The sequence below is a fragment of the Salvelinus alpinus genome, chromosome 9 (genome assembly GCF_045679555.1).
Source record: "Salvelinus alpinus chromosome 9, SLU_Salpinus.1, whole genome shotgun sequence".
Classification (NCBI taxonomy): domain Eukaryota; kingdom Metazoa; phylum Chordata; class Actinopteri; order Salmoniformes; family Salmonidae; genus Salvelinus; species Salvelinus alpinus.
This window is the reverse complement of record NC_092094.1, coordinates 7,850,669-7,989,078: the sequence shown is the minus strand read 5'-3', so window position 1 is coordinate 7,989,078 and position 138,410 is coordinate 7,850,669. Positions and strand designations below refer to the sequence as shown.

Here is a 138,410-nt window from a genome sequence, read left to right as displayed (position 1 = left end):
CCCACCCACATGGATATAAAACAGTTATTTTTCTGTCTACCCATCGCAAATTCCTTTTTACGTTGTTTCTAAATAACAAGATGTGTTAGACATGTTACAACATGCATATAGAGATATGTTCATTCCTTTCTCTCTCTCTCTCTCTCTCTCTCTCTCTCTCTCTCTCTCTCTCTCTCTCTCTCTCTCTCTCTCTCTCTCTCTCTCTCTCTCTCTCTCTCTCTCTCTCTCTCTCTCTCTCTCTCTCTCTCTCTCTCTCTCTCTCTCTCTCTCTCTCTCTCTCTCTCTCTCTCTCTCTGCTCCTCCCCCTCTCTCTCTCTCTCTCTCTCTCTCTCTCTCTCTCTGCTCCTCCCCCTCTCTCTCTCTCTCTCTCTCTCTCTCTCTCTCTCTCTCTCTCTCTCTCTCTCTCTCTCTCTCTCTCTCTCTCTCTCTCTCTCTCTCTCTTTTTCTCTTTGCAGTGAAAACAATTAATCAGTGTTTTGTCGGCTGGCTAGATGGCTGGCAAACGTCCACTGCGGCTGATGACTCAGCAGAAAGGTAGAAACTTCTAAAGGGAGAGCAGCTGGCCTTTATGAACCAGGTAGGAGCTGAGCTGAGGAGGGATGACAAGTCAATTGTATCTGTGATGTCACACAGTACTTGATGAAAAGCCTGTCTATTGGGTAATGTGGATTAAAGCTGCATGCACGGCCCTGGCGCATAATGCTGTATCTCTCAAAGGAAAATGTAATATCGCACGAATGTTTTGCTCTCAGCTCTATGCCTTTATTTGTTGTTTAGGTTGTAAAATATATTGAATACCTCGAGTACCTCTAATACCTCTAATACCCCGAATATCTCTAATACCTCTAATACCTCTACTACCTCTAATACCTCTACTACCTCTAATACCTCTAATACCTCTACTACCTCTAGTACCTCTAATACCTCTAATACCTCTAATACCTCTACTACCTCTAGTACCTCTAATACCTCTAATACCTCTACTTGTGTGATAGTGAGAGACAGACTCTAATACCTCTACTTGTGTGATAGTGAGAGACAGACTCTAATACCTCTACTTGCTCTACCTGTGTGATAGTGAAAGGTAGATGAATTGATGTGTGAGAGTGAGGCAGTAAGACTTTGAATCCCTGTTTTCTGCTGTAGGATCATTTGGTATTCATTGGTCCATTGAAGCCTGATGTCAGACAGCTGCGGCAGGCATAGAGCTAGTGATAATGCCTGGACTCTGGGGACAGAAGAGAGAGAGAGAGAGAGAGAGAGAGAGAGAGAGAGAGAGAGAGAGGCAGAAAGAGAGAGAGAGAGAGAGAGAGAGAGAGAGAGAGAGATGCTTACACACGTGGAGCCGCTCTGATATTTATCTCCTGTGTCATCGCAATGGTCACCGGGGTGTGGCAGAGGAGACAGAGGTGGAGGCATCCCCCCTCTTTCTCTCTCTCTCTCTCTCTTTCCCCCTCTATTTCTGAGTCTCCTCCCTAACCCTCCTCACATTGGTTGAGTTTATCACCAGCTGGCCAGTGGAGATAATGATGTTGTGTTCATAATGACTGTATTTACTGGTCTTCTAAATCTACACCACCTCTTTAGGGTCCTATCAAGAGTTTATGAAGAGGAAAGCAATGATTCCCTGAACCCATTTAAAGTTAATCTGGGGGAAGTGCAGAGACTGCTGAATAAACTTCTGTAACATACCAATAATTAAGAGAAGGAATCTTTAAATATGTTGTTGTTGTTGTTGTACTATAGGAATGTATGACACAACAAGGAACAGGAAGTGGGAAGTGCATGGAGCTCCTGAGGTGATAGATAGTAGTCCTACAGCCAGGGATACATGTCAGTCAGGCCATAAGAGCTCTTCATTAGGCACTCATCAACTCATGTCTACAGGTAGGCTGGATGGTCAACTCTTCTGTACAGGTAGGCTGGAGGGTCAACTCATGTCTACAGGTAGGCTGGATGGTCAACTCATCTCTACAGGTAGGCTGGATGGTCAACTCATCTCTACAGGTAGGCTGGAGGGTCAACTCATCTCTACAGGTAGGCTGGATGGTCAACTCATCTCTACAGGTAGGCTGGAGGGTCAACTCTTATCTACAGGTAGGCTGGATGGTCAACTCATCTCTACAGGTAGGCTGGATGGTCAACTCATCTCTACAGGTAGGCTGGATGGTCAACTCATCTCTACAGGTAGGCTGGAGGGTCAACTCATCTCTACAGGTAGGCTGAATGGTATACTCTTCTCTTCAGGTAGGCTGAATGGTCAACTCATCTCTACAGGTAGGCTGGATGGTCAACTCATCTCTACAGGTAGGCTGGAGGGTCAACTCATCTCTACAGGTAGGCTGGAGGGTCAACTCATCTCTACAGGTAGGCTGGATGGTCAACTCATGTCTACAGGTAGGCTGGAGGGTCAACTCATCTCTACAGGTAGGCTGGATGGTCAACTCATCTCTACAGGTAGGCTGGATGGTCAACTCATCTCTACAGGTAGGCTGGAGGGTCAACTCATCTCTACAGGTAGGCTGAATGGTCAACTCATCTCTACAGGTAGGCTGGATGGTCAACTCATCTCTACAGGTAGGCTGGAGGGTCAACTCATCTCTACAGGTAGGCTGAATGGTCAACTCATGTCTACAGGTAGGCTGGAGGGTCAACTCATCTCTACAGGTAGGCTGGAGGGTCAACTCATCTCTACAGGTAGGCTGGATGGTCAACTCATGTCTACAGGTAGGCTGGAGGGTCAACTCATCTCTACAGGTAGGCTGGAGGGTCAACTCTTCTCTTCAGGTAGGCTGAATGGTCAACTCATCTCTACAGGTAGGCTGGATGGTCAACTCATCTCTACAGGTAGGCTGGAGGGTCAACTCATCTCTACAGGTAGGCTGGATGGTCAACTCATGTCTACAGGTAGGCTGGAGGGTCAACTCATCTCTACAGGTAGGCTGGAGGGTCAACTCATCTCTACAGGTAGGCTGGATGGTCAACTCATGTCTACAGGTAGGCTGGAGGGTCAACTCATCTCTACAGGTAGGCTGGAGGGTCAACTCATCTCTACAGGTAGGCTGGAGGGTCAACTCATCTCTACAGGTAGGCTGGAGGGTCAACTCATCTCTACAGGTAGGCTGGATGGTCAATTCCCAAAAGTGTAAAAGCGGCAGAAAAGACCTACCACACCCTGGTAGTATCCAGAACAGTCTCCTATGGACGAGCCTGTAGTCTCTCATCCCAACCTTTCAACCTCCTTTCAGGCACCGGGGGCAGGTGAAAACCCGGGGACTGTGTCGATGCATCATTCAAATAGTTAGTGCTAGCCGGCCAAGCCACAAACAGACTTGCCATCACTGGTCCTGCAACTCCATTGGTTACCACCAGATATTTTAGGTCAACGCTCTCTTTTCAAAAACAAAAACAGTTGATAGAAAAAAATGCAATATAAGAAACTGTTGAACCTATAAAATATTTACAAATGTACAGGAGCTCTCGGTGCCACGGCAACCACAGAACCCCTAAGCATGATGGGATGTTAATTGCTGTCACACCTACTCCCGTTCCCTCTGTCCCATGCTCGACGTCGCCGGTCCACGGATCACCGGTCCTGGCAACCCATCATTACACACACCTGACAACCCTCATTACACACACCTGGCAACCATCATTACACACACCTGGCAACCATCATTACACACACCTGCTCCCCATCGTTATGCACACCTGGGAACCATCATTACACACACCTGACAACCCTCATTACACACACCTGACAACCCTCATTACACACACCTGACAACCCTCATTACACACACCTGACAACCTACATTACACACACCTGGCAACCATCATTACACACACCTGGCAACCTACATTACACACACCTGCTCCCCATCATTATGCACACCTGGCAACCATCATTACACACACCTGACAACCCTCATTACACACACCTGACAACCTTCATTACACACACCTGGCAACCATCATTACACACACCTGACAACCCTCATTACACACACCTGGCAACCATCATTACACACGCCTGGCAACCATCATTACACACTACCTGGCAACCATCATTACATACACCTGGCAACCTACATTACACACACCTGGCAACCATCATTACACACACCTGCTCCCCATCGTTATGAACACCTGGCAATCATCATTACACACACCTGGCAACCATCATTACACACACCTGGCAACCATCATTACGCACACCTGGCAACCATCATTACAGCCACCTGGCAACCATCATTACACCCACCTGGCAACCTACATTACACACACCTGGCAACCATCATTACACATACCTGGCAACCATCATTACACACACCTGGCAACCATCATTACATACACCTGGCAACCGTCATTACACACACCTGGCAACCTACATTACACCCACACCTGGAAACCATCATTACACACACCTGGCAACCATCATTACACCCACCTGGCAACCATCATTACACCCACCTGGCAACCTACATTACATACACCTGGCAACCATAATTACAGACACCTGGCAACCATCATTACACACACCTGGCAACCATCATTACACATACCTGGCAACCATCATTACACACACCTGGCAGCCATCATTACACACACCTGACAACCGTCATTACACACACCTGGCAACCTACATTACACACACCTGGCAACCATCATTACACACACCTGCTCTCCATCGTTATGCACACCTGGAAATCATCATTGCACACACCTGGCAACCATCATTACACACACCTGGCAACCATCATTACACACACCTGGCAACCATCATTACACCCACCTGGCAACCATCATTACACCCACCTGGCAACCTACATTACACACACCTGGCAACCATCATTACACACACCTGGCAACCATCATTACACACACCTGGCAACCATCATTACACCTACCTGGCAACCATCATTACACACACCTGGCAACCTACATTACACACACCTGCTCCCCATCGTTATGCACACCTGGACTTCATCGTTACCGTAATTACTTCCCCTTCATTTAGGCTTCAGTAGTCTCAGTCGTAAAGCAGTATGGGTTTTGTTCACGTTCAGTACGCATCTCCTGTTTCGTTTATCTGCTTATTCTCATGATTAAACCCACCTTCTGCTCCTTACTCCTAGTGTAATACGTTACACTTCCTTAATTAACTCAAGAACCACACCTGTGTGAAAGCATTCGTTTTCAATATACTTTGTATCCCTCATTAACTCAAGTGTTTCCAATATTTTGGGCAGTTACCTGCATATGTGCCATTGATCAATTAGTAATATATATATATTTCTCCTACGTTTAGTTAATAACATCTCTATATAAAGAGATCAAATGACCATCTGTTTGAATCACACAGTTGCAACAATAGCAACAATCTCTATTTTCTGTCTCTGACTTAGTATTGAGTCAGACAGCCAGTCAGTGATTAGATGAGATAAAATACTATACAACCCAGCCAATACCAGTACCAGCAGCAGGCAAGGAGGCAATGGGGGTGTTTATCTGCTACTGAGACTGAGCTCAGCATAAAGAGGGAGAAAACATATTTATATCTAGGACATCTACAGTATCACAGAAAAACTGTAGCCTGCCTGTTGAAATATAAAGAGGTCACTCTATGATGCTGTTGATAGGAGCTCTCTGAGACAGATAGGTGACATCATCAGTGTTTCCCATACGTAACCCAATCTCAATGTGTTGTGTAATATTTACACCGTTTGCAATGATCAGCTCAAAATTTACCCGTTTAAAGGAGAAATACATATAAAAAAAATTGGTCACAGACCAATGGTCTCTGACCATTGTTGGTCAGAGACAGCCATTGTTGGTCAGAGGCAGCCATTGTTGGTCACAGGCAGCCATTGTTGGTCACAGGCAGCCATTGTTGGTCACAGACAGCCATTGTTGGTCACAGACAGCCATTGTTGGTCACAGACAGCCATTGTTGGTCACAGGCAGCCATTGTTGGTCAGAGACAGCCATTTGTCACGTTCCTGACCTGTTTTCCTTTGTTTTGTATTTGTTTTAGTTGGTCAGTGCGTGAGTTGGGTGGGTTGGTCTAGGTTTGATTTTCTATGTTGGGATTTTGTGTTCGGCCTGGTATGATTCTCAATCAGAGACAGCTGTCAATCGTTGTCCCTGATTGAGAATCATACTTAGGCAGCCTGGGTTTCACCTGTGTTTTGTGGGTGTTTGTTCCTGTGTCAGTGTTTGGGCCACACAGGACTGTTTCAGGTTAGTCACGTTTATTGGTTGTTGTATTTTGTAGTGTTTGTTGTTTTCCCATTAAAATATGAATACTTACCAATCCGCATCTTGGTCCGATCCATGCTCCTCCTCGTCTGAGGAGGAGAACGACTACGACAGCCGTTACACCATTGATGGTCACAGGCAGCCATTGTTGGTCACAGACAGCCATTGTTGGTCACAGGCAGCCATTGTTGGTCACAGGCAGCCATTGTTGGTCACAGACAGCTATTGTTGGTCACAGACAGCCATTGTTGGTCACAGGCAGCCATTGTTGGTCACAGGCAGCCATTGTTGGTCACAGACAGCCATTGTTGGTCACAGGCAGCCATTGTTGGTCACAGGCAGCCATTGTTGGTCACAGGCAGCCATTGTTGGTCACAGGCAGCCATTGTTGGTCACAGGCAGCCATTGTTGGTCAGAGGCAGCCATTGTTGGTCACAGGCAGCCATTGTTGGTCACAGGCAGCCATTGTTGGTCACAGACAGCTATTGTTGGTCACAGACAGCCATTGTTGGTCAGAGGCAGCCATTGTTGGTCACAGGCAGCCATTGTTGGTCACAGGCAGCCATTGTTGGTCACAGGCAGCCATTGTTGGTCAGAGGCAGCCATTGTTGGTCAGAGGCAGCCATTGTTGGTCAGAGGCAGCCATTGTTGGTCAGAGGCAGCCATTGTTGGTCACAGGCAGCCATTGTTGGTCACAGGCAGCCATTGTTGGTCACAGGCAGCCATTGTTGGTCACAGGCAGCCATTGTTGGTCACAGACAGCCATTGTTGGTCACAGACAGCCATTGTTGGTCACAGGCAGCCATTGTTGGTCACAGACAGCCATTGTTGGTCACAGACAGCCATTGTTGGTCACAGACAGCTATTGTTGGTCACAGACAGCCATTGTTGGTCACAGACAGCCATTGTTGGTCACAGACAGCCATTGTTGGTCACAGACAGCCATTGTTGGTCACAGACAGCCATTGTTGGTCACAGACAGCCATTGTTGGTCACAGACAGCCATTGTTGGTCACAGACAGCCATTGTGCAGTGATCTCCAGAAAACACACGCCCTCTTTCCCAGTCTGTGTGCTGCTTTGTCAATCTATTTCTTGTCCATGCTTATATCCCTGACTCGTAAGTGCCAGGGCAAATTAATTGATGTCTTTCAGCCTCGCTGTGTGTGTGTGTGTGTGTGTGTGTGTGTGTGTGTGCGTGTGTGTCTGTGCGTGTGTGTGTGTGCGTGTGCGTGTGCGTGTGCGTGTGCGTGTGCGTGTGAGTGTGTGCGTGTGAGTGTGTGTGTGTGTGTGTGAGTGCGTGTGTGTTTGAGTGTGACTGTGAGTGTGTGTGTGTGTGCCTGACAGGAAAATTGGACCATTTACCTTGTATTAGACTCCATCTCCTTCCACCTAATTTACCCAGCACTAACCTACATCGTCAAACCAACACCACCGCCAGGCAGCCATTTAAAGTCAGGACAGTGGAAGTTAGGGGGTAACCCTAACCACGAGAGCTTTTAGTAGAGTCCCAGTGTGGGAACATAGAGGGAAAAGGTGTGACAGGCAGAGCAGACAGGCACCACTGTTCTCATGTGGCCTGACAGCCTGTCAGAAAGGCTCAGATACTGTGGGAGGAAGGAGAAAAGCCTCTCCAGATACTGTGGGAGGAAGGAGAAAAGCCTCTCCAGATACTGTGGGAGGAAGGAGAAAAGCCTCTCCAGATACTGTGGGAGGAAGGAGAAAAGCCTCTCCAGATACTGTGGGAGGAAGGAGAAAAGGCTCTCCAGATACTGTGGGAGGAAGGAGAAAAGGCTCTCCAGATACTGTGGGAGGAAGGAGAAAAGGCTCTCCAGATACTGTGGGAGGAAGGAGAAAAGCCTCTCCAGATACTGTGGGAGGAAGGAGAAAAGGCTCTCCAGATACTGTGGGAGGAAGGAGAAAAGCCTCTCTAGATACTGTGGGAGGAAGGAGAAAAGGCTCCCCAGATACTGTGGGAGGAAGGAGAAAAGGCTCTCCAGATACTGTGGGAGGAAGGAGAAAAGGCTCTCCAGATACTGTGGGAGGAAGGAGAAAAGGCTCTCTAGATACTGTGGGAGGAAGGAGAAAAGGCTCTCCAGATACTGTGGGAGGAAGGAGAAAAGGCTCTCCAGATACTGTGGGAGGAAGGAGAAAAGGCTCTCCAGATACTGTGGGAGGAAGGAGAAAAGGCTCTCTAGATACTGTGGGAGGAAGGAGAAAAGGCTCCCCAGATACTGTGGGAGGAAGGAGAAAAGGCTCTCTAGATACTGTGGGAGGAAGGAGAAAAGGCTCTCCAGATACTGTGGGAGGAAGATGAAAAGCCTCTCCAGATACTGTGGGAGGAAGGAGAAAAGCCTCTCCAGATACTGTGGGAGGAAGGAGAAAAGGCTCTCTAGATACTGTGGGAGGAAGGAGAAAAGGCTCTCCAGATACTGTGGGAGGAAGGAGAAAAGGCTCTCTAGATACTGTGGGAGGAAGGAGAAAAGCCTCTCCAGATACTGTGGGAGGAAGGAGAAAAGGCTCTCCAGATACTGTGGGAGGAAGGAGAAAAGGCTCTCCAGATACTGTGGGAGGAAGTGTTAGTCAAGAAGAAGAAGATACAGAACCAGAACCAGATAGAGGTCCAGATACAGAACCAGAAACAGATCTAGAACCAAAACCAGATAGAGGTCCAGATACAGAACCAGAACCAGAAACAGAACCAGATTGAGGTCCAGATCCAGAACCAGATCCAGAACCAGATCCAGAATCAGATACAGGACCAGAACCAGATCCAGGACCAGATCCAGAACCAGATACAGGACCAGATCCAGAAACAGAAACAGATCTAGAACCAGAACCAGAACCAGATCTAGAACCAGAACCAGATACAGATACAGGACCAGAACCAGATAGAGGACCAGAACTAGATCCAGGACCAGAACCAGATAGAGGACCAGTACCAGATACAGGACCAGAACCAGAAACAGATCTAGAACCAGAACCATATAGAGGTCCAGCTTCAGAACCAGAACATGATCCAGAACCAGATACAGGACCAGAACCAGAACCAGATCTAGAACCAGAACCAGATAGAGGAACAGAACTAGATCCAGATCCAGATCCAGAACCAGATAGAGGACCAGAACCAGAACCAGATCTAGAACCAGAACCAGATAGAAGGACCAGAACTAGAACCAGATCCATATCCAGAACCAGATACAGGACCAGAACCAGATCTAGAACCAGATAGAGGACCAGAACCAGATCTAGAACGAGAACCAGATAGAGGACCAGAACTTGAACCAGATCCAGAACCAGAACCAGATAGAGGACCAGAACCAGATAGAGGACCAGAACCAGATAGAGGCACAGAACTAGAACCAGAAACAGAACCAGATTGAGGTCCAGATCCAGAACCAGATCCAGAACCAGATCCAGAATCAGATACAGGACCAGAACCAGATCCAGGACCAGATCCAGAACCAGATACAGGACCAGATCCAGAAACAGAAACAGATCTAGAACCAGAACCAGAACCAGATCTAGAACCAGAACCAGATACAGATACAGGACCAGAACCAGATAGAGGACCAGAACTAGATCCAGGACCAGAACCAGATAGAGGACCAGTACCAGATACAGGACCAGAACCAGAAACAGATCTAGAACCAGAACCATATAGAGGTCCAGCTTCAGAACCAGAACATGATCCAGAACCAGATACAGGACCAGAACCAGAACCAGATCTAGAACCAGAACCAGATAGAGGAACAGAACTAGATCCAGATCCAGATCCAGAACCAGATAGAGGACCAGAACCAGAACCAGATCTAGAACCAGAACCAGATAGAAGGACCAGAACTAGAACCAGATCCATATCCAGAACCAGATACAGGACCAGAACCAGATCTAGAACCAGATAGAGGACCAGAACCAGATCTAGAACGAGAACCAGATAGAGGACCAGAACTTGAACCAGATCCAGAACCAGAACCAGATAGAGGACCAGAACCAGATAGAGGACCAGAACCAGATAGAGGCACAGAACTAGAACCAGAAACAGAACCAGATTGAGGTCCAGATCCAGAACCAGATCCAGAACCAGATCCAGAATCAGATACAGGACCAGAACCAGATCCAGGACCAGATCCAGAACCAGATACAGGACCAGATCCAGAAACAGAAACAGATCTAGAACCAGAACCAGAACCAGATCTAGAACCAGAACCAGATACAGATACAGGACCAGAACCAGATAGAGGACCAGAACTAGATCCAGGACCAGAACCAGATAGAGGACCAGTACCAGATACAGGACCAGAACCAGAAACAGATCTAGAACCAGAACCATATAGAGGTCCAGCTTCAGAACCAGAACATGATCCAGAACCAGATACAGGACCAGAACCAGATCTAGAACCAGAACCAGATAGAGGACCAGAACTAGATCCAGATCCAGATCCAGAACCAGATAGAGGACCAGAACCAGAACCAGATCTAGAACCAGAACCAGATAGAAGGACCAGAACTAGAACCAGATCCATATCCAGAACCAGATACAGGACCAGAACCAGATCTAGAACCAGATAGAGGACCAGAACCAGAACCAGATCTAGAACGAGAACCAGATAGAGGACCAGAACTTGAACCAGATCCAGAACCAGAACCAGATAGAGGACCAGAACCAGATAGAGGACCAGAACCAGATAGAGGCACAGAACTAGAACCAGATACAGGACCAGAACCAGATAGAGGACCAGAACTAGAACCAGATCCAGAACCAGAACCAGATGCAGAACCAGATAGAGGACCAGAACCAGATAGAGGACCAGAACCAGATAGAGGACCAGAACTTGCTTGTTATTGTGAAGCCCAACAGGCCCACTCAGAGTAAGTAAATAACCGCTGCTCAAATTTAGTCTGATTGTACATGTACAGCACATTTTGCATATTTCTAAGCTTTTGTAGCCAAGGCAGCAGGCTAACTTATTATAAGTTTATTGGATGTTTTTTTTTTAAGAATACAAGGATGTTTAGACTCAGGCTTATTCATGGTTCTCACCGGCATCACCTTCTATCACAGTGCTTGCTTATTGTTGACATACACAGTTGAAGTCTGAAGTTTACATACACTTATGTTGGAGTCATTAAACATCGTTTTTCAACCACTCCACAAATTTCTTGTTAACAAAATATAGTTTTGGCAAGTCGGTTAGGACATCTACTTTATGCATGACACAAGTAATTTTTCCAACAATTGTTTACAGACAGATTATTTCACTTATAATTCACTGTATCACAATTTCAGTGGGTCAGAAGTTTACATACACTAAGTTGACTGTGCCTTTAAACAGCTGGGAAAATTCCAGAAAATGATGTCATGGCTTTAGAAGCTTCTGATAGGCTAACTGACATAATTTGAGTCAATTGGCAGTGTATCTGTGGATGTATTTCAAGGCCTACCTTCAAACTCAGTGTCTCTTTGCTTGACATCATGGGAAAATCAAAAAACCTCAGAAAAAGTAATTGTAGACCTTCACAAGTCTGGGTCATCCTTGGGAGCAATGTTCAAATGCCTGATGGTACCACGTTCATCTGAACAAACAATAGTATGCAAGTATAAACACCATGGGACCCCGCAGCCGTCATACCGCTCAGGAAGGAGGCGCATTCTGTCTCCTAGAGATGAACGTACTTTGGTGCGAAAAGTGCAACTCAATCCCAGAACAACAGCAAAGGACCTTGTGAAGATGCTGGAGGAAACAGGTACAAAAGTATCTATATCCACAGTAAAACGAGTCCTATATCGACATAACCTTAAAGGCCGCTCAGCAAGGAAGAAGCCACTGCTCCAAAACCACCATAAAAAATCCAGACTACAGTTTGCAACAGCACATGGGGACAAAGATCATACTTTTGGAGAAATGTCCTCTGGTCTGATGAACCAAAAATAGAACTGTTTGGCCATAATGGCCATCGTTATGTTTGGAGTAAAAGGGGGAGGCTTGCAAGCCGAAGAACACCATCCCAACCGTGAAGCATGGGGGTGGCAGCATCATGTTGTGGGGGTGCTTTGCTGCAGGAGGGTCTGATGCACTTCACAAAATAGATGGCATCATGAGGAGGAAAATTATGTGGATATATTGTAGCAACATCTCAAGACATAAGTCAGGAAGTTAAAGCTTGGTCACAAATGATCTTCCAAATGGACAATGACCCCAAGCATAGTTCCAAAGTTGTGGCAAAATGGCTTAAGGACAACAAAGTCAAGGTATTTGAGGGGCCATCACAAAGCCCTGACCTCAATCCTATAGAACATTTGTGGGCAATACTGAAAAAGCGTGTGCGAACACTGAGGCCTACAAACCTGACTCAGTTACACCAGCTCTGTCAGGAGGAATGGGCCAAAATTCACCCAACTTATTGTGGGAAGCTTGTGGAAGGCTACCTGAAACGTTTGACCCAAGTTAAACAATTTAAATGCAATGCTACCAAATACTAATTGAGTGTATGTAAACTTCTGACCCACTGGGAATGTGATGAAAGAAATAAAAGCTGAAATAAATAATTCTCTCTACTATTATTCCGACATTTCACATTCTTAAAATAAAGGTTAGTGACCTAAGACAGGGAATTGTGAAAAACTGAGTTTAAATATATTTGGCTAAGGCGTATGGTAATTTCCCGACTTCAACTGTACATGCAAGGGGTTGAGATAGTTACAGTTTACTTCAGAGAAACCAAATCTCTATGCACCTAACAAGGTCTCTTCTGTCACTACTCTGATAATCGAATATATACCATTTAGCAGACACTTTTATCCAACGGGACTTACAATCATGCATGCATATCATATTTTTCACCATAAAATTACAACTATTTTGGAAAAAGAAAGGTATTTTTTACATTGTTCATGACCTTACAACCAAATACGACTCAACAAAACTCTGTTTAATTTGAAGTGAAAAGTGTGTTTTCCCCAGATCTTGGTGTAAAGCTCATTGTCACGCCCTGACCATAGAGAGCCTTTTTATTCTCTATTTTAGTTAGGTCGGGGTGTAACTAGGGTGGGTGATCTAGTGCATTTATTTCTATGTTGGCCTGGTATGGTTCCCAATCAGAGGCAGCTGTTTATCGTTGTCTCTGATTGGGGATCATATTTAGGCAGCCATTTCCCCACTGGTTTTTGTGGGATCTTTTTGTGGGATCTTGTTTCTGTGTAGTTGCCTGTGAGCACTGCTTGAGCATCACATATCGTTTATTCTTTTTGTTGTTTTTGTGAGTTTCATTTAATAAACATGTGGAACTCTACGGATGCTGCTCCTTGGTCCGTTAATTCATTAGACGATCGTGATACTCATGTACTGCACTACAGGCTAGGTTCAACATTTACAGGTTAAGACAAGAGGATTCTAAAATCCCAGAACTCTTTGTGCCATTCAGCAAGGGACCAGCTTCCGCATTCGGAATAACTGGGTGTGAATGGTAGCAGCACAGAAAGTTTGCCAATGTAAGAGTGTTCGTTTTGTTTCCACTTGACACCGCAGAAATATGTACTCAATGTCTATTTATCCCTATCGTTTGGTTGAATTTACACATCAATGAGGTCATAATTGCAGATAGGGGGAGATCACAAATGTCAATTCTTCTCGGTCTGATATTGACATGCAAGTGGTAGGTCAATTACAGTTTTGAATCTTCCTGGGTATGACGCTACAAGCTTGGCACACCTGTATTTTGGGAATTTCTCTCATTCTCAAGCTCTGCCAAGTTGGATGGGGAGCGTTGCTGCACAGGTATTTTCAGGTCTCTCCAGAGATGTTAGATCGGGTTCAAGTCCGGGCTCTGGCTGGGCCACTCAAGGACATTCAGAGACTTGCACTGAAGCCTCCTGTGTTGTCTTGGCTGTGTGCTAATGGTCGTTGTCCTGTTGGAAGGTGAACCTTCGCCCCAGTCTGAGGTCCTGAGCGCTCTGGAGCAGGTTTTCATCAAGGATCTCTCTGTACTTTGCTCCGTTCAACTTTCCCTCGATCCTGACTGGTCTCCCAGTCCCTGCCGCTCAAGAACATCCCCACAGCATGATTCTGCCACCACCATGCATCTCCGTAGGGATGGTGCCATGTTTCCTCCAGCCGTGACGCTTGGCATTCAGGCCAAAGAGTTCAATCTTGCTTTCATCAGACCAGATAATCTTGTTTCTCATGGTCTGATAGTCTTTAGGTGCCTTAAGGCCTCATTGGTGGAGTGCTGCAGAGATGGTTGTCCTTCTGGAAGGTTCTCCCATCTCCATAGAGGTACTCTAGAGCGCAGAGGGTTCTTGGTCACCTCCCTGACCAAGGCCCTTCTCCCCCGATTGCTTAGTTTGACCGGGCGGCCAGCTCTAGGAAGAGTCTTGGTGGTTCCAAACTTCCATTTACAAATGATGGAGGCCACTGTGTTCTTAGGGACCTTCAATGGTGCAGACATTTTTGGTACCCTTCCCCAGATCTGTGCCTCGACACAATCCTGCCTCGGAGGTCTATGGACAATTTCTTTGACCTCATGGCTTGGTTTTTACTCTGACATGCACTGTCAACTGTGGGACCTTATATAGCCAGGTGTGTACCTTTCCAAATATTGTCCAATCAATTGAATTTACCACAGGTGGACTCCAATCAAGTTGTAGAAACATCTCAAGGATGACCAATGGAAACAGGATGCACCTGAGCTCAATTTCGAGTCTCATAGCAAAGGGTCTGAATACTTATGTAAATCATTTGAATAAATTAGCCAACATTTCAAAAAAACTGTTTTTGCTTTGTCATTATGGGGTACTGTGTGTAGATTGATGAGGATAAAACAATCAAATCAATTTTAGGATAAGGCTGTAATGTAACAAAATGTGGAAAAAGTCAAGGGGTCTGAATACATTCCGAAGGCACTGTAACATACACTAGATTACCAAAAGTATGTGGACACCTGTTCGTCAAACATCTCATTCCCAAACCATGGGCATTAATATGGAGTTGGTCCCTCCTTTGCTGCTATTACAACCTCCACTCTTCTGGGAAGGCTTTCCACTAGATGTTAGAACATTGCTGCAGGGACTTGCTTCCAATCAGCCACAAGAGCATTAGTGAGGTCGGGCACTGATGTTGGGGCGATTAGGCCTGGCTCGCAGTCGGCAATCCAATTCATCCCAAAGGTGTACGATGGGGTTGAGGTCAGTGCAGTCCAGTCAAGTTCTTCCACACCGATCTCGACAAACCATTTCTGTATGGATCTCGCTTTATGCACTGGCCATTGTCATGCTAAAACAGTAAAGGGCCTTCCCCAAACTGTTGTACAAATTTGGAAGCACAGAATCGTCTAGAATGTCATTGTATGCTGTAACGTTAAGATTTTCCTTCACTGGAACTAAGGGGCCCGAACCATGAAAAATAGCCTTAGACCATTCCTCCTCCACCAAACTTTACAGTTGGCACTATTCATTGGTGAAGGTAGCGCTCCCCTGGCATCCGCCAAACCCAGATTTGTCCGTCGGACTGCCAGATGGTGAAACGTAATTACATTTACATTTCAGTCATTTAGCAGACAATCTTATCCAGATCAAGTAGGGTTAAGTGCTTTGCTCAAGGGCTGATCAACATATTTTTCACCTACTCGGCTCAGGGATTCGAACCAGCGACCTTTCAGTTACTTGCCCAACGATGTTAACCGCTAGGCTACCTGCCGCCCTTATTCATCACTCCAGAGAACACATTTCCACTGCTCCAGAGTCCATTGGCGGCGAGCTTTACACCACACCAAACGAAGCTTGTCATTGTGCATGGTGATCTTAGGCTTGTGTGCGGCTGCTCGGCCATGGAAACCCATTTTATGAAGCTCCCGACGAACAGTTCTTGTGCTGACGTTTCTTCCAGAGGCAGTTGGTAGCGAGTGTTGCAACTGAGGACAGACCATTTTTAAACGCTACGTGTTTCAGCACTCGGCGGACCTGTTCTGTGAGCTTGTGTGGCCTACCACTTTGTGGCTGAGCCGTTGTTGCTCATAGACATTTCCACTACACAATAAAAGCACTTACAGTTGACCGGGGCAGCTCTAGCAGGGCAGAAATTGACAAACTGACTTGTTGGAAAGTTGCTATCCCTATGACTGTGCCACGTTGAAAGTCATTGAGCTCTTCAGTAAGGCCATTCTACTGCTAATGTTTGTCTATGGAGAATGCATGGCTGTGTGCTCGATTTTTATACACCTGTCCGCAACGGGTGTGGCTGAAATAGCCGAATCCACTAATTTGAAGGGGTGTCCACATACTTCTGTAGATACTGTATAGTGTATCTGCTTTACTGTCATTCTATTAATTTAGATGTTTAAAAAAATAATCTACAGCCACTTTATTACCGCGTCTCCCGACCGCTGGTCACGTTTTAACTGCTAATCCTATAGAATCCAGCAACGGCGCTGGTCCCATGAATTTGTTAATTTTCTAACGCTTCCGCATGGAATTATTACGTTGTCTTAACCTTCCCATTTTCAACCTAGACTACAGGAACATGGCAGCTTCAGGACTGTTTCCAAGACAAGCTCTGTCCTCTGCTTAGCTCTGTGACTGACTCATTCACAACAATAGGCTCCTGACTACTTCACATGTGGTTTGACATCTATGTCACCTCAGACAGAAAGAGAGTGGTATGCCGTGGGAGTGACGTGATGATCCCAAATCACACAGAATCCCCCCCCCCCTCCCCCAGCTGAACAATACTGTTTGGATTCAGGATACTTGAAATACTTACCTTTTGATTAAAATGTAATATTTTTAAAAGAACAAAGAAGAGTGTGATACAGTGTTTAACTATCGTCTCAGTGATGGTTGAGGTTTTAATTCCAAGAGCAGACAGAGACTGGTTCAGTTGAGGAACTAGCTAGATAATCACCAGAGACTCATTTGAAATCAAGCCAGTGTCACGTTCCTGACCTTATTTCCTTTGTTTAGTCTTTGTTTAGTTGGTCAGGACGTGAGCTGGGTGGGCATTCTATGTTTTGCGTTTCTATGTTGGGTTTGCTGTTTGGCCTAATATGGTTCTCAATCAGAGGCAGGTGTTTGTCATTGTCTCTGATTGGGAACCATATTAAGGTAGCCTGTTTTCACTGTTTGTTTTGTGGGTGATTGTTCCTGTTCGTGCGTTCATGTGTTTTATGTTCTCAGGTTCAGGACTGTAGCTTAGTTGGTTTTCGTCTGTTTATTGTTTTTTGTTAGTATTGAAAGTAGTATTCTAATAAATATGGATACATACCACGCTGCGCTTTGGTCCACCTCTCCTTCCAACGACGAGAGCTGTTACAGCCAGTCTATTGAACATGTAATATAATATAATAATATTAGTAATATAGTGTTTATTAAACATTACAAAGTGTATTGCTGCGTGTATTACTGCTCACTGACGGGAAATGTTCAGTTGAGGCTCCTCTTTTAAAGGAGATGGTTAAGCACCATACAGACTAATTAAATAATGGATTCATTAATTGACTTTCACAGCGGTCCCGATCTGCAAATTAGAAAAATGATTCAAGGAGCTCACTATGCCAGACATACACTATAGTGTATAATTGCATCACTTTTTCAACTTCTAATGAACAAAACTGTTTCAAAACTCTAATTTAGAACAGAGCTATTCTGTCAGGTTAGCGTCAAAACACAAGGTTAAGAAATAATGCATAGGAACAGTTGCATAGGAACAGTTGCATAGGAACAGTTGCATAGGAACAGTTGCATAGAAACTGATGCATAGAAACTGATGCATAGAAACTGATGCATACAATCTGATGCAAAGCTTTGACTATGTACAGACTCAGTGAGCATAGCCTTGCTATTGAGAAAGGCCGCCGTAGGCAGACATGGCTCTCAAGAGAAGACAGGCTATGTGCACACTGCCCACACAATGAGGTGGAAACTGAGCTGCACTTCCTAACCTCCTGCCCAATGTATGACCATATCAGAGACACATGTTTCCCTCAGATTACACAGATCCACAAAGTATTCGAAAACAAACCCGATTTTGATAAACTCCCTTATCTACTGGGTGAAATACCACAGTGTGCCATCACAGCAGCAAGATTTGTGACCTGTTGCCACAAGAAAAGGTCAACCAGTGAAGAACAAACACCATTGTAAATACAACCTATATTTATGCTTATTTATTTTCCCTTTTGTACATTAACCATTTGTACATCGTTACAACACTGTATATATACATAATATGACATTTGTAATGTCTTTATTCTTTTGGAACTTCTGTGAGTGTAATGTTTACTGTGAATTTTTATTTAACTTTTGTTACTTCACTTGCTTTGTCAATGTTAACATATGTTTCCCATGCCAATAAAGCCCCTTGAATTGATTTGAAGTGAATCTTCATCAGATGCATAGAATCTGATGCATAGAATCTGATGCATAGAAACTGATGCATAGAATCTGATGCATAGAAACTGATGCATAAAATCGGATCAAATCAAATCAAATGTTATTAGTCACATGCACCGAATACAACAGAATACAACCTTACAGTGAAATGATTACTTACGAAGCCCCTAACCAACAATGCAGTTTAAAAAAAATAAGGGTAAGAATAAGAGATAAAAGTAACAAGTAATATAAGAGCAGCAGTAAAATTACAATAGCGCGATTATATACAGGGGGTACCGGTACAGAGTCAATGTGCGGGGGCACCGGTTAGTTGAGGTAGTATGTACATGTAGGTAGAGTTATTAAAGTGACTATGCATAGATGACAACAGAGAGTAGCAGTGGTGTAAAGAGGGGTGAGGGGGGGGGGGGGGGCACTGAAAATAGTCTGGGTAGCCATTTGACTAGATGTTCAGGAGTCTTATGGCTTGGGGGAAGAAGCTGTTTAGATGCCTCTTGGACCTAGACTTGGCGTTCCGGTACCGCTTGCCGTGCGGTAGCAGAGAGAGCAGTCTATGACTAGGGTGGATGGAGTCTTTGACAATTTGTAGGGTCTTCTTCTGACACCGCCTGGCATAGAGGTCCTGGATGGCAGGAAGCTTGGCCCCGGTGATGTACTGGGCCGTTCGCACTACCCTCTGTAGTGCCTTGCGGTCGGAGTTGCCATACCAGGCAGTGATGCAACAAGTCAGGATGCTCTCAATGGTGCAGCTGTAGAACCTTTTGAGGATCTGAGGACCCATGGCAAATCTTTTCAGTCTGAGGGTGAATACGTTTTGTCGTGCCCTTGGTGTGCTTTGACCATGTCAGTTTGTTGGTGATGTGGACACCAAGGAACTTGAAGCTCTCAACCTGCTCCACTGCAGCCCCGTCATTGAGCATGGGGGCGTGCTCGGTCCTCTTTTTCCTGTAGTCCACAATCATCTCCTTTGTCTTGATCACGTTGAGGGAGAGGTTGTTGTCCTGGCACCACACGGCCAGGTCTCTGACCTTCTCCCTATAGGCTGTCGCGTCGTTGTCGGTGATCAGGCCTACCACTGTTGTGTCATCGGGAAATTTAATGATGGTGTTGGAGTCGTGCCTGGCCATGCAGTCATTAGTGAACAGGGAGTACAGGAGGGGACTGAGCACGCACCCCTGAGGGGCCCCCGTGTTGAGGATCAGCGTGGCGGATGTGTTGTTACCTACCCTCACCACCTGGGAGCGGCCCGTCAGGAAGTCCAGGATCCAGTTGCAGAGGGGGGTGTTTAGTCCCAGTGCATAGAATCTGATGCATAGAAGCTGATGCATAGGAATCACATGTGAGTATGTTAGCTGCATTTCAGCATCCACTTCATATCAAAATCAATGATAGTCATCAATACCTCTATTTAATATATATTCTACGTCTCATCTCTCTCTCCAATATTTTCACCATCAGGCAGCATCCATTAAACAGATAAGAAAAAGTATTTCACGTCTTATAGCTTTAGCTTGCTCAAATTAATTTTCACTTAATTGCGTCATTTATATGGCTCCCCTCTTTAATCTGGCACATTAACTCTGCGTTCAGGCACTTTGTCATCATTAGGCTTTGTCAGTATCCTTATGTGCCCTTCTGTTGTACATAGCCCCTGATTCCCAACAGGACAGTGAGGTGTTGACGTGCTGGCCTTCCCCATCCAGTGTTGTGTAGCCCAACACACACACACACACACACGCATACGCACGCGCACACACACACACACACGCGCGTGCGTACGCACACACACACACACACACACACACACACACACACACACACACACACACACACACACACACACACACACACACACACACACACACACACACACACACACACGCAGACGTACACACACACACACGTACACACACGCAGACGTACACACAGTGAGGTGTTGACGTGCTGGCCTTCCCCATCCAGTGTTGTGTAGCCCAACACACACACACACACGCATACGCACGCGCACACACACACACACACGCGCGTGCGTACGCACACACACACACACACACACACACACACACACACACGCAGACGCACACACGCACACGCAGACGTACACACACGCAGACGTACACACACGTACACACACGTACACACACACACACACACACACACACACACACACACACACACACACACACACACACACACACACACACACACACACACACGCAGACGTACACACACACACACGCACACACACGCAGACGTACACACACACGCAGACGTACACACACACGCAGACGTACACACACACACACACACACACACACACACACACACACACACACACACATACACGCAGACGTACACACACACACACACACACACACACACACACACACACACACACACACACACACACACACACACACCTCTTCTCGACAACTAGACAATATCCTTGCTATGTCTGAGCGTTTTTGGTGTCTCCAGATTGTAAATCTGAGAGCAGGAGAGGAGACAAGCCATATACATGTATCTAAACATGCTCTATATTCATGAAGCACTTATATCTAGCAATGCTATGCACCTCCCCCCCATACACACCCACCCACTCTCTCTCTCCTCAACCCCACCGTAAAATTGTCTCCTATTAAATGAAGTCTTTGATCTATGGATTACAGAATGTATGTGTGTGTGTGTGTTCGTGCGTGCATGCGTGCGTGCGTGTGATTTATAGTTTATAACAGCACAGCTCTCCTAGCGCAGCAGGCACGTTTATGAAGCACACGTTTATGAAGTGTTTCTACAGCATAGCAGCTTTGATCCTTTTGTGCTTCCAGACAGCTCAGTCTCTAGTCAGGTGATAAAGCTTGCACAGGTCAATCCTATAGTATAGTATAGTAAAGTATAACAAAGTATAGTGTCGCATAGTATAGTATAATGTAGTACAGTATATTACAGTATAGTAAAGTAAAGTATAGAATAGCATAGTATAGTGTAGCATAGTATAATATGGTATAATATAGTATAGGAAAGTATAGTATAATATCGTAAAGTGCAGTATAGTGTAGTATAATATAGTATAGTATAGCAAAGTATAGTTTAGTATAATATAGTATAGTTTAAATATAGTACAGTATAGTATAATATGTCGCCAGGTCGCAGTTGCAAATGAGAACTTGTTCTCAACTAGCCTACCTGGTTAAATAAAGGTGGAAAAAAAATATATAGTATAGTAAAATATAGTATAGTATAATATGGCACAGTATAGTATAATATGGTATAGTAAAGTATAGTATAGTATAATCTAGTAAAGTATAGCATAGTAAAGTATAGCACAGTATAGTATAGTATAATATAGTATAGCATAATAAAATATAATATAGTATAGCACAGTATAGTATAGTAAAGTATGGTATAATAAAGTATAGCGTAGTATAGTGAAGTAAAGTATAATATAGGACAGTATATGGTATAGTATAGTAAAGTAAAGTATAATATAGTATAGATAGTATAACATAGTATAGTATAATAGAATACAGTATAGTATAATATAGTATAGTATAGGAAAGTATAATACAGTATACTATAGTAATGCATGGCATAGTATAGTATGGTGAAGTATAGTATAGTATAATATGGTATAGTATAGTCTAGTATGGTATGTTATATTATAGTATAGTAAAGTTTAGTATAATATGGTATAATTTGATATGGCATAGTATAATGTAGTATAATGTAATATAATAAAATAATGATATAGTATTGTGTAGTAGGGTATAGTATAGTATAGGACTGCCACCTTTTGTGCTTCAAGACAGCTCACTCTCTAGTCTGGTGATAAAGCTTGCACAGGTCAATCGTATAGTATAGTAAAGCATAACAAAGTATGGTGAAGTATATTATAGTAAAGTATAGTATACTGTAGTATAGTATAGCATACTATAGTATAGCATAATGCGGTATATTATAGTATAGAATAGTATAATATTGTATAGTATAATACAGTACAGTGTAGCATGATATAGTGAAGTATTGTATGGTATAATACAGTATAGTATAGTATCGCATAGTATAGTATGGTATAATATAGTACAGTGTAGTATGGTGAAGTATAGTATAGCATAGCAACATGTTGTGTAATATGGTATACTATACTACAGTATAGTATACTGTTGTGTGTGGCATAGTATAGTTAAGTATGGTAGTGTAGTGCAGTATAGTATCGTGTAATATAACATAGTAGCGCATAATATAGTATAGTATAGTAAAGTAAGGTAACGTAACGTATATTATAGTATAGTGCAGTATAGTATAATATAGTATAGTAAAATATAGTATAGTATAATATGGTAAAGTATAATATGGTATAATATAATATGATATAGTAAAGTATAGTATAATCTAGTAAAGTATAGCATAGTAAAGTATAGCATAGTATAATATAGTTTAATATAGTGCAGTATAATATAGTAATATAGTATAATGTAGTGTAGTAAAGTATAGTATAATATATTATAATAGAAAATTGTATAGTATAGGACTGTCTAACTCCCACCTTGTACACCACCACTGTTTGCATTGACCCACTGTCTCTGACGTGAGTGAGAGTGTCGTCAGCTCTATGTGTTCTCTCTGGGCCACTGTACATGTTTAATAATTCTCTTATACAGTTTTTATAGGGAACCTCCATAAGCCTGAAGAAATTAATGGCTTCATATTTGATTATATTTGATTTATGAGGGCAATTTCCTCTCGTCTTTAAAAGCAGGTTGACGTTTATTATCATGAATCTTGGAAGCAGAACTGAGCGATTTGTGCTAGGTGCGCCAGCTGCATAGTCGAAATTGGCTCTATTGTAACAATTAATGAAAACAAAAAAATAGTTGTTTGGTATTAATTTAAACGTTAGGGTTTGGCATTATGTATAGCAGTGTGGTTAAGGTTAGGGTTAAAGTTAGGGTTATGTGACGCACACAAAATGTATGGTCACAGTTTTGTGGTTATTGATTTTGATTTGAAAGAATGATTTTATTATTTTGAGTCTATTACTGTTTCTTTATATGACAGTCCTCCAAGCTTCTGCATTGACATGCACTGAAATGTGTTGGTACCACTAGATGGCGCCAGTAGATCTGATGGTTGGTGACCTTTTCACAGGGATCGTGACCTCACTTCTTCATTCAACTGATGCAAGCCAAATTCTAGGCACGACGCGAAAGAACAGCCCTTAGCCGTGGTATATTTAAGCAATAAGGCCCGAGGGGTTTGGTATATGGTGAATATACCACGGCTGGGCTGTTCCTTAGCACGACGCAACGAGGAGTGCCTGGACACAGCCCTTAGCCGTGGTATATTGGCCATATACCACAAACCCCCCGAGGTGCCTTATTGCTATTATAAACTGGTTACCAACGTAATCAGAGCAGTAAAAATACATATTTTGTCATACCTGAGGTATACGGTCTGATATACCACGGCTGTCAGCCAATCAGCATTCAGGGCTCGAACCACCCAGTTTATAATGATACCACAAACCTCCGAGCTTTGAGTAGCATGTTTAAATACATTACTATAGTGCGTCATCTTTTGAGATGTGTTGGACAAATATACAGATTGGTGATTTTCATTGGTGATTTTAGCATGTAAATCTTGGTGTGGCAAAAACAAACATGTGGGATGCATGGCAGCCAAGTCACTAAACAATACATGAATTGCACTATAACGCTGACAAACGGTGCCCACAATCTGTTAGGGCCTACATGAAGCTGTCCCAACAGCAGAGTCCCAACAGCAGAGTCCCAACAGCAGAGTGCCAACATCTTACCACCGCTACACCTGGCTATCAGCGGAGCCTTGTCTGGCAGTGAAACAGTTCATTCAGCCTCATTTACTGTCTTTTTAAAAAACATAGCTGATATGGCTGCCTTGCTTAAACCAATATGGTTTCTAATGACAATCGAGATGTATAAACTACGGCATAAGGGGACGACGAGCGGATAAGAGGCAATCCATAATTTCTATTAAAGACACTAATGAGCGCGCTAGGACAGACGTAGTCAATATAACTTGCGATTTTGAAAGTATGAGGTTGACATGATCAGTCCAATCAATGCTTCTGTACACATAACGGGATTTGACGTAATTTTATCTGTGGCCAATGACCATCAGCCTTCTTGGATGGCCACATCTAATGTAACTCTATGGCAGCACCCAAGGGGCTTGAATTTTCTAGCTCTGCCCTTAGACTTGGTGGTGACGTAGTGTCTCCATGTGTGACAGAACACTGAGCCAATCACGGCGCAACGCTCCGTATTTCCACCACCACAGAAAGCACTGAGCTAGGCTGAAACACCTGCATTTTGGAGCTGCCTTACTCAAGAAAACAAAAAAGAGAGCCCATGTTAGTATGCGGCTTTATAAACTCAATGATATGTATTTTCTTTCTTACATTGTTTGCAAACTGATATGTGACACGTATTAATGCCAAAATAACATGCAAAACAGGCAAGCCCCCCCCCCCAAAAAAACTGAATATGGAATGGCAGAAGGTGGTAATGTACTTTTTTTTTTACGATAGTTATTTTTTTGTACGGATATTGAGAATTCATGATAATGTGAAGTAATATAATTGACCCTGTTGCACCTTTATAAATGTTTTATTAAATTCAACTGAGAGAAGATTTCACGACACAAGACAAATTTTCTCCGTCTCATTATTTCTCCTGTTTTACAGGAACACATGATCTGTTTTCTTGGTTTTATGCCTCAGACCTGTAACAGTTAGGTTTAAAATCAGATTTTATGACTTTGTGGCTCTGCCAGCTTTGTGACCACTCTGCAGAGATGCCTCCAGGGCAAGATTCATGACAATAAATGCCAACCTGCTCTTTAAATACTATATTAAAACGATTCCCCACATTGACCTCAAAAGTAATGCACTGTATAGGGAATAGGGCTCTGGTCTGCAGTAGGGCACTATATAGGGAATAGGGCTCTGGTCTGCAGTGGGGCACTATATAGGGAATAGGGCTCTGGTCTGCAGTGGGGCACTATATAGGGAATAGGGTGCCATTTGGGACCCACACTAACTGTGCCACACTGGGACTGGGACTGGTACATGGTACATGGTACTAGGACTGGGACTGGGACTGGGACTTGGACTTGGAGTAGGACTGGGACTGGAACTAAGACTGGTACTGGGACTAGGACTAGGACTTGGACTGGGACTTGGACTGGGACTAGAACTGGGACTTGGACTGGGAGTAGGACTGGGACTAGGACTGGAACTAAGACTGGTACTGGGTCTAGGACTAGGACTGGAACTTGTACTGGGAGTAGGACTGGGACTGGGACTGGGAGTAGGAGTAGGACTGGGACTGGGACTGGGACTAGGGCTGGGACTGGAACTTGGACTGGGAGTAGGACTGGGACTAGGACTGGGACTGGGACTGGGACTAGGACTGGGACTAGGACTGGGACTGGGACTAGAACTGGAAGTAGGACTAGGACTGGGACTAGAACTGGAAGTAGGACTAGGACTGGGACTAGGACTGGGACTTTGCTATGACCAGTGTCTGCTAGTTGAATCACAGCAGCAGGGGAATCCATGTCTGAGCGCTATGAAGAAATGCTGGAGCTGAAACACCTTTAACCAGAAATGTGCCTTCCCTTTCACTCACTATTCATCCACATGCTGTGAATGTGCCCCAGTGGCAGCTGGTGGGAGCAGCTATAGAAGGATGGGCTCATTGCAATGGCTGGAATGGACTAATATATAAGGTAGTTGTTGTGAATTTGTTAGATTACTTGTTAGATATTACTGCATAGTCGGAACTAGAAGCCACAAGCATTTCACTACACTCGCATTAACATCTGCTAACCATGTGTATGTGACCAATAAAATTAGATTTTATTTTGATAAACGGAACGTAGTCAAACTTGTGGTTTCAATATGTTTGATATGTTTGATGCGTGATGACTAGTATCTACATCTGGTATAATGGGATGTCTATCATATGGGACCGGTTCAGTGACCCATCCACACCTCCACAAAAGTGTGTGGCTCTCCAAACGTCTAGTCTAGTGTGGGCTAGTCTAGTGTGTTCAATAAGCTCTGTCCAAACATTATTTACACACAATGGGGAAGGGAAAAAACAAAAGTTGGGAGTGGTTTTGTGTCATGCACCAAAAATAAAAGTTGATTTAATGAGTTTGTCAGAAAGTTCAAAGAAATCCAAACTATTTGGAAGCCATCAAGGAAACGTGTCTCTGATCTCTGTGAAAGAAGAGAGATGACAGCTCCCATTGTGACATCACCAACTATTGTAATGGAACGTTGTGTTCTTTTACATCACAATGAAGAGCGTAGAATTGGAACACATATCTCAAGCACCAGGGCAGCAACAGTTCCAAACATTCCATTCCCTTAGTGTTCCATCGCTTTCTTAGGTGAGTCGTTTTCTGGGAGTGGTTCATGCTATCGAACCACAGGAATCAGCATAAGGTTGGTTGTACCTTCTGTTATCCCTAACCCTACGTTCACAACAGTAGATACTACTAACCCTACGTTCACAACAGTAGATACTACTAACCCTACGTTCACAACAGTAGATACTACTAACCCTACGTTCACAACAGTAGATACTACTAACCCTACGTTCACAACAGATACTACTTGCCATGTACAGACATAAAACAATCTGAGGGAAACTGTGGTGAAATACCCAGTTATGAAAAGTGAACGACACGATTGTCAGTGCTGGCGGGTTTGTAGGCCTATAGCACACAGGAGGCGATGACATCCTCAGTGGGAGACTACAGTGTGAGGCAATGCTAGCACACTGAACAGCACACACTGAGCTGAGACAACGGTATGTAAGGCATGTGTTTGAAATGTTGAAGGGCTGCTGAACAGAGGGAAGCAGGGGAGAGAGAGACAAGCAGATAGGAAGAATCACCCAGGCTGTTCTCCCCTGCGTGTCTGAGGAAAGAGAAAGAGATGGGAGCATTCCTCTCTGAGAACAAGCACCCTCGATTCCCTGTCATCCCCCTCGTCTGAGTCAGCGGAGGAGAGAAAAATAACACCCTAGTGTAGCACTCAGCTCAGGCACATGTTACATCTGCACCCGGAAGAGTGACACTTCAATACAGCCAATCCGTGTGTACTATTAACAGTCAGCCCACATTTGATTGGTGCCCACAGCATTACATTTTCAGGTCCAAATCATTGAGAAAGAGTGCTACTTTGCAGTCAGCGGAATCGATAGAGGCACCTGTCTTTTTTTCATGTTCCTTTGAAGCAGTATAGCTGGCTATTTGTCACAGTCAGTGCTGCGAACAATGTCATTCCACTCAATGCCATTCCCAGTGAGCATTCAAGCGTTTCCATTAAACAGAGTACATTAGTCGTAATCAGAGTTTGATAAAGCCTTAGGGTCTAGGATTATGTCAACTACAGTATGAGTATTGTAAACGGTAAACTATTATAAACTGTAAACTATTATAAACGGTATACTATGAGTCCCTTCTATGTCCCAGTGGGTTCTTGGGGACTGTGTCTTAAAGAAGAAATGCATTTTATTTAACAATTTAAAAAATAAGTTACCTCAGCCACGCGAATACAACAATAGCACAAATGAAAAACCATTGAGGATGAAAACACAATGAAGTCAAACGGGTTTGTTTCCACAGGGGCCAGGGTGAGACCTGGGTCAGGGGGCTTGAGGACTCTGCTTGCTGGGGGACAATGAAGAAGAACAAGGCCCCCACCTCCAGAAGGTCAGAGATCCAGAACATCTACCAGTGCTACTCCTCCGGGAGGAATACTCTGGCCGCCTCCGCTCTCCTCAGGTTCCTACACATGGAGCAGATGGAGGCAGCAGCCAATCAGGAGACAGCGGAGGGCTTGATTGACAGATATGAGATTGAGGAGACAGGTGAGTGAAAGGGGATGAGGTGGGACTTGGTACAGTTCTGTACTATCATGATGCACAATTAATTAGGTTTCCTTGTTCACTTTTACTCATTTTTATTGTTACAGTACAGTCGTGGCCAAAAGTTTTGAGAATGACACAAATATAAATTTTCACAAAGTCTGCTGCTTCAGTGTCTTTAGATATTTTTGTCAGATGTTACTATGGAATACTGAAGTATAATTACAAGCATTTCATAAGTGTCAAAGGCTTTTATTGACAATTACATGAAGTTGATGCAAAGAGTCAATATTTGCAGTGTTGACCCTTCTTTTTCAAGACCTCTGCAATCCGCCCTGGCATGCTGTCAATTAACTTCTGGGCCACATCCTGACTGATGGCAGCCCATTCTTGCATAATCAATGCTTGGAGTTTGTCAGACTTTGTAGGTTTCTGTTTGTTTGTTTGTTCACCCACCTCTTGAGAATTGACCACAAGTTCTCAATGGGATTAAGGTCTGGGGAGTTTTCTGGCCATGGACCCAAAATATGGCAAGGTGCTCCATCATGCTGGAAAAGGCATTGTTCATCACCAAACTGTTTCTGGATGGTTGGGAGAAGTTGCTCTCGGAGGATGTGTTGGTACCATTCCTTATTCATGGCTGTGTTCTTAGGCAAAATTGTGAGTGAGCCCACTCCCTTGGCTGAGAAGCAACCCCACACATGAATGGTCTCAGGATGCTTTACTGTTGGCATGACACAGGACTGATGGTAGCGCTCACCTTGTCTTCTCCGGACAAGCTTTTTCCGGATGCCCCAAACAATCGGAAAGGGGATTCATCAGAGAAAATGACTTTACCCCAGTCCTCAGCAGTCCAATCCCTGTATCTTTTGCAGAATATCAGTCTGTCCCTGATGTTTTTCCTGGAGAGAAGTGGCTTCTTTGCTGCCCTTCTTGACACCAGGCCATCCTCCAAAAGTCTCACTGTGCGTGCAGATGCACTCACACCGGCCTGCTGCTATTCCGGAGCAAGCTCTGTACTGGTGATGCCCCGATCCCGCAGCTGAATCAACTTTAGGAGACGGTCCTGGCGCTTGCTGGACTTTCTTGGGCGCCCTGATGCCTTCTTCACAACAATTGAACCGCTCTCCTTGAAGTTCTTGATGATCTGATAAATGGTTGATTTAGGTGCAATCTTACTGGCAGCAATATCCTAGCCTGTGAAGCCCTTTTTGTGCAAAGCAATGATGATGGCACATGTTTCCTTGCAGGTAACCATGGTTGACAGAGGAAGAACAAAGATTCCAAGCACCACCCTCCTTTTGAAGCTTCCAGTCTGTTATTCAAACTCAATCAGCATGACAGAGTGATCTCCAGCCTTATCCTCATCAACACTCACACCTGTGTTAACGAGAGAATCACTGACATGATGTCAGCTGGTCCTTTTGTGACAGAGATGAAATGCAGTGGAAATGTTTTTTGGAGATTCAGTTTATTTGCATGGCAAAGAGGGAATTTGCAATTAATTGCAATTCATCTGATCACTCTTCATAACATTCTGGAGTATATGCAAATTGCCATCATACAAACTGAGGCAGCAGACTTTGTGAAAATTAATATTTATGTCATTCTCAAAACGTTTGGCCACGACTGTACAGTAGTCATGTATGACTGTACCCCTACCAGGCATTTTGTTAGCCTCAGCTGAGTCACATGTGATGAGACCACTTGTTTCAGATTAGAACAGACACAAGTCTTTTTAGCATCTCCTGCCGCTATACAAACAGCACCATAGAAATGCCACGATGCGACAGGCATAGAGGCATCCGTCTGACATGACGATGACAGGAAATAAAACGAAGACAGTCAAGCTCATCAGTGGACTAGCACAACAAGACACTTTCTTAATTGTCACATTTTTTTATTTATTTAACCTTTATTTAACTAGACAAGTCAGTTAAGAATCAATTCTTATTTACAATGACAACCTACCGGGGAACAAGGGGTTAATTGCCTTGCTCAGGGGCAGAAAGACAGATTTTTACCTTCCAAATACTTCCTTCTCTCCTCACGTCCTCAAGGTACATATGCAAGTAAAGTAGTACATCCAACTGAGTGATTGTTTTCTGTTGATTTTTTTTTTTAAACTCAACCTCTACGTATCCCTGGCAGCTAGAGAGAACAGAACCATGACATTCGAGGGATTCTACAGATACATGGAGTCTAAAGACTGTAGTGTGTTTGACCAGATACACACGTCTGTGTACCAGGATATGGACCAGCCTCTGTGTCACTACTTCATCTCGTCTTCTCACAACACCTACCTCACCGGGGACCAGCTGGTCGGCAAGAGCACCCTGGACGCCTATGTCAGGTAATTACAACTGCCTATGTCAGGTAGTAACACTACCTATGTCAGGTAATAACACTACCTATGTCAGGTAATTACAACTGCCTATGTCAGGTAATAACACTACCTATGTCAGGTAATTACAACTGCCTATGTCAGGTAATTACAATTGCCTATGTCAGGTAATTACAACTGCCTATGTCAGGTAATAACATTACCTATGTCAGGTAATTACAACTGCCTATGTCAGGTAATAACAACTGCCTGTCAGGTAATAACACTACCTATGTCAGGTAATTACAACTGCCTATGTCAGGTAATAACACTACCTATGTCAGGTAATTACAACTGCCTATGTCAGGTAATAACACTACCTATGTCAGGTAATAACACTACCTATGTCAGGTAATAACACTACCTATGTCAGGTAATTACAACTGCCTATGTCAGGTAATTACAACTGCCTATGTCAGGTAATTACAACTGCCTATGTCAGGTAATTACAACTGCCTATGTCAGGTAATAACACTACCTTTGTCAGGTAATTACAACTGCCTATGTCAGGTAATAACACTACCTATGTCAGGTAATAACACTACCTATGTCAGGTAATTACAACTGCCTATGTCAGGTAATAACACTACCTATGTCAGGTAATTACAACTGCCTATGTCAGGTAATAACAACTGCCTATGTCAGGTAATAACACTACCTATGTCAGGTAATTACAACTGCCTATGTCAGGTAATAACAACTGCCTATGTCAGGTAATAACACTACCTATGTCAGGTAATTACACTACCTATGTCAGGTAATTACAACTGCCTATGTCAGGTAATAACACTACCTATGTCAGGTAATAACAACTGCCTATGTCAGGTAATAACAACTGCCTATGTCAGGTAATACAACTAGTTACGAAATGGCTTCTGCTGGTTGTATATCCACTGCCGTTCTTTAAAGATTAAACCCTCTCCTCTCAAACCGCAGTGTCTGCTCTCTTAGTCTCTCCTTCATATTCAGTAATGCAGCCTCTCCATCCGCTAACTAAAGGACAAAAAGGAGGTGAACAGAGTGAGAAGGGGCTGATGGCAGCAGAACTAGGCCATTATTGGTCCTCTGAGACCAGTAGAGTACTCTCTCTCTGCTGTAATATACTGTCTTTCCCCTGTGTATAATATAGAGTACTCTCTCACTCCTGTCTAATACAATGTCTGCATCCCAAATGGCACCCTATTCCCTATATAGTGCACTACTTTTGAAGGTTCTGGTCATAAGTAGTGCACTATGTAGGGAATAGGGTGCCATTTGGGATGCAGTCCTGTCTCCCACTCGTCTGTAATAGACTGTAGTAAAGCCCTCTAATTGAGTGACTGGGGAGGATGTCTGGTGGGGGGGCCTGATGGGTGGGCCTGGTTCACTCAGCTAATGAACGGGGCGGTGACTGGGGAGGGGAGGTGACTGGGGAGGGGAGGTGACTGGGGAGGGGAGGTGACTAAGGAGGGGAGTTGACTAGGGAGGGGAGCTGACTGGGGAGGGGAGGTGACTAGGGAGGGGAGGTGACTGGGGAGGGGAGGTGACTAGGGAGGTCTGGTTCACTCAGCTAAAGAACGGGGAGGTGGCTGGGGAGGGGAGGTGACTGGGGAGGGGGGTGACTAGGGAGGGGAGGTGACTGGGGAGGGGAGGTGACTGGGGAGGGGAGGTGACTTGGGAGGGGAGGTGACTGGGGAGAGGAGGTCTGGTTTACACAGCTAAAGAACGGGGAGGTGACTGGACTCTGTGTCTAGCCCGGCAGGGGAGCAAAGGGAGGAAAGGGAGAACTGAATCAGGAGCGTAAAGAACACAAAGACCAACAATGAATCAAACCAATATTACTCTACGTTCAGTGTGACTTCTGTGCAGATGGTAGCTAGTGTGCCAGAAGGAAATCCTCCCTTTTTGTTTCTGTGCTTTTAAATGGCCATACATTTTGATATGATGGTTATTAACTCATTAATCATTCAACGTTTTGGTACTGAATAGCGCAAAATTGGAAATCAAATTATAATCGAAAACATAATTTCTTTGACCGGTCTGCAGAATGAACTTTCATATCCTGTAAAACAGTGTGAGTGATATACTAGGAAAGAAATAAGGTTTGGGTCTATTATCTACTTTATCAGTTGTTGCCCGGTATGTCGCTGGTAAACTGTCCTCAGTCCTCCTCCTAGTAATCATCTTGTGTCCATCCATCTCTCTGTGTCCTCAGTGCGCTGAGGAGAGGTTGTCGTTGTCTGGAGATTGACTGCTGGGACGGTCCTAGTGCTGAGCCTATAGTCTACCATGGTCACACTCTGACCAGCAAGATCCTGTTCAAGGACGTCATCACTACCGTGGAGCAGCATGCCTTCGAGGTAGGACCTACACCACAGATAAAGAACTAACAACGGTGTACATTTTTAGGACATACCCACTTACTTTGATATAAGTCCCATAGTGTTGTCTAGGAGGGTAATGGAAACAGAACGTTGCCTCAGGGTTCTACTGTACTGCCTGGCGTTGTGTGGGTATTCTAGTTCACTGGCTACCATCTCTAATAGAGGTGTTGTACACTGAAGGGGGGTCTCTTTGATTCTGGTTGCTTGGCAATGGGCTATTTACTGTGAAACGTGTTTATATTTTTAGTACGTGTATGGGATTCCTTTGGGAATTGAACCTAAACTGAGCCACACAGGATCTCCATCGCTGGTATGTTGATCTTGTGTCTTGCTGGCATGACAGAACCTTGAGAGAGACTATTCTGTGCCAGGTGTCTCCGTACCCAGTGATCCTGTCCCTGGAGAACCACTGTACCCCGACTCAGCAGGATGTCATGGCCCAGTACCTCACCTCCATCCTGGGGGAAAAACTGCTGTCCACCAGCCTGGACCTCACCAATCAGCCTGGACAACTGCCCAGCCCTAACGTAAACAGTACATTTACATTTGAGTCATTTAGCAGACGCTCTTTTCCAGAGCGACTTACAGGAGCAATTACGTTTAAATGCCATTACAGATTTTTCACATAGTAGGCTCTGAGATTCAAACCAGTGACCTTTCAGTTACTGGCCCAACGCTTTTAACCGCTAGGTTACCTGCCACCCTAGGTTACCTGCCAGGTTACCTGCCACCCTAGGTTACCTGCCAGGTTACCTGCCACCCTAGGTTACCTGCCAGGTTGCCTGCCACCCTAGGTTACCTGCCACCCTAGGTTACCTGCCAGGTTACCTGCCACCCTAGGTTACCTGCCAGGTTACCTGCCACCCTAGGTTACCTGCCACCCTAGGTTACCTGCCAGGTTACCTGCCACCCTAGGTTACCTGCCAGGTTACCTGCCACCCTAGGTTACCTGCCACCCTAGGTTACCTGCCAGGTTGCCTGCCACCCTAGGTTACCTGCCAGGTTACCTGCCAGGTTACCTGCTAGAACAGCTAACATTTGTTTACAAGCTTAGTGAAAGTAATAAGATTCCCGGTTTTCAAATATTAGTAAATGCTCAGTTTGTGCTGTTGAAGCTACAGCAGAGGAGATCAATAAAGTCCCTTCGCTTTGTGAACTCTGCCAAAGCTGAACTCTGTCAGACGGAACTGAAACTTGTTCAGTAAGTGTAGACGGTGTCGTAAGCTTGTGCCTGAGCCAGCTCACAAGATATATGCCCCTGGTCTGACTGAGTGACTTTTCTCCACTGAGGAAAGAGAAACAGAGTTTATATTACGCTGCTCATTGCAGATTGCAGCACAGAAAATAGATTAAAAAATAAAAAATAAAAAAAATATTTAAATTAAAGAAAATAGATAAACTTAGTGCTCGATTCAATCAGATCCGCTTTAACCAACATCCACATGGCGGTTGTTTTGGCGATGTCAGAGGTGGAACTGCGTTAGAGCTGTCAAATCCGCAAGTGGCTCCTGGCATTATACCTAATGCGGACATTGGCTACACGGAGTCGCGTGAACCGAAATCCCATACAGCCTTGTTCACAAGTAGGAACAGTGGAATGTGCGATGTGATCTACACCTCCGTTAAGATGATAGAAACATGAATTAATTAGGTTAATGATTTTTCAATTTGAGCCTAATAATTATTTCTGTATTCCTACACTTTCTCCTTCTGAGCGGCTAACGTGAGTGGGGACGGATATGGCTTCGTGACAGCGATCAATTTGACGGCTCCAGCTCAGTTCCACCTCCGACACCACCAAAACAACATCAGCTATGCAGGTGTCTGCCTTCGCCGTGGTTAACGTTTGATCTGATTGAATCTAGGCCTTAGATGAGATCCTCTGGGCTGTCCAATCTCACACTCCATCCGGGGAAATCAATGGATGAGATCGTCTGAAAAGGTCCACCACACAAACAGCGTTTAAATAGTTCAGTTGACTGTGTCCCAAATGGAACCCTGGTCTGCAGTAGTACACTATATAGGGAATAGGGCTCTGGTCTAAAGTAGGGCACTATATAGGGAATAGGGCTCTGGTCTAAAGTAGGGCACTATATAGGGAATAGGGCTCTGGTCTAAAGTAGGGAACTATATAGGGAATAGGGCTCTGGTCTAAAGTAGGGCACTATATAGGGAATAGGGCTCTGGTCTAAAGTAGGGCACTATATAGGGAATAGGGCTCTGGTCTAAAGTAGGGCACTATATAGGGAATAGGGCTCTGGTCTAAAGTAGGGCACTATATAGGGAATAGGGCTCTGGTCTAAAGTAGTGTACTATATAGGGAATAGGGCTCTGGTCTAAAGTAGTGTACTATATAGGGAATAGGGCTCTGGTCTAAAGTAGTGTACTATATAGGGAATAGGGCTCTGGTCTAAAGTAGGGCACTATATAGGGAATAGGGCTCTGGTCTAAAGTAGGGCACTATATAGGGAATAGGGCTCTGGTCTAAAGTAGGGCACTATATAGGGAATAGGGCTCTGGTCTAAAGTAGTGTACTATATAGGGAATAGGGCTCTGGTCTAAAGTAGTGCACTATATAGGGAATAGGGCTTTGGTCACTAGTTGTTCACTATATAGGGAATAGGGATCTGGTCTATAGTAGGGCACTATATAGGGAATAGGGCTCTGGTTTAAAGTAGGGCACTATATAGGGAATAGGGCTCTGGTCTAAAGTAGGGCACTATATAGGGAATAGGGCTCTGGTCTAAAGTAGGGCACTATATAGGGAATAGGGCTCTGGTCTAAAGTAGGGAACTATATAGGGAATAGGGCTCTGGTCTAAAGTAGGGCACTATATAGGGAATAGGGCTCTGGTCTAAAGTAGGGCACTATATAGGGAATAGGGCTCTGGTCTAAAGTAGGGCACTATATAGGGAATAGGGCTCTGGTCTAAAGTAGGGCACTATATAGGGAATAGGGCTCTGGTCTAAAGTAGTGTACTATATAGGGAATAGGGCTCTGGTCTAAAGTAGTGTACTATATAGGGAATAGGGCTCTGGTCTAAAGTAGTGTACTATATAGGGAATAGGGCTCTGGTCTAAAGTAGGGCACTATATAGGGAATAGGGCTCTGGTCTAAAGTAGGGCACTATATAGGGAATAGGGCTCTGGTCTAAAGTAGGGCACTATATAGGGAATAGGGCTCTGGTCTAAAGTAGTGTACTATATAGGGAATAGGGCTCTGGTCTAAAGTAGTGCACTATATAGGGAATAGGGCTTTGGTCACTAGTTGTTCACTATATAGGGAATAGGGATCTGGTCTATAGTAGGGCACTATATAGGGAATAGGGCTCTGGTTTAAAGTAGGGCACTATATAGGGAATAGGGCTCTGGTCTAAAGTAGTGCACTATATAGGGAATAGGGCTCTGGTCTAAAGTAGGGCACTATATAGGGAATAGGGCTCTGGTTTAAAGTAGTGCACTATATAGGGAATAGGGCTCTGGTCTAAAGTAGGGCACTATATAGGGAATAGGGCTCTGGTCTAAAGTAGGGCACTATATAGGGAATAGGGCTCTGGTCTAAAGTAGTGCACTATATAGGGAATAGGGCTCTGGTCTAAAGTAGTGCACTATATAGGGAATAGGGCTCTGGTCTAAAGTAGGGCACTATATAGGGAATAGGGCTCTGGTCTAAAGTAGTGCACTATATAGGGAATAGGGCTCTGGTCTAAAGTAGGGCACTATATAGGGAATAGGGCTCTGGTCTAAAGTAGTGTACTATATAGGGAATAGGGCTCTGGTCTAAAGTAGGGCACTATATAGGGAATAGGGCTCTGGTCTAAAGTAGGGCACTATATAGGGAATAGGGCTCTGGTCTAAAGTAGGGAACTATATAGGGAATAGGGCTCTGGTCTAAAGTAGTGTACTATATAGGGAATAGGGCTCTGGTCTAAAGTAGGGCACTATATAGGGAATAGGGCTCTGGTCTAAAGTAGGGCACTATATAGGGAATAGGGCTCTGGTCTAAAGTAGTGCACTATATAGGGAATAGGGCTCTGGTCACTAGTTGTTCACTATATAGGGAATAGGGCTCTGGTCTAAAGTAGTGCACTATATAGGGAATAGGGCTCTGGTCTAAAGTAGTGCACTATATAGGGAATAGGGCTCTGGTTTAAAGTAGGGCACTATATAGGGAATAGGGCTCTGGTCTAAAGTAGGGCACTATATAGGGAATAGGGCTCTGGTCTAAAGTAGTGCACTATATAGGGAATAGGGCTCTGGTCTAAAGTAGTGCACTATATAGGGAATAGGGCTCTGGTCTAAAGTAGTGTACTATATAGGGAATAGGGCTCTGGTCTAAAGTAGGGCACTATATAGGGAATAGGGCTCTGGTCTAAAGTAGGGCACTATACAGGGAATAGAGTACCATTGCATATTTAGATTTCCTCATTCCTCTGCCCGCAGTTCATCTGTGGAATAGTCTGCCTCTATTTGAACCCCTGCTGGTGATGACTGTCTGATAGGGCAGGAAGGAGACTGGTACAGGCTGCCTGTTGGTGATGACTGTCTGATAGGGCAGGAAGGAGACTGGTACAGGCTGCCTGCTGGTGATGACTGTCTGATAGGGCAGGAAGGAGACTGGTACAGGCTGCCTGTTGGTGATGTCTGTCTGATAGGGCAGGAAGGAGACTGGTACAGGCTGCCTGTTGGTGATGACTGTCTGATAGGGCAGGAAGGAGACTGGTACAGGCTGCCTGTTGGTGATGACTGTCTGATAGGGCAGGAAGGAGACTGGTACAGGCTGCCTGTTGGTGATGACTGTCTGATAGGGCAGGAAGGAGACTGGTACAGGCTGCCTGCTGGTGATGACTGTCTGATAGGGCAGGAAGGAGACTGGTACAGGCTGCCTGCTGGTGATGACTGTCTGATAGGGCAGGAAGGAGACTGGTACAGGCTGCCTGTTGGTGATGTCTGTCTGATAGGGCAGGAAGGAGACTGGTACAGGCTGCCTGTTGGTGATGACTGTCTGATAGGGCAGGAAGGAGACTGGTACAGGCTGCCTGTTGGTGATGACTGTCTGATAGGGCAGGAAGGAGACTGGTACAGGCTGCCTGTTGGTGATGACTGTCTGATAGGGCAGGAAGGAGACTGGTACAGGCTGCCTGCTGGTGATGACTGTCTGATTAGAGGACAGAGGTTTTGTATGTGTGTGTGTGTGTGCACGTGTGTGTGCGTGTTTATGTGTGTGTATATGTTTGTGTGTGTGTGTGTGTGTGTGTGTGTTTATGTGTGTGTATATGTTTGTGTGTGTGTGTGTGTGTGTGTGTGTGTGTGTGTGTTATAGATGTATTAAAGAAGTTATAGATGGTTATTATGCATGACTGTGTGAGAATATGATTTGATGTACATATCAATCATACATTTTTACGTCTTTTGAGGAATATATAATATAATTAAGTGGAATGCACAGGTTTGAATGGGTGTAGAGCTTGATCTTGATCTTGAATTGAGTTCCCAGCCCCTTACTCATACACGGTCACTCAGTCGTCATGTGATCTGAGATGAGCCGTACTTAGAGTGACAGACAGTCATGTACAGAACGGCCAGTCCTAGTTGTGTGTGTCACAACATATACACTATTATGTTATTATTATTATTATTACACACAAATGATCATGTTACTAAATCACTCTGGCTCACATGAAATGTTGTCAAAACGATTGTAGGCTAACTGACTCATCGAACTGTAAGTTGCTCTGGATGAGAGTGTCTGCTGAATGACTGAAAGGGGAAATGTAGCCTGCATGAACGCTGCTCCATGGTTTAATAATAATAATTTAGTGGGTGTTTATTTTTGTCCTGTTCCACACATATACAAGTGTGTTTTGTAGGCATGTGTGAACAGGAAATGTTTTTTTTTTCACCCGTGGTCACGACCGACTCCCCCTGAGACACCCTCGTAGAGTGGGGTCACGGCCGACTCTCCCAGAGACACCCTCGTAGAGTGGGGTCACGACCGACTCCCCCTGAGACACCCTCGTAGAGTGGGGTCACGGCCGACTCTCCCAGAGACACCCTCGTAGAGTGGGGTCACGGCCGACTCTCCCAGAGACACCCTCGTAGAGTGGGGTCACGGCCGACTCTCCCAGAGACACCCTCGTAGAGTGGGGTCACGGCCGACTCTCCCAGAGACACCCTCGTAGAGTGGGGTCACGGCCGACTCTCCCAGAGACACCCTCGTAGAGTGGGGTCACGGCCGACTCTCCCAGAGACACCCTCGTAGAGTGGGGTCACGGCCGACTCTCCCAGAAACACCCTCGTAGAGTGGGGTCACGGCCGACTCTCCCAGAAACACCCTCGTAGAGTGGGGTCACGGCCGACTCTCCCAGAGACACCCTCGTAGAGTGGGGTCACGGCCGACTCCCCCCCGAGACACCCTCGTAGAGTGGGGTCACGGCCGACTCCCCCCGAGACACCCTCGTAGAGTGGGGTCACGGCCGACTCCCCCCCGAGACACCCTCGTAGAGTGGAGTCATGCCCGACTTCCCCCCGAGACACCCTCGTAGAGTGGGGTCATGGCCGACTCCCCCCGAGACACCCTCGTAGAGTGGGGTCATGGCCGACTCCCCCCGAGACACCCTTGTAGAGTGGAGTCACGGCCGACTCCCCCCCGAGACACCCTCGTAGAGTGGGGTCACGGCCGACTCCCCCCCGAGACACCCTCGTAGAGTGGGGTCACGGCCGACTCCCCCCCGAGACACCCTCGTAGAGTGGGGTCACGGCCGACTCCCTCCTGAGACACCCTCGTAGAGTGGGGTCACGGCCGACTCCCCCCCGAGACACCCTTGTAGAGTGGAGTCACGGCCGACTCCCCCTTAGACACCCTTGTAGAGTGGGGTCATGGCCGACTCCCCCCCGAGACACCCTTGTAGAGTGGGGTCATGGCCGACTCCCCCTTAGACACCCTTGTAGAGTGGGGTCATGGCCGACTCCCCCTTAGACACCCTTGTAGAGTGGAGTCACGGCCGACTCCCCCTTAGACACCCTTGTAGAGTGGGGTCATGGCCGACTCCCCCTCGAGACACCCTTGTAGAGTGGAGTCACGGCCGACTCCCCCTTAGACACCCTCGTAGAGTGGGGTCATGGCCGACTCCCCCTTAGACACCCTTGTAGAGTGGGGTCACGGCCGACTCCCCCCCCGAGACAGCCTTGTAGAGTGGGGTCATGGCCGACTCCCCCTTAGACACCCTTGTAGAGTGGGGTCATGGCCAACTCCCCCCCGAGACACCCTTGTAGAGTGGAGTCATGGCCGACTCCCCCTTAGACACCCTCGTAGAGTGGGGTCACGGCCGACTCCCCCCCGAGACACCCTTGTAGAGTGGGGTCATGGCCGACTCCCCCTTAGACACCCTCGTAGAGTGGGGTCATGGCCGACTCCCCCCCCGAGACACCCTTGTAGAGTGGAGTCATGGCCGACTTCCCCTTAGACCATATTATATTATCTTATATACAGAGCCTTCAGAAAGTATTCAGACCCCTTGACTTTTTCCAATTTTTTTCACGTTACAGCCTTATTCTAAAATGTATTAAATAAATAAAAAATCCTCAGCAATCTACACACAATACCCCATAATGACAAAGGAAAAAAAATTTATATATACATTTTAGCAAATGTATAAAACTTTAAAACAGTAATACCTTATTTACATAAGTATTCAGACCCTTTACTATGAGACTCGAAATTGAGCTCAGGTGCATCCTGTTTCCATTGATCATCCTTGAGATGTTTCTACAACTTGATTGGAGTCCACCTGTGGTAAATTCAATTGATTGGACATGATTTGGAAAGGCACACACCTGTCTATATAAGGTCCCACAGTTGACAGTACATTTCAGAGTAAAAACCAAGCCATGAAGTCAAAGGAATTGTCCGTAGAGCTCCGAGACAGGATTCTGTTGAGGCACAGATCTGGGGAAGGTTACCAAAAAAATGTACGCAGCATTGAAGGTCCCCAAGAACACATTGGCCTGCATCATTCTTAAATGGGAGAAGTTTGTAACCACCAAGGCTCTTCCTAGAGCTGGCCGCCCGGCCAAACTGAGCAATCGGTGAAGAAAGGCCTTGGTCAGGGAGGTGACTCTGACAGAGCTCTAGAGTTCCTCTGTGGAGATGGGAGAACCTTCCAGAAGGACAACCATCTCTGGAGCACTCCACCAATCAGGCCTTTATGGTAGAGTGGCCAGACGGAAGCCACTCCTCAGTAAAAGGCACATGACAGCCCGCTTGGAGTTTGCCAAAAGGCACCTAAAGACTCTCAGACCATGAGAAACAAGATTCTCTGGTCTGATGAAACCAATATTGAACTCTTTTGCCTCATGGCCAAGCGTCAAGTCTGGAGGAAGCCTGGCACCATCCCTACGGTGAAGCATGGTGGTGGCAGCATCATGCTGTGGGGATGTTTTTCAGTGGCAGGGACTGGGAGACTAGTCAGGATCAATGCAAATATGAACGGAGCAATGTACAGAGAGATCCTTGATGAAAACCTGCTCCAGAGCGCTCAGGACCTCAGACTGGGGCGAATGTTCACCTTCCAACAGGACAACGACCCTAAGCACACAGCAAAGACAACACAGGAGTGGTTTCAAAGACAAGTCTCTGAGTGTCCTTGAGTGGCCCAGCCAGAGCCTGGACTTGAACCTGATCAAACATCTCTGGAGAGACCTGAAAATATCTGTGCAGCGACGCTCCCCATCCAATCTGACAGAGCTTGAGAGGATCTGCAGAGAAGAATGTGAGAAACTCCCCAAATACACGTGCCAAGCTTGTAGCGTCATACCCAAAACAATTTGAGGCTATAATCAATGCCAAACGGGATTCAACAAAGTACTGAGTAAAGGGTCTGAATACTTATGTAAACATTTCTAAAAACCTGTTTTAGCTTTGTCATGATGGGGTATTGTGATGTCATTATAGGGTATTGTGATGACTTTATGGGGTATTGTGATGTCATTATAGGGTATTGTGATGTCATGATGGGGTATTGTGATGTCATTATGGGGTATTGTGTGTAGATTAATGAGGGGGGGAATAAAATGTAATACATTTTTGAATAAGGCTGTAACCTAACAAAATGTGGAAAAGGTAAAATGATTTCCAAAGGCACTGTAATGTTACCCAGACGTTAGAGAGCAGAGTGCTTGAGGAAGGATTGTCGTAACCACATGGATTTGAAAGGTATGAAATTCAAAGTGAAAGGTATGTGAGGCTATTTGCTGGTGGAGGAGATTCCACTATCCCATATGTATTGGCTCTGGATGCTTAAGGATATCATATATTTTCAGTTCGCCCTGCATTGTTTGTATATGGTTATGGAACCAAGATGGCTTTTGAAATATACCAAACCACCGTTTCTTAACTCTCAACACATTGCTGCTCATTAAGTGAAACCAGAGTTCTGTGATATTGTCTTTGATTTTAAAACGGAGCGTACATAGAAGTGATTTAACATCCGGAGCTGTTGGGTGTTTCATTCTACCATTGCTACATGTGTGTGTTGTTGACTGACTGTGTGGGGATATGAACTCAATAATTTATACATACTATTGGACATAATATTATTGGTAAGAAAATGGGACACCGTTATAAACCCTGTATTGACAAATACATTCAACAATGCGTGTGGCAGAAAGATTTATCCAGAGTATAAAGTACAAGGTTAATAATATATAATAATATATAATATGCAATTTAGCAGATGCTTTTATCCAAAGCGACTTACAGTCATGCGTGCATACATTATACATACGGGTGGTCCTGGGAATTAAACCCACTATCTTGCAGTTGCTCTTTAAAATCAATAATCATATGTCAAAATCAATTTGTTTTTCCTAAAGTTTAACAGAATATAAGTAAATCTACTACTGTCTTGTAGTGTTGTCAGGTCTTATAAAAAAAAAATAGTGAGATGTTTTAACCCTCCCTCCAGAAACACATCTCTACCTGTTCCCCCCCTCCCCCCCCCAGAAACACATCTCTACCTGCCCCCCCCCCAAACCCTCCACCCAGAAAACGGAACACATCGTGTTCGTGAGAGTCTCGTCTTTCCATAAAAGGGGTAATAATAGTTTTGTAGGCCAAATGGTTCAGACGCTACATACGACTTTGGGATGTCTCATTGTCAAAAAACAGATATCTCTAGCAAACTCACAGATTTTTATGGGGATATATTCGCAACATTTTCAAAGATTTTACTGAGTTACAATCCAGTCAATTTAAATAAATGTAAATAAATCCCTAATGCATGGATGTCACATGACTGGGAATACAGATATGCGTCTGTTGGTCACAGATACCTTTAAAAAAAAGTAGGGGTGTGGTTCAGAAAACTGCAGTCAGGTCAAGACCTTGGTGAGGATGACGAGCACACAGATGAGCTTCCCTGAGACGTTCAAGACCCCGGTGAGGATGACGAGCACACAGATGAGCTTCCCTGAGACGGTATCTGACAGTTTGTGTAGAAATTCTACGGTTGTGGAAACCCACAGTTTCCTCACCTGTCCGGGTGGCTGGTATCAGATGATCCCACAGGTGAAGGAGGTGAAGGTCCTGGGCTGGTGTGGAGGTCCTGGGCTCCCTCTCTGGTTCTCCCCTCCCTAGCCCCCAGCCCCCCCCTCTCCGGTTCCCCCCTCCCTACTTCCCCCACCAAAATAATAAAAAAGAAATAAAAATAATAAGAACCATTTTTAGACCTTCATAGTTTAGTTAGTAGACTTGATGTTACGGTGGGTAATGAAGAAAAAAGAAAGAAACAAGTAAATATTACAGAATGTAAACAGTCAAATAGACACAAATAGGCTCTTAATCCATTGGCAGAATTTATTATCAGAAAAATGGTTTATGTTCCCACAGGTTTATTTATTTATTTAACATTTATTTAACCAGTTAGGCCAGTTGAGAACAAGTTCTCATTTACAACTGCGACCTGGCCAAGACAAAGCAAAGCAGTGCGACACAAACAACACAGAGTTACACATGGGATAAACAAACGTACAGTCAATAACACAATAGAAAAGTCTATATACAGTGTTGAAATGTAGTAAGATTAGGGAGGTAAGGCAATAAATAGGCCATAGTGGCAAAATAATTACAATTTAGCAATTAAACACTGGAGTGATAGATGCACATAAGATGAATGTGCAAGAGGAGATACTGGGGTGCAAAGGAGCAAAAAATAAATAACAACATGGGGATGAGGTAGTTGGATGGGCTATTTACAGATGGGCTGTGTACAGATGCAATGATCGGTTAGCTGCTCTGACAGCTGATGCTTAAAATTAGTGAGGGAGATATGAGACTCCAGCTTTAGGTGAATTGTGGATGGCCAGATTATGCCTATCTGCTAAAGTGAAATAGACCTGCTTGTTTTTTCTTGTCATACAATGAATGTCCCACACCTTAATATGGTGTTTACTATTTACAATCGGTAGAAAACAAGTCCATTAATTCATTGTCAGCTAAAGAAAGCCACGATAAGGCCATGCGTATCAAAGCATGCCAATAGAACCGGAAACTTAAACATTTTCTTTGTGAAACGTTTTCTTGACTGTCTGTTTCCCGCTGAGACAGATCAGATACGTGGATTTTGTCTCTGGGTTGACAGGAGCTGAAATATAAAATCCTGATTAAGAACAAAAAACTCAGTCCTCAGAGTGAGCCAGAGACAGAGGATAGGAGAGAGAGAGACTCAGAGGACAGGAGGGAGAGAAACTCAGAGGACAGGAGAGAGAGAGACTCAGAGGACAGGAGAGAGAGAGCCTCAGAGGACAGGAGAGAGAGAGACTCAGAGGACAGGAGAGAGAGAGACTCAGAGGGGGAAGACAGTGAGGAAGAGGATGACGATGAGGATGAGGAAGAGGAGCCTAATCTCAAAACAAAGCACCATTCCAAATTGAAACGGTCAGGGAAGAAAGTAAGTCAGGGTTCTTAATGAGGTATGATATCAGGTATTGTACACTGGTATACTAGATTAGAGGACACAGAGAAACTGTTCCTGTACATCTCCCTATAAACACTAGCACTAAAGCACGGTCAGTGAGGTTAGACATATGCGGAGATTGTCCTGTCCCTAACCTTAATCCTAACTCTAACCCTAGAGCTTAATTTCCACTCCCCAGCTCAACCCTAACCCTAGCCACAACCTTAACCTCTCTCTCTCTTTCTCTGTCTCTCTCTCTTTCCCTCCCTCCACAGAAGAGGAAGAAGGCAGCAGTAGTTGCTGAGTCTCTATCTAACCTGGTGGTCTACACCAAGTCGGTGAAGTTCCACAGCTTCAGCCATGCCAGAGAACACCAGCAGTACTATGAGAACAGCTCTCTGGGGGAGAAGAAGGCTCACAAGCTGGTCAAGACCTCAGGTTTTGTACCTTGGAAGACTTACCAAATGAGTGTTTAAAACTGCACATGGGGGGGGGGGGGGGGGGGATATCTAGCAATGTATGAAATGTTGAACACAGGCAGCAGTAAAAACAGGAGTTGAGTGGCTCATATTCATACTGCTAGTGAAAAGGAAAAAAGACTGTTGAGATTGGAATGAAAAGAGACTGTTGAGATTGGAATGAAAAGAGACTGTTGAGATTGGAATGAAAAGAGACTGTTGAGATTTGAATGAAAAGAGACTGTTGAGATTTGAATGAAAAGAGACTGTTGAGATTTGAATGAAAAGAGACTGTTGAGATTTGAATGAAAAGAGACTGTTGAGATTTGAATGAAAAGAGACTGTTGAGATTTGAATGAAAAGAGACTGTTGAGATTTGAATGAAAAGAGACTGTTGAGATTTGAATGAAAAGAGACTGTTGAGATTTGAATGAAAAGAGACTGTTGAGATTGGAATGAAAAGAGACTGTTGGAGATTGGAATGAAAAGAGACTGTTGAGATTTGAATAAAAAGAGACTGTTGAGATTTGAATAAAAATAGACTGTTGAGATTTGAATGAAAAGAGACTGTTGAGATTTGAATGAAAAGAGACTGTTGAGATTTGAATGAAAAGAGACTATTGAGATTTGAATGAAAAGAGACTGTTGAGATTTGAATGAAAAGAGACTATTGAGATTTGAATGAAAAGAGACTATTGAGATTTGAATGAAAAGAGACTGTTGAGATTTGAATGAAAAGAGACTGTTGAGATTTGAATGAAAAGAGACTGTTGAGATTTGAATGAAAAGAGACTGTTGAGATTTGAATGAAAAGAGACTGTTGAGATTTGAATGAAAAGAGACTGTTGAGATTTGAATGAAAAGAGACTGTTGAGATTTGAATGAAAAGAGACTGTTGAGATTTGAATGAAAAGAGACTGTTGAGATTTGAATGAAAAGAGACTATTGAGATTTGAATGAAAAGAGACTGTTGAGATTTGAATGAAAAGAGACTGTTGAGATTTGAATGAAAAGAGACTATTGAGATTTGAATGAAAAGAGACTATTGAGATTTGAATGAAAAGAGACTGTTGAGATTTGAATGAAAAGAGACTGTTGAGATTTGAATGAAAAGAGACTGTTGAGATTTGAATGAAAAGAGACTGTTGAGATTTGAATGAAAAGAGACTGTTGAGATTTGAATGAAAAGAGACTGTTGAGATTTGAATGAAAAGAGACTGTTGAGATTTGAATGAAAAGAGACTGTTGAGATTTGAATGAAAAGAGACTGTTGAGATTTGAATGAAAAGAGACTGTTGAGATTTGAATGAAAAGAGACTGTTGAGATTTGAATGAAAAGAGACTATTGAGATTTGAATGAAAAGAGACTGTTGAGATTTGAATGAAAAGAGACTGTTGAGATTTGAATGAAAAGAGACTATTGAGATTTGAATGAAAAGAGACTGTTGAGATTTGAATGAAAAGAGACTGTTGAGATTTGAATGAAAAGAGACTGTTGAGATTTGAATGAAAAGAGACTGTTGAGATTTGAATGAAAAGAGACTGTTGAGATTTGAATGAAAAGAGACTGTTGAGATTTGAATGAAAAGAGACTGTTGAGATTTGAATGAAAAGAGACTATTGAGATTTGAATGAAAAGAGACTGTTGAGATTTGAATGAAAAGAGACTGTTGAGATTTGAATGAAAAGAGACTGTTGAGATTTGAATGAAAAGAGACTGTTGAGATTTGAATGAAAAGAGACTGTTGAGATTTGAATGAAAAGAGACTGTTGAGATTTGAATGAAAAGAGACTGTTGAGATTTGAATGAAAAGAGACTGTTGAGATTTGAATGAAAAGCACAATCAGTAAACAGGTCATTGTGCTACGGTGTGGAGATAGAGTGGAGGGGAATGACGCAGTGAGAGATGAGTTATGATGAATTTCACATAACAGCCATTATCAGCCTCTTGTTACTGTAATGGCTCCTTGATGTGCTATTGTTTTTAAGCACAAAGCCTACGTATAATGCTGCAAGGACACCCTGTCCCCGAACGAGTAGTACCAATTTAATCAGCCGTTTGTGACAAATGCTATTCCTTCGTCTTCACCGAATCTGATGAGGTCACATGATGACCGTAACTTCTAGTTGATGTGATGCTAATGAAGTTACCGTGTACTTTTCTAGTCTCCTCGTGTCATTTTAGTTCATATAGCAGTCCATCGTATCCAGAGAAACGTACAACAACCACATATTCTCATCCCTCAGCTCCAGATTTCATCCAGCACAACATGGTGTTCATCACCAGGATCTACCCAGCCGGATCTAGAACCATGTCCTCCAACTACAACCCTCAGGGGTTCTGGAATGTGGGCTCACAGCTGGGTAGGTGGACAGAAAAAGTTTTTGAATGAGCTCCATGTTCACACCCAAAACTTCCTGAAATGCCAATTAGAACGTAATGGTCTAATTGGCACGTAATGGACCGCTTTGGTGTGATTGTTATTTCTTGCCGTGTTTAAATGTGAGAGTTTGGGTGAATGCGATCTTCAATTCATTCATTATGGAAAATAAACTTGACGTTGCATTTGAGAATAGTCAAAAAAACGTTAAAAAATAAAATGTTTTTCTGGCACAGACATTCAGTTCATATTCCTTTCATGACATCTTTGTTTCTTTGGTAAGACTGAGATTATGACAACATCCATTTTAATTGCTTGAAGGCAGAAGGAGATGAAACCCCTTTGTCATTATATTTGACATCAATAAACAAATCAAACTCTATTCAAAGACCCCTGGCTGTGCTTGGTAATGTTGAACTGTAAGGAAATACATTGAATGTTTAAATTTTGTGTTTTTGTAGTCCAATCCCAGTCTAATCTAGGCTGACAGAGAGCTGGAGAATGTAATCTGTCTGGTCTTGTCTGTGCCCGTGTGGCAATGCTGACATTGTGTCATCTGGTAACCCAAACGGACCTCGTGCATCTGGTAACCCAAACGGACCCAGTGCATCTGGTAACCCAAACGGACCTCGTGCATCTGGTAACCCAAACGAACCCAGTGCATCTGGTAACCCAAACGGACCCAGTGCATCTGGTAACCCAAACGGACCCAGTGCATCTGGTAACCCAAACGGACCCAGTGCATCTGGTAACCCAAACGGACCCAGTGCATCTGGTAACCCAAACGGACCCAGTGCATCTGGTAACCCAAACGGACCCAGTGCATCTGGTAACCCAAACGGACCCAGTGCATCTGGTAACCCAAACGGACCCAGTGCATCTGGTAACCCAAACGGACCCAGTGCATCTGGTAACCCAAACGGACCCAGTGCATCTGGTAACCCAAACGGACCCAGTGCATCTGGTAACCCAAACGGACCCAGTGCATCTGGTAACCCAAAACGGACCTCGTGCATCTGGTAACCCAAACGGACCCAGTGCATCTGGTAACCCAAACTGACATTGTGTCATCTGGACTCTTCTTACAGTGGCTCTGAACTTCCAGTCGTTGGGCCTGCCCATGGACCTGAACAACGGGCGTTTCCAGGACAACGGTGGCTGTGGTTACGTCCTCAAACCCCTCCTCCTCAGAGTCAATCAGTGGGGCTTTGATCCAAACAGTTACCGTCACAACCTGAAGCCAGCACACCTACTGCTGAAGGTACTAGAACTGGGTGATGCAACGATGTGGGGGTGTAGGGGGGGAGGGGGTGTAGGGGGGCAGGGGGTGTAGGGGGGGAGGGGGTGTGAGTGGGGAGGGGGTGAATGTGGGGGGAGGGGGTGTTGTGTGGGAGGAGGTGAATGTGGGGGGAGGGGGTGTTGTGTGGGAGGAGGTGAATGTGGGGGGAGGGGGTGTTGTGTGGGAGGAGGTGAATGTGGGGGGAGGGGGTGTTGTGTGGGAGGAGGTGAATGTGGGGGGAGGGGGTGTGTGGGGAGGGGGTGAATGTGGGGGGAGGGGGTGTTGTGTGGGAGGGGGTGTTGTGTGGGAGGGAGTGAATGTGGGGGGAGGGGGTGAATGTGTGGTAGGGGGTGTTGTGTGGGAGGGGGTGTTGTGTGGGAGGGGGTGAATGTGGGGGGAGGGGGTGTTGTGTGGGAGGGGGTGAATGTGGGGAGAGGGTGAATGTGGGGGGAGGGGGTGTTGTGTGGGAGGGGGTGAATGTGGGGGGAGGGGGTGTTGTGTGGGAGGGGGGGTGAATGTGGGGGGAGGGGGTGTTGTGTGGGAGGGGGTGTGAGTGGGGAGGGGGTGTTGTGTGGGAGGGGGTGAATGTGGGGAGAGGGTGAATGTGGGGGGAGGGGGTGTTGTGTGGGAGGGGGTGAATGTGGGGGGAGGGGGTGTTGTGTGGGAGGGGGTGAATGTGGGGAGAGGGTGAATGTGGGGGGAGGGGGTGTTGTGTGGGAGGGGGTGTGAGTAGGGAGGGGGTGAATGTGTGGGAGGGGGTGAATGTGGGGGGAGGGGGTGTTGTGTGGGAGGGGGTGTGAGTGGGGAGGGGGTGTTGTGTGGGAGGGGGTGAATGTGGGGGGAGGGGGTGTTGTGTGAGTGGGGAGGGGGTGTTGTGTGGGAGGGGGTGAATGTGGGGAGAGGGTGAATGTGGGGGGAGGGAGTGTTGTGTGGGAGGGGGTGTGAGTGGGGAGGGGGTGAATGTGTGGGAGGGGATGTTGTGTGGGAGGGAGTGAATGTGGGGAGAGGGTGAATGTGTGGGAGGGGAGGGGGTGAATGTGTGGGAGGGGGTGAATGTGGGGGAGGGGGTGAATGTGGGAGGGGTGAATGTGTGGGAGGGGGTGAATGTGGGAGGGGGTGTTGTGTGGGAGTGGGTGAATGTGGGGGGAGGGGGTGTTGTGTGGGAGGGGGTGAATGTGGGGAGAGGGTGAATGTGGGGGGAGGGGGTGTTGTGTGGGAGGGGGTGAATGTGGGGGGAGGGGGTGTTGTGTGGGAGGGAGTGAATGTGGGGAGAGGGTGAATGTGTGGGAGGGGTTGAATGTGGGAGGGGGTGTGTGGGGAGAGGGTGAATGTGGGGGGAGGGGAGGGGGTGTTGTGTGGGAGGGGGTGTGAGTGTGGAGGGGGTGAATGTCGGGGGAGGGGGTGTTGTGTGGGAGGGGGTGAATGTGGGGGGAGGGGGTGTTGTGTGGGAGGGAGTGAATGTGGGGAGAGGGTGAATGTGTGGGAGGGGTTGAATGTGGGAGGGGGTGTGTGGGGAGAGGGTGAATGTGGGGGGAGGGGAGGGGGTGTTGTGTGGGAGGGGGTGTGAGTGGGGAGGGGGTGAATGTCGGGGGAGGGGGTGTTGTGTGGGAGGGGGTGAATGTGGGGGGAGGGGGTGTTGTGTGGGAGGGGGTGTGAGTGGGGAGGGGGTGAATGTCGGGGGAGGGGGTGTTGTGTGGGAGGGGCTGCTTCTCTACCTCTAACATACTGCTTCTCTACCTCTAACATACTGCTTCTCTACCTCTAACATACTGCTTCTCTACCTCTAACTTACTGCTTCTCTACCTCTAACTTACTGCTTCTCTACCTCTAACTTACTGCTTCTCTACCTCTAACATACTGCTTCTCTACCTCTAACATACTGCTTCTCTACCTCTAACTTACTGCTTCTCTACCTCTAACTTACTGCTTCTCTACCTCTAACTTACTGCTTCTCTACCTCTAACTTACTGCTTCATTACCTCTAACTTACTGCTTCTCTACCTCTAACTTACTGCTTCTCTACCTCTAACTTACTGCTTCTCTACCTCTAACTTACTGCTTCTCTACCTCTAACATACTGCTTCTCTACCTCTAACATACTGCTTCTCTACCTCTAACATGCTGCTTCTCTACCTCTAACTTACTGCTTCTCTACCTCTAACTTACTGCTTCTCTACCTCTAACTTACTGCTTCTCTACCTCTAACTTACTGCTTCATTACCTCTAACTTACTGCTTCTCTACCTCTAACTTACTGCTTCTCTACCTCTAACTTACTGCTTCTCTACCTCTAACTTACTGCTTCTCTACCTCTAACTTACTGCTTCTCTACCTCTAACTTACTGCTTCTCTACCTCTAACTTACTGCTTCTCTACCTCTAACTTGCTGCTTCTCTACCTCTAACTTGCTGCTTCTCTACCTCTAACTTGCTGCTTCTCTACCTCTAACTTGCTGCTTCTCTACCTCTAACTTGCTGCTTCTCTACCTCTAACTTGCTGCTTCTCTACCTCTAACTTGCTGCTTCTCTACCTCTAACTTGCTGCTTCTCTACCTCTAACTTGCTGCTTCTCTACCTCTAACTTGCTGCTTCTCTACCTCTAACTTACTGCTTCTCTACCTCTAACTTACTGCTTCTCTACCTCTAACTTACTGCTTCTCTACCTCTAACTTACTGCTTCTCTACCTCTAACTTACTGCTTCTCCACCTCTAACTTACTGCTTCTCCACCTCTAACTTGCTGCTTCTCCACCTCTAACTTACTGCTTCTCCACCTCTAACTTACTGCTTCTCTACCTCTAACTTACTGCTTCTCCACCTCTAACTTACTGCTTCTCCACCTCTAACTTACTGCTTCTCCACCTCTAACTTACTGCTTCTCCACCTCTAACTTACTGCTTCTCTACCACTAACTTACTGCTTCTCTACCTCTAACTTACTGCTTCTCTACCTCTAACTTACTGCTTCTCTACCTCTAACTTACTGCTTCTCTACCTCTAACTTACTGCTTCTCCACCTCTAACTTACTGCTTCTCTACCTCTAACTTACTGCTTCTCCACCTCTAACTTACTGCTTCTCCACCTCTAACTTACTGCTTCTCCACCTCTAACTTACTGCTTCTCCACCTCTAACTTACTGCTTCTCCACCTCTAACTTACTGCTTCTCCACCTCTAACTTACTGCTTCTCCACCTCTAACTTACTGCTTCTCCACCTCTAACTTACTGCTTCTCCACCTCTAACTTACTGCTTCTCCACCTCTAACTTACTGCTTCTCCACCTCTAACTTACTGCTTCTCCACCTCTAACTTACTGCTTCTCCACCTCTAACTTACTGCTTCTTTACCTCTAACTTACTGCTTCTCTACCTCTAACTTACTGCTTCTCTACCTCTAACTTACTGCTTCTCTACCTCTAACTTACTGCTTTCTCCACCTCTAACTTACTGCTTCTCCACCTCTAACTTACTGCTTCTCCACCTCTAACTTACTGCTTCTCCACCTCTAACTTACTGCTTCTTTACCTCTAACTTACTGCTTCTTTACCTCTAACTTACTGCTTCTTTACCTCTAACTTACTGCTTCTCTACCTTTAACTTTTTGGGGTTACGTTACAACATCCACTTCCACAGCAACATAGATAGACTAAAACATTATCTCTGCGAAGTCAAAGACCAGTTTCAGTTGGTTAGTCATCACGCTCTGGCCGCCCGGTCTACATTAGCACACTCAAGGAGAATACTCTACAGACTCCAATTAAACGTTGTCCTTTTTGTACTGAATATGTAAACAAGCTGCTCCAGTGCACGAGAAAGAGAGATGCTTGTAGGTTTTATTCAGAAGACACTGTTCCATTCTAAATACACTCAAAGGTCAAGCGCAGTGGAATGCATTCCAAATACAAAATCAAATCAAAGTTTATTTGTCACGTGTGCTGAATCCAACAGGTGTAGACCTTACAGTGAAATATTTACTTACAGGCTCTAACCAATAGTTCAAAAAAGGTATTAGGTGAACAATAGGTAAGTAAAGAAAGAAAAACAACAGTAAAAAGACAGTGAAAAATAACAGTAGCGAGGCTATATACAGTAGAGAGGCTATATACAGTAGAGAGGCTATATACAGTAGAGAGGCTATATACAGTAGAGAGGCTATATACAGTAGCGGGGCTATATACAGTAGAGAGGCTATATACAGTAGAGAGGCTATATACAGTAGCGAGGCTATATACAGTAGCGAGGCTATATACAGTAGCGAGGGTACATACAGTAGAGAGGCTATATACAGTAGAGAGGCTATATACAGTAGCGAGGCTATATACAGTAGAGAGGCTATATACAGTAGCGAGGCTATATACAGTAGCGAGGCTATATACAGTAGAGGCTATATACAGTAGAGAGGCTATATACAGTAGCGAGGCTATATACAGTAGAGAGGCTATATACAGTAGAGAGGCTATATACAGTAGCGAGGCTATATACAGTAGAGAGGCTATATACAGTAGAGAGGCTATATACAGACACCGGTTAGTCAGGCTGATTGAGGTAGTATGTACATGTAGATATGGTTAAAGTGACTATGCATATATGATGAACAGAGAGTAGCAGTAGCGTAAAAGAGGGGTTGGCGGGACACAATGCAAATAGCCCGGTTAGCCAATGTGCGGGGGCACTGGTTGGTCAGGCCAATTGAAGTAGTATGTACATGAATGTATGACTATGCATATATGATAAACAGAGTAGCAGCGTAAAAGAGGGGTTGGGGGGGGGCACAAAATGCAAATAGTCCGGGTAGCCATTTGATTACCTGTTCAGGTGTCTTATGGCTTGGGGGTAAAAACTGTTGAGAAGCATTTTTGTCCTAGACTTGGCACTCCGGTACCGCTTGCCATGCGGTAGTAGAGAGAACAGTCTATGACTGGGGTGGCTGGGGTCTTTGACAATTTTTATGGCCTTCCTCTGACACCGCCTGGTGTAGAGGTCCTGGATGGCAGGCAGTTTAGCCCCAGTGATGTACTGGGCCGTGCGCACTACCCTCTGTAGTGCCTTGCGGTCGGAGGACGAGCAACTGCCGGACCAGGCAGTGATGCAACCAGTCAGGATGCTCTCGATGTTGCAGCTGTAGAACCTTTTGAGGATCTCAGGACCCATGCCAAATCTTTTTAGTTTCCTGAGGGGGAATAGGCTTTGGCGTGCCCTCTTCACGACTGTCTTGGTGTGTTTGGACCAATCTAGTTTGTTGTTGATGTGGACACCAAGGAACTTGAAGCTCTCAACCTGCTCCACTACAGCCCTGTCGATGAGAATGGGGGCGTGCTCAGTCCTTCTTTTCCTATAGTCCACAATCATCTCCTTAGTCTTGGTTACGTTGAGGGATAGGTTGTTATTCTGGCACCTCCCGGCCAGGTCTCTGACTTCCTCCCTATAGGCTGCCTCGTCGTTGTCGGTGATCAGGCCTACCACTGTTGTGTTATCTGCAAACTTAATGATGGTGTTGGAGTCGTTTCTGGCCATGCAGTCGTGGGTGAACAGAGAGTACAGGAGGGGACTGAGCACGCACCCATGGGGGGCTCCAGTGTTGAGGATCAGGGTGGCAGATGTGTTGTTACCTACCCTCACCACCTAGGGGAGGCCCGTCAGGAAGTCCAGGATCAAGTTGCAGAGGGAGGTGTTTAGTCCCAGGATGCTTAGCTTAGTGATGAGCTTTGAGGGTACTATGGTGTTGAACGCTAAGCTGTAGTCAATGAATACCATTCTCACATAGGTGTTCCTTTTGTCCAGGTGGGAAAGGGCAGTGTGGAGTGCAATAGAGATTGCTTAATCTCTGGATCTGTTTGGGCGGTATGCAAATTGGAGTGGGTCTAGGGTTTCTGGGATAATGGTGTTGATGTGAGCCATTACCAGCTTTTTAAAGCACTTCATGTCTACGAACGTGAGTGCTATGGGTCTGTAGGTATTTAGACAGGTTTCCTTTGTGTTCTTGGGCACAGGGACTATGGTGGTCTACTTGCAACATGTTGGTATTACAGACTCAATCAGGGACATGTTGAAAATGTCAGTGAAGACACCTGCCAGTTGGTCAGCACATGCCTGGAGCACACGTCCTGGTAATCCGTCTGGCCACGCAGCCTTGTGTATGTTGACCTGTTTAAAGGTCTTACTCACGTCGGCTACGGAGAGCGTGATCACACAGTCCTCCAGAACAGCTGATGCTCTCATGCATGCCTCAGTGTTGCTTGCCTCGAAGCGAGCATAGAACTGATTTAGCTCATCTGGTAGGCTCGTGTCACTGGGCAGCTCGCGGCTGTGCTTCCCATTGTAGTCTGTAATAGTTTGCAAGCCCTGCCACATAAGATGAGCGTCGGAGCCATTGTAGTATGATTCAATCTTTGCCCTGTATTGATGCTTTGCCTGTTTGATGGTTCGTCGCGGTGCATAGCAGGATTTCTTATAAGCTACCTTGAAAGCGGCAGCTCTACCCTTTAGCTCAGTGCGAATGTTGCCTGTAATCCATGGCTTCTGGTTGGGGTATGTACGTACAGTCACTGTGGGGATGACGTCTTCGATGCACTTATTGATTAAGCCAGTGACTGATGTGGTGTGCTCCTCAATGCCATCGGAAGAATCCCGGAACATGTTCCAGTCTGTGATAGCAAAGCAGTCCTGTAGTTTAGCATCTGCTTCATCTGACCACTTTAGTCACTGGTGCTTCCTGCTTTAATTTTTGCGTGTAAGCAGGAATCAGGAGGATAGAGTTGTGGTCAGATTTACCAAATGGAAGGCGAGGGAGAGCTTTGTACACGTCTCTGTGTGTGGAGTACAGGTGATCTAGAATTTTTTTCTCTCTGGTTGCACATTTAACATGTTGATAGAAATTTGGTAGAACTGATTTAAGTTTCCCTGCATTAAAATCCCCGGCCACTAGAAGCGCCGCCTCTGGGTGAGTGGTTTCCTGTTTGCTTATTTCCTTATACAGCTGACTGAGTGTGGTCTTAGTGCCAGCATCTGTCTGTGGTGGTGAATAAACAGCCACGAAAAGTATAGCTGAAAACTCTCTAGGCAAATAGTGTGGTCTGCATTTTATCACAATATACTCTACTTCAGGCGAGCAAAATCTAGAGACTTCCTTAGATTTCGTGCACCAGCTGTTGTTTACAAATATGCAGACCCCACCCCCCCCTCGTGTTACCGGAGTGTGCTGTTCTATCCTGCCGTGCAGTGTATATCCCGCTAGCTGAATATCCATGTCGTCATTCAGCCACGATTCCGTGAAACATAGGATATTACAGTTTTTGATGTCCCGTTGGTAGGATATTCGTGATCGTACCTCGTCTAGTTTATTGTCCAATGATTGCACGTTGGCGAGTAATATTGACTGTAACGACAGCTTTCCTACTAGCTTTCCTACTCGCCTTCTGCGGATCCTTACGAGGCACCCCGTTCTGTGTCCTCTGTACCTGCGTCTCTTCCTCTTGCAAATAACTGGGATGTTGGCCTTGTTGGGTGTTCGGAGAATGTCCTGTGCGTCCTGCTTGTTGAAGAAAACATCTTTGTCTAATCCGAGGTGAGTGATCGCTGTCCTGATAACCAGAAGCTCTTTTTTTGCCGTAAGATACGTTTGCAGAAACATTATCTACAAAATAAGTTACAAATAACGCAACCCCCCCCCCCCCCCTCCCACCACCACATAATAGCACAATTGGTTGGGCGCCCGTAAAACTGCTGCCATTTCTTCCGGCGCCATTTACACTCAAAGGTAGATACTCTACAGACTCCAATTAAACGTTGTCCTTTTTGTACTGTATATGTAAACAAGCTGCTCCAGGCAACGAGAAAGAGAGATGTGGGTTTTATTCAGAAGACACTGTTCCATTCCAAATACACTCAAAGGTCAAGCGCAGTGGAATGCATTTTGTTTGAATTCTCAAAGTATTTTAATTCCCAGTTTATGTGTAGAGGTCTAAGGGGCAATATGCATATTTATAAACTCGGTAGTTTGTGTCCTGGATGTTGATTGGCTGAAAGCTGTGGTATATTTAAGCAATAAGGCACGTGTGGTATATGGCCAATATACCACTGCTAATGGCTGTTCTTAGGCACAACGCAATGCAGAGTGCCTGGAAACAGCCCTTAGCTGTGGTATATTGCCAATATATCACAGACCCCCCCGTGTCTTATTGCTATTATAAACTGGTTACCAACGTAATTAGAGCAGCAAAAATAAATGTTTTGTCATACCCGTGGGATACAGTCTGATATACCACGGCTGTCAGCCAATCAGCATTCAGGGCTCGAACAACCCAGTTTATAACAGACAATATCCCACGGGTATGACGTAGAATGACCTGTTTACTGCTCTGATTACGTTGGTAACCAGTTTATAATAGCAATAAGGAACCTCTGGGGTTTGTGGTTTCAGGCCAATTAACCACAGCTAAGAGCTGTATCCAGGCACTCTGCATTGCGTTGTGCGTAAGAACAGCCTTTAACCGTGCTATATTATCCATACGCCACACCCCTTCGGGCCTTATTGCTTCAGTAGACTAAATTAGACTCCCCCTGCGCATGAAAAATACATGTCATCTCTTATCAGAGCACCTTTATGTATCAACAACATCATCCTTCTGGTCTGTCACTCCACTCCAGGGAAAACCTTCTAGAAAGCCTCCTGCTTTCAAGTCCAGTGGAATCAGATTTATAAATAGAATATGTTCACTTATAAATAGGGAAGCTGCTGTATTGAATAATTCAACTAGAAGAGGTAAGAAAAAAACGTTGCTTACTTTTCAACTCTTATGGATCTATTTTTTGCATACTGTTTTTACCAATCTATTTCTTAACAATCGGTTTCCTTGAGCAGGAGAATGAACTTTACTGACCCAATCTGAGTGAGTTTTGGGATTCTGTATAATTACCATAACCCCCCCCCCCCCCCCCCCATAAACCCATAGTCATGCATAGTTCCACTTTACCCTAAATCAATGAGTCAGGGGTCAGTCCATCACACAGTGATTTAACTGATGTACAGTCCCACACATGTTCCACTAGCCTGGTAATTACCGGACTGATGATCAAACCTCACAATACCTATAGCATCACTATGAGGCAGTTGGGGGGGGGGGGGGGGGGGTCATTGACTTCCCATTTCCTGAGTGAGGCGGATCCATCGGTGCCAGGCAGGCATATCCAGATAACTGCATGCAGGTTTGTCTTTGATCAGGGTTGGGCGTAGGGACGAGAGAAGGTAGAGAGAGCGGACTACAGATAAGCCTGGCAGACTGGTGTAATTAAACTTCTACTTCCTCCCTTCCTCCCTCGGTTCTCTCCCCCATACCCACTCCTAGTGCTGATGTATCCCTGGCCCCAGGCCCCGAGGCAGGCAGAAGAATACACGCCCCATCCGATTGGAACATTTACATCCTCATTGAAAAGCAATGAGAAAAAAATTAGAATTTGGAATTCAGGAAGGAAACTGAAATTCCAATGTCTGTCTGTCTGTCTACCACCTGTCTGTCTGTCTGTCTGTCTGTCTGTCTACCACCTGCCTGTCTACCACATGTCTGTCTGTCTGTCTACCACCTGTCTGTCTGTCTGTCTACCACATGTCTGTCTACCACCTGCCTGTCTACCACCTGCCTGTCTGTCTGTCTGTCTGTCTACCACATGTCTGTCTACCACCTGCCTGTCTACCACATGTCTGTCTGTCTGTCTGTCTACCACCTGTCTGTCTGTCTGTCTGTCTATCTACCACCTGTCTGTCTATCACCTGTCTGTCTGTCTGTTTACCACCTGAATGTCTACCACATGTCTGTCTGTCTGTGTCTGTCTACCACATGTCTGTCTGTCTGTCTGTTTGTCGTCGGTCTGTCTACCACATGTCTGTCTGTCTGTCTGTCCTGTCTGTCTACCACCTGTCTGTCTGTCTACCACCTGTCTGTCTGTCTACCACATGTCTGTCTGTCTACCACATGTCTGTCTGTCTACCACCTGTCTACCAACTGTCTGTCTGTCTGTCTACCAACTGTCTGTCTGTCTGTCTGTCTACCACCTGTCTGTCTTACACCATGGCATGCTGGGTTCAACCGTCTCTGGGGTCACAGAGACAGCAATAATGTCAGGTGCTCAGAGGGAAAAACACTAACAGCTCCTGTCCCTCTGTCTCTGTCCCTGTCTCTCTGTCCCCCTGTCTCTGTCCCTCTGTCCCTGTATCTGTCCCTGTCTCGGTCTCTGTCTCTTGTGTGAAGGTTATCAGTGGCTCCAACCTGCCTGTCCCGCGGAGCGGCAAGGCCCTGGACCCCTTCGTACGCGTGGAGATCCACAGTGTCCACTCAGACTCCTGCAGGAGACACACAGACACTGTCAGACACAACTGTGAGTTCTCCAAGCGACTGGCCCACGGATTCAATATGATCACCCCCTTTTTCCATCTATGCACCTTTTTAAAGGCAATGTTTCCTTGTTCGTAGAGACCGCACTCACGGTAAACGTTGCATAAGTCAGATCAATCGGAAATTACCTTTAAAATGTCAATTGCACTATGACGCGGATCTCCCGCGGTCCGGATTGAATCTACTTAATGGTAACCGAGCAACTGTGTGTGCTGAAGCATAGATAGAGACGAGTACACATGAGGCACCGCGACTCAGACGTGGTTAGATTGGAGTGTGAGTGAGTCCTGTTACAAAGGCATGAACAAACACGACGGTGAAGCAAACAAAACTAGAGTATGTGAAGGAACCTATGACAGTCAATGTCTGGAAATAGACAGTCAACGTCTGGAGAAGACAGTCAATGTCGGGGAAAGACAGTCAATGTCTGGGAAAGACAGTCAATGTCGGGGAAAGACAGTCAATGTCTGGGAAAGACAGTCAATGTCGGGGAAAGACAGTCAATGTCTGGAAATAGACAGTCAATGTCTGGAAATAGACAGTCAATGTCTGGAAATAGACAGTCAATGTCTGGAAAAGGCAGTCAATGTCTGGAAAAGGCAGTCAATGTCTGGGAAAAGACGGTCAATGTCTGGAAATAGACAGTCAATGTCTGGAAATAGACAGTCAATGTCAGGAAATAGACAGTCAATGTCAGGAAATAGACAGTCAATGTCGGGAAATAGACAGTCAATGTCGGGAAATAGAAAGTCAATGTCTGGGGGAAAGACAGTCAATGTCTGGGGAAAAGAATCAATGTCTGGAAAAAGACAGTCAATGTCTGGGAAAAGACAGTCAATGTCTGGGGAAAAGACAGTCAATGTCTGGGGAAAAGACAGTCAATGTCTGGGGAAAAGACAGTCAATGTCTGGGGAAAAGACAGTCAATGTCTGGAAGAAAAAACGGGCTCACCCTACACAGTCTCAGAGTGATACAGTGTACAGAGGAGCAGACTAGCTGTGATCTCAGAGTGATACAGTGTACAGAGGAGCAGACTAGCTGTGATCTCAGAGTGATACAGTGTACAGAGGAGCAGACTAGCTGTGATCTCAGAGTACTGTTTGAATCTACAGTCAGAGCCCATACTCACAGAGACCAGTCTCCTGCCCTAGGAAACCACTTTATACAACTTGAATTCTTCTCCCCGTGAATCCAATTCCCGTGCCGACAGCTCTTGGGCTTCCGAGGGTGAAATGTGCTGATGAGCTAGCCTCTTCAAAAAGGCACAGTGTGTGTCCCAAAGTGCACTCTTTCCCCTATGTAGTCCACTACTTTTGACCAGGGTCCAGGTAGTGCACTTTAGGCTATAGTGTGTAATTTGGGATGCACCCGGTCTGGTTTGCCTTTAGAGGAGTAGAGGGCTCATCCTTTAACTACAGTAGGCTACACTAGACCTCAGAAAGAACACAGAGGACAGAGAGACACTAGACCTCAGAAAGAACACAGAGGACAGAGAGACACTAGACCTCAGAAAGAACACAGAGGACAGAGAGACACTAGACCTCAGAAAGAACACAGAGGACAGAGAGACACTAGACCTCAGAAAGAACACAGAGGACAGAGAGACACTAGACCTCAGAAAGAACACAGACGACAGAGAGACACTAGACCTCAGAAAGAACACAGAGGACAGAGAGACACTAGACCTCAGAAAGAACACAGAGGACAGAGAGACACGAGACCTCAGAAAGAACACAGAGGACAGAGAGACACTAGACCTCAGAAAGAACACAGAGGACAGAGAGACACTAGACCTCAGAAAGAACACAGAGGACAGAGAGACACGAGACCTCAGAAAGAACACAGAGGACAGAGAGACACTAGACCTCAGAAAGAACACAGAGGACAGAGAGACACTAGACCTCAGAAAGAACACAGAGGACAGAGAGACACTAGACCTCAGAAAGAACACAGAGGACAGAGAGACACTAGACCTCAGAAAGAACACAGAGGACAGAGAGACACTAGACCTCAGAAAGAACACAGAGGACAGAGAGACACTAGACCTCAGAAAGAACACAGAGGACAGAGAGACACTAGACCTCAGAAAGAACACAGAGGACAGAGAGACACGAGACCTCAGAAAGAACACAGAGGACAGAGAGACACGAGACCTCAGAAAGAACACAGAGGACAGAGAGACACGAGACCTCAGAAAGAACACAGAGGACAGAGAGACACGAGACCCCAGAAAGAACACAGAGGACAGGCTGCACTCACTAGAGAGGAGAGAGGACAGGCTGCACTCACTAGAGAGGGGCAAGACAAGGAGAGAGCACACTAGGCGTATACACTATACCTACAATACAGTAATGACATTTGTGACTTCGATTTTTGCTACTTGAGACTATATAACAAGTTGTATTTGCATATTCAAGTATATCACGTATACACAGGTCAATGTGGACCATTTCAATAACAACTTGCGAAACATTTCCATAATTTGAAGTCTGGGTGTACAATAACACGTGTTTCTGTCTGTTTTAAAAACATCCCTTAGAAAAAAAACACAGGACATGTCTCATTCATCCTCCTCTGTCTGCTTTCAACTGCCCTCAGCAACACTGAACTCATCAACAGAGTGTGAAAGATGCAACTCAAGAGGCTAATTGTTTCATGATAGCATCAGATATAGTAGCACCCTACTCAGTGCACAGCTTTGACCAGGGCCCACATAGAGCTCTGGTCTAAAGTAGTGCACTATATAGGGAATAGGGTTCTATAAGGGCTCTGGTCTAAAGTAGTGCACTATATAGGGAATAGGGTTCTATAGGGCCCTGGTCTAAAGTAGTGCACTATATAGGGAATAGGATTCTATATGTGCTCCCGCACATTGGCTAACCGGGCTATCTGCATTGTGTCCCGCCACCCGCTAACCCCTCTTTACGCTACTGCTACTCTCTGTTTATCTTATATGCAAAGTCACTTTAACCATATCTACATGTACATACTACCTCAATCAGCCTGACTAACCGGTGTCTGTATATAGCCTCGCTACTGTATATAGCCTCTCTACTGTATATAGCCTCGCTACTGTATATAGCCTCGCTACCGTTTATAGCCTCTCTACTGTATATAGCCTCTCTACTGTATATAGCCTCGCTACTGTTATTTTTCACTGTCTTTTTACTGTAGTTTTTAATTCTTTACTTACCTATTGTTCACCTAATACCTTTTTTGCACTGTTGATTAGAGCCTGTAAGTAAGCATTTAACTGTAACGTCTACACCTGTTGTATTCGGCGCACGTGACAGATAAAGAGGGAGAGATAGATGACAGGGGGGGAGATAGATGACAGGGGGGGAGATAGATGACAGGGGGGGGGGGGAAGATGACAGGGGGGGGAGATAGATGACAGGGGGGGGACAAGAGAGAGATGGATGACAGGAGGGGGGGGGGGGGTGGTGAGAGAGAGGGAGTGATAGATGACACGATGGGGACAAGAGGGAGAGATAGATGACGGGATGGGGACAAGAGGGAGAGATAGATGACGGGGGGGGGGTCAGAGGGAGAGATAGATGACGGGGGGGGGGGGGGTCAGAGGGAGAGATAGATGACAGGATAGATGACAGGGGGGGAGATAGATGACAGGGGGGGGAGATAGATGACAGGGGGGGGAGATAGATGACAGGGGGAAGATGACAGGGGGGGGGGAGAGATAGATGACAGGGGGGGGATAGATGACAGGGGGGGAGATAGATGATAGGGGTGGGATGACAGGGGGGGGTAGATGACAAGGGGGAGGGGAGAGATAGATGACAGGGGGGGAGAAAGATGACAGGGTGGGGGTACAAGAGAGAGATGGATGACAGGAGGGGGGGGGGGGTGGTGAGAGAGAGGGAGGGATAGATGACAGGATGGGGACAAAAGGGAGAGATAGATGACGGGGGGGGTCAGAGGGAGAGATAGATGACAGGGGGGGGACAAGAGAGAGATGGATGACAGGAGGGGGGGGTGGTGAGAGAGAGGGAGTGATAGATGACACGATGGGGACAAGAGGGAGAGATAGATGACGGGATGGGGACAAGAGGGAGAGATAGATGACGGGGGGGGGGGGGGGGGGGTCAGAGGGAGAGATAGATGACAGGGGGGGGAGATAGATGACAGGGGGGGGGATAGATGACAGGGGGGGGATAGATGACAGGGGGGGGGGGGGACAAGAGAGAGATGGATGACAGGAGGGGGGGGGTGGTGAGAGAGAGGGAGAGATAGATGACGGGATGGGGACAAGAGGGAGAGATAGATGACGGGGGGGGGGGGGGGGGGTCAGAGGGAGAGATAGATGACGGGATGGGGACAAGAGGGAGAGATAGATGACGGGGGGGGGATAGATGACAGGGGGGGAGATAGATGACAGGGGGGGGGGGATAGATGACAGGGGGAAGATGACAGGGGGGGTAGATGACAAGGGGGGGGAGAGATAGATGACAGGGGGGGAGATAGATGACAGGGTGGGGGGACAAGAGAGAGATGGATGACAGGAGGGGGGGGGGGGTGGTGAGAGAGAGGGAGGGATAGATGACAGGATGGGGACAAAAGGGAGAGATAGATGACGGGGGGGTCAGAGGGAGAGATAGATGACAGGGGGGGGACAAGAGAGAGATGGATGACAAGAAGGGGGGGGGGGGGTGGTGAGAGAGAGGGAGGGATAGATGACAGGATGGGGACAAGAGGGAGAGATAGCTAACAGTGGGGGGGGGGGGGTCAGAGGGAGAGATAGATGACAGGGTGGGGGGAGGGGGGGACAAGAGAGAGAGATACAGTGGGGAGAACAAGTATTTGATACACTGCCGATTTTGCAGGTTTTCCTACTTACAAAGCATGTAGAGGTCTGTAATTTTTATCATAGGTACACTTCAACTATGAGAGACGGAATCTAAAACAAAAATCCAGAAAATCACATTGTATGATTTTTAAGTAATTAATTTGCATTTTATTGCATGACATAAGTATTTGATACATCAGAAAAGCAGAACTTAATATTTGGTACAGAAACCTTTGTTTGCAATTACAGAGATCATACGTTTCCTGTAGTTCTTGACTAGGTTTGCACACACTGCAGCAGGGATTTTGGCCCACTCCTCCCTACAGATCTTCTCCAGATCCTTCAGGTTTCGGGGCTGTCGCTGGGCAATACGGACTTTCAGCTCCCTCCAAAGATTTTCTATTGGGTTCAGGTCTGGAGACTGGCTAGGCCACTCCAGGACCTTGAGATGCTTCTTACGGAGCCACTCCTTAGTTGCCATGGCTGTGTGCTTCGTGTCGTTGTCATGCTGGAAGACCCAGCCACGACCCATCTTCAATGCTCTTACTGAGGGAAGGAGGTTGTTGGCCAAGATCTCGCGATACATGGCCCCATCCATCCTCCCCTCAATACGGTGCAGTCGTCCTGTCCCCTTTGCAGAAAAGCATCCCCAAAGAATGATGTTTCCACCTCCATGCTTCACGGTTGGGATGGTGTTCTTGGGGTTGTACTCATCCTTCTTCTTCCTCCAAACACGGCGAGTGGAGTTTAGACCAAAAAGCTCTATTTTTGTCTCATCAGACCACATGACCTTCTCCCATTCCTCCTCTGGATCATCCAGATGGTCATTGGCAAACTTCAGACGGGCCTGGACATGCGCTGGCTTGAGCAGGTGGACCTTGCGTGCGCTGCAGGATTTTAATCCATGACGGTGTAGTGTGTTACTAATGGTTTTCTTTGAGACTGTGGTCCCAGCTCTCTTCAGGTCATTGACCAGGTCCTGCCGTGTAGTTCTGGGCTGATAACTCACCTTCCTCATGATCATTGATGCCCCACGAGGTGAGATCTTGCATGGAGCCCCAGACCGAGGGTGATTGACCGTCATCTTGAACTTCTTCCATTTTCTAATAATTGCGCCAACAGTTGTTTCCTTCTCACCAAGCTGCTTGCCTATTGTCCTGTAGCCCATCCCAGCCTTGTGCAGGTCTACAATTTTATCCCTGATGTCCTTACACAGCTCTCTGGTGTTGGCCATTGTGGAGAGGTTGGAATCTGTTTGATTGTGTGTGGACAGGTGTCTTTTATACAGGTAACGAGTTCAAACAGGTGCAGTTAATACAGGTAATGAGTGGAGAACAGGAGGGCTTCTTAAAGAAAAACTAACAGGTCTGTGAGAGCCGGAATTCTTACTGGTTGGTAGGTGATCAAATACTTATGTCATGCAATAAAATGCAAATTAATTATTTAAAAATCATACAATGTGATTTTCTGGATTTTTGTTTTAGATTCCGTCTCTCACAGTTGAAGTGTACCTATGATAAAAATTACAGACCTCTACATGCTTTGTAAGTAGGAAAACCTGCAAAATCGGCAGTGTATCAAATACTTGTTCTCCCCACTGTAGATGACAGGGGGTGAGAGAGGGAGGGATAGATGACAGGGTGGGGGGGGGGTGGAGACAAGAGGGAGAGATAGATGACAGGGGGGGGGGGGACAAGAGGGAGAGATAGATGACAGGTGGGGAGGGGACAAGAGGGAGAGATAGATGACAGGGGGGGGGGACAAGAGGGAGAGATAGATGACAGGTGGGGAGGGGACAAGAGGGAGAGATAGATGACAGGGGGGGGAGGGAGGGGGGACAAGAGGGAGAGATAGATGACAGGGGGGGAGGGAGGGTAGGGGGAGAAATAGATAGAGAGTTCACCTATTCATAGGAGCTTCGAGTTGATGGGGGATTGAGGGTGGAAATAGTAACTGTTCTGGCTCCCTCCCACAGCTCTGAGCCCTCGTTGGGACTCGGCCATGAACTTCACCGTCTCTGTCCCTGACCTCAGCCTCATCCGCTTCACTGTAAGAGACCAGACAGGACTCACCTCTGAGTTTATAGGACAGTACACCATCCCCTTCATCAGCATGAAGAAAGGTGAGAGGTGGAGGAAGAGGAGAGAGAGGGAGGGGGAGGAAGAGAGAGAGGGGGAGGATGAGGAGAGAGAGGGAGGAAGAGAGAGAGAGGGAGGATGAGGGTTAGCGAGGGAGGGGGAGGATGAGGAGAGAGCGGGAGTGGGAAGAAGAGGAGAGAGAGGGAGGGGGAGGATGAGGGTTAGAGAGGGAGGGGGAGGAAGAGAGGGGTAAAGAGAGAGAACACACAGTCAGGAGTGATTGACTTAATCAGGCCTAAACAGTGACATTGGCTGTGTTCCAATCCACAAGGATGCTTCCTTTCGAGGCAGGTAGGCAGCATCCTTTGTATTGAGACGTCGTATCCATTAGTTGACTGTGCTTGTATTCCATCTCTCCAGGGTACCGCTGGGTTCCTCTCCTGTCTAGAGAGGGCTATAGCCTGGATCCAGCTTCTCTCTTCGTCTTCATCTGGTACTCCTAGAACCTCCTAGAACGTCTCCATCTGATAACTTCTCCTTGTTAGAGCTTCTCCTTGTCCAGGCCTAAGCATTGCATCTCAGCCTGGATTCAGCGTCTCTCTTCGTCTACTTCTAGAACCCCCTGGAATCTTCCTAGAACGTCTCCATGTGTGGCATATCTAGTACCACTTCATTCCTCCATTACCCAGGCTCAGCATTGATGAAGGCCATTTGCTAGTTCCAGGCAGCAGGAAGTCAATAAAAGTGGATTTAGGTACTGTATGATATAGATATCTGATTTATTGGCATAGAACAAGTCTGATATACAGTATTGTACTGAAACTAGTGGTATAGATCTCAAGGGATCAGCAGTCACTGTACAAAGTAAGGGTATTTCAATCGTTGAAGTATTGACGCATAGTGACTCGAAGGAGTTCCCGAAGTTCATTTAAAAAACTTGAGTCTGCATTCAACTCTGTGGATGAAGTCATGGTGGAGTTGAGGTACTTGGCAAGAGATGGGACTGGGACTGACTAAGGCTGGGGACGGGAGGGAAGGCTGGATGGGACTGACTAAGGCTGGGGACGGGAGGGAAGGCTGGATGGGACTGGGACTGACTAAGGCTGGGGATGGACGGGAGGGAAGGTTGGATGGAACTGACTAAGGCTGGGGACGGGAGGGAAGGTTGGATGGAACTGACTAAGGCTGGGGACGGGAGAGAAGGCTGGATGGGACTGACTAAGGCTGGTGACGGGAGGGAAGGCTGGATGGGACTGGGACTGACTAAGGCTGGGGACGGGAGGGAAGGCTGGATGGGACTGACTAAGGCTGGGGTTGGGAGGGAAGGCTGGATGGGACTGGGACTGACTAAGGCTGGGGACGGGAGGGAAGGCTGGATGGGACTGACTAAGGCTGGGGACGGGAGGGAAGGCTGGATGGGACTGGGACTGACTAAGGCTGGGGATGGACGGGAGGGAAGGTTGGATGGAACTGACTAAGGCTGGGGACGGGAGGGAAGGTTGGATGGAACTGACTAAGGCTGGGGACGGGAGAGAAGGCTGGATGGGACTGACTAAGGCTGGTGACGGGAGGGAAGGCTGGATGGGACTGGGACTGACTAAGGCTGGGGACGGGAGGGAAGGCTGGATGGGACTGACTAAGGCTGGGGTTGGGAGGGAAGGCTGGATGGGACTGGGACTGACTAAGGCTGGGGATGGACGGGAGGGAAGGTTGGATGGAACTGACTAAGGCTGGGGACGGGAGGGAAGGAAGGCTGGATGGGAGGGAGGGAAGGCTGGGAAGGCTGGATGGAAGGGAGGGAAGGTTGGATGGAACTGACTAAGGCTGGGGACGGGAGGGAAGGAAGGCTGGATGGGAGGGAGGGAAGGCTGGGAAGGAAGGGAGGGAAGGCTGGATGGAGAATAAAGTAGAATAATCTATTACAGATATGACAATCAACCGCTTACAATGATGGAAAACCTTGTAACAAAAACATTCAAAACGTTCATGACTTACAATACTTTACAAGGAACCAATCAATGTGCCACAGCTCTAACAATAGAATCGTCCCGGGACTAAAAGGATTCTCTTAAGACCAATGTGATTGTCTCAGAGTTAAGATACAAATAACACATAAAACAAAGCATTTAAAAGGGCTAGCAGCAGCCGCCACAGTTTAAAGGCTAAAAGACCAAACCCTTGAGAAAGGCCCCGGGGGGCTGTGGGGAATATAAATAACATTTCATAAGACGTTTATATTATTGAAACCAATACAGTATACAATGTAGTCTATTCTCATCCCTACCCTCAATAACTCCCTCTGAGTCCCTAGTGGCCCTGGTCAAAAGTAGTGCATTATATAGGGAATATTGTCCCATTTGGGACTCAGTCCCTTATGAATGACTCAGTGCAGTGCAGAGCAGGTAGCCCAGGTCAGTAGCCTCCTGGGAGAATGGTGATTGACGGCATTAAGATTACATGACTGGTAAATCTCTTCAATGGATCCCTGCATCCCACCTCTGCATCAAATCAATACATTCCTACGCATGACTCAGCCTAATCACATTCATAGGGGCTGAGCTGGGGATGGGACTAGGACTGAGCTGAGGATGGGACTAGGGCTGAGGATGGGACTAGGGCTGAGCTGAGGATGGGACTAGGGCTGAGGATGGGACTAGGGCTGAGCTGAGGATGGGACTAGGGCTGGGCTGAGGATGGGACTAGGGCTGAGCTGAGGATGGGACTAGGGCTGGGCTGAGGATGGGACTAGGGCTGGGCTGAGAATGGGACTAGGGCTGGGCTGAGGATGGGACTAGGGCTGGGGATGGGACTAGGGCTGAGCTTGGGATGGGACTAGGGCTGGGGATGGGACTAGGGCTTGGGATGGGACTAGGGCTGAGCTTGGGATGGGACTAGGGCTGGGACTAGGGCTGGGCTGGGGATGGGACTAGGGCTGGGACTAGGGCTGGGCTGGGACTATGGCTGAGCTGAGGATGTGACTAAGGCTGAGCTGAGGATGGTACTAGGGCTGGGCTGAGGATGGGACTAGGGCTGGGCATGGGACTAGGGCTGAGCTGAGGATGGGACTAGGGCTGGTCTGGGACTAGGACTGGGGATGGGACTAGGGCTGAGCTTGGGATGGGACTAGGGCTGGGGATGGGACTAGGGCTGGGACTAGGGCTGAGCTTGGGATGGGACTAGGGCTGGGGATGGGACTAGGGCTGGGACTAGGGCTGGGACTATGGCTGAGCTGAGGATGGGACTAGGGCTGAGCTGAGAATGGGACTAGGGCTGGGCTGAGGATGGGACTAGGGCTGGGGATGGGACTAGGGCTGGGCTGGGACTAGGACTGGGCTGGGACTAGGGCTGAGCTTGGGACTAGGGCTGAGCTTGGGACTAGGGCTGGGGATGGGACTAGGGCTGGGGATGGGACTAGGGCTGGGGATGGGACTAGGGCTAGGGTTGGGCCTAGGGCTGGGGATGGGACTAGGGCTAGGGTTGGGACTAGGGCTAGGGTTGGGATGGGACTAGGGCTGGGGATGGGACTAGGGCTGGGACTAGGGCTGGGGATGGGACTAGGGCTGGGCTGGGGATGGGACTAGGGCTGAGCTGGAGATGGGACTAGGGCTGAGGATGGGACTAGGGCTGAGGATGGGACTAGGGCTGAGGATGGGACTAGGGCTGAGGATGGGACTAGGGCTGGGACTAGGGCTGGGCTGGGGATGGGACTAGGGCTGGGCTTGGGATGGGACTAGGGCTGAGCTTGGGATGGGACTAGGGCTGAGGATGGGACTAGGGCTGAGCTGGGGATGGGACTAGGGCTGAGCTTGGGATGGGACTAGGGCTGGGGATGGGGATGGGACTAGAGCTGACCTGGAGATGGGACTAGGGCTGAGCTGGGGATGGGACTAGGGCTGAGCATGGGACTAGGGCTGAGCTGGGGATGGGACTAGAGCTGAGCTGGGGATGGGACCTAGGACTGAGGATGGGACTAGGGCTGAGCTGGAGATGGGACTAGGGCTGAGCTGGGGATGGGACTAGGGCTGGGGATGGGACTAGGGCTGGGGATGGGACTAGGGCTGAGCTGGGGATGGGACTAAGGCTGAGCTGGGGATGGGACTAAGGCTGAGCTGAGGATGGGACTAGGGCTGAGCTGGGGATGGGAGGGAAGGCTGGATGGAGGGGAGTGTGACTGACTAAGGCTGGAGATGGGAGGGAGGGATGGAGCCAGCCACACGCTCTCATCTATCACTGTAATAACACAATCAGGCCATTAAGACATGAGATAGGAATCACAGTATAAACAATATTACATTTTACAACAAATGATCTACACACATAACAAATAGTCAATTATGAGTTAAATAATGGTTACAATTAATTACACATTTTCAAAACATACATTTCCTTCATTTTGTTCACATTGAGATATAAAAAGACAAGGAAGATACAGTGTAGAGAATATATTCTAAATCTTGTGTCCAGAATCAGACTAGAGTCTCCCTGCTAGCCCTAGTCCCTTGTAACATTTCATTCTTTGAATCCAAACACCCTCCCAGAACCACTAGTAGCGGCAGCAGGATGTCGACTCGTCTATATAAAGGAGCAGGACGTTGACTCGTCTATATAAAGGAGCAGGACGTCGACTCGTCTATATGAAGGAGCAGGATGTTGACTCGTCTATATAAAGGAGCAGGACGTTGACTCGTCTATATGAAGGAGCAGGATGTTGACTCGTCTATATAAAGGAGCAGGATGTTGACTCGTCTATATAAAGGAGCAGGATGTTGACTCGTCTATATGAAGGAGCAGGATGTTGACTCGTCTATATAAAGGAGCAGGACGTTGACTCGTCTATATAAAGGAGCAGGACGTCGACTCGTCTATATGAAGGAGCAGGACGTTGACTCGTCTATATAAAGGAGCAGGACGTTGACTCGTCTATATAAAGGAGCAGGACGTCGACTCGTCTATATGAAGGAGCAGGATGTTGACTCGTCTATATAAAGGAGCAGGACGTTGACTCGTCTATATAAAGGAGCAGGACGTCGACTCGTCTATATGAAGGAGCAGGATGTTGACTCGTCTATATAAAGGAGCAGGACGTTGACTCGTCTATATGAAGGAGCAGGATGTTGACTCGTCTATATGAAGGAGCAGGATGTTGACTCGTCTATATAAAGGAGCAGGACGTTGACTCGTCTATATAAAGGAGCAGGACGTCGACTCGTCTATATGAAGGAGCAGGACGTTGACTCGTCTATATGAAGGAGCAGGATGTTGACTCGTCTATATAAAGGACAACAACACATCTATGGTTGCTACTGCAGCTTGCCGGCTGTCCGTTCATTCTATTTGTTAGGTTGCCAGAGACGTGACCCAGTCGTTAAGTATTTTTGTTCTATATCTATGGACGCGACCAAGTTGTTCGTTCTAAATGTTTCGTTGCCATGGTGGCTAGCAACGCTCTTACCCCTCGCTTGCTAGCTAGCCAACTACGGCTAGCACAATCAGGTCAAACAGTGCAGCTAGAATAAAAGCAAAGGAGCTGTGTTTGTTTAAGCTGTTTTGGGTACATCCATAACGATGAGCTAATGATGCGAGATTTCGTCTGGCATACAACATTTGCTGTCTCTCGTCGGGACACTGTTCAGAGGAGCTAGCCAACTACGAAGCTAACGAAGCAATCACTTCAAACTCAAGCTGGTAAAACAGCAAAACTAGCTGCATTTCAAGTCGTTTGACCTATTTTTCTAATGACATTCAGTTGCCGGACAGCATGGCAACGGAATATTTAGAACTAAGGATAGAACAAAAGACTTCACGACTGAGAACCGAACCCGATCTTATCTCAGCCAGTCATGAATCAGCTAAATGTTTATATGGATATTTACGAAGAAAAATGCTGGTAAGACAGAAAACTAGCTGCATTTCAAGTCGTTTGACCTGTTGTTCTATTGACATTTCTTTGTATATCCATTAAAAAAAAGATGCCGATTCATGATTTCGACTGGCTGAGAAAAGATGTCCGTCTCGTCCTGACGCGTTAATTCTCAACAGGACAGTAGAGATCGAACTTCAATACTGGAAACAATGTTGCACATGTCGAGAGACAGACAGCAATGTTTATACAAACCAAATGTTAGGCTGGAAGCGAGGTGACATCATGTCTAGGTGTGGACAGTGGACATCATGTGGACATCATACAGTGGACATCATGTTAATGAATTGGCTTCGCTGGGCTGATGGGACACTGGATGCTCAAAGGTTTCTCAGATTAAACAGAAAACAAAATGGCCGTTTTTTTGCATCGTAGATGTACCTGTGCTAAACATGTTTCTTAGAATGGCTTAGAACACGTCTCAACCAATCACAATGCTTGTTTTGACCAACCCGTTGTAGAATTCTCCTTAGATGCTGATCTTAGGTTGAGTTTTTACTTCCCTCTCTTATGGTAGAGTTCTGGATTAGATGAGGATTGTTAAACAGATCACAGATCAGTGCCAATAGAACAGACAAAGTTTTAAGTGTAACAAATCCTCTAACGCTCCATGGAAGTTCCTGTATAGCACTGCCATCTAGTGGTGGCAGGCTGGCATCACATCACCTCTCCAGAATGGTGTTCAGTAGGGAGAAAACATTTTGAAACGGAATGAGGTACTACCTGTTCTTGCCCAATGAAAGACACTTCTTTTTGTTTATCCAAATGTTTTCAAACGGAGTGAAACAGGGAGGGACAGTGCTACTTGGATTGTGTCCAATAAGAAACGCTCATCTTCGGTTTCCGCACTAGGCATCAGATTTCCCAGTAGGAACCACTGTGCAACGGTGTAAAAAGTTATGCTACGATGCGCCCTAATGAAAAGGCCCCAGGCACCCGATTGTCCAGTAGGAACCACTCCTCTGTGTCCATGTTGTTCTGTTCCAGTCTGACGTTGGTTGAGGCCACAAAGACTTTCCTGCTCTTCACGGTCACCTCTAACTCGCGGTCTTGCACGGACGACATGTCACGGTACTCTATCTACAGACAGACGGAGAAAAACAATACTTTGTTATTCATTTTTACGTTTAAATATTTTAAATGTGTTTATTTTGCATTTAGCAAAAAGGTCAGAGACAGATTATAAATGTAGCACAGGGAATGTCTGGCCATACTAACGGCAAACTACTGACTTTATACTGCACCACGCCACCCACAGTGTCTACTACACTCCCACAGTGTCTACTACACTCCCACAGTGTCTACTACACTCCCACCGTGTCTACTACACTCCCACCGTGTCTACTACACTCCCACCGTGTCTACTACACTCCCACCGTGTCTACTACACTCCCACCGTGTACACTCCCACCGTGTCTACACTCCCACCGTGTAGACACTCCCACAGTGTAGACACTCCCACAGTGTCTACACTCCCACCGTGTCTACATGATTGATGTGATGAAGCCAGTGGACTCTGCACTCCCACAGTGTCTACATGACTGATGTGACGAAACCCATATACTCTGGCCCCATGGCTCTCCAGTCTACAAGCCTTTTATTGCTTAATGAGGACAGTCCACAGCAGGCCTATTGTCATAAATAACTCCAAACAGAGGCTGCAATTCTAGCTATTGAAAACATCAGACTAAGTATGTTTGACTGTTTCATAATTGAAGCCGTGTTGAGGCATGAACTGTAGATAACGTGCTGCTCACACTGCTAAAGTGACAGTTGAATATTCCTTCTTCCCTTTGCTTACGGGCATACATACATTTTGAGTTTCTCAACAAGGAAACCTAACTTTATGTGTGGAACAGAGGTCTAAGACACTGTGTCTCAATGCTAGAGGCGTCACTACAGACCCTGGTTCGATCCCGGACTGTATCACAACCCCGGCCGTGATCGGGAGGTCCCATAGGGGCGGTGCACAATTGGTCCAGCTTCGTCCGGGTTTGGCCATCATTGTAAAATAAGAATTTGTTCTTAACTGATTTGCCTAGTTAAAGGTAAATAATGATGTACCAGTTCATTGAAGGTAGGGTTGTGGTTGTTGCGGACCACCTTGGTCTTCCTCTTGGATCTTTTGAGGGGGTCTGGCTTCAGCCTGGTGACCACATAGGCATCTGGACACGAACCATTGGCCAACCTCTGATGTATTAGAGCAGAGAGACAAGTACAACAGTTATAGTGGGGAAGAAGAAGAAGAAGAAGATAAAGAAGAAGAAGGGGATAAAGAAGAAGAAGAAGATAAAGAAGAAGAAGAAGGGGATAAAGAAGAAGAAGAAGAAGAAGAAGAAGAAGAAGAAGAAGAAGGGGATAAAGAAGAAGAAGAAGAAGATAAAGAAGAAGAAGAAGGAGATAAAGAAGAAGAAGAAGGAGATAAAGAAGGAGAAGAAGAAGAAGATAAAGAAGAAGGAGATAAAGAAGGAGAAGATAAAGAAGAAGAAGAAGAAGATAAAGAAGAAGGAGATAAAGAAGAAGAAGAAGGAGATAAAGAAGGAGAAGAAGAAGAAGATAAAGAAGAAGGAGATAAAGAAGGAGAAGATAAAGAAGAAGAAGGAGAAGAAGATAAAGAATAAGAAGGAGAAGAATAAGAAGATAAAGAATAAGAAGGAGAATAAGAAGGAGAAGAAGAAGTAGAAGAACACGACTCACAATGTTCTTGAGGTGTTTGACCAGGACAGAGAGCTTGTGGTCGTTGTAGGAAATGTAGAGTTGAATCTGGGGTCCACCGTCTGCAACACAACAGGTAAGAGTTAAATATACTACACATAACATTTTCCTCTAGGGGTGCTCTTGAGCCAAAAAGGTTCCCCAGCCAAAATGAACAGAAATATTGTCCAGAAACTACCTCATTTGAACAGACAGCCCTCCCAAAACCCTTGAAAAAAAGCTTGTATTGCAAAAATGATGCTACCCTATCATTTTAGGTAATCAATTGTCAGATTTCAAACATAAAGCATAACATTTGAGTCATTTAGCATACTTATAGTAGCAATTAGGGTTACGTGCCTTGCTCAAGGGCACATCGGCAGATCTTTCAACTAGTCGGCTCAGGGATTCAAACCAGCGACCTTTTGGTTACTGGACCTGCCGCTCATAAAGAAGTGGTGCTTCAAGAAGCATTGCATTACCTCTGTCTGATTTCACAGAGTTGGGAGTCCTGGTCTTGGGTCCATCCAGAAACAAACGGCATACGTACTCATTCTGTAGATGGCACAGTTAAATATGCTATAGACCCCGGGTCAGTGGGATTCAAACACAGTTAAATATGCTTTAGACCCCGGGTCAGTGGGATTCAAACACAGTTAAATATGCTTTAGACCCCGGGTCAGTGGGATTCAAACACAGTTAAATATGCTTTAGACCCCGGGTCAGTGGGATTCAAACACAGTTAAATATGCTTTAGACCCCGGGTCAGTGGGATTCAAACACAGTTAAATATGCTTTAGACCCCGGGTCAGTGGGATTCAAACACAGTTAAATATGCTTTAGACCCCGGGTCAGTGGGATTCAAACACAGTTAAATATGCTATAGACCCCGGGTCAGTGGGATTCAAACACAGTTAAATATGCTTTAGACCCCGGGTCAGTGGGATTCAAACACAGTTAAATATGCTTTAGACCCCGGGTCAGTGAGATTCAAACACAGTTAAATATGCTTTAGACCCCGGGTCAGTTCATGGGATTCAAACACAGTTAAATATGCTTTAGACCCCGGGTCAGTTCATGGGATTCAAACACAGTTAAATATGCTTTAGACCCCGGGTCAGTTCATGGGATTCAAACACAGTTAAATATGCTTTAGACCCCGGGTCAGTTCATGGGATTCAAACACAGTTAAATATGCTTTAGACCCCGGGTCAGTTCATGGGATTCAAACACAGTTAAATATGCTTTAGACCCCGGGTCAGTTCATGGGATTCAAACACAGTTAAATATGCTTTAGACCCCGGGTCAGTTCATGGGATTCAAACACAGTTAAATATGCTTTAGACCCCGGGTCAGTTCATGGGATTCAAACACAGTTAAATATGCTTTAGACCCCGGGTCAGTTCATGGGATTCAAACACAGTTAAATATGCTTTAGACCCCGGGTCAGTGGGATTCAAACACAGTTAAATATGCTTTAGACCCCGGGTCAGTTCATGGGATTCAAACACAGTTAAATATGCTTTAGACCCCGGGTCAGTTCATGGGATTCAAACACAGTTAAATATGCTTTAGACCCCGGGTCAGTTCATGGGATTCAAACACAGTTAAATATGCTTTAGACCCCGGGTCAGTTCATGGGATTCAAACACAGTTAAATATGCTTTAGACCCCGGGTCAGTGGGATTCAAACACAGTTAAATATGCTTTAGACCCCGGGTCAGTGGGATTCAAACACAGTTAAATATGCTTTAGACCCCGGGTCAGTTCATGGGATTCAAACACAGTTAAATATGCTTTAGACCCCGGGTCAGTGGGATTCAAACGGTGAAGATCAAACAATGACGGCCTTTTCCGTGACTCGAATAAGAAGACGAAGAAGAAGAGGAAGAAGGAAGATGGAGGACTAGAACTTACGCCTTTACATGGTCCTTCGAACAGTTCCTTCAGATACTTATTCAGCAGGGACATTTTTCTGCCTGGAGTGAACGACATCTTGAACCATTTGGGGAATCTAACCAATAATGAAAAGAGCATGAATAAATATGAATTAAATTGAATTGAATGTATTCACATTAAATGGGACACACTTCTATGCGTGTCAAGGAGCGAGTAGATGGTGTAATTCAACAGTATTGTAGCTCAGACTCACTGTGGGAGCGTAGACTCTATGAAGTGTTTCTTCAGCTCTTTGTGTATCAGCCCAAACTGGCCAAACGTCTTCTCACTGATCAGAAAGCCGTCCTCGATGGTCACCCTCAACTCAAAAGTCTGAAATTACACATCGTCAAAAGTCTTCCCGAAGACACAATGAAGTGTACACTTTAAACTGCTCAGGAGCACTTTGACATTGACAGAAGTAAGTATCTTAGTGAAAATCTCACATTTATCACACATCGTATCATTATCACGTTATCTCCCTTCGAAATTACACAATTGTAAAAAAGGGATTTTAGGAGTCGCTGCATGAAAATACTACACTTTTAGAAAACAGGTTATTGGGGTGTCCCGACATTAGCACCCTTTATGGTTCCAGGTATATTTTTTGGGTGGTTCCAGGAAGAACCCTTTATGGTTCCAGGTATATTTTTTGGGGGGGTTCCTGGAAGAACCCTTTTGGGTTTCACGTAGACGGACAACCGATCTTCTACCCACCAGACCGAAAACCCATGTCCTACTCACCGGACAGACAACCCATTGCCTACCCACCAGACCGAAAACCCATGTCCTACTCACCGGACAGACAACCCATTGCCTACCCACCAGACAGAGAGGGGGAGAGGGTGGCTCTGGAAACAGCCTGGCTAGTATATCCAGTCTGTCTTTATAACAGAGGGGTGGAGAGGGTGGAGAAGGGGAGAGGTAGAGAGGTGGAGATGTAGAGAGGGTGGAGAGTGGGAGAGGGTGGAGAAGTGGAGAGGGTGGAGAGGGGGAGAGTGGGAGAGGGTGGAGAAGTGGAGAGGGTGGAGAAGTGGAGAAGTGGAGAGGGGGAGAGTGGGAGAGGGTGGAGAGGGTGGAGAAGTGGAGAGGGTGGAGAGGGGGAGAGGGTGGAGAAGTGGAGAGGGTGGAGAGGGGGAGAGTGGGAGAGGGTGGAGAGTTGAGAGTGGTAGAGGTGGACAGGGGGAGAGGTGGAGAGGCTGAAGAGGTGGAGAAGGGGAGATGGTGGAGAGTGGGAGAGAGGGGGAGAGGGTGGAAAGGGGGAGAGGTGGAGAGGGTGGATAGGGTGAGAGTGGGAGAGGTAGAGAAGAGGTGGCGAGGGTGGCTCTGGAAGAGACTGGCTAGTATATCCAGTCTGTCTTTATAACAGATAGCTAGATGTCTTTACACTCAGTCAGCAGTCTGCCATTTCTCTCAATACTAATATGTGTAAACTTGCTGTCTCTATGGCATTTCATCATCTAATTGAGAGTTTAGCACATAGGCCTAAGTGTTTATAAAGTCACGTTTTAAATTGACAGTGAGCTTAACATGGCCATAGCACTTAGGCCCAATGAGGGAAATGCTGTGTATCTGATAGGTGTAAAGGAGTCAGCAATAGTCCTGTTTGTCCATTTTGAGACGCCGTAGCCAGTATTCACTTCCTCAAAAAGAATAACTCAAGAAATTTTACACCTAACTGAGATGTTTGGCGCAGTATTTCTCAATGAAAAAATGTGCATGAAAACGAGTCGTCTCTCGTCGAATGACAACAAAAACTTTATTGAAGAATCCCTAATGTTGACCAATCAACATGACGAAGGGGCGGAGACTTCGGCTACCGACTTGCCTTGACAAAAAAATGTGCTGTGCCTGAACAGTCGGGAAAAAAAGTCCAAAACGAACTAAAACGTCACCAAAATGCCGTCATATAAAATACACCAAGTGTTCTGAAACTGTTTTGGCTGGGAAGAACGCAGACGCCTTAAACGATACGGCAACAATGTTTACCTGGCCTATCAGAGGACAAGATGGAGCTACCAATTCCACCACATTGCTTAAGGGGGGGGGGGGGACAGAGACACTCACCACATCCTTGCCCTTCACGGTGTACTTCTGTATGACAGCTTCCTGGATGTTGCTGTTGGGGGAGGTGTTCTGAGAAGGGCTGGGTGGCGCCAGCTTCTTCCCAGAGGACTGGACCATGGTGTGGATCAGGAAGTTGAGCTTGACCGGGAAACTGCCCATGCTCTCCTTGATCTTCCTGCAAGACAGAAGTACAAATCAAATCAAAGTTTATTTGTCACGTGCGCCGAATACAACAGGTGTAGACCTTACAGTGAAATGCTTACTTACAGGCTCTAACCAATAGTGCAAAAAAAGGAATTAGGTGAACAATAGGTAAGTAAAGAAATAAAACAACAGTAAAAAGACAGTGAACAATAACAGTAGCGAGGCTACATACAGACACCGGTTAGTCAGGCTGATTGAGGTAGTATGTACATGTAGATATGGTTAAAGTGACTATGCATATATGATGAACAGAGAGTAGCAGTAGCTGGATGGATGGACAGGCAAAAACCTGTCGTTTTTAGGTTCATACACGGACATTAAAAGGATAGAACCCAGAGAGAGATGGAAAGAGGTGTCCGTGTATTTATTAGTAATAGTACGAGTGTCTTTAGTATGTAAGATGTTTCCAGACGAGAAGAGGAGTGTCAGAATCATATTACTTGGTAAAGTAGGACGTAGCCTCCATCTCAGAGTCCTGAGGTTTCAGGTTGTTCTGAACATACAGCAGGTCCTGGATGTCGTTGAGCTCCGGCATGCCTGCACCCAGCATCTACACCCACAGGCACACATTTAAGCATTCTACAATGTAACACACCTTCATGACAATGTCATAAGCATGTCATAATGCTTCGTAAACTTTTACTAAGGTTTTTTTCATAAGTAGAATTGTAGTTAGTAAGTAGTTAGAGGGACTGACCAGCTGCAGTAGGCTGAGCACCAGGGTGGTCATAAGCCTGTCATAATGCTTCATAAAGTGTTACTAAGGTGTTAAGAGGCATACTGACTAGCTGCAGTAGGCTGAGCACCAGGGTGGTCATAAGCCTGTCATAATGCTTCATAAAGTGTCACTAAGGTGTTAAGAGGTATACTGACCAGCTGCAGTAGGCTGAGCACCAGGGTGGTCATAAGCCTGTCATAATGCTTCATAAAGTGTTACTAAGGTGTTAAGCGGTATACTGACCAGCTGCAGTAGGCTGAGCACCAGGGTGGTCATAAGCCTGTCATAATGCTTCATAAAGTGTCACTAAGGTGTTAAGAGGTATACTGACCAGCTGCAGTAGGCTGAGCACCAGGGCGGTCATAAGCCTGTCATAATGCTTCATAAAGTGTCACTAAGGTGTTAAGAGGTATACTGACTAGCTGCAGTAGGCTGAGCACCAGGGTGGTCATAAGCATGTCATAATGCTTCATAAAGTGTCACTAAGGTGTTAAGAGGCATACTGACTAGCTGCAGTAGGCTGAGCACCAGGGTGGTCATAAGCCTGTCATAATGCTTCATAAAGTGTCACTAAGGTGTTAAGAGGTATACTGACCAGCTGCAGTAGGCTGAGCACCAGGGTGGTCATAAGCCTGTCATAATGCTTCATAAAGTGTTACTAAGGTGTTAAGCGGTATACTGACCAGCTGCAGTAGGCTGAGCACCAGGGTGGTCATAAGCCTGTCATAATGCTTCATAAAGTGTCACTAAGGTGTTAAGAGGTATACTGACCAGCTGCAGTAGGCTGAGCACCAGGGCGGTCATAAGCCTGTCATAATGCTTCATAAAGTGTCACTAAGGTGTTAAGAGGTATACTGACTAGCTGCAGTAGGCTGAGCACCAGGGTGGTCATAAGCCTGTCATAATGCTTCATAAAGTGTCACTAAGGTGTTAAGAGGTATACTGACCAGCTGCAGTAGGCTGAGCACCAGGGTGGTTATAAGCCTGTCATAATGCTTCATAAGGTGTTAAGAGGTATACTGACCAGCTGCAGTAGGCTGAGCACCAGGGTGGTCATAAGCCTGTCATAATGCTTCATAAGGTGTTAAGAGGTATAGTGACCAGCTGCAGTAGGCTGAGCACCAGGGTGGTCATAAGCCTGTCATAATGCTTCATACGGTGTTAAGAGGTATACTGACCAGCTGCAGTAGGCTGAGCACCAGGGTGGTCATAAGCCTGTCATAATGCTTCATAAGGTGTTAAGAGGTATACTGACCAGCTGCAGTAGGCTGAGCACCAGGGTGGTCATAAGCCTGTCATAATGCTTCATAAGGTGTTAAGAGGTATACTGACCAGCTGCAGTAGGCTGAGCACCAGGGTGGTCATAAGCCTGTCATAATGCTTCATAAGGTGTTAAGAGGTATACTGACCAGCTGCAGTAGGCTGAGCACCAGGGCGGTGCGTCGTCGGATGGTGTTGTAGGCTTCACAGCAGAGCTCTACGAAGCGATGAAACCTCTGGGGTTTCTGACCCCCGCCGGTGATGAAGTGCTGCATCTCTGAGGTGAAGACGAATGGAGTCCGGTCCCTACCATCACAGAGAAGAGGGGTGTCAGTCACATGGTAGATAGTTGGTAGTGCTGCCAACATTTAGTTAATTTTTGGGGGGGTTATTAAACAACGAATTGACTGACATCGGTTAAATACTTGAATTACATTTATTTATTTGTGAGCCCAACGTGCCGTTTCTCTAGAGAGAAATCAAATCATCCACGAGAGAAATCAACTCTAGACCTATGTGGGACGCTGGGCTGAAGGGAGGTGTAGTTTCCATTAAACAAATATTCAACATAGTTCAGCGCAGAAACATGTTAATTAACTACGATGACCATAAGCCATTGCACCATTTTTTCCCTGTCTCGGACACGTCAGAGAAGAAGAGGCTAATCGAGAAGTTTCACTCTCGACAGAATCTTGTCCAAAATAATCCCAATGCATTTCTATTGTCATATTGGACCTAAACTTGTTGCCTGCCTCCCCGGCGTTGGGACAACGACTCCCATTGTTAGGGCATAGACATGAGCATCTCATCATTATATACAGATCCCTGGACAGATAGACTTTTACGCCCGCTACGTTAGGTTAGATACACACAGACCGCATGAGAGAGGAATGTACACAACACAATGACGAAAGAGACAGAGATAGTTCACGTGAAATGTAAAATGATTTTGTCAGACAAATAGGATGACTACAGACAGTACAGTATGGAGAGACATAACGTTAGATGGTCTGGCTGGCTGCTACTGTCTGATCAGAGATTATCATTAAAAAGCTCTACAATCTAAATCGAAAAACCATGATTTTATATTTTTTAAATAATCGATCCGAAAACCGAACCGACCTCAAAAAGCACTAATCGTTCAGCACTAACAGTTGGTAACTTACACAGGGGAGTAAATAGAATGGAGCTCCTTACACAGGGGAGTAAATAGAATGGAGCTCCTAACTAGAATGGAGCTCCTAACACGGGGGAGTAAATAGAATGGAGCTCCTAACACGGGGGAGTAAATAGAATGGAGCTCCTTACACGGGGGAGTAAATAGAATGGAGCTCCTAACACAGGGGAGTAAATAGAATGGAGCTCCTAACACGGGGGAGTAAATAGAATGGAGCTCCTAACACGGGGGAGTAAATAGAATGGAGCTCCTAACACGGGGGAGTAAATAGAATGGAGCTCCTAACACGGGGGAGTAAATAGAATGGAGCTCCTAACACGGGGGAGTAAATAGAATGGAGCTCCTTACACGGGGGAGTAAATAGAATGGAGCTCCTAACACAGGGGAGTAAATAGAATGGAGCTCCTAACACGGGGGAGTAAATAGAATGGAGCTCCTAACACGGGGGAGTAAATAGAATGGAGCTCCTAACACGGGGGAGTAAATAGAATGGAGCTCCTAACACGGGGGAGTAAATAGAATGGAGCTCCTAACACGGGGGAGTAAATAGAATGGAGCTCCTTACACGGGGGAGTAAATAGAATGGAGCTCCTTACACGGGGGAGTAAATAGAATGGAGCTCCTAACACAGGGGAGTGAATAGAATGGAGCTCCTAACACAGGGGAGTAAATAGAATGGAGCTCCTAACACGGGGGAGTAAATAGAATGGAGCTCCTAACACGGGGGAGTAAATAGAATGGAGCTCCTTACACGGGGGAGTAAATAGAATGGAGCTCCTAACACGGGGGAGTAAATAGAATGGAGCTCCTAACACAGGGGAGTAAATAGAATGGAGCTCCTAACACGGGGGAGTAAATATAATGGAGCTCCTTACACAGGGGAGTAAATAGAATGGAGCTCCTTACACAGGGGAGTAAATAGAATGGAGCTCCTAACACAGGGGAGTAAATAGAATGGAGCTCCTTACACAGGGGAGTAAATAGAATGGAGCTCCTAACACAGGGGAGTAAATAGAATGGAGCTCCTAACACAGGGGAGTAAATAGAATGGAGCTCCTAACACAGGGGAGTAAATAGAATGGAGCTCCTAACACGGGGGAGTAAATAGAATGGAGCTCCTAACACAGGGGAGTAAATAGAATGGAGCTCCTTACACGGGGGAGTAAATAGAATGGAGCTCCTTACACGGGGGAGTAAATAGAATGGAGCTCCTTACACGGGGGAGTAAATAGAATGGAGCTCCTAACACAGGGGAGTAAATAGAATGTAGCTCCTTACACGGGGGAGTAAATAGAATGGAGCTCCTTACACGGGGGAGTAAATAGAATGGAGCTCCTTACACGGGGGAGTAAATAGAATGGAGCTCCTAACACAGGGGAGTAAATAGAATGGAGCTCCTAACACAGGGGAGTAAATAGAATGGAGCTCCTTACACGGGGGAGTAAATAGAATGGAGCTCCTAACACAGGGGAGTAAATAGAATGGACCTCCTTACACAGGGGAGTAAATAGAATGGAGCTCCTTACACAGGGGAGTAAATAGAATGGAGCTCCTTACACGGGGGAGTAAATAGAATGGACCTCCTTACACAGGGGAGTAAATAGAATGGACCTCCTTACACAGGGGAGTAAATAGAATGGAGCTCCTTACACGGGGGAGTAAATAGAATGGACCTCCTTACACAGGGGAGTAAATAGAATGGAGCTCCTAACACGGGGGAGTAAATAGAATGGAGCTCCTAACACAGGGGAGTAAATAGAATGGAGCTCCTTTATTTAAGTACTCCTGTAAAAATCTAAAGTCCTAGTCCCTCCTCCATATGCACACCAGTAGATCCGAAGGGATTGGATAGGTGTAAGAAATACGGGGAAATTCCAGCCAGCATATCAGAAGGCAAGGTGAAGCTGGTAGGACATTACGTACTGCTTATTACATATCCACTCCTTTCAGATCTACAGGGGTTGATTTGGCATTCAGCGGTGGGGACTTCAGTCATGGTTATAGTGTCTTCTGGGACTTGCCTTTTGATGCTGGCGAACTTCTGTGCATTGCCCATAATCTTGCCGAAGTCGATGTGGAACATGTGACCGCTGTGTTTCAACATGATGTTGTCGTTGTGGCGGTCACAGATACCCAGGATGAAGGTCGCTACACACCAGCCAGCACAGGAGTGGAGGAAATTCATCACAGCCTAGATGGGGAGATACAGGAGAATAGTCTACAGATGTAGGATCTTAATTTGATCACTCTTTTGTTGATGAGAACTTTCCTGCACAGCAGGAAATGCAACCTTGTAGTGTATTCAAGATTTAAAAAGGCTTCTAAAAATAGATTTTATCAAACAAAACTATGCTACATTTTATCTCTGGGACCCTCAGGATGACAAATCAGAGGAAGATTACTGAATGTAAGTACATTATTTACCTTCAGAGGTGAATGTACAGTATCAAACCAGTTGCCATGATACAAGTTTTGTTGTTGTTGTGCACTATCCTCAAACAATAGCATGGTCTTTTTTCACTGTAATAGCTACTGTAAATTGGACAGTAAAGTTAGACTAACAAGAATGTAAGCTTTCTGCCCACATAAGACATGCCTATATCCTGGAAAGTTTGCTGTTACTTACAACGTCATGCTAATCACATTAGCGCACGTTAGCTCAACCGTCGCGATATAGGGACACCGATTCCGTAGAGGTTAAAATGTCAGACTTTACTTGTCGTAACAAACAAAAAAATGATCAACCCCTACAAAAAAATTATCCATTAATTATAATCCACATAATAATTCACATTTCCTGTTGCTACAGGACTATTTTCCTGCTGTAGCAGAACTGGCTCAAATTAAGATCCTACATCTGTATCACGACAACAACAACAATCACCTCAACAACACCAGCCAGCACAGGAGGAAATACATTACAGCCTGTGTAGGGAGAATATTATATCACAGCTCTGTCTGTGTGTAACAGTATAACTTTAATCCGTCCCTCGCCCCGACCCGGGCGTGAACCAGGGACCCTCTGCACACATCAACAACAGTCACCCACGAAGCATCGTTACCCATCGCTCCACAAAAGCCGCGGCCCTTGCAGAGCAAGGGGAACCACTACTTCAAGGTCTCAAAGCGGGTGACGTAACCGATCGAAACGCTATTAGCGCGCACCACCGCTAACTGGCTAGCCATTTCACATCCGTTACATGTGGTCATAAGGTTATACAGGTTAAGGTTATACAGTAGGCTTTTCTGTATTCCTTCAAAATAGATAATATGGACAATATAAAGTTGTTCTTCTTAAGTTACTTTTTGGTCCAATAATCTACTATTTTATTTTATTTTCAAAGGAATGTGGAGTATAGAGGCCAAATCCAGAGGAAATCTACTGCATCTTAGTTTAAACCAGTTACATTATTTTATATTTACTGTCTCTGACCCCACAACTGAAAGGTCAAAGGTTTGGCACAAGCTGCTACCCAAGATAGACTTCCTAAACACTAGACTAGTACATGCAGTATGCATGTATGTTCACCTCCTCATAATCCTCCTCAGTCTTGTTCCACATGTGGAACCATTTCTCCAGGGTGTCCTCTCTCAGCGCCCCACCCAGACCCCACTCCTGCTGGATCTGACCCAGGGTCACTGCCTCTGGAACCACCTCCACCAGACCTACACACACACACACACACACACACACACACACACACACACACACACACACACACACACACACACACACACACACACACTTGAATACAAAGGCACACAGACAGTGCATTTGGAAAGTATTCAGACCCCTTCACTTATTCTAAAATTGATAAAAGTACAATTTTTTCCTCATCAATCTACACACAAAACGGCACATGACAGCCCGCTTGGAGTTTTCCAGAAGGCACCTAAAGACTCTCAGACCATTAGAAACAAGATTCTCTGGTCTGATGAAACCAAGATTGAACTATTTGGCCTGAATGCCAAGTGTCACATCTGGAGGAAACCTGGCACCATCCCGACGGTGAAGCATGGTGGTGGCATTATCATGCTGTGGGGATGTTTTTCAGCAGCAGGTACTGGGAGACCAGTCAGGATTGAGGGAAAGATGAACGGAGCAAAGTACAGAGAGATCCTTGATGATAACCCGCTCCAGAGCGCTCAGGATCTCATACTGGGGTGAAGGTTCACCTTCCAACAGGACAACGACCCTAAGCACACAGCCAAGACAACGCAGGAGTGGCTTCAGGACAAGTCCTTGAATGTCCTTGAGTGGCCCAGCCAGAGCCCGGACTTGAACCCGATCTAACATTTCTGGAGACCTGAAAATATCTGTGCAGCGACGCTCTCCATCCAACCTGACAGAGCTTGAGAGGATCTGCAGAGAAGAATGGGAGAAACTCCCCAAATACAGATGTGCCAAGCTTGTAGCGTCATACCCAAGAAGACCCGAGGCTGTAATCGCTGCCAAAGGTGCTTCAACAAAGTACTGAGTAAATGGTTTGAATACTTATGTTAATGTGATATTTCAGTTTAATAATAATAATAATTTGCAAACATTTCTCAAAACCTGTTTTCGCTTTGTCATTGTGGGGTAATGTGTGTAGATTGAAACTCCCCCAGACGTAATCCATTTTAGAATAAGGCTGTAACGTACCAAAATGTGGAAAAAGTCAAGGGGTCTGAATACTTTCTGAATGCACTGTAGATGGTGATATATTAAGTATGTATATGTTACCACAGACTGTAGTCTGGTATAACTATGTGTCTAAAACTACTGACCCTGGTCTCGCCCAGTAGAGAGACACCTATAGGTGATCATCCTCATGTCCAGTCCCTCCTGCAGCCACACCTTGTCCATCACACGCACTATTTGCAGCACCAGCATGTCCTGCCGCAGGTTATCCCCTGTCTGGACACATACAAACTTAGCAGTTAGCCACCACTACCTTCAACCTATTTCAGACACCGCTAAAACAAAAATCTATGGGAGAGATCAGGACAACAGTGCAAAGTTGGTTAACAGTTTCTCCTGGCTCATAGACTACTGTCAGGGTAAGGAACCATATATCTTTAAGGTCTAAAATTCCAAACTTTTATTTTGAAATAGCCTCTGAGAGAGAGTTACCTTGCAGATGACAGAGATTTTCCTGCCCAGAGGATCTGTGTTGATGAAGGAGATTCCCAGAGGAGCAGCGTGGGAGTTATAGAATTTACAGGCCTAGGATTAAGATCTTAGGGGTTAGGGTAATCTGGATCCGTTCAACATATGACAACTGTATACACTGCCTTTAATAAAATGTTGAACATGACTTTATAGATCTCTGTCTTTACATCCAAATGAACTCCCTTCACGAGGACAGCAGGGTCCAACAGCTGTATACACTGCCTTTAATAAAATATTGCCTGTGTGTCAAAGGAGAACATGACTTTATAGATCTCTGTCTTTACATCCAAATGAACTCCCTTCACGAGGACAGCAGGGTCCAACGGTAGACGACAGCTGATCCCTTTCTTGAAGAAGCTGTCAATCTTCCACTTCTCTCTCTTCAACACATCCTGCACAACACAATAGAAGACTTATAATAAATACCCACATCTATACAGAGCATACACCTGCTGTTCTCCACCGTTCCTGGTTACTAGCTACCACCAATCACATTTTGCTCTTCACTGAAGTACCCTGTCGCATGCAACTGATCATTAGGACTATGTTCTTATGAAGCTTCCCAGGTACCCCCTGTAGATAGGCCAGGCACCCCCTGTAGATAGACCAGGTACCCCCTGTAGACAGGCCAGGTACCCCCTGTAGACAGGCCAGGTACCCCCTGTAGACAGGCCAGGTACCCCCTGTAGACAGGCCAGGCACCCACTATGGATAGGACAGGTACCTCCCGTAGACAGGCCAGGTACCCCCTGTAGATAGGCCAGGCACCCCCTGTAGATAGGCCAGGCACCCCCTGTAGATAGGCCAGGCACCCCCTGTAGATAGGCCAGGCACCCCCTGTAGGCCAGGCACCCCCTGTAGATAGACCAGGTACCCCCTGTAGATAGACCAGGTACCTCCTGTAGATAGACCAGGTACCCCTGTAGATAGACCAGGTACCCCCTGTAGAAACCCTGGACTGAGAACCACTGGCATACCCCAAAAGCCTTTAGTCCATCGTGTGGTATAGAAACTGAATGAAGTGTTTCCTAGTTGACAGTGAACAGATGACCAAACAGTACAGACCTTTCTGCGGTTTTTGTCAGCTATGCGGACGCTCTCAGCCACCTGCGTGAGCAGGGTTACCAGGCGGGTTTCGTCTTCCAGCTCCTGCCTCAGTGCTTTACCACAGCAGTGTTTCAGGGCAGCCTGCACCTTACTGAACCAGCTCTGGTAATGGGTGTCATCCTGGGCATCTACCAACAGCCTGACAGGAGGAAATACGTATACACACACAAGTTCATTTAAGCAAGGTACGCCAAGTTCACACGCAGACAGACAGGCAGGCAGGCAGGCAGACAGAGACAGACAGAGACAGACAGATAGAGACAGACAGACACAGGCAGACCACACCAGACAGACAGACAGACACACAGACAGACAGAGACAGACACACAGACAGACCACACCAGACAGACAGACAGACAGACACACAGACCACACCAGACACAGACAGACAGACCCGACCAGACCAGACATTCTGTAGTCACCAGTAGAGCTGCTGGGCTATCCTGATACTCTTCAGTGACCTGTCCAACAGCAGCATCACCAGAGGTCCATTCAACTCCCACTCACTCTTCAGAGCCTAGGAAGAGACAGACAGTGTTACGTGATCCACAATGCTTCTGTAAGTGAAACACCTTGTGTCCGTTGCTTTGCGTTGACATTTTCAGTTTACTAATTGGATAAGAGATGAATAAGGTTTACCTGTACCAGTTGAGGTAGATATTCCTCTAGTTCTCTATCAGAAGTCTGCTCAAAGTGCTGCACAGCTTTTCTACGCACCGTCTGGTCATGGAAACTGAGACAAAAGACTTGCATCACTACCTGTCGTGTTACCTGTCGCTCAGTAGAACCTCTTCAGGGTTGTGTAAGGGTCAGTGGCATAGGATGGTGTAGGCCTGTGTGTGTGTGGGCGTGAGTGTGTGGGCGTGAGTGTGTGTGTGTGTGTGAGAGAGAGAGTGTGAGTGTATGTGTGAGAGAGAGAGTGTGTGTGTGAGTGTGAGTGTGAGTGTGTGTGTATGTGTGTGTGTGTGAGTGTGTGTGTGAGAGTGTTACTTGTTAGACAGTAGAAACAGTGCTTCCTCAGGGTGGTATATTGTCCAGTGTTCTAGTATGGTGTAGATCTCAGTCAGGTTCTCTGGAGCCCACTGGGGGGCGCCACCCAGCAGCAGGTGCAGGAAGGTGGTACTCCCATCACAGCAGTGTCTCTTACTCCACAGTAATGCCCTCTCATTCTCCGACAAACTGGGAAGGACAAATAAGAGACCTCAACAATCCCAGGACTCTAACTGTTTCTGAGTGAACCTCAATGTCACAAGTTTGAGACTTGGAAGTGCGGAAACATGAGACTATTGCTGAGTGGACTACAGTGGTTGAGTAAAGACGAACTCAACTCAACTTAATTGAAAACCATCACCAAATGAATTGTAAGTTCATATGCAGAACATGAAATCTGAATGGAACAGAGGGACAGAGTCAGTAGATACAGTGTGTCTTTCTGGGCTGAATCACCCGGTGTCTCCCGGGTGGCGCAGTGGTCTAGGGCACTGCATCGCAGTGCTAGCTGCGCCACCAGAGTCTCTGGGTTCGCGCCCAGGCTCTGTCGCAGCCGGCCGCAACCGGGAGATCCGTGGGGCGACGCACAATTGGCATAGCGTTGTCCGGGTTAGGGAGGGTTTGGCCGGTAGGGAGGGTTTGGCCGGTAGGGATATCCTTGTCTCAGTATGTAAAAATGTAATAAAATGTATGCACTCTACTGTAAGTCGCTCTGGATAAGAGCGTCTGCTAAATGACTAAAATGTAAATGTAAATGTAAATCACAGGGAGTGTCGTTCCCCCCCCACCTCCTGTTTCACTCACAAGCAGAGGCAGTGTTTCTGGGACACCTGTGATATCTTCTTGTGTAGCTCATCGCACGGAGGACTGATCAGGGCAGACCCTGGTAGGGAGATGGGCCTTTCATACCTCCACTCAGCCGTCTCCGGGAACTCCAACTGGAAACACACAAAGACCAGGCCAACAGTGACGATATGTAGGCCGTACAACAGATATCCAGCCACTCTTGGAGGATGTGTTTTCAGTAAAAACTTTTTTTTTTTTTTAAAAGGTGCTTGTTCGTGTTTCTTCTGAAAGCATCACACATAAATTTGAGAAATAGTCTATTTGCCATATGTCATAGATTCATTGTTCATCAAACTTCTTACAATAACAGCAGCATTCAAAATACCAAGAAACTTCAGAAACTTATAGGAAGGTGTAATGTGTTCTTTCACCACAAGAGGGCTCTCACCTGCAGGATGACTCCGGTAGCCTGGCTGTGGCTGTCTGACAGGGCAGGAGAGGGAGGCTCAGACAGCTCCACCAGCATAGACATGCTGAGCAGGATAGTACCACTCACCAGGGTCCTGTGGAGACACATAGTCACACACGTTATGTTATGCGAGTACATGTGCTATAGATGGAGAAATCTATATGGTGTTATTGAACCCGCATTGCCAGGACCACCCGCTTATCAACTGAGCAGCACAGGACCACCCTGTGTATTGTTTTATAGATATACCAATGTGTTATAGGTGGACCAGTGTGTTATAGATAAACCAGTGATATTATAGATAGACCAGTGATATTATAGATATATTATAGATAGACCAGTGATATTATAGATGGACCAATGATATTATAGATAGACCAGTGAGATTATAGATATATTATAGATAGACCAGTGATATTATAGATAGACCAGTGATATTATAGATAGACCAGTGATATTATAGATAGACCAGTGATATTATAGATAGACCAGTGATATTATAGATAGACCAGTGCTATTATAGATAGACCAGTGCTATTATAGATAGACCAGTGCTATTATAGATAGACCAGTGATATTATAGATAGACCAGTGATATTATAGATATATTATAGATAGACCAGTGCTATTATAGATAGACCAGTGCTATTATAGATAGACCAGTGATATTATAGATAGACCAGTGATATTATAGATATATTATAGATAGACCAGTGATATTATAGATAGACCAGTGCTATTATAGATAGACCAGTGCTATTATAGATAGACCAGTGCTATTATAGATGGACCAGTGATATTATAGATGGACCAGTGATATTATAGATAGACCAGTGATATTATAGATAGACCAGTGATATTATAGATAGACCAGTGATATTATAGATAGACCAGTGCTATTATAGATAGACCAGTGCTATTATAGATAGACCAGTGCTATTATAGATAGACCAGTGCTATTATAGATAGACCAGTGATATTATAGATAGACCAGTGATATTATAGATATATTATAGATAGACCAGTGATATTATAGATAGACCAGTGCTATTATAGATAGACCAGTGCTATTATAGATATATTATAGATAGACCAGTGATATTATAGATAGACCAGTGATATTATAGATAGACCAGTGCTATTATAGATAGACCAGTGCTATTATAGATAGACCAGTGCTATTATAGATAGACCAGTGCTATTATAGATAGACCAGTGCTATTATAGATGGACCAGTGATATTATAGATGGACCAGTGATATTATAGATGGACCAGTGCTATTATAGATAGACCAGTGCTATTATAGATAGACCAGTGCTATTATAGATAGACCAGTGCTATTATAGATAGACCAGTGCTATTATAGATAGACCAGTGATATTATAGATAGACCAGTGATATTATAGATAGACCAGTGATATTATAGATAGACCAGTGATATTATAGATAGACCAGTGATATTATAGATAGACCAGTGATATTATAGATAGACCAGTGTGTTATAGATGGACCAGTGATATTATAGATAGACCAGTGATATTATAGATAGACCAGTGATATTATAGATATACCAGTGTGTTATAGATGGACCAGTGATATTATAGATAGACCAGTGATATTATAGATAGACCAGTGATATTATAGATATACCAGTGTGTTATAGATGGACCAGTGATATTATAGATAGACCAGTGATATTATAGATAGACCAGTGATATTATAGATAGACCAGTGATATTATAGATAGACCAGTGATATTATAGATATATTATAGATAGACCAGTGATATTATAGATGGACCAGTGATATTATAGATAGACCAGTGATATTATAGATAGACCAGTGCTATTATAGATAGACCAGTGATATTATAGATGGACCAGTGATATTATAGATAGACCAGTGATATTATAGATAGACCAGTGTGTTATAGATAGACCAGTGATATTATAGATATATTATAGATAGACCAGTGCTATTATAGATAGACCAGTGATATTATAGATAGACCAGTGATATTATAGATGGACCAGTGATATTATAGATAGACCAGTGATATTATAGATAGACCAGTGATATTATAGATAGACCAGTGATATTATAGATAGACCAGTGCTATTATAGATAGACCAGTGATATTATAGATGGACCAGTGATATTATAGATAGACCAGTGATATTATAGATAGACCAGTGTGTTATAGATAGACCAGTGATATTATAGATATATTATAGATAGACCAGTGCTATTATAGATAGACCAGTGATATTATAGATAGACCAGTGATATTATAGATGGACCAGTGATATTATAGATAGACCAGTGATATTATAGATAGACCAGTGATATTATAGATAGACCAGTGATATTATAGATAGAGCGTTGTATGTGGTGAACAGAGCCTACCTGTTACTGTATAGAGGCAGGACGGCCCAGCGTAACAGTTCAGGAGACTTGCCCTGTTTCGTCCCCTGGAGACGTATAGTCAACATGGACTCATAGGGTAGCTGTTTGATCTGTTTTGGGAACACCATCCTGAAAACACACACATATATATACAGTATATCTGAATCCATTTATATTCTATATTGTAAACGGGGGGAAAAAATACACAATAAAAAAAAAAGGTGAAATTGACTAAAACTGGAAGAAAATGAGACTTGATTTTAGTGGAAGTGGAGTTGGATCCAGAATAACATGTAAATAACTGAGTCGACTGGTTGAAGATACCCTTACATGCGGTGACACTGAATCTTGTTGCCAAGCGACAAGGCTGTGCTGATGTTCTCGGAGACGCCCGTCTCACAGATATCTTTCCCTCCGTACGTCAGCGAACAGGAAATGGAGAAGTAATTAAAACTGGTAACGACAGACAGAGGAGGACCAAAATAAATTCATTTGACCTCACTGCACTTCCTCTACCCATCGTTTGTATTGTGGTGTTTGAGAAAACCCCTACAGAACAAAACAGCCAGTAAGATTACTTCCTCCTGCACTAAGAAAAAGGTACGAGCAATGAACTGTTGTCCTTGTTTTTCTTTCACTCTGACGAGCACACTATTTGAGAAAGATTTCACTTTCAATGACTGTGATATGTGCCTGTTTTGACCACTTTAGTTGAATCCGCCGATTGTCAGAGCTGTAAAAAGGTCTGTGTAAACAGTCAATGTTTTGGTTCTGTTACAATATGTTGGAGGTTCCTCTCTCCCCATGTCTCCTGAGTGTAATACCTGTTTAACCAGTTGGGTTGTAGCCTGTAGAGCGCTGCGACGTTGAGCTGGAGGATGTCGGAGCTGTGGTCTACGTCACAGACAGGAGGGTTGTGGTACACATCCTGGCCCCTGAAGTCTGAGCCAAAGTTGTCAAAGAAAACGTGCAGCAGTTTGCCCAGGGCCTGGTGGAGCATCACGATCGCTATAGAACAACAGACTACAGTTATAGAACAACAGACTACAGTTATAGAACAACAGACTACAGTTATAGAACAACAGACTACAGTTATAGAACAACAGACTACAGTTATAGAACAACAGACTACAGTTATAGAACAACATACTACAGTTATAGAACAACAGACTACAGTTATAGAACAACAGACTACAGTCATAGAACAACAGACTACAGTCATAGAACAACAGACTAGTTATAGAACAACCAACTAGTTATAGAACAACAGACTACAGTTATAGAACAACAGACTACAGTTATAGAACAACAGACTAGTTATAGAACAACCAACTAGTTATAGAACAACAGACTACAGTTATAGAACAACAGACTACAGTTATAGAACAACATACTACAGTTATAGAACAACAGACTACAGTTATAGAACAACAGACTACAGTTATAGAACAACAGACTACAGTTATAGAACAACAGACTACAGTTATAGAACAACAGACTACAGTTATAGAACAACAGACTACAGTCATAGAACAGACTACAGATATAGAACAACAGACTACAGTCATAGAACAACAGACTACAGTCATAGAACAGACTACAGATATAGAACAACAGACTACAGTCATAGAACAACAGACTACAGTCATAGAACAGACTACAGATATAGAACAACATACTACAGATATAGAACAACAGACTACAGTCATAGAACAGACTACAGATATAGAACAACAGACTACAGTCATAGAACAACAGACTACAGTCATAGAACAGACTACAGATATAGAACAACAGACTACAGTTATAGAACAACAGACTACAGATATAGAACATACTGTAGTTATAGAACAACAGACTACAGTCATAGAACAGACTACAGATATAGAACAACAGACTACAGTTATAGAACAACAGACTACAGATATAGAACAACAGACTACAGTCATAGAACAACAGACTACAGTTATAGAACAACAGACTACAGTTATAGAACAACAGACTACAGTTATAGAACAACAGACTACAGATATAGAACAACAGACTACAGTCATAGAGCAACAGACTACAGTCATAGAGCAACAGACTACAGTTATAGAACAGACTGCAGTTATAGAACAGACACACAAGAACAGAGGTTTAATCCAAAACCAGTCACATAGGAAAATCTGGTGTGTTAAATAAACTACAATAGTCTACACATGAAACCATTCAGGTGTTTTCAGCCAAGCACTCAGGAAACAATAGGGGGTTTTCACACTGCATGTTCACAGACGTAGGCTAACCTTAAACCTTTGTTTAACAGCATGCTTGGTTTGAGCTCATAGCGCGTATCTCATAGACTTCCTTAATAACGGGACTTACAGGTCTCACACTCGTACATTTCCAAATGGTCCTGGAGGAGAAGAACAAACAAGGAAACATGACTTTGCATTTTTCACAATGAAACCGTCAGAGTAAAGAATTTTCAGAATCAACAGTATTTATATTACTGTATTTAGCGCTATACATTACATCCAGATTTACTACCAGTGCTTTAGGAATCAACAGTATTTATATTACTGTATTTAGTGCTATACATTACATCCAGATTTACTACCAGTGCTTTAGGAATCAACAGTATTTATATTACTGTATTTAGTGCTATACATTACATCCAGATTTAGTATCAGTGCTTTAGGAATCAACAGTATTTATATTACTGTATTTAGTGCTATACATTACATCCAGATTTAGTATCAGTGCTTTAGGAATCAACAGTATTTATATTACTGTATTTAGTGCTATACATTACATCCAGATTTAGTATCAGTGATTTAGGAATCAACAGTATTTATATTACTGTATTTAGTGCTATACATTAAATCCAGATTTTGTACCAGTGCTACAGGTTTAATCCTCCGTAGCTTGCCGATAGCCTCTTCCAGCTCTACAGTAGAGATCCCACACAGCAGGTTGATGATGGTACGGACCTCATCCACTAGTAGGTTAAGATTGCTTCCACACTTTGGAGACAGAAAATAGAATATAATAGACATACATTAGAAACGTGTGTATTATGTGTATGCCACTGTGATGCCAAAAGCAAAGTTGAGGACATTTAAAGCTGTAACTTTAAAGCATTTACTATAGGGCTGTACTGGGATACTTGATTGCACAGTTAGCCTATATGTGTATTGATGTAACTAGACCAGAGTCCTGAACTACTATGTGCTTTGAGGAGTTAGGGAGGTAATTTTAGTCAACTCTTGAGTTCAACTCGGGGATAACCGGTACCACGAAAGTGGCTCACCTTTAAGCCAGGTAAAATTCTATGGCAACGCATCCTTCAAAACGAACCTGCTACCGGGCGGGCAGGCTAACTCTGGGCTAACTGCATTTATCCTGAACGAAGTGTCCGAGCCGGGAGTTGAGGACCAATCAAATCAGATTACCTTCCTCTCGCAAAGATTGTGTCATCATCCCCTTCATTTAAAGCTGCACAATGCAGAAATCGCTCCACCATTTCCTGGTTCCTAAAATTCTAATAGTTTGCCTAATTTCAGTTTATGTGACAAAACAAGCAAGTATAGTATAGAGAATCATTGTACCATCTAAACTGCTGTGAAATATTTTTTTCCATAACCAACAATATTGTATTTTCAGTTTGTTTTTAAGCTGGTGTAGAAAACCGAAAGTAAAAGACGCAAAAAAAAGAAACGTAAGAACAGGAAGCATAGAAATAGCACACATAGAACAGATCTACCGCTTCTTAAGACTTGATTTCAATGTAAATGACAGATCTATAACTCACATTTCATATTGCAGCTTTAACGAAGATGACTGATTTAATATTTTATTAATCAAATGTTTTTTTTTTTGTGTGTGTAAAAAAAAAGAAGAATAATGTTAAAATAACTATCACATTACACATTTAGTAATGACAAAATGTATTTCAAACTTCATGTACAGTAAAACGTATTTTATTTTATCAATAGGAATTGGGAAAAAGGCGCTTGTGCATTGATAAGGTCACCAAAGCACACCAAAGACGGCATTAACGATAAGTTAATAAAATAAAGACGCTACTTTATCAAGCCTATTTAACACCATAGCCTGATGAATTTTCAAGATGACTTTTCTGTCATTTTGATTTCTGGCACAAATGAAAATGTCCACCCGGCACAGCCAGAAGAGGACTGGCCACCCCTCATAGCCTGGTTCCTCTCTAGGTTTCTTCCTAGGTTCTGGCCTTTCTAGGGAGTTGTTCCTAGCCACCGTGCTTCTACACCTGCATTGCTTGCTGTTTGGGGTTTGAGGCTGGGTTTCTGTACAGCACTTTGAGTTCTACATCAGCTGATGTACGAAGGGATGTATAAATACATTTGATTTAATGTTTCAGCATTGTCTCAATAAATAGTTTGGCGTCCGACTAGCCATGTACACCCAGTTAACAAGACTGCTAGAGTTAGCAGCAGGAGAACGAGCTATATCCACTGTATTGGTACGGACGAAGCCTGAGCTGGAATGTGAAGCTAACTGAAGCTGGTTCGTGTTAGAGAAGCCTGAGCTGGAATGTGAAGCTAACTGAAGCTGGTTCGTGTTAGAGAAGCCTGAGCTGGAATGTGAAGCTAACTGAAGCTGGTTAGTGTTAGAGAAGCCTGAGCTGGAATGTGAAGCTAACTGAAGCTGGTTCGTATTAGAGAAGCATGAGCTGGAATGTGAAGCTAACTGAAGCTGGTTAGTGTTAGAGAAGCCTGAGCTGGAATGTGAAACTAACTGAAGCTGGTTCGTATTAGAGAAGCCTGAGCTGGAATGTGAAGCTAACTGAAGCTGGTTCGTATTAGAGAAGCCTGAGCTGGAATGTGAAGATAACTGAAGCTGGTTAGTGTTAGAGAAGCCTGAGCTGGAATGTGAAGCTAACTGAAGCTGGTTAGTGTTAGAGAAGCCTGAGATGGATTGTGAAGCTAACTGAAGCTGGTTAGTGTTAGAGAAGCCTGAGATGTAATGTGAAGCTAACTGAAGCTGGTTAGTGTTAGAGAAGCCTGAGCTGGAATGTGAAGCTAACTGAAGCTGGTTAGTGTTAGAGAAGCCTGAGCTGGAATGTGAAGCTAACTGAAGCTGGTTAGTGTTAGAGAAGCCTGAGCTGGAATGTGAAGCTAACTGAAGCTGGTTAGTGTTAGAGAAGTATGAGCTGGAATGTGAAGCTAACTGAAGCTGGTTAGTGTTAGAGAAGCCTGAGCTGGAATGTGAAGCTAACTGAAGCTGGTTAGTGTTAGAGAAGCCTGAGCTGGAATGTGAAGCTAACTAAAGCTGGTTCGTGTTAGAGAAGCCTGAGCTGGAATGTGAAGCTAACTAAAGCTGGTTCGTGTTAGAGAAGCCTGAGCTGGAATGTGAAGCTAACTGAAGCTGGTTCGTGTTAGAGAAGCCTGAGCTGGAATGTGTAGCTAACTGAAGCTGGTTAGTGTTAGAGAAGCCTGAGCTGGAATGTGAAGCTAACTGAAGCTGGTTAGTGTTAGAGAAGCCTGAGCTGGAATGTGAAGCTAACTGAAGCTGGTTCGTGTTAGAGAAGCCTGAGCTGGAATGTGAAGCTAACTGAAGCTGGTTCGTATTAGAGAAGCCTGAGCTGGAATGTGAAGCTAACTGAAGCTGGTTAGTGTTAGAGAAGCCTGAGCTGGAATGTGAAGCTAACTGAAGCTGGTTCGTATTAGAGAAGCCTGAGCTGGAATGTGAAGCTAACTGAAGCTGGTTCGTATTAGAGAAGCCTGAGCTGGAATGTGAAGATAACTGAAGCTGGTTAGTGTTAGAGAAGCCTGAGCTGGAATGTGAAGCTAACTGAAGCTGGTTAGTGTTAGAGAAGCCTGAGATGGATTGTGAAGCTAACTGAAGCTGGTTAGTGTTAGAGAAGCCTGAGATGTAATGTGAAGCTAACTGAAGCTGGTTAGTGTTAGAGAAGCATGAGCTGGAATGTGAAGCTAACTGAAGCTGGTTAGTGTTAGAGAAGCCTGAGCTGGAATGTGAAGCTAACTGAAGCTGGTTAGTGTTAGAGAAGCCTGAACTGGAATGTGAAGCTAACTAAAGCTGGTTCGTGTTAGAGAAGCCTGAGCTGGAATGTGAAGCTAACTAAAGCTGGTTCGTGTTAGAGAAGCCTGAGCTGGAATGTGAAGCTAACTGAAGCTGGTTCGTGTTAGAGAAGCCTGAGCTGGAATGTGAAGCTAACTGAAGCTGGTTAGTGTTAGAGAAGCCTGAGCTGGAATGTGAAGCTAACTGAAGCTGGTTCGTGTTAGAGAAGCCTGAGCTGGAATGTGAAGCTAACTGAAGCTGGAGCTAGCTTTGATTCAGCCAGCCCTGAAGTGCCGGATGGGCGGGGTTTGAAGTTTGCACCAGTCAAACAATCCACAATTCACTTTCCAAAAAACCTAGAATGACTGGAGTCAAGGCTCAAGGAGAACCAATACTATTTGAACCCAGGATATACTGTAACCAACCACTAACCTTGCTCCTCATCAGTTTGTTAACCTCCTTGTTATAGCAACTCAGCTTCTCCTGGAGGCTCAACCTGACAGAGAGGGAGAAAAAGAGAGAGAGAGAGATCGAGATTGAGAGGGAGAGAGAGTGAGAGAGAGAGAGAGAGAGAGACAGAGAGAGAGAGAGAGAGAGAGAACGTTAATTTAATTTAATTGAGAGAGAGAGAGATAGAGGGAGAGACAGATTGGGAGAGAGGGAGTAAGAGAGAGGGAGATTGGGAGAGAGAGCGAGAGAGAGAGATTGGGAGAGAGAGCGAGAGAGAGAGATTGGGAGAGAGAGCGAGAGAGAGAGAGAGAGAGACATAGAGAGAGAGAGAGAGAGACATAGAGAGAGAGAGAGAGAGACAGAAAGAGAGAGAGACAGAAAGAGAGATAGAGAGAGCAAGGAGAGAGAGAGAGAAAGAGAGAGGGAGAGAGAGATTGGGAGAGAGAGCGAGAGAGAGAGAAAGAGAGAGCGAGAGAGAGAGAGACAGACAGAGAGAGACCAAGAGAGAGAGACAGAGAGAGCGAGACCGAGAGAGAGAGACAGAGAGAGCGAGACAGAGAGAGAGATAGAAAGAGAGAGAGCCAGGAGAGAGAGAGACAGACAGAAAGAGAGAGAGCCAGGAGAGAGAGAAAGCCAGGAGAGAGAGAGAGAGAGAGAAAGAGACAGAGAAACAATAAACACAGCGTATCAAAAAGAAAGGACGACCAAGACACTCTTCATATAATGAATTAAAATGCCTTTATTTGTATGGCATGTTCGATGGAAAGAACATAAGTGAAAGGTGGGGACTTTTTGTTGGGGGAGAAAAGCATTGCATAAATAAGACTCTCTGTAGTGTTTTAGATCATCAATAATCAATGGTATTTTGGCCTGAGCCAGTCATTCGTACCCTAAGAGACAACAGCATAATGATATAGAGCAGACGTCAAGTCTGCATTGTACCTTGATGTGTTGAAGACACAAGCAGAGCCAAGGAGCCGGTACAGGTGACATGGCGCTCTGTCATCATCAACCTTACAGAAGGAACACAATACACAGTCTATTTACTGCATAGCAACTAGGAATACACAAACATTTCAAATATATACACCAGGTATTAAAATCAGATCAATAAATCATATCCACAAAGTTAATTATGTTTAGGCAGGCCAAGTTTTTATGAGTCTGCCTCAAACGACACCTGTAAAGCCACAATCTGTAATTTGTAAGCCCCACCACATTTTTTAAACATTGAACAGAAGAAACTGTTGCAGATTGCACCTTTAAAGTATGCACGTTCCATTTGCTTATAGCTTCTAAATGCCAGGCGTGACGCGGAGGTAAACAGAGCAAAGTCTAGGAATCAGGGTGGAGGTTTTCACAGCAACACCAGCCCTCACCCACTCATTCCCTCTCTCTGTCTCACTCTCTCTGTATCTCTGTCTCTGTCTCTCTCTCGCACACACCAGCCCTCACTCAGAAAGAGTGAGAGAGAAACAGAAAGAGAGAGAGACAGAAAGATAGAGAGCGAGACAGAAAGACACACACCAGCCCTCACTCACTCATTCATACTCTTTCTCTGTCTCTCTCTCTGTCTCTCTCTCTCTCACACACACACCAGACCTCATTCACTGACTCACTCAATTCAATTCAATTCAATTCAATTCAATTGACTTTATTGACATGGCAAGTTATTATTACTTACATTGTCAAAGTATACATATCAAAAAATTTAAATAAAATATATATGTATATATATACACAATATATATATATATTTATATATAAATAAATGGTGGGACTAACAGCAATAATAATAGTAGTAGTGGACATGGGATTACCATTAATAACAGCTACAACAACAATATTAATCAGAACAACAATACATTAAAGCAACAGTAGTAGACCAGTGTCAACATGACTGAGAAGACACATGACCTGGTACGAAAGACAAAACAAAACTAAGCTAAATGGGAAATATTATCAACATTACTTTGCATTTTTCACTGGCTGTCCCTCAGGCTGTGGCAGGAGGACACATATTTGGCTGCCAAAACTGCACATTTTGGCTTTTCACCCAATAAATATTTGAATTTTTCTTCATCTTTTATAGTTTCAAATTCTTTGTATTGAATTATAATTTTGGGAAAGAAATATGCTCTTAGGTCTGAGTATTTGTCACAGTGTAGTAGGAAATGCACTTCTGTCTCTACCTCTCCCCTGGAGCAGAGTGAGCACAGCCTGTCCTCTCTGGGCAGCCAGGTTTGTCTGTGACGACCGGTCTCTATAGCCAGACTGTGCTCACTGAGTCTGTACCTAGTCAATGTTTTCCTCAGTTTTCTATCAGTCACAGTGGTCAGATAGTCTGCCACCATGTACTGTCTGTTTAGAGCCAAATAGCATTGAAGTTTACTTTGATTTTTTGTGGTGTCTTTCCACTCACTCACTCTCCCTCACTCTCCCTCACTCTCCCTCACTCTCCCTCTGTTTCTCTCTCTCTCTCTCACACACACCAGCACGCCCCTGAAGGGAAGCGGCCTGGCTAGGAGCCAGCCAGGAGACGATAGTTAGAAGGAGACCATTGCAACATGAGCAGTTTGAAGACAGAGCACTGAAGCCTGTCTCTCCTTGGTTAATGTTCTACTGACTGACCGTTTGGGTGGGAAAGCGACACTCAAAAGAAAGCCGTGTGAAACCTTTAGTCCTGTATGTCTTAGTTGGTGCCTGTGCACACACTTGCAATGGCATGATCACATACACCCTACTAAAATGTAATGTAATTGTACTAGATAAAATCTCTTCTGATGACGTGGGGTGTATTATTGTTGTTGTTATTGGTATTATTAACTACTTACGTCCCTTGCCAACAGATTCTGTAGTGTGTTAACCTGTAGTAATCTGAGAGGGACTTCCAGGGAACACTTATGATAGTTCTGGATGCTCCCGTGCATACCCAGCATCTCCTCACTGAGGAATACAACAAAGTAAAGGCATTAAGAACAGGAAACGTACAGGAAGACACAGTAACAGCAGACATGAAGAATATCACACAGGAAGTAACAGCAGACACGAAGAATATCACACAGGAAGTAACAGCAGACATGAAGAATATCACACAGGAAGTAACAGCAGACATGAAGAATATCACACAGGAAGTAACAGCAGACATGAAGAATATCACACAGGAAGAGCAGACATGAAGAATATCACACAGGAAGTAACAGCAGACATGAAGAATATCACACAGGAAGTAACAGCAGACATGAAGAATATCACACAGGAAGAGCAGACATGAAGAATATTACACAGGAAGAGCAGACATGAAGAATATCACACAGGAAGTAACAGCAGACATGAAGAATATCACACAGGAAGAGCAGACATGAAGAATATCACACAGGAAGAGCAGACATGAAGAATATCACACAGGAAGTAACAGCAGACATGAAGAATATCACACAGGAAGAGCAGACATGAAGAATATTACACAGGAAGTAACAGCAGACATGAAGAATATCACACAGTAACAGCAGACATGAAGAATATCACACAGGAAGTAACAGCAGACATGAAGAATATCACACAGGAAGTAACAGCAGACATGACGAATATCACACAGGAAGTAACAGCAGACATGACAAATATCACACAGGAAGTAACAGCAGACATGACGAATATCACACAGGAAGTAACAGCAGACATGAAGAATATCACACAGGAAGTAACAGCAGACATGAAGAATATCACACAGGAAGTAACAGCAGACATGAAGAATATCACACAGGAAGAGCAGACATGAAGAATATTACACAGGAAGTAACAGCAGACAGGAAGACTATCAGCTGAAGCGTTATTGTGCAGGGAGAGATACAAAACAAAGAGGGCTTGTCCTCACACTTGGAACTAGGTCAAGGCTAGGAGGGTAGAGTTTCCTGAGGACTAGAGAGGGTAAAGGCTGGTTTATAAACGCCAATACAGGGCAGCAGGGTAGTGGTTAGAGCGTTGGACTAGTAACCGCAAGATCGAATCCCCGAGCTGACAAGGTACAAATCTGTCGTTCTGCCCCTGAACAAGGCAGTTAACCCACTGTTCCTAGACTGTCATTGAAAATAAGAATTTGTTCTTAACTGACTTGCCTAGTTAAATAAAGATAAAAAAAAATACAAATATCAAGACAAATGTCGCTGCTCAAAACCACATTTACATTTTTCATACTCCGGTGGAACGTCTATAGACGGGACAGATCTGTCTCTGAAACCGCAACGAGACAAAAAAAAGTTTGACGATTCTCCTGCAGAATGCACTGCTTTTATTTCGTCACAACCATAAGATATTTTCTGTTAGCTCGACATTCATTTGTAAATAATTATCTTGTTGTGAGTTTATTTTCCTGTAATAATAAATACAAATTTGCTAAAGTTAAGACATTGTCAGCTATGATATGGTCATTATTTGAACTGGCTAGCCAGCTAGCTAGGTAGCTAGCTAACGAGCTTGAAATGAACCAAAACATTGTCTAGAAAGTTTATTTTAGTTGTTGCTAGATTGACACCTACTAAATTCATGTTTAAACAGATGGGTTTCATTGCTGTTAAGATACACCAGTTATGCTATTTTGGACCGGCAGGCTGTTAACGCAGCCTGTCGTTTCTGTGTTTAGACTTTTGTCATGACGACGACAACATGTTTGATGTCGGACGACAATAGAATGCTCGCGATGTCACTGCGACAAATGTCTACAGACGTGTCGATAGAGCAACGGTATAAGCAGCCTTGAAAGGGGAATGAATGCAGGGAGGGCTAGGGAACGGTGCGGTGGGTTGGAGTTAGGTTAGCGGAGCGGTGCGGTGCGGTGGGTTGGAGTCAGGTTAGCGGTGCGGTGCGGTGGGTTGGAGTTAGGTTAGCGGTGCGGTGCGGTGGGTTGGAGTCAGGTTAGCGGTGCGGTGCGGTGGGTTGGAGTCAGGTTAGCGGTGCGGTGGGTTGGAGTCAGGTTAGCGGTGCGGTGGGTTGGAGTCAGGTTAGCGGTGCGGTGCGGTGGGTTGGAGTCAGGTTAGCGGTGCGGTGCGGTGGGTTGGAGTCAGGTTAGCGGAGCGGTGCGGTGGGTTGGAGTCAGGTTAGCGGTGCGGTGCGGTGGGTTGGAGTCAGGTTAGCGGAGCGGTGCGGTGGGTTGGAGTCAGGTTAGCGGAGCGGTGCGGTGCGGTGGAGTCAGGTTAGCGGAGCGGTATACTTACTTCCTGAGGTATTCCTCAGAATCACACAACTTCAGGAGGTAGTATCCACTGTCTCTTGGGTTAGTCTGTTCCAGGAGCAGCAAGATCTCATCTATCAGGGTCTGGACTGTCTTGTTCACTGGAGGAGAGAGAACAAGGTGGTCAAGGTCAACAAGGTGGTCAAGGTCAACAAGGTGGTCAAGGTCAACAAGGTGGTCAAGGTCAACAAGGTGGTCAAGGTCAACAAGGGGTCAAGGTCAACAAGGGGTCAAGGTCAACAAGGGGTCAAGGTCAACAAGGGGTCAAGCTCACCAACAACTCTAGACACAGTCCCAAAAAATCCATATGGAGATTTAAACCTATCTCCCTTTTTCTAAAGACACTTTAACGTAACACACAATGAAAAATACAGCAATACGTCTGGGATAAACCATTACATCTCACATATTATTTTAGACAATTTGATTGCCGATACACTTAAACGTGAACAGAAATTAAGTTGCCATAATATATGGAAATATAATTGTAGCTTAGCTAGCACACGTTACAGCGTTATATATATATGCGTGAGCTGTGTGTCTTACTTACACATGGTGGGAATGGGTAATTGGTGAAGGACCCAGGGAGTGGACACATTGACAGTGATCTCAGCCTCCTGCAGCAAGGAGGGGTGGATAGGTGACACACGCCCCCACACCACCCCTGAGTTAGACACCTGGTCAGTGTGGGGGTACCTAGACACCAGTCTGACAGAGAGCGAGAGAGACGGAGAGGCCTTTAGAACGGTTATTTTTATTTTTAATGAAAGTACACCGCTATGGATCATTTCTTGGTGTCTCAAGAAGAAACTTGATGAGTGGCAACGCAAAGACGTTCCACGGTTCGTCTTATCTTGAATGTTAAAATGATTCATTGGACTTGAAATTCAAACATCTTAAAAAAGGGACATGACTTTTCTTACTTGGACGTCAACATGCAGAGAGAAGCCAGCTGTTTGGTGCTTCCTTGTGGAGTGTCTATCAGTTTGATGTTCCAGGTATCCAGCTAAAAATATATAATACTGTATATCCAACTTAGTAGAAGCTTTTATTCAAAGCGACTTACAGTACAGTGAGGGCATACATTTTTAGTATGTGACCCCAGCAGGAATCGAACCCACGACAAAGACAAAATAAAGCCGCATTGACTAAAATAACACTTATTGTTAAAGGTCCAGTGCAGTCAAAAAATGTGATTTCTCTGTGTTTTATATATATTTATAAAGAATGAGTTTGGAATAATACTGTTCAATTGTGAATTGTGCTCTTTAAGTGTAGAAGCTGTGTGAAAATAATGCCTGACATTTCAGGCTGTTTGGTTGGATGGAGTTTTAATAGACCAATAAGAAATAAAGTTTTCAATTTTCCCCTTCCTACTCAGACCACTCCCAGACAGTCCTAGCAAAATTCTTGCTTGAGAAATTGCTCTTTTTGCTAAGAAACTATTTTGGTTTCTTTTTTTTTAACAATTTTTATTGAAAACAATCACAGTAAGGTATTTAATTGTTACCCAGAAATGATTTGATATTCAGATAAAAATGCCTGCATTGGACCTTTAACATGTTTCCTCCATCTCCACAAAGATCTCTTTGTTTCCAGTGAACGAAATCCCCATCCCGCAGTACGCTAGTTTTATCTTTGACTTTTATTTTAAAGACCCTCTTGAGGTTAGAAACCTATTTTGCGAGGGCCAAACCAGTGATACTCACATGACTTTCTCTGGCTGTATTAAAGCGGTTCAGTCTGATAGTGGGTACAGTCAGGTCGCAGGAGAACCTCTTCTGAGCATTAGTCAGCAGAGCTGCCCTGGTGATTCTCCTCCGAGGGGGTACTGGAGGCGGTAGTGGGGCTGCTCCTCTCTGGGGGACCTCTGTCTCCTGGGTCCTGTATATGTTCAAGAAAAAATTTAAAAGTGTTATATAATTTATTACATGAAGTTTATTGGACAGGGATTTATATACAGTACAAATAAAAAATATAAATCAGAAAACTTGATGAATGTTATCAGATATAGTTAACACAGCTAATTTTCATATAATAATTAGATGCTTACATTTGTCCCATTTCACACATGTACAAGTGCGAATTGGAAATGTGTTTTTTTGCATATGGTATTCCCCCTGAGAATGGTGTCAGAGCCAGGGATCAGCAATTATAGAGGAATTATGGTTAAGTGGCTTGCTCAAGGGCACATCAACAGATTTTTGACCTAAGGGGCTCTGGGATTTCAAAAAGTGAACTTTCGGGTTACTGGCCCAACGCTCCTAACCACTAGGCTACCTGCTGCCCTTGTCCATGGCAGGTGAACATTAAAACCATTCAACATACCTGAATCTCAGGTAGGAGTTTGGGTTGGGGACCCCTCCCCCCACCCCCTGGGTGTTAGGGTCATTGGAGCCCCCATTGCCTCCGCCGTGGGACCAGAGAGGGGAGCGGGGTTGGGGCTGGGGGCTGGGCAGGGACAGGGCCGAGAGGGAGTTGTACAGATCCCATTCCTCCTCCTCTAGAAAGACAGGGTCCAGATCAGCTAAGTCTTCCTGGTATCGTTCCATGAGGCACGCTGGGGAAAAGTTGTCTTCTTGTCTCTGTGAGTCATAATCCGTAATCAAAAGGATTGATTGGGTACTAAAGTAAAGACATGCAACTCCTGTGTCTGTCAGACTTCACAACTCAATGACCAATCAGTGTACTCAGTTCAGTCCATGGCATGTTGAACTCTGGGAAATTGTGGTAAAAAAAAAAAAATAGGTTGGTAAACCCTAAATACAAAACAAATACAAATCAGATGCCACAGCTCAGTGGTAAATCAGTGGACTCTGTGTTCACTCTGTGGCATGTTGAAGTCATGGTGTCATCAAAGAGTGTATTGTAATTACTGACAATACAAATATGTAGTATGACATTCGCCAAATAACTGAAGAGTCCCTTACAAGTCATTTTTTTGTATGTAGCCTACTTCTGCAGCACAAACGGACAATATTACTAAACCATAATTTCAGTTAGTCTAATAATTAACAGACTTTTCAAAAGGTTAACAGGACATTTTACCAGAGCCCGTTTCAGATAGCTGTTCTTTTTTGAGACTGAAGGCTCGAATAAAGTTCAGAATAAAGTTCAAAACCATTATTTTGAGGACACCACTAGTTACATGTTTTTACTGACCACAGAGAGGGACATTTGGGTCAGCCTGGTCCATATTTAACAACAACACAATCATACATTTGCTATAATTTCCAGACAAGATAAAAGCAGGCACAGATCATATTTCTGACCGCCCAAAAATATTTCAGGAAAATAATATTTATGCCTCAAGTTTCAATAGTAAAAAAAAAAAAAAAAACTCGTTAAAAAACTGTTTAAGAAACATAATTGTGTGAAATGTAATAGCATTACTCATGTCAGAGTCTTACCGTCAGAACTCCGACATTGTCACAGCACAGTAGGCTACCTGTCAGGGCGAAGGTATGAAGGTATGAAGGTATGCACTGTAGACGACTGTGCGTCAATTAACAAGTCAAACTACTATCAAAGTATAGAATTGTTTCTGGATCCGTTTCCCCGGCTATGCTAATCATAGCTCTCCACGGTGGCAGTGGCGTCGCCGGTAATAAACAAAGTGCTCGAATGCGCGCTCTCCTCGACAAAGAGGTCGAGGACGTGAAGTGTGATATTTACAGTCAAATCACTTTTGGTTCATTTGGTTCATGAGGATAGCTTAACTCTCTCTTTGGGGTGCAACCAGGCCCTCTAGTGGAATGAAATAAACATTACAATAGTGAACAGATGTGGACAAATCTGCCTAAATTGGTGGTAGAGAAGGCTATTACAGCTGCCCATTATGTAGGCTATTTGTGTGAATACTTTAACAGGAAATATATTTATTTCTGTAGTGTATGGCTTCCCCAGAATAGCTTACTCTATTCTGTATACATTTTTTAAATCTTTATTTAACTAGGCAAGTCAGTTAAGAACAAATTCTTATTTTCAACGACGGCCTAGGAACAGTGGGTTAACTGCCTTGTTCAGTGGCAGAACGACAGATTTTTACCTTGTCAGCTCGGGGATTCGATCTTGCGGTTACTAGTCCAACACTCGAACCACTAGGCTACCTTCCACCCCTAGTGTATACTACATATATTACGTATATTACATATCAGTGTAGAATACAAACGTAAGTCCTCTAATACATTTACTCTTTAAAGATAAATTAAAAGTTAAATGTAGGTATGTTATAATTTCCTCCATTACTGTAAATACACGTATTACCAGTTCAACTCGGACTCTTCTCTGCAGTCGCCTCCCTCCTCTCCTCATTGAGGAATGTCATTGAGCAGGTTGAGGTGTACTACTGTTGCCAGTAGTGTTTTCCCTCAGCTATACTGTGTCCTGTGATGTTTCCTCAGCGTCTAGACATGTATACATGTTAGAATAGACCTGTTATCTACATCAGAAAAGGGATGTACACTTCAAAAGGACAATTCAAACACAGGTAAGTTGGCGATCATTTGAACAAATATGTTTCGTTTTTTTTTGTGTCGCTTCATTGCCTGTGAATTGACTCTTTTTAAAAAAAAGTTGAAGCATTAGTACTAACTAGTTCTTTTAACACACTAATGCAATACAACATTCTGGGCATTTGTACAACTGACCATATATCAAACTCTATCATTACAGTGAAAATTAGGAACTTGAGACACTGAGACAAAGTATTAGAAGAGGAAGAGGACTGACAGCGTGGGGGTATACTATAGAGACATGGATATCAACAGCACATCTCCAGACATTTCAACCCCTGATCATGGAACGCTGTTCCCTGTGTACTATGTACTCATCCCCTTCACAGGGTTCACATTGATAGGGTGCGTGATAGCACTGGTAAGTGTACACTTATTTATACGTGGCACAGTCAACTTAGTGTATGTAAACTTCTGACCCACTGGAATTGTGATACAGTGAATTATAAATGAAATAATCTGTCTGTAACAATTGTTGGAAAAATTACTTGTGTCACGCACAAAGTAGATGTCCTAACCAACTGCCAAAACTATAGTTTGTTAACAAGAAATTTGTGGAGTGGTTGAAAAACGAGTTTTAATGACTCCAACCTAAGTGTATATAAACTTCCGACTTCAACTGTACATGTATGTTAGTATGATAGGTCTGGTGTAGAGATACATGTATGTTAGTATGATAGGTCTGGTGTAGAGTTACATGTATGTTAGTATGATAGGTCTGGTGTAGAGATACATGTATGTTAGTATGATAGGTCTGGTACAGAGATACATGTATGTTAGTATGATAGGTCTGGTACAGAGATACATGTATGTTAGTATGATAGGTCTGGTGTAGAGATACATGTATGTTAGTATGATAGGTCTGGTACAGAGATACATGTATGTTAGTATGATAGGTCTGGTACAGAGATACATGTATGTTAGTATGATAGGTCTGGTGTAGAGATACATGTATGTTAGTATGATAGGTCTGGTGTAGAGATACATGTATGTTAGTATGATAGGTCTGGTACAGAGATACATGTATGTTAGTATGATAGGTCTGGTGTAGAGTTACATGTATGTTAGTATGATAGGTCTGGTGTAGAGTTACATGTATGTTAGTATGATAGGTCTGGTGTAGAGATACATGTATGTTAGTATGATAGGTCTGGTACAGAGATACATGTATGTTAGTATGATAGGTCTGGTACAGAGATACATGTATGTTAGTATGATAGGTCTGGTGTAGAGATACATGTATGTTAGTATGATAGGTCTGGTACAGAGATACATGTATGTTAGTATGATAGGTCTGGTACAGAGATACATGTATGTTAGTATGATAGGTCTGGTGTAGAGATACATGTATGTTAGTATGATAGGTCTGGTGTAGAGATACATGTATGTTAGTATGATAGGTCTGGTGCAGAGATACATGTATGTTAGTATGATAGGTCTGGTGTAGAGTTACATGTATGTTAGTATGATAGGTCTGGTACAGAGATACATGTATGTTAGTATGATAGGTCTGGTACAGAGATACATGTATGTTAGTATGATAGGTCTGGTACAGAGATACATGTATGTTAGTATGATAGGTCTGGTGTAGAGTTACATGTATGTTAGTATGATAGGTCTGGTACAGAGATACATGTATGTTAGTATGATAGGTCTGGTGTAGAGATACATGTATGTTAGTATGATAGGTCTGGTGTAGAGTTACATGTATGTTAGTATGATAGGTCTGGTACAGAGATACATGTATGTTAGTATGATAGGTCTGGTGTAGAGATACATGTATGTTAGTATGATAGGTCTGGTACAAAGATACATGTATGTTAGTATGATAGGTCTGGTGTAGAGATACATGTATGTTAGTATGACAGGTCAGTTCAATATATAATGTTTTCATGGATGAGCATTTAGAGACATGACTGGTATCCACTGATTGTTCAAGTGTATTTTGCCATTTGTAAGACAACTGCTGGTTTTGTTTGACATGCTATTTTGCCTCTGTGTCGTACGACATCACTAATACGTTGTGTCGTTCTTCATTCTTCCAGGTCGTTTACATACGAAGGAAAATAAAGTGAGTGGGATAAATGTCAGTTGTGAATGATTGGTACCTTAAGTGGTGGCTAGTCTGGTTTTTCCTGTATCATGTGTTCGGTAACATGATAACATATGTCCTCTGTAGCTCAGTTAGTAGAACATGATGCTTGTAATGTCAGGATAGTGGTTTCGATTCCTGGGACCAAAGATATGTAAAAAATATATATTATAATATAAATGTTTGATATTATTAATAATACATAATATTGTGACCAGACAGGACAGGCTTCACCATGTGCTGATTCCCCAGTACAGCCATGATCCCAGTGAATATGACCAACACAGTGAGGAAGACTGGGGGCATGAAGATCGAGACGAAGACGAGGAAGAGATGGTGAGAAACTAAACATGACTTAGTTTGTCTTTATTCGTGTTGCTGTTTTCTTTTGTATTTATAAAACAACAATATTCTTAAATGATATCTAACACACTCCCCACAACATTTTATGAGTCTGTTGATGTAAAAATGGCTTTATTTATACTGTAGATACACATTTGATTAAATTGTTTAATTTGATCTCATCTCTTTTTTTTGGGGGGGGGGGGTTCAGGAGCCTCTCTATATGGAGGGAAAGCTGTCCTTCAACCAGGCACGTGCACAGATTGGGCTCTAGGGGTGCTGGAGAACCTGGCCTGAGGATCGGTGACAGTTTACACTCTTATCATGTACATTTAAAGGTAACAAATTGCTCATCACCTGCCCTTCTGCAGATTTCTTAAAGTCTACCGGGAAGGGAATTCTCCTTGAGGATTTCTTCACGTCTACCTGGAAGGGAATTCTCCTTGAGGATTTCTTCACGTCTACCTGGAAGGGAATTCTCCTTGAGGATTTCTTCACGTCTACCTGGAAGGGAATTCTCCTTGAGGATTTCTTCACGTCTACCTGGAAGGGAATTCTCCTTGAGGATTTCTTCACGTCTACCTGGAAGGGAATTCTCCTTGAGGATTTCTTCACGTCTACCTGAAGAGACACATACACTATAGACTGGCCTTCCCTTCCTTTACACATATCCTGGCCACCCCTCATAGCCTGGTTCCTCTCTAGGTTTCTTCCTAGGTTTTGGCCTTTCTAGGGAGTTTTTCCTAGCCACCGTGCTTCTACACCTGTATTGCTTGCTGTTTGGGGTTTTAGGCTGGGTTTCTGTACAGCACTTCGAGATATTAGCTGATGTACGAAGGGCTATATAAAATAAACTTGATTTAGATTTTCTTTTTTTTAATCAAAAATTAGACTGGCTGTATGCATCCCAATTTGCACCCTTCTCCCTAAGTGTGTACTTGAACACTTTTTTGTTGTTGTTAAATGGCGAAGAATCAGGATGCATCCTCTATGTATGTCAAGATTTAGAATTTGGTTTTACTTTCTGAATTAATTTGAACTGAAATGGAACTGACCCGAAACCCTGATGCGTGTGTCATGTTGTGAAACCCTGATGCGTGTGTCATGTTGTGAAACCCTGATGCGTGTGTCATGTTGTGAAACCCTGATGCGTGTGTCATGTTGTGCGACTTTTGCCGCGTGCAAAACAACAGGGAACTCTGAACAATATCAGGTCAAATCATGACGCCAGTGATCTTCAGGTCGGGAAAGTCGGAGCTTCAGAAAGAGGCCTGATATTCCCGAGTTGGAATTCCCGAGTTGGATGACCGTTCAAAACTATTTTACCTAGTCGGAGCTCGTCCGTCCCCCCCGTCCCCCCCCCACAGTTCCCAGTTGTTTTGAATGTGGCATTAACCTTCACTTGATGCTACCAGTTAATCCTCAAGAAGAGGATGTAAGTGTTGTCTGTGTAGTAGATAGTGCTGCAGTCACACATTTACCTTCAGTACTAGAGACACATGAACATGTTTCGAGACCCACAAAAAATAAAAGAGCATGACATTTATATATTTTTTCACAATAAACAATGTAGTCTACTTTCAGTTGTATTACTGGTTTGTTTTGTTAGAAGAAGTTTTAGACGTTATGATTTTAAGACGGCTGATTATGTAAATCCAACACACAGTGATGTTGATTATAGCTGAGTGACACAGCTGACTCTGCTTTACTAATCAGCAGCTCCGAGGGGTGTGTTCATTGGGCACCAAACGGTTGAAAATGGAATAAAAACAGGTTGGGACTATCCAACCTGTTCAATAAGGAACACTAATTTCCACTCCTCTTTGTAAAAAAAGTTTTAAAACAGTTTTCTGTTATGTGTCCTAATGAACACAACCCTGCTGGGCTTGCGACTCTTCTTCAGGCACAGTCGACCAAGATGTCTTTTATAAACACAGGACCAGGAAACATGGCGTCACAGAGAAAACACAGGTGAACAACAGCTTCTTTACTCACATTACAAATGTTCAGCAGTGTCTGCTTTTGATTTTTTGGGAATGTCTGTTGACGTTTTGCTCAAACGTTTCAAACCACCTCGATAAAACGGAGCCTATGTTACATGCTGCTGCCACACTAAAGGGTTTTTACCCACACCTCTTTGGTATATCTATAATAAACATTTGACTAGATATATATATATATATATATATTTTTTTTTTTAAAATAGAAATGTCTTTTACAAACTGAAGATTGTGTGTAGAATGTATTTTGTGCATCTTCCAGGTTAAACGCTCCCCTGGCTCCAGCAGCCTACCTCTGTGTCCTCCTAGTCCTAGCTGTGACATCCATGGGCAGTCAAATTCCTAGTACCAGTCTGCTGTGTAACTTCTGCCCTCTACAGCACAAAGGAAGGTTGGTGTCGTCCCTCACCCATTACATCACTGGGAGGCAGTTTCCCAGACTAGACACAGTCCGTTTAAGCCCAGTCCTGGACTGAAAAGCATTCTCAAAGGAGATTTTTTTTTTTCCCATTGTAAAAGCTTTTTATGTCAGGACTAGGCTTGATCTTTTATATAGAAAATCGTTCCATAGTAATTTGACTTTCAAAGTTTCCTCTCATAAGGTTTCACCTCTTAAACAATTTTGAGTCGGTTAGTGCTATCCTTGGGACGTTCCTACCCTAACTGTTTTAAATTTCAACTTCAATGGCGTAACGTCAGAGTTGGGACTTCTTAAGGATTCTTGTTTATAGTTTCCCATTTTGGGTCTGTCAACTCACTCCTGGGGAGAATCTCAATTGCAATATCTTGTCTCCTCACATCATCTTGCTTCCTTCTCAAGGAAGGTCCCGCCTCTCTGACCTTCTCATCCAATGGGTTTTAAGGAATCAAGGAAAATGCAATTGAGATTCTCCCATGTTTTCTTTCCAGGTCCTGCAGTAACGATTCCACCACCGAGTGTCTCCCGCAAGAGCGCTGTGGTACTAGTAGTGGGCGTTTCGGTTCCACTCACATCCTGTCTGCACAGGGCTGCTTGACCCCTGACCTCTGTAACTCCACCCATGCCGTGACCTACCGAGGGGTCAGCTATAATGTGACCTACAGGTTCAGTAGACAAACTTGACTTTATTAAATGTAGTTTCACGGGGACAGTCGCACATCAACATTAGCGGCCCTGTTTTAGCCAGTCGTCAGATAGAAATGCCACAAACAGAGCTGATGTAGTTCCTTATTCTACATGTCAGTCATGTTTGTTCTACGTAGCATATTTCTATTTGAATGTTCCAAAATGGTGTACGCCTCCTGTATTATAGCTCTGATACGCTGTACTATGATTGCCTATAGCAGGGCTGCCCAACTCTCTTCCTGGATTACAACTGTCCTGTAGGTTTTCAGTCCAACCCTAATTTAGCGTATCTGATTCAGCTAGTTAAGGTCTTGTTGAGCAGCTAATTAGTCGAATCAGGTGTGTTAAATTAGGGTTGGACTGAACCCACAGGCTGAGTGGTCTACGGGTGTGGTTTTACATATGTCATATATTGCCAATTGCCATTAGTGTAAATTACTTAAGTAAAAAATACTTTAAAGTACTACTTAAGTTAATTTTTGGGATATCTGTACTTTACTATTTATATTTGTGACAACTTTTACTTCACTTACATTCCTAAAGAAAATCATGTAAAAAGTACTTGACACCCAAAAGTAGTCGTTTACATTTTGAATGTTTAGCAGGACAGAAAAATGGTCCAATTCACACACTTATTAAGAGAACACGTGGTCATCCCTTCTGCCTCTGATCTGGCGGACTCACTGAACACATGCGTCTTTTGTAAATGATGTCCGAGTGTTGGGGTGTGGCCCTGGCGATCATATACATTTTTAAAAACAAGAAAATGGTGCCGCCTGCTTTGCTTAATAGAAGGCATTTGAAATGATTTATACTTTATGATACTTAAGTATATTTTAGCAATTACATTTACTTTTGATACTTAAAAATATTTAGAACCAAATATATTTAGACTTTTACTCAAGTAGTATTTTACTGGGTTATATGAGTAACTTTCTAATTAAGGGATCTATACTTTTATGACAATTGGTTACTTTTTTATTTATTTCCACCACTGCCAATTTCTGTAATACTGAGTGACTTACATTTTTCTAACTAACTCTCTAGGTGTTGCTGTAGTGCCCAGTGTAACCAGCCTCCAGCCTCTGATACCTACATTCAGAGCCTGTTAGGAGTGACGTCGGGGCACAGTGAGAAGCCTCCTACCACGACGGACCCTCTGGATAGATGCCCTGGAGATGAGGACTTGGCGGAGGATGACACCGTCACTTCGCTACACGGAGAAAACAACATGAATTCCATCTATAAAGTCCTCTCAGATCTCCAGGAGTGGCTAAAGAGTAGAGGCTAGGGGTCCATCTGGAATTCAGCCCTACTTGTCGCCCGGGGGGCAGGCCTGTTAGCCACAGTCACTGCCCTCACCCTCATACAAGGGATGACACTTATTTCAAATAGATTTTATTTCCTGTGTAAATGTGCTTATTTATTCAATTATTTGTAATAACTTACATAAATTGTAATCTATGTTTTAGTGATGTTGCAATATGTTAAAAGCTGTAGTTCTCAGTGTGGTAGCTGGTGAACGGCGTGAATAAAGAGCATGTAACTGTCCAGTGTCTCTACATTTCTATGAAATAGAACAATGAGTGAAATAATTTTCCTTCCAAAACAATGGGAATTAAAGGCCCAGTGCAGTAAAATAAAAAAAACATGAATTATTTGTGTTTTATATATATTTCCAGACTTAGGTTGGCATAATATTGTGATAATGCCCTTTTTTAGTGTAAGAGGTGATTTTTAAAAAGGATGCCTGTTTTGGTGGGTTGGAGTTTTGGCCCGCCTAGTGACATCACCAGGTGGTAAATTAGTTGATAGTCCAATAAGAGTTTCAATCCCCTCTGCCAATAAGAGCTAGTTATCAGTTTCCCCTTCCCCTCTTAGACCACACCCAGGCCTAGCTAAATTCTTGAAGTTGCTATTTACTAAGAAGCTATTTTTGTCACTTAATTCAAATGGTCAAAAATAAATCACATTAAGGTACTTAATTGTTACCCAGAAATCATGATATTGAGATTTAAAAAAGGGCTACATTGGATCTTTAATATGGTGGGCGTATACCGGTCATTAAAAATATTCACGTGAGTAGACCGCTGATTGGCTAGCTCATTCTAGCATGCGTTTATGAAACGCTCTGAGGTGTTTTTATTTTTTAAAGTGTTCAAATTATGCTTTGGCAGCACGAGTATATCAGTCAACATTATTTGGGTGTACGTTAACAGAACGAGATTTTCACTGAACAATTACTTTAAAATCATTTTATTTTTCAGTCTGTCCTGATCTGAATAACAGGTGTCCGGAAGTGGGTGTGGTTACTTCGTTTGAGGTTAGATGGTACAGGTTCGACCAGCAGTAAGTGTTGGGATAGTATACAGAGCATCTGTCATCCATTCTACACCACCTGTTGTATCCAGTTTGAAATTATTCTCAACCCCCAGAGTCGTAAGAATGGGCAGGTAAGTCCTCATCCTACATATTGACATTGCATGAGCAAGCTGTTAGTAATTTCTGTGGTTGAGAGCACACATACAAGGCTTTCAACCTGTCTTTTAGATAAAACTGAGACTAGAAGGTTCATTACTAGGACATTACCTGTAACTTCATGCAAGCATGACTGATTTGTTTGACAAGTTGGTATTTTCCTTTTTATTGCAAGTCAGCAATCTACCCATCAAGTTCTTGTTCCAATTGACTAATTAGCCCGGTGGGTTACCAATCAGCAGTTTCTGTTACATTCCAATACCACTCCAATTCTAGCCTGGTCCCAGATCTGTTGTGCTGTCTGGACAACTCCTATAGTTGTTTTCATGTGATGATGACGTTCAATGTTTGACTAGGTCTGCGTTCACACAGGCAGCCCAATTCTGATCTATTTTTCACTAATTGCCCCTTTGACCAATCAGATCAGCTCTGAGAAAAGATCTGCTGTGATTGGATGTAAAGAAGAACTATTATGAGTGGAAATAAGATCAGAATTGGGCTGCCTGTTTAAACGCAGCCTAAGGAGCTAGCTATACAGTACAAACAGATCTGGGACCAGGCTACTCTCTAACGCTGACTGACATGAATGTTCACCACCAGACGTCTATTTTCTCTCAGGCCCCAGATGTTCCCGGTTCTATCTGCCATCCTGTGTTTGTCCCTGCTCCTCCCAGCCCTCCACTGTAACAACAACCTGCTGTGTTACTACAGCCCTATCATGTACCGGAACAAGACCTTCGACCTCATCCTGACAGAGTGCCCTCCTACGGAACTCTGCATGACGGGCAACGGTCGCTATGGCAACCACAGCGCCCTGTCCACCCGGGGTTGCATGGCGCCGACGGGCTGCGGTCAGGTACACCCTCTCCCACTGAAAGGAACTGTCTACACCATGACGTATGCGTGCTGTGACTATAACTACTGTAACGCCGGACACCGTGTTGCGGTTAATTCGGTCCCCCTCGTGGTGGCGATGACTATGCTGTTATTAACGGGCCTGTAACTCTCACAAGCCTACTTTAAAAAATCATGTAATTTTTTTTAGATAAGTGCTGGTTCTTCTAAAGGACGTGAGGAGTACTAGGGATTTGTTGGTTGAATGGTTTTACCATCTACTGCTGCATACTCAGTCCAACCAAACGGAGGTATGCATCAACCTGGACAACCAAGTTAAAAACATCTCTTTTTTTTACGAAATACAACGGAAGATTATGCATTTGGCTCTTTTTTTTTTTTAAAGAGAAATTTATATTTTTATGATTGTGAAATAAATGTTTTATACACTAACTGGACTATGTGTTTTTGTTGAATCACCAATTTCTCTTTTTTTTGAATGTGGCGATGACGTTATAATATAAATCAGTATGTACGCACAACTCACACACACACACACACACACACTGACTATCTCTTGAGGTTTGGACAGTTCTTTATTTCCCTTTTATAAGGCTGCTGGGTCTCCCCATAGTGGATATACTTATATGTACAGGAGATTGCTATAGTGGAGTTACAGAGAGAAGGGTGGGAGAGGGTCCATATTACACAGTAGACTTCAAAAAACAACACTGGTGGAGCCTCATCTCCGGGGAGCAGAAATCAGCAGAGAGAAAGAGAGGGATGGGGGTAACGGCACGGGGAGAGGGAGGGATGGGGGTAACGGCACGGGGAGAGGGAGGGATGGGGGTAACGGCACGGGGAGAGGGATGGGTGGGGGGGTAACAGCACGGGGAGAGGGAGGGATGGGGGTAACGGCACCCGGAGAGGGAGGGATGGGGGTAACAGCACGGGGAGATGGGGGTAGCAGCACGGGGAGAGGGATGGGTGGGGGGGTAACAGCACGGGGAGAGGGAGGGATGGGGGTAACGGCACGGGGAGATGCAGGGATGGGGGTAACGGCACGGGGAGAGGGAGGGATGGGGGTAACGGCACGGGGAGAGGGAGGGATGGGGGTAACGGCACGGGGAGAGGGAGGGATGGGGGTAACGGCACGGGGAGATGGGGGTAACAGCACGGGGAGAGGGAGGGATGGGGGTAACGGCACGGGGAGATGCAGGGATGGGGGTAACGGCACGGGGAGATGGGGGTAATAGCACGGGGAGATGGGGGTAATGGCACGGGGAGAGGGAGGGATGGGGGGTAACAGCACGGGGGGATGGAGGGTAACAGCACGGGGAGAGGGAGGGATGGGGGGTAACAGCACGGGGAGAGGGAGGGATTGGGGTAACAGCACGAGAAGGGGGAGGGATGGGGGTAACAGCATGGGGAGAGGGAGGGATGGGGGTAACAGCACGAGGAGAGGGAGGGGGTAACAGCACGGGGAGAGGGAGGGATGGGGGGTAACAGCACGGGGAGAGGGATGCTGGGGGGAAGGGTGGGAGACGGTGTAGGCCGAGAGGCTGAATAACTGCCTAATAACTTAACACTAGAAAATAACACAGATTTCACGCACAGTGTATCTTTAAATAGGTTACGTGGAGAACCGCTTACCATAAATATCTGTATTTTCAGGAGCCAACATATATAAAAAAAAAAAAAAATCATTGTTCGGTTTTTAACCTTTTTTTCTTATGTATTTTCCCTCTATTTTTGCGATTTGTTCCTTCCTTCCGCCTACCTTGACGGCAGGGTTTCGTTCATCCACCCTGCCCCTTATCCATCTGTCCCTCATCCAATAAACAAGGGAGAAAAAAACTCATCCAACCGAAAAATTGCGCAATGTGAATTAGTAAAAAACAAACCAATTAAACGAAACACGGCGACAGTCGACTCATCACGAAAATAACTCACAGAACAGGAAGAACACAGTACTATATATTTTAGCGTCGTTATCACTGTAAGGATCTTCCTCCTAGATACCGGTGCAGGCGGAGGAGTGTTCCCCCTCTCCTTCCGGCTCAGCCAACTAGCCCCGGGGTATATTAATTCTTCAGATTCTGTCGCAAAAACGTTTTGCAATGGAAACCGTTTACTCCAAAAGAGTTTCTATTGGACAAATTCAGTCAGGTCTCTCTCCATTTTCGTTCCGTTTTCCCTCCGCTTGTTTCCGTTTGGTTCCTAGAGTAAACAGTAAATGGTTTCTGTTGTAAAACGTTTTGCAATGGAATCGGACTAATGAATACACCCCAGTAACCTGGCATAGAGTTGGAAACAGGGCTCACCCCCCCCCTCCTAGCTTTGCCATTATCGCTTCTGTGACTGTGTGCCCTCTATCCAACTCTATGTCACTGGTCATCAGTGATATTTCTCTTAATCATTTCACAGTGTGGTAGTAGTAGGACTAGGCGGGTAGGATGGGGTGATAGGGGGAAATCCAGGGGTGGGTAGTATTCACGCAACTGGAACAGGGAATCATCATATCATAATAACCACGTACAGCAACGATTAGAAAACAACTAGAAACCCGGAAGTCCATTAAAAGTAAACAAAATGTCCGCCTTTGTTGCTCCTTCACGTCTCCGTCCTTCCAGTCACATTGGGGGTGGGGAAGGCTTCTGATTGGTTGCAGCGTAAACTGATGGGATGGTCCATGTTTTCTGGCAGAGTCGGGGTTGGAGAGGGAAGGGGTGTGGTCTAAGGCTGACTGGAATCCATTGGCTGGAGGGCAGGACTTGACAGTGTGATATGGCATCAGGAGAAAGGAATGTGGTTGGTCGGTCGGTCATATGTGTGATTGGCAGGTCGTAGGGAAAATCCATTGGTTAGGCATGCTGCAGTGCCCGCCTCTTCCGGCTGTAGTAGTGACGTAGGCCGGTCTGTCTGGCAAAGTTCATCATGTAGTTTTGTTTACGGGTGCTGTAGGGAGACAAAGACAGTGAGAGAGAGAGAGAGAGGAAGAGGATGGTGACTGTTAGTAACCAAGGAAGAGGCATTTACAGTATCTACACACGCATCCATGCACACACCGTCTGAAATACACACACACACACACAGTCTCATATGCGAGCTCACACATTCCTAGATCCATGTTGGTATTTTCTGTTAGGTTTCACCCCTAACCTCAAACATTCAAACTAAGCAAATAGTGGACTATTCATAACTTACTTTATATTGAACTGTATATAAATATATATAAATATTGATCAACAGCTGGTTTTGACATGTTGTCAATGGCAGTATCATACGCAAAGAGTCAACAGGACAAGACATGATGGGACACAACTAGAGGACACATGGCTGGCTAGAGAGCTACAGACAGGGTCACAGACATTAGCTACAGACAGGGTCACAGACATTAGCTACAGACAGGGTCACAGACACTAGATACAAACAGGGTCACAGACACTAGATACAAACAGGGTCACAGACACTAGCTACAAACATGGTCACAGACACTAGCTACAAACATAGTCACAGACACTAGCTACAAACAGGGTCACAGACACTAGCTACAAACAGGGTCACAGACACTAGCTACAGACAGGGTCGGGGTTTCTGGGGGGGGGGGGAGAAACTGAACTAAATAGACACAAAGAGAAGCCGTGATTGAAGATCGCTCTTCTTGCTTAGCCTGTCATTGCCTCGTCCATCCAGCAGGTGATGCCAGGAGCGCAGCATGTGGCGTCCTGCAAAGCGGGGGGGGGGGGGGGGGGGGTAGAGAAGGGGGATGGGAGGGGGACGAGGGGCTGACAAAGTGGGATGTCTGTCTTTCCACTTCTATGTTGTTGTTTTTTTGTCTCCTTCACAGAGCGAGTTAGAGGACGGCCAGTATGGAGAGGGCTCCTGATTCACAGAATGATGTTTTCCATGGACAGGCAGCCATGGATGGGCGGGGATAGGGGGGGGGGGGGGGTAGGGGGTCTTTGCAACGTTGGAATTAAAAAGCCATCATGCAAGGAGTTGGATGGAGGTTGGTTACTCTGATGAAGGGCTTGATGAGATCTAGGTATTTTGTTTATGTGGATGTCTCGAGCTCTGGAGGTATGCCGTCTCTGCATTACACCACTGCTGGTGTGAATAACGTCTGTACCGAGTAAATGATCAACGTTTGATGTCCACATTAGAATGAAGCGGAGGTTGTAACATGTGCCTCTCTGTGTGTGTGTGTGTGTGTGTGTGTGTGTGTGTGTGTGTGTGTGTGTGTGTGTGTGTGTGTGTGTGTGTGTGTGTCAAAGTCAGCCTCAACTCCTTATTAGGCTGTGTGCGGACACGTAGCAAGACCCAAAACACTCAAATGGTAACGATACATTCATATAGTGATGGCTTGCATCACACATATACACACACATTGATTGATACCATTGAGATGTGTGTACTGTGTGTGTTTAAAATATACAGACCAATTGACACAAAAGGGGATTTTTTTAGTTGAGAAATAGTATTTCAGATATGTCATATAGGTATTTGGGACCCCGAGGTGTTTTGGTGACACTTATAATATCCACTACCCAGACATGGACGATAGCAGTCATGTCATGATGTCTTTTTTCTCCTGATGTCTGCTTCCTCAATCAGTTCTGTCTGTGTCATGGACAAGCCTTTGAGAAGAGCCTGCCTCTGGGTTATGACAGTCGGTGGCCTGTGTGTGTGTGTGTGTGTGTGTGTGTGTGTGTGTGTGTGTGTGTGTGTGTGTGTGTGTGTGTGTGTGTGTGTGTGTGTGTGTGTGTGTGTGTGTGTGTGTGTGTGTGTGTGGGGGGGGTTTAAGGCGAGGTAGAGGATGACAGAAGAGGAGGGTCAGGGGTATAAGGTGGGGGGGTGTCACAGGAGGAAGAGGAAGGGACTGCATTCGGGGAGAAGAGGAAGACTTACCTGACTCTACAGCCATGCCACAGGGAGCAGAATACAGAAGAGAGCAGAGGTTAGAGCGCGAGAGGGGAGGATGGGGATGCTGCTGGCTCGCAGAAAGATCTGGGGGGGAAGGAACCCCGGCCGCCTGGGGAGGCGAAGGGGGCCCAGAGAGACGGGGGGGGGGGGGGGGGCGAAAGAGAGGAGAGGGAGCAGGGAGTAAGAGAGTCAGAGAGAAATAGAGAGGAAGGGATATAGAACGTAGGGAGAGGGTGGAGAGAGAGACAGAAAGATGTAAAGACAATAACAGATGGAGAGAAAAAGGACCAAACACATCCAGAAAGAAAGAGAGGGAAGGAAGAGGAAGGAGATGGAAGAGGAGGAAGATGAGATGAAGAAGAGGAGGCAGAGGAGGAGGTGGAAGAGGAGGAGGAGGAGATTGAGAAAGAAGAGGAAGGATGAGGAGATGGAAGAGGAGATGGAAGTGGAGGAAGAGGATGAGGAGATGGAAGAGGAGATGGAAGTGGAGGAGATGAGGAGAAGGAGAAAGAGGAGGAGGAGACAGAAGACATAATAGGACATGATGAGCCAGCAGGTGAGCACAAGCACAGGCGGTGGAGGAAGAGAAGCAATATGGTCACGCATGTTAGTGTCGTGAGATCAGGGAGGAGAGGAGAGACACACGATGACAAAGAAACAATTGAAAAGGAGGAGAGGAGAGACACACGATGACAAAGAAACAATTGAAAAGGAGGAGAGGAGAGACACACGATGACAAAGAAACAATTGAAAAGGAGGAGAGGAGAGACACACGATGACAAAGAAACAATTGAAAAGGAGGAGAGGAGTGGTGGTGGAGTTGTGAAACAGAGACAGAAATAAAAAAGAGAAGTGTGAGGATCGAACGGTTATTCTGTTCATCAGACACTGTTGTTGAATGTTGAGAACCAACCGTAGGAGTAAGAGAGTAGGAGAGGACAGGTCAAGGCCACACCAAACCAGGGACAGCGCAGGTGTGTGTTTTTGTGTAGTTTGCGTGTTGACTCTACACGTACAAGACCTTGTTCTACAGATATCATTCCACTCTGCGTGAAGTGGTACAAAACAATGGGCTATCTGTTGTTTGCCTAAACGACTTAAACACCTGCACTTAACGGAACTACATCAGGCCTTTACATACACATTTCATGACTGTTAGATGAAACACTTGCAATGCATGACATTCTTTATTAACATGTTATAATCAATGACCTTTATCATTGATATGAAGCCCTCAGCAACATGCAATAGGCATTAAAATGCTCTATGCTTCTGCTATGTAGACGGTTATGCAGGTGTGAAGATGGTGTGTGTAAACGGTGCGTGACAAGCTTTGTGTATGCATTAAGTGGTCTCACACAATAAGTGGTTCTCAGAGTGAGGTTCTCTAGGTTCTCAGACTGAGGTACTCAGACGGAGGTTCTCTAGGTTCTCTAGGTTCTCAGACGGAGGTTCTCTAGGTTCTCTAGGTTCTCTAGGTACTCAGACTGAGGTTCTCTAGGTTCTCTAGGTTCTCAAGGTTCTCAGACGGAGGTTCTCTAGGTTCTCAGACTGAGGTTCTCTAGGTTCTCTAGGGACAAGGGGTACCAGGTTGGTCGGAGATACTCACAGCACTACTTCCACGTGGTCCAGCGCCCACTGGTCATGTCCCGCTCCGTCGTGACGTGGCTGCCACCACCGCAGCGCCACCCCTTTAACCCTCGCCTCTCTGGGGCAGGCGACAGGAGGAGAGGAGGTCAGAGGGCAAGAGTAGGCAGTTAGCGTGTCAGTAGATGTTTTTAGACTAGTGGACATCGACTTTGCTGCTGGAAAGTAACAGGTAGTTCATGGAAACACTGGATTAACTAGTCAGGTGTGTTCGACCTGGACTGGAACAAAGACCAATACACTCTCTAGCTTTCTGTGTGTGTGTGTGTGTGTGTGTGTGTGTGTGTGTGTGTGTGTGTGTGTGTGTGTGTGTGTGTGTGTGTGTGTGTGTGTGTGTGTGTGTGTGTGTGTGTGTGTGTGTGTGTGTGTGTGTGTGTGTGTGTGTGTGTGTGTGTGTGTGTGTGTGTGTGTGTGTGTGTGCGCGCGCGTTAGCGTTGTGTTCACTCACAGTGGGATGTTGTAGGAAACCCTCTGGGCCTTGATGAAGTCTTTGGGCTGGTGCTGGGCGATCACGTGCCAGCTGACTCCGTTATTGACCGTGTACTGCAGCAGAACTGCCCTGTCCACTGTGTCAGCCTGGTCCAGGGCTGTGTTACAACTGTCTGTCTGGGACACACTGCCTATCTGCAGCACGAACATGATCTTACTGTAGGAGAGAGGGTGTGAGGGAGGAGGGGAGGGGGGAGAGAAGGATGAGAGAGAGGGGGAGGTGGGTGGGGGGGTGAAGGAATGAGAGGGAGGGAGAGAGAGAGTTCTGGTAAATACCTTGGTATTTTTGGATGGACTAGGTCCTACAAGTTTAGCCTCCAAGTTTTCCATTTTAGTAATACTGTATATTGATCTCAATGGTCTCAGTAGTGGGTTAGGACAAGCTATGCTAGGCTACGCTAATATGGTCCTGTGTGGGCAAGGCTAGGAAAAGCTAAGCTAGGCTACGCTAGTATGGTCCTGTGTGGGCAAGGCTAGGACAAGCTATGCTAGGCTACGCTAGTATGGTCCTGTGTGGGCAAGGCTAGGTCAAGCTATGCTAGGCTATGCTACGCAAGTATGGTCCAGTGTCCACTAGTACATGTCTCGTGTGACGTCAACAGGTTTGGTGACCGCAGGCCTCGTCTTACAGGTACTGTACTGTATAGCAAACATATCTCACTGTACCTTCAATAGTTGGATAGACTGTGGGCTAGGCTAGTACAGTACAATCCATTGTCCAGTCCATACCTGGCTCGTGTCAGGTCCAGAGGCTTGGTGATCGCCTGCCTCGTCTTACAGCCGTTGAAGTAGAGCGAGTCTCCGTGGGCGTGGGGAGAGAGCTGGCCACACCCACTACCCACCCCGCCCCCTTGGATGAGTTGCCAGCTCTCCTCTGACACGCTGCCTGACTCAAAGTTATCCTTTATTGAGCTAGGTAGGTCACTGCTGGACAGGGAGCAGTCATCACCTGGGAGATGGAGGCAGGAGAACCAATATGAATGCTAGATTTCAATCAATTGTCAATTACAACTCTCTGTAAGAAAGACAACAGACTGAGAGGAACCCGACTCAGAGGGGAAGAAGTTAAGACCATCAGGTTATGATTACAAGAGTGGTTTGTGTCAGTGTTGTAGTCTTTGTGTCAGTGTTGTAGTCTTTGTGTTAGAGGTTGTAGTCTTTGTGTCCGTGTTGTAGTCTTTGTGTCCGTGTTGTAGTCTTTGTGTCAGTGTTGTAGTCTTATCAGTTACCCACCATGGTGTCCCTCGTCACAGATGCAGACCACCCCGCTGGTACAGTAACCATGACCGCTACATATCCCAGGACATGCCTCCCCGATGTAGACATGGTCCACCCCCCAGCCATGACGCTCGCCAGCACCCTCCTTCTGAATCCAACGGAACTGCGTGGCTCTGCAGGGGAGGAGACGGGAGGGGAGGAGATGAGACAAAACGTATAGGACTTGCTTTATCATACAGTCAGGGGGGGACTATCAACACCTGAATGACAGGTTGCAGCGGTCCTAACCTGAGGAGACGTGGTCAGAAACACACAGCCGTCCTACCCTGAGGAGACGTGGTCAGAAACACACAGCAGTCCTACCCTGAGGAGACGTGGTCAGAAACACACAGCCGTCCTACCCTGAGGAGACGTGGTCAGAAACACACAGCAGTCCTACCCTGAGAAGACGTGGTCAGAAACACACAGCAGTCCTACCCTGAGGAAACGTGGTCAGAAACACACAGCAGTCCTACCCTGAGGAAACGTGGTCAGAAACACACAGCCGTCCTACCCTGAGGAAACGTGGTCAGAAACACACAGCAGTCCTACCCTGAGGAGACGTGGTCAGAAACACACAGCAGTCCTACCCTGAGGAGACGTGGTCAGAAACACACAGCAGTCCTACCCTGAGGAAACGTGGTCAGAAACACACAGCCGTCCTACCCTGAGGAGACGTGGTCAGAAACACACAGCAGTCCTACCCTGAGGAGACGTGGTCAGAAACACACAGCCGTCCTACCCTGAGGAGACGTGGTCAGAAACACACAGCAGTCCTACCCTGAGGAGACGTGGTCAGAAACACACAGCGGTCCTACCCTGAGGAGACGTGGTCAGAAACACACAGCGGTCCTACCCTGAGGAGACGTGGTCAGGCAGCTGAACAGTGACCCTGGTCCAGCTGGAGCTGTTGACTGGACTGTAGGTGGTGGACTCATGGAACATGAAGGGAGAACAGCCCACGTTGTTCACAGAGGAGGGAATACACTCTGACTGAACCAGCTGCCACGAGTCAGACCTGGAGAGGGAGAAAGGGAGGATGGAGAGAGAGAGAGAGAGAGGGAGAGAGAGAGAGAGGGAGGAGAAAGAAGGGTTGTGGTCAATTCCAATTACTTTTTAATGAGGAACATTTTGTAATTAGAATTTCAGTTTACTTCCTGAATTGACTGAATTGACATGGATTTGATCCAATGACTGTATATATGAATGGACAAAGCAATCGGTCACATGACACCATTTATCTTTGGGAAGACTCAATAGCGCATTTGGAGCCCAAGAAGTTGGTTAAGATGGCGTCTTGTGGAAATGTATGTAGACATTACATGCGCAGTTTGAGCTACTTCGGGAAGTGGCTTTGCAGGCTAGCTCAGTGCTGCCCCCTCTCATTGATTATCTCAAGTTGAAGGCCGACCGGGGTACTGCAGGCTACTAAATTATCCTTAAATATAAAAGGACATCTGGTGAAATAGAAGTAATTATTGGTACCGTGATTGTCTTCAAAATGTGTATTTATTTACACATAGATTGCCATTTTCCCCTTCACTGTAATATGGGATTTTGTTTTCTGTAAACATTGCAATGCAGTACCGCGGTCTGCCTTGAACTTCCTGTCATCAATGGGGGGGGGGGGGGGGCAGGTCATTCTCCCCTGAATTGACCCAAACCCTGGCTGTGTACTGTGTGAGGAAGGCATTTAGCTAGCGCATCGGAACACTACATTAGCAGCATAGATAAGAAGATCCATATCGCTTTCTCTCTCACCTGGCATCCTTCCTGTACTGCAGCAGGACAGAATGGTGGTCTTCACAGCTGTCTGCCTCACAACCAACCACAATCTACACAGAAGACAGAGGAGAGTAGGATTTAGGAGATACAAGAAATGATAACAGTAACACTTACCTTAAACTCTGTGATGTAGCCATGTTGTAAATGCTAAGAGGGTTTGCAGCAGCTATCTAAAACCAAGAATTCATTCTATCCTATTCTATTAAATACGGTGTTCCACAGGGATTGATTCTTGGACCTCTATTATTGTTCATGTTAATTATGTAAGACTGTAGGATGCTGCCAAGCTGCTGTAAATGCTGAGAGGTTATACCTTAAACTGTAGGATGTACCCAGGCTGTACGATGAGCTCGCGGGTGGCCAGAATGTTGTGTGTTTTGTCCTGTTTCTTGTTGGGCCAGTAGAGGTGGAAAGAGGGGTTCCCACAGAAGCCTGCTGTACGTACCGCGTTGGGATAGAAGCTCCAGCTCTCCTCATGTGACACACCCTCTGAGAGAGAGAGATGACGGGGGGGGGGGGGGGGGGGGTTCGAGAAAGAGAAGAAGAATAGTTGGTTGTCCATTGTCTTTTTTAGATTTGTCTAAGGGCATATAAAAACCCTAGAAAGAGACTCCCATTCCTTTGCGAAGGTGATACGGCACAATCTGTTTACCGTCATCGAAGTTGTCGAGCAGGCTGGAAGGGTTGATGTCAGACCCTCCCACCAGGATGTTGTCGACGGCCCACTGAGCGCGCTCCGGCCCGGATGTCACCAGACCAGAGGAGACGTGGAAGGGCTGCCACCACCGCAACCGTGTAGCATTAGATAACGCCCCCTCTGGTAGCACGATGTAATCACGCCTCACAGACACATACTTCAGATAGTCCATCTCATGGAGCAGGGTCCAGGACACACCTGGGGGAGGGAGGGAGGGAGGGAGGGAGGGAGGGAGGGAGGGAGGGAGGGAGGGAGGGAGGGAGGGACATGAAGTGATGGATCTCTGTAATATTCTAATATTATTCCTGGTTTTCCATCAGGTAATCGTTAGGATTCCCCTGCTGGTTTTCCATCAGGTTAATCGTTAGAATTCCTCTACTGGTTTTCCATCAGATTAATCGTTAGGATTCCCCTGCTGGTTTTCCATCAGGTAATCGTTAGGATTCCTCTACTGGTTTTCCATCAGGTTAATCATTAGGATTCCCCTGCTGGTTTTCCATCAGGTTAATCGTTAGGATTCCATCAGGTTAATCGTTAGCATTCCCCTGCTGATGGAGCTACGTGGATTTGTTTCTAAATGTCTATTTGTTTATGTTGTTTCATACCTCCATCTGTGGAGTAGTCCAGCAGCACTCCCTCTTTACGACAGGTTGGGCGATGGCACATGGTCACGTTGTCTTCACTGCCGATCCTGGCCCAGTATTCTACAAACCTGAAGAGGAAGAAGAGGAAGATTACATTTGTGTTGTGTTTTCTCCCAACTCCTCCAAACGAGACACACACACACACACACACTGAAAGGGAATCTTAAAAGCCTGAATTGACAGAAAATGACTATACACAAATTGTATAACCGAACCCTGAGAAGACGAACAGTAGAGTTACTAACTTGGCTCCGCGGAGGTCCAGGTCAGTGGTGACGGCCTGTCTGGCATCTGCCCCTCCAAAGTACAGGGCTGTCCCCTCCACCAGCACCCCACAGTCGGTACAGGGATGGCCCCCCTCCAGGACCTGCCACTGAGGGCCTGGGGCCCCCTCCCAGTCAAAACGCTCCTTCAAAGACGCCTATAAGAATAGATACTTTATTGACCACAGAAGGGTAATGTGTCTTCTCTTTTCCCAACACTTTGTTACACACACAAGAGTTAAAGAGGCATGGAGTGTACAAAAGACATGGTCTTTGAGCCGGATAGGAACAACTTGTATGAAAATGTATTAATAAATAAATAAAGATTGATGAACTGATTGATACCTTGAGAGAAGTGCTGGCGTAGCAGTTGGGTCCAGTGAAGCCAGGGTCACAGAGACATCTCTGGTCTAGACAGTCTCCATGTCCCCCACAGTGGCCGTCACAGGCCGGCCCGATGTAGAAGTTCTCCACAGCCCACTGGGTGTCCGAGTGCTGCTGGTAAAACCGGAAACGGACCGCGCTGCAGAACATAACAACACATAATATAGTTTCAGAACCAATGTAGGACCCCCCCCCAAGAGCTGCTGATAGAACAGGACCCCCCCCCCCCAAGAGCTGCTGATAGAAGAGGATCCCCCCCACCCCCAAGAGCTGATAGAACGTGTTGCTGTGCGTTTTGTTGCTGTGCGTTTTGCTGCCAACTTTACTTTGCTAGCTGACAACTTTACGTTTTTTTGTTTTGTTTTTGTTTTTAATTACCGTTTATATTTTTAGTTTTTTTTCCATCGCAACTTTTTTCCCTCATTCAACTTTTTCACTCCGGACGCTTTATCTGGACATGGTTCGTCAACACCTTCACCAGCCGAAGCTAAGTAGTAACATAAACATGATGTCTTCTAATTGCAGTCGCTGTACTCATAATATACAGGAGAACGATCGCCTTACGGCGAGAATAGCTGTGCTACAAGCCCAGCTTCAGACGCAATCGTTAGGCAAGGGTAATTTCAGTGTAGGAAAGGAAGAAACAGCGTCTGTGCCACCAGTAAGTACAGATAGTAGTATAAATCCCCCCGCACAGTCCCCGCAGCCGGACAACTTTCTCATGGCTTCTGGAGGGAAACGCTGTAGGAATGCTCAACCGGTGTCGCTTATTCAGCCGACAGAAACTTTCAACCGGTTCTCCCCATTATGTAGCGAGTCGGAGTCTGAGTCTGAGTCTTCTCTTGTCTCTACTCCTCCCGTTACGGGGTCTGAGACGCCGAAGGCTCCCACCATTAGCTCTGACAAATTGAAAACCCTAGTCATTGGCGATTCCATTACCCGCAGTATTAGACTTAAAGCGAATCACCCAGCGATCATACACTGTTTACCAGGGGGCAGGGCTACCGACGTTAAGGCTAATCTAAAGATGGTGCTGGCTAAAGCTAAATCTGGCGAGTGTAGAGAGTATAGAGATATTGTTATCCACGTCGGCACCAACGATGTTAGGATGAAACAGTCAGAGGTCACCAAGTGCAACATAGCTTCAGCGTGTAAATCAGCTAGAAAGATGTGTCGGCATCGAGTAATTGTCTCTGGCCCCCTCCCAGTTAGGGGGAGTGACGAGCTCTACAGCAGAGTCTCAGCACTCAATCGCTGGTTGAAAACTGTTTTCTGCCCCTCCCAAAAGATAGAATTTGTAGATAATTGGCCCTCTTTCTGGGACTCACCCACAAACAGGACCAAGCCTGACCTGCTGAGGAGTGACGGACTCCATCCTAGCTGGAGGGGTGCTCTCATCTTATCTACCAACATAGACAGGGCTCTAACTCCTCTAGCCCCACAATGAAATAGGGTGCAGGCCAGGCAGCAGGCTGTTAGCCAACCTGCCAGCTTAGTGGAGTCTGCCAATAGCACAGTCAGTGTAGTCAGCTCAGCCATACCCATTGAGACTGTGTCTGTGCCTCGACCTAGGTTGGGCAAAACTAAACATGGCGGTGTTCGCCTTAGCAATCTTATTAGGATAAAGACCTCCTCCATTCCTGCCATCATTGAAAGAGATCGTGATACCTCACATCTCAAAATAGGGTTACTTAATGTTAGATCCCTCACTTCAAAGGCAGTCATAGTCAATGAACTAATCACTGATCATAATCTTGATGTGATTGGCCTGACTGAAACATGGCTTAAGCCTGATGAATTTACTGTGTTAAATGAGGCCTCACCTCCTGGTTACACTAGTGACCATATCCCCCGTGCATCCCGCAAAGGCGGAGGTGTTGCTAACATTTACGATAGCAAATTTCAATTTACAAAAAAAAAAATGGCGTTTTCGTCTTTTGAGCTTCTAGTCATGAAATCTATGCAGCCTACTCAATCACTTTTTATAGCTACTGTTTACAGGCCTCCTGGGCCATATACAGCGTTCCTCTCTGAGTTTCCTGAATTCCTATCAGACCTTGTAGTCATAGCAGATCATATTCTAATTTTTGGTGATTTTAATATTCACATGGAGAAGTCCACAGACCCACTCCAAAAGTCTTTCGGAGCCATTATCGACTCAGTGGGTTTTGTCCAACATGTCTCTGGACCTACTCACTGCCACAGTCATACTCTGGACCTAGTTTTGTCCCATGGAATAAATGTTGTAGATCTTAATGTTTTTCCACATAATCCTGGACTATCGGACCACCATTTTATTACGTTTGCAATCGCAACAAATAATCTGCTCAGACCCCAACCAAGGAGCATCAAAAGTCGTGCTATAAATTCTCAGACAACACAAAAATTCCTTGATGCCCTTCCAGACTCCTTCTGCCTACCCAAGGACGTCAGAGGACAAAAATCAGTTAACCACCTAACTGAGGAACTCAATTTAACCTTGCGCAATACCCTAGATGCAGTTGCACCCCTAAAAACGAAAAACATTTGTCATAAGAAATTAGCTCCCTGGTATACAGAAAATACCCGAGCTTTGAAGCAAGCTTCCAGGAAATTGGAACGGAAATGGCGCCACACCAAACTGGAAGTCTTCCGACTAGCTTGGAAAGACAGTACCGTGCAGTACCGAAGAGCCCTCACTGCTGCTCGCTCATCCTACTTTTCCAACTTAATCGAGGAAAATAAGAACAATCCAAAATTTCTTTTTGATACTGTTGCGAAACTAACTAAAAAGCAGCATTCCCCAAGAGAGGATGGCTTTCACTTCAGCAGTAATAAATTCATGAACTTCTTTGAGGAAAAGATCATGACCATTAGAAAGCAAATTACGGACTCCTCTTTGAATCTGCGTATTCCTCCAGGGCTTAGCTGTCCTGGATCTGCACAGCTCTGCGAGGGCCTGGGATCGGGAGAGACACTTAAGTGTTTTAGTACTATATCTCTTGACACAATGATGAAAATAATCATGGCCTCTAAACCTTCAAGCTGCATACTGGATCCTATTCCTACTAAACTGCTGAAGGAGCTGCTTCCTGTGCTTGGCCCTCCTATGTTGAACATAATAAACAGCTCTCTATCCACCGGATGTGTACCAAACTCACTAAAAGTGGCAGTGATAAAGCCTCTCTTGAAAAAGCCAAACCTTGACCCGGAAAATATAAAAAACTATCGGCCTATATCGAATCTTCCATTCCTCTCAAAGATTTTAGAAAAAGCTGTTGCGCAGCAACTCACTGCCTTTCTGAAGACAAATAATGTATACGAAATGCTTCAGTCTGGTTTTAGACCCCATCATAGCACTGAGACTGCACTTGTGAAGGTGGTAAATGACCTTTTAATGGCGTCAGACCGAGGCTCTGCATCTGTCCTCGTGCTACTAGACCTTAGTGCTGCCTTTGACACCATCGATCACCACATTCTTTTGGAGAGACTGGAAACCCAAATTGGTCTACACGGACAAGTTCTGGCCTGGTTTAGATCTTACCTGTCGGAAAGATATCAGTTTGTCTCTGTGAATGGTCTGTCCTCTGACAAATCAACTGTACATTTCGGTGTTCCTCAAGGTTCCGTTTTAGGACCACTATTGTTTTCACTATATATTTTACCTCTTGGGGATGTTATTCGAAAACATAATGTTAACTTTCACTGCTATGCGGATGACACACAGCTGTACATTTCAATGAAACATGGTGAAGCCCCAAAATTGCCCTCGCTAGAAGCCTGTGTTTCAGACATAAGGAAGTGGATGGCTGAAAACTTTCTACTTTTAAACTCGGACAAAACAGAGATGCTTGTTCTAGGTCCCAAGAAACAAAGAGATCTTCTGTTAAATCTGACAATTCATCTTGATGGTTGTAAAGTCGTCTCAAATAAAACTGTGAAGGACCTCGGCGTTACTCTTGACCCTGATCTCTCTTTTGACGAACATATCAAGACTGTTTCAAGGACAGCTTTTTTCCATCTACGTAACATTGCTAAAATCAGAAATTTTCTGTCCAAAAATGATGCAGAAAAATTAATCCATGCATTTGTTACTTCTAGGTTAGACTACTGCAATGCTCTACTTTCCGGCTACCCGGATAAAGCACTAAATAAACTTCAGTTAGTGCTAAATACGGCTGCTAGAATCCTGACTAGAACCAAGAAATTTGATCATATTACTCCAGTGCTAGCTTCCCTACACTGGCTTCCTGTTAAGGCAAGGGCTGATTTCAAGGTTTTACTGTTAACCTATAAAGCGTTACATGGGCTTGCTCCTACCTATCTTTCCGAGTTGGTCCTGCCGTACATACCAATACGTACGCTACGGTCACAAGACGCAGGCCTCCTAATTGTCCCTAGAATTTCTAAGCAAACAGCGGGAGGCAGGGCTTTCTCCTATAGATCTCCATTTTTATGGAACAGTCTGCCTACCCATGTGAGAGACGCAGACTCGGTCTCAACCTTTAAGTCTTTACTGAAGACTTATCTCTTCAGTAGGTCATATGATTGAGTGTAGCCTGGCCCAGGAGTGTGAAGGTGAACGGAAAGGCTCTGGAGCAACGAACCGCCCTTGCTGTCTCTGCCAGGCCGGTTCCCCTCTCTCCACTGGGATTCTCTGCCTCTAACCCTGTTACAGGGGCTGAGTCACTGGCTTGCTGGTGCTCTTTCATGCCGTCCCTAGGAGGGGTGCGTCACTTGAGTGGGTTGAGTTACTGACGTGATCTTCCTGTCTGGGTTGGCGCCCCCCCTTGGTTTGTGCTGTGGTGGAGACCTTTGTGGGCTATACTCGGCCTTGTCTCAGGATTGTAAGTTGGTGGTTGAGGATTACCCTCTAGTGGTGCGGGGGCTGTGCTTTGGCAAAGTGGGTGGGGTTATATCCTTCCTATTTGGCCCTGTCCGGGGGTTTCTTCGGATGGGGCCACAGTGTCTCCTGACCGCTCCTGTCTCAGCCTCCAGTATTTATGCTGCAGTAGTTTGTGTCGGGGGGCTAGGGTCAGTTGGTTACCTGGAGTACTTCTCCTGTCTTATCCAGTGTCCTGTGTGAATTTTAAGTATGCTCTCTCTAATTCTCTCGTTCTCTCTTTCTCTCTGAGAACCTGAGCCCTAGGACCATACGTCAGGACTACCGGGCATGATGACACCTTGCTGTCCCCAGTCCGCCTGGCCTTGCTGCTATTCCAGTTTCAACTGTTCTGCCTGCGGTTACGGAACCCCTACCTGTCCCAGACCTGCTGTTTTCAACTCTTAATGATCGGCTATGAAAAGCCAACTGAGATTTATTCCTGATTATTATTTGACCATGCTTGTCATTTATGAACATTTTGAAAATCTTGGCTCTCTCTAATTTTCTCCTTCTCTCTTTCTTTCTCTCGGAGGACCTGAGCCCTAGGACCATACGTCGGGACTACCGGCCGTGGTGACTCCTTGCTGTCCCCAGTCCGCCTGGCCTTGCTGCTATTCCAGTTTCAACTGTTCTGCCTGCGGTTATGGAACCCTTACCTGTCCCAGACCTGCTGTTTTCAACTCTTAATGATCGGCTATGAAAAGCCAACTGAGATTTATTCCTGATTATTATTTGACCATGCTTGTCATTTATGGAAATTTTGAAAATCTTGGCTCTCTCTAATTTTCTCCTTCTCTCTTTCTTTCTCTCGGAGGACCTGGGCCCTAGGACCATGCGTCGGGACTGCCGCCCGTGGTGACTCCTTGCTGTCCCCAGTCCGCCTGGCCTTGCTGCTATTCCAGTTTCAGCTGTTCTGCCTGCGGTTATGGAACCGCTACCTGTCCCAGACCTGTTGTTTTTCAACTCTTGATGATCGGCTATGAAAAGCCAACTGAAAATTATTCATGATTATTATTTGACCATGCTTGTCACTTATGAACATTTTTGAACATCTTGGCATAGTTCTGTTATAATCTCCACCCGGCACAGCCAGAAGAGGACTGGCCACCCCTCATAGCCTGGTTCCTCTCTAGGTTTCTTCCTAGGTTTTGGCCTTTCTAGGGAGTTTTTCCTAGCCACCGTGCTTCTACACCTGCATTACTAGCTGTTTGGGGTTTTAGGCTGGGTGTCTGTACAGCACTTCGAGATATTAGCTGATGTACGAAGGGCTATATAAAATAAAATTGATTGATTGATTGATTGACCCCCCCCAAGAGCTGCTGATAGAACAGGACCCCTGCAATAAAATGCAAATTAATTACTTAAAAATCATACAATGTGATTTTCTGGATTTTTGTTTTAGATTCCGTCTCTCACAGTTGAAGTGTACCTATGATAAAAATTACAGACCTCTACATGCTTTGTAAGTAGGAAAACCTGCAAAATCGGCAGTGTTTCAAATACTTGTTCTTCCCAGTGTATGTATGTTCATTGTACGTGTCACTCACGTGTCTGCCAGGCTGTCCGGTAGGGGGTAGACGGCCCTTTTCCAGCCCTGGGCAGGGAAGAAGACGCTGGGCTGGGAGACATGTCCTCCACAGCGAGGGTCCGCAGGGAGACACTGAAACACCAGGTACCTCCAGGACACACCGAAGTCCACAGAGTACTGGACGTGGACCTGCCGCTCCGCCTGGCGCTCTGGAACACCGCAGCCCACTGCTATCTGTAAAGACACACAGGGATACATACTCCGTTATCGTAACCTCAACGGACACATATTTTAATGGTCTGTGTACACACCCAAACAAAGATGACGGCTATCTGTTAACAGAGATACACATCTATCTAAGCCATTGCAGAATAACAAAGGTGACAGTAGTCGTTTTAGGTGCCGGGAACAGGTGTTCAATATATTACAAGAGGCACCGGTACCTAATTAAATCACTGCACAGAAACAGACACCGTCTTACCTTGAACTGCATGACCCAGTCTTTGTCAGGTATGATGTCATGTGTGACAGCGTAGACCTCTCCCCCGTCGTCACTACCACACACCATCACACCGTCTGGAGAACTACAGAATCTCTGTACCACACAGTCCTCACTGAACAGCCAATGGTCACTCACTGGAGGGGAGAGAGGGAGGGAGAGGGAGAGATGGGGAAGGGATAGGGGGAGGAAGAGGGGAGCAGGTGAGGAAGAGGGAGAGATGGGGAAGGGAGAGGGGGAGGAAGAGGGGAGCAGGTGAGGAAGAGGGAGAGATGGGGAGTGATAGGGGAGACGGATAGGGAGATAGAGGGATAGGGGAGCAGGAGGGAGAGCGAGTGAGGGGAGAGGGGGGGTGATAGGGGAGAGGGATAGGGAGATAGAGGGATAGGGGAGCGGGTGGGGGAGGAAGAGGGAGAGAGTGAGTGGAGAGGGAGGGGGAGGGATAGGGGAGAGGAAGAAAAAGGGAGAGAAATAAGGGGGAGAGAATTACTAAAAATAAAAAATACATGTATTTTTCTATTGACTTTGTACAGTTACAGATTCTGTATAATAGTTTCCTCCTAAAGCAGTTGTATTTGACCTGGTCGTTGCTTATTAGAAGGAAACCGAACTTGTCGCTCGTTAAACTCGACGACCACTAAAATCATGCGCAGGATCTAGGGACTGACATAGCCCCTGTGTGTACCTGTGGCTGTGTGTGTACCTGTGGCTGTGTGTGTACCTGTGGCTGTGTGTGTACCTGTGGTTGTGTGTACCTGTGGCTGTGTGTGTACCTGTGGTTGTGTGTACCTGTGGCTGTG

At 45.2% G+C, this 138,410-nt stretch overlaps 5 protein-coding genes across 6 annotated transcripts in view; 3 read left to right on the top strand and 2 right to left on the bottom strand.

Moving 5' to 3' along the window:
* Positions 1–28,335: 28,335 nt before the first annotated feature.
* LOC139584233 (1-phosphatidylinositol 4,5-bisphosphate phosphodiesterase zeta-1-like) lies at positions 28,336–67,410 on the top strand. The gene is made up of 10 exons (XM_071415846.1): positions 28,336–28,574; positions 30,723–30,924; positions 33,149–33,293; positions 33,689–33,844; positions 45,549–45,708; positions 47,977–48,093; positions 49,199–49,371; positions 59,629–59,759; positions 66,559–66,698; positions 67,075–67,410. Exons 1-10 carry the CDS (start codon positions 28,385–28,387, stop codon positions 67,155–67,157), a joined length of 1,497 nt encoding a protein of 498 aa, XP_071271947.1. The 5' UTR covers positions 28,336–28,384; the 3' UTR covers positions 67,158–67,410.
* Positions 67,410–108,904, bottom strand: pik3c2g (phosphatidylinositol-4-phosphate 3-kinase catalytic subunit type 2 gamma). 2 transcript variants are annotated; one of them, XM_071415844.1, is made up of 34 exons: positions 108,673–108,904; positions 107,591–107,979; positions 106,972–107,146; positions 106,186–106,268; positions 105,813–105,970; positions 105,246–105,363; positions 102,870–102,981; positions 100,978–101,048; positions 100,018–100,081; positions 96,423–96,548; positions 95,908–95,938; positions 94,368–94,551; positions 93,874–93,996; positions 93,544–93,672; positions 91,116–91,230; positions 90,686–90,819; positions 89,882–90,070; positions 89,531–89,624; positions 89,314–89,408; positions 88,850–89,030; positions 88,069–88,176; positions 87,746–87,838; positions 87,400–87,529; positions 86,162–86,298; positions 84,654–84,823; positions 81,605–81,761; positions 79,918–80,027; positions 79,274–79,448; positions 77,421–77,539; positions 77,186–77,282; positions 75,751–75,823; positions 75,272–75,351; positions 74,639–74,764; positions 67,410–73,654 (listed from the first exon to the last, which is right to left on the bottom strand). In XM_071415844.1, the coding sequence occupies exons 2-34, from the start codon at positions 107,812–107,814 to the stop codon at positions 73,472–73,474; spliced, it is 4,164 nt and encodes a 1,387-aa protein (XP_071271945.1). In that variant the 5' UTR covers positions 107,815–107,979; positions 108,673–108,904; the 3' UTR covers positions 67,410–73,471. The 2 variants fall into 2 exon arrangements, with proteins under 2 accessions (XP_071271945.1, XP_071271946.1); XM_071415845.1 differs by having other exon boundaries at positions 107,591–107,847.
* A 694-nt stretch (positions 108,905–109,598) lies between these two features.
* Positions 109,599–113,793, top strand: LOC139584251 (small integral membrane protein 29-like). Its single transcript, XM_071415871.1, has 6 exons — positions 109,599–109,751; positions 109,937–110,137; positions 111,822–111,847; positions 112,087–112,204; positions 112,422–112,460; positions 112,582–113,793. The coding sequence occupies exons 2-6, from the start codon at positions 110,018–110,020 to the stop codon at positions 112,588–112,590; spliced, it is 312 nt and encodes a 103-aa protein (XP_071271972.1). The 5' UTR covers positions 109,599–109,751; positions 109,937–110,017; the 3' UTR covers positions 112,591–113,793.
* Positions 113,794–113,991: 198 nt separating this feature from the next.
* Positions 113,992–116,866, top strand: LOC139584250 (uncharacterized). Its single transcript, XM_071415870.1, has 4 exons — positions 113,992–114,181; positions 114,473–114,601; positions 115,120–115,293; positions 116,363–116,866. Exons 1-4 carry the CDS (start codon positions 114,066–114,068, stop codon positions 116,604–116,606), a joined length of 663 nt encoding a protein of 220 aa, XP_071271971.1. The 5' UTR covers positions 113,992–114,065; the 3' UTR covers positions 116,607–116,866.
* A 2,338-nt stretch (positions 116,867–119,204) lies between these two features.
* Positions 119,205–138,410, bottom strand: part of LOC139584249 (reelin-like) — a 356,507-nt gene continuing 337,301 nt past the window's right edge. Inside the window, exons 54-68 of the mRNA XM_071415869.1 lie at positions 137,593–137,747; positions 137,131–137,345; positions 130,681–130,858; positions 130,318–130,493; positions 130,034–130,140; positions 129,384–129,626; positions 129,045–129,220; positions 128,708–128,781; positions 127,803–127,964; positions 126,923–127,080; positions 126,419–126,638; positions 125,649–125,846; positions 125,163–125,261; positions 123,539–123,662; positions 119,205–121,585 (exon numbers count right to left, since the gene is read on the bottom strand). Coding sequence (XP_071271970.1) covers positions 123,545–123,662; positions 125,163–125,261; positions 125,649–125,846; positions 126,419–126,638; positions 126,923–127,080; positions 127,803–127,964; positions 128,708–128,781; positions 129,045–129,220; positions 129,384–129,626; positions 130,034–130,140; positions 130,318–130,493; positions 130,681–130,858; positions 137,131–137,345; positions 137,593–137,747 — 2,279 coding nt within the window. The 3' untranslated portion in view covers positions 119,205–121,585; positions 123,539–123,544. The remainder of the gene's footprint in view (positions 121,586–123,538; positions 123,663–125,162; positions 125,262–125,648; positions 125,847–126,418; positions 126,639–126,922; positions 127,081–127,802; positions 127,965–128,707; positions 128,782–129,044; positions 129,221–129,383; positions 129,627–130,033; positions 130,141–130,317; positions 130,494–130,680; positions 130,859–137,130; positions 137,346–137,592; positions 137,748–138,410) is intronic.

Bases quoted from the DNA above. Each gene is read 5' to 3' on its own strand.
- LOC139584233 (XM_071415846.1), top strand. From the start codon at position 28,385: ATGAAGAAGAACAAGGCCCCCACCTCCAGAAGGTCAGAGATCCAGAAC. The intron at 28,575-30,722 runs GTGAGTGAAAGG...TATCCCTGGCAG, and splicing joins ATATGAGATTGAGGAGACAG to CTAGAGAGAACAGAACCATG. The intron at 49,372-59,628 runs GTACTAGAACTG...TCTTGTGTGAAG, and splicing joins CAGCACACCTACTGCTGAAG to GTTATCAGTGGCTCCAACCT.
- pik3c2g (XM_071415844.1), bottom strand. From the start codon at position 107,814: ATGGAACGATACCAGGAAGACTTAGCTGATCTGGACCCTGTCTTTCTA. The intron at 107,147-107,590 runs GTATGTTGAATG...GAACATATACAG, and splicing joins AACTCCTACCTGAGATTCAG to GACCCAGGAGACAGAGGTCC. The intron at 87,839-88,068 runs GTAAAGACAGAG...TCTTAATCCTAG, and splicing joins TGAAGGGAGTTCATTTGGAT to GCCTGTAAATTCTATAACTC.
- LOC139584251 (XM_071415871.1), top strand. From the start codon at position 110,018: ATGGATATCAACAGCACATCTCCAGACATTTCAACCCCTGATCATGGA. The intron at 110,138-111,821 runs GTAAGTGTACAC...TCATTCTTCCAG, and splicing joins TAGGGTGCGTGATAGCACTG to GTCGTTTACATACGAAGGAA. The intron at 112,205-112,421 runs GTGAGAAACTAA...GGGGGGGTTCAG, and splicing joins ACGAAGACGAGGAAGAGATG to GAGCCTCTCTATATGGAGGG.
- LOC139584250 (XM_071415870.1), top strand. From the start codon at position 114,066: ATGTGTCCTAATGAACACAACCCTGCTGGGCTTGCGACTCTTCTTCAG. The intron at 114,182-114,472 runs GTGAACAACAGC...TGCATCTTCCAG, and splicing joins GCGTCACAGAGAAAACACAG to GTTAAACGCTCCCCTGGCTC. The intron at 114,602-115,119 runs GTTGGTGTCGTC...TTTTCTTTCCAG, and splicing joins CCTCTACAGCACAAAGGAAG to GTCCTGCAGTAACGATTCCA.